This window comes from Emys orbicularis, chromosome 12, assembly GCF_028017835.1.
Source record: "Emys orbicularis isolate rEmyOrb1 chromosome 12, rEmyOrb1.hap1, whole genome shotgun sequence".
NCBI classification, from domain to species: Eukaryota; Metazoa; Chordata; order Testudines; family Emydidae; genus Emys; species Emys orbicularis.
This window is the reverse complement of record NC_088694.1, coordinates 15,373,828-15,518,006: the sequence shown is the minus strand read 5'-3', so window position 1 is coordinate 15,518,006 and position 144,179 is coordinate 15,373,828. Positions and strand designations below refer to the sequence as shown.

At 43.0% G+C, this 144,179-nt stretch overlaps 1 protein-coding gene and 1 long non-coding RNA gene across 2 annotated transcripts; one reads left to right on the top strand and one right to left on the bottom strand.

Annotated features, from left to right (window-relative positions):
* Positions 1-23,836: 23,836 nt before the first annotated feature.
* NFATC2 (nuclear factor of activated T cells 2) lies at positions 23,837-126,750 on the bottom strand. The gene is made up of 10 exons (XM_065414202.1): positions 126,238-126,750; positions 114,302-115,331; positions 111,789-111,957; positions 94,068-94,270; positions 92,036-92,208; positions 78,109-78,249; positions 59,476-59,531; positions 58,622-58,748; positions 55,807-56,502; positions 23,837-23,914 (listed from the first exon to the last, which is right to left on the bottom strand). The coding sequence occupies exons 1-10, from the start codon at positions 126,374-126,376 to the stop codon at positions 23,871-23,873; spliced, it is 2,778 nt and encodes a 925-aa protein (XP_065270274.1). The 5' UTR covers positions 126,377-126,750; the 3' UTR covers positions 23,837-23,870.
* A 12,702-nt stretch (positions 126,751-139,452) lies between these two features.
* On the top strand, positions 139,453-142,128 carry LOC135887223 (uncharacterized). Its single transcript, XR_010561806.1, has 2 exons — positions 139,453-139,674; positions 141,647-142,128. It is a non-coding gene; the product is annotated as an uncharacterized LOC135887223 (long non-coding RNA).
* Positions 142,129-144,179: the final 2,051 nt, after the last annotated feature.

Genomic DNA, 144,179 nt, shown 5'->3' with positions numbered 1-144,179 from the left:
CTCCTAATGTAACACAGCACCACAGCCATCTTTCAGAGAAAACATACTGTGTGAAATAATAGGATATTGTTTCCTGCTTGTTTTGTACAAGGGAACTAAGTTCTTACTCAAGGTTTGTTATTCTGCATGAAGCTGCAGTGGCCTAGTGAATAGTGCCCAGTCCTGGAAGAAGCAGACCTGAGTTCTGCTCCCACATCTTCACTAACTTGCTATGTGAACTTGGGCAGATTCCTGTATTTTGGTTTCCCCATCTGTACAATGGATGTATTGCTGCTTGCTTGGAGGATGGAGTGTACATTGCGCGTGGGAAAAGTTTGGAGAAGGACATAGGAAGTCAGTCTGTGTTCACATGGCTAGAATGCTACTCTGCAGTTGTAACAGCTCTTTAATTGTTGATTTAGTATAGAGACAGTTTAGTTTAATAAGAATGGAGTCCTCTTGTGTCATGACTCAGGATATGGTATGTGAAATATGGTGGAGGCAGTCAGCCTAGTGAAGACCCACAGCCAGGAAGAGAGTGTGATTAAAAGAGAAACAGTGCAGCACCTGCAAACAGGCAGCATGGAGAGACTCAGACCACTGGGAAGGCAGGATTTCCAGACAAAACACTTTGCACAAGCATTAAACACCTACCAGCCTTTGCAAAGTGTTGTGAGATCTATGGATGGAGAAGGCACCCTGAATTACTTCCTTTGGATGGGTGTCACTCTTAAGACACAAATCGTCATCTCCCTTGTATGCAAATGCCTCTAGGAGGGAAGTGATTTCTCCTGAGCTTTGACTTGCAGAGTTTCCGTTGCATTCTCCTGTTAGCAGACACGGGATTGTGCAGAGAAAGTTTGTGGTGCCCGGGGATCCACACAGGCAAATTCTGCAGAGTGAGGGGGCAGACCAGCACCTTATCTGGTGCAGCCATCTTCTTTCCTCTCCCATGGCAGCATGGCTCTCTCAGGAGTCCTCTCCTGCATGTATGGCATCTATTTAACAACTGCTTTGGCTAGGAATCCTCTGGATTGCTCCAGAGTAGAGAGGACGTTCCCCAGCTCCAGATCCCTTGGCAAACCGAGCTCAAAGTTCCCAACTACCTGGTGCTTGCACTGAGGGGCGTTCGTTCAGGCCCATCTGTGTTTATTAACACTCCTATCTAATAGACCAGGGGTTCTCAAACTGGAGTTCGAGATGCCTCGGGGGTTGTGAGGTTATTACATGGGGGGTCGCGAGCTGTCAGCCTCCACCCCAAACCCCGCTTTGCATCCAGCATTTATAATGGTGTTAAATATATTTAAAAGTGTTTTTAATTTATATGGGGGGGTGTCGCACTCAGAGGCTTGCTATGTGAAAGGGGTCACCAGCACAAAAGTTTGAGAACTTCTGCAATAGACCTCATGGGAACACAGCGTTAATTCAGATTTTGCGGGGGTGATGAGTTAACAGCTTGCTACTCTCTAGCTGGGTTTTCATCATGTCCTTGGGCTTCTTTGTTCTCCACAGCTCAGCACAAATGACCGCACGTGTTTTGAATACAGTGACAAGCTCTGCACGATCACTTGGTGGCATGTTAATATGAGTCATCTGATGTAACTGGAGTCATAAGAACACCAAGGCAGCTGTGATCACTGCTTTCCTCCAGATGGCAGTGATATTCTGCATAGAACTAAATTCTTAGCCTCAATTCTACAGTGGCTTTTGTTTTTAAAAGGAGAAAACGGTTCTTTTTACTCAAAAGAAAAAAAAATGTATTGAGCCTAAAGAACAATTTGTGTCTAAACTTTGTTTTGGCACCAATGGAGAAGCTAGAGGGAGCAGTGCCATTGAGAGGGAGAGTATTTCATATCCCAAACACACATAAAAGTGTTGAAAATGTAAGAAATGTGGGCCTGGTTCAATTATATTTATTCTTTCCATTTAATTTTGGTGTTGTATGGCTCTTTTCAGGAAAATGAGGCCAGAACAGTATCTTGTAAAATCTTTGTGCCTGGCCAGCAGGAATCCTGATTTATAGAACTGTTTGCATGAATGAATGAATGAATGAATGAATAAAACAAAAAAAAAAGAGAGACACTTCAATACTAACGATGGAGTGAGCGGTTCACCAGGCACCTGAACTCAAGGAGCAAGCACTTCTCCTTTCCCCCACAGCTCCCTCCAGCAAGGCTGACTTGGGAAAGTTTGTAAATTCATAATCTGTTAAACCTGGATTGAGAAGCAAACTGGAGTCCAATATTTAGTCTAGTCTGAGGTGCTTGCTAGTGCTAATACAGTCAAGGGTTTGTGAATAGTCCAGTGCCTTATTTTCAATAGGTTATATAACGTGGCCATAAAAATATGCTTCAGCCAACTCTCAATATTAAAAGCACTTGGTTCACTAATGAAATAGCTTTACCTCTAGTGGAAGCATTCACCTGTATTTTTGCGTATATTAAGAGTGTTGAGAGAGGACATGGGTCAAACCCAAGACCTTATTGTAAATCTAAGGAAAGTACCTTTCCTATCACTTAAGATGTGTTTTGACTCTAAATTTTTCCAGATGTGCATGTCCAAGCCTCTAGAAAAAAATTACCTTGAAAGTAGTGCTCATATAATTTTATCCATTTAATAAATATGCAAGTGTTCTGGACAATGTCCTTTTCGGATCCTCACAGGTTCACTCAGCCGTCTCTGTTACTGATGTGTCAATACCTATACTGTGTAGACTATTTCACTGCCTGCTGGAAAAATTAGGATTTCATGTGACATAATGAGTCCTCTTCATAAGTTAGCTGGGAAGGATTTGATTTTAATACTAAACACTGGTAATAATCAATTCTCCCTCCAAAAGAGGCACCAAAAAAAATGTATGGAGAGTGAAATTAAAACCCTATGATTAGAGATGGGCTCAGGCTGTTGCAATGTAGTCAGCAGTCTCTTCAATGATTGCTTATCCCAGGCTAGGTTTTTGCTGACACAAATAAACACAAACTGTGTTGAGTCAGTGTGGGTGCTGGAGAATCCGTGAGAACCGCAGCATTTGTCTGCATCCAGCTACCTCAATATTAATGTATATCCCATTTATATTTATTAGTACTGAGTCTTGTCCCTTCTCTACCGTGCTGGAGTTTTCAGCCACACCATTGGATGCAGATCCAAATGAGTTCCTAGTGTGAAGGGATTTCTATCTAGTGTTTTAAATTCAGGCTTATGTCTCCATATATTGCACTCTTTTCTATCCAGCAACCAATAGGATATCACGCAGTATGATTGTCCTGAAAAATAATTTTGTTTCTGAATGTGTTAGGAATTTTGACTTCTTCATCACATTTTGAACAAATAAGTCATGTGAGGTGCAGCTTATAAAATTTCCTATAAGTGCAAAAATGTAAGTAAATAATAATGGAAAAAATATACAACTGTAATAAATAGTTATCTGTCAAAAATTAATACAAAATCAAAGTTGACTCCTTTCAGAGTTACTCATAAGACATCATTAGGGGCTTGTCTTACTGGGTACACTCAGAAAAGTTAACCTGAATGAACTAAAGGTGTGAATTTAAAGTGGATAGTTAAACTGCATTAAACTCCTACATGGAAAATCTCATTCAGAATTAAAATCACCTTAATTCAGTTTCATTTAATTTTTGATTTAAGGTGATGTTATAATTCTGAATGAGAGTGTCCACACAAGGGTTCACTGAAGTTTAAGTAATCTGCTTTTACACTGTCTGAGGGCAGACACTGTGGGCAATCACGAAGAGTTTGTTGGAGAATTTCTGCAAGACTTCAGGTTCCTAATCCACTCTGTATATTCAGCAGTATATTCTACGGGGATAGAGCGTTTCTGTAGGTACCCCTCCGAGCCTGTTTCTGTTGGCATAGCTGAATCATACTTCCTCCACTGCTTCCTCCTTACTTGGTGAGGGAAGGGACCTGATAGTAACTTGCTGCTGGTCTATAGCAGAATCAAATTACAATGCCCCTCGCAAGGGCTCATCTGAGTAGACGGGGTTGTGGAGCCAAGACTCTGCCCACCTGTAGTAAACGAGTAAACAAGAACACAGCACTTGCTGTCTCCTATGCACCTGGGCCCAAGGTTTGGCTAATCTGTACATAGATTTGAGGATTTTTTATTTCCCCTTACTTCCTTGCATATGTTTGTTGTCCGAGATGCAGTAGAATGTACTGCTACCACAGCATATGATTAGTTTTTTGTTCTTGATGCAGTCATCTCAGTTGTGCTCCAGTTATATATTGAGGGCCTTTAAAAAAAAATTGGGCCGTGATTGAAGCTGTTAATCAGACACATGGACCAGGAAAGGCCATGAAAAGGCCAACAGGCAGTAAGTTAGCATGGCAGTGGTAGAGAATGAGCCTTAACATAAGAAAAAGTTAAAAACTTTAGTAGGAGAAGGGATAGGAGATTAGAGAACTGATTTCGCTCCTTTCTTTTGTACCCAAGAGACTTTTGTGGTGTTAAGATAGGAAAGTATCAGTGGTGAATAATCAGTGCCCTTAGGTGGACTTGGAGTTCCAGTCTGAGAAAGAGCCAGCCTAGACTATCTCTACATTCAGTTTGCCAGGCACAATGATAGCAGATAATCCAGTTTGTTCCTCAGCGGGTCAACAAGGACTAGTCTGTTTGGGGTTGCTAGTACCCTAATCAATAGCTGTCCTGAGCAAGCTGCCTTAAAGGCTGAGCCGTCTCAATCTGGCTCTCCGAAGCAGCAGCACTAAATTATGCTAACCTTTGCATGCATGGCTAGCATTGACATTGTTAGACAGTGCAAAGACAGAAATGAAAGTCACAACTGTCCAGTTCTAATTTTTGTGTGTGTGTGTGTGTGTGTTACAGCTTTCAGAATGACTTCCAATTTCTGACATAGTGTTTTTGTGTTTTAGGCATGCTCTCTGCTGTAGCGGATGGGGTAAACTAATTTGTTTTCATCATATGACCACAAAACTAGAATGGGGCTTAGTTAGCAGCAGCAGACAGAGCTGTAGGTGGGTGGTAGGGGAAGAGAACAGATGGAACTAAGACCCATCGCTGCAATCAGCCAAAATACAATCTCTTTGGCAGTATTATATTAATTCACTGCACAGCAGCTGGGGGTTGCTGGGTAACTTTGCCCCTAAGCTCAGATGAACCTAATAACAGCCTTGCCAGGAAGGATACTTGAATAAGCTGTCATTCCCTCTGTTCTAGTTGTCTCATAAACCTGCTTTTAATAAGCATTTCAGTACATTTGCCTGGTACTAAGGTATGGTTCATGGGGCTGTAATTCCCAGATTCACTACTAGTGTCTTTCCCAAAGATAGATAACACATTTGCTCCCATCCTCTGGAGTACTGGGGAGACTGCATATTTTTGATAGTAACTCAGGCCTTGTCTACACAAGAAAGTTTACAGCAGTTAAATTGATTTTAAAATCCATTTAGTTAAACCAGTGCCCCCCCGTGCCGACATTCTTATTTCGGTTTAAGAGCCGTTTATTTCAGCTAACCTTAAACTGATTCCTAATTGACTTAAACTAAACTGAAACAAGCCTGGTTTATATTGAAATAAGAGTGGTTTAACTAAATCAGTTTAAACTCACACCTTTAGTTAAACCAGTTCAACTTTCTCATGTAGACATGGCCTCAGTCAGTTAATTCTTACATTCCTTTATTATCCTTGCATGTATGCTATCCGGAACTGGTAATGTAGTGTGCTTTAATATGTCAGTCTGTTCATACACCTTGGACACTTTGAGCACCTCCTCTGGTCTTCTTGCTTCCTTTTTTATTTAAGGGCATGATGTCTTCTGTGACACTGTTATGGTATAGCCTCAACGCTGATTGTATGTATTTTAATTTCCTTACTTTAGACATTATGGTCTCTTTGACCAGCTTCCTTTTCCTTTTTATTTAATATCCCCTTCCTAATGCTTAGTGTGTGAATACTAGGTTTTTGGTATGGTATCTCTCCTGATTATGATGATTCTATTACAGACCATGATATCTGGTCTACCCCTGTGAAATCTGGTCTTTTGTGAGCTTTTACCCTATACTATACAGATTTCACGGGGGAGACCAGCGATTCTCAAATTGGGGGTCCTGACCCAAAAGGGAGTTGCAGGGGGGGTCACAAGGTTATTTTAGGGTGGTCATGGTATTGCCACTCTTACTTCTGCACTGCCTTCAGAGCTGGGTGGCCGGAGAACAGCGGCTGTTGACCAGGCACTCAGCTCTGAAGGCAGCGCCCCGCCAGCAGCAGCGCAGAAGTAAGGGTGGCAATACCATACCATGCCACACTTACTTTTGCGCTGCTGCCTTCAGAGCTGGGCGACCGGAGACTGGCGGCTGCTTACTGAGGGACCAGCTCTAGAGGCAGCAGTGCAGAAGTAAGGGTGGCAATATCATACCATGCCATCCTTACTTCTGCACTGCTGCTGGCGGCAGCTCTGCCTTCAGAGCTGGGCTCCCAGCCAGCAGCCGCCACTCTCCTGCTGCCCAGCTCTGAAGGCAGCGCCTCTGCCAGCAGCAGCACAGAAGTAAGGTTAGCAGTACCGCAACCCCCCTACAATAACCTTGCAACCCCCCCCCCCACACACACACACACACAACTTCTTTTCAGGTCAGAACCCCTACAATTACAATAGCGTGAAATTTCAGATTTAAATAGCTGAAATAATGAAATTTACAATTTTTAAGATCCTATGTCGGTGAAATTGACCAAAATGGACCCTTAATTTGGTAGGGCCCTACTCATGCATTATTTAGCACAAAATCCAGAGCAGCCTTTTTACTCTTGTATTCTCTAGAACCAGCTGTTTCCAGAAGTCATAAAAAAATTGCCTCTCTAAATCGTTCTTGACCAGAAACTGGAGGACAGCTGAAGTCACTAACTACGATTTTCTTATTAGATTTAATTGCCTCTTTGGTCCCTGTCAACACTGTGTCTCAGTATCCTTTCCCTTATCAGGAGGCAAGTAGTAGACTTGTATTTTTATTACTTGAGATTTGTATCCATACAGATTCTACCGCCTGGTCCTCTGCACTCACCATCTGTATCTCTTTAGGTTCTATGGAACCTTGTAGGTTCAGGACTACTTCCCCAACTAGTTGTTGTGCCTTCATATCTTGGTAAACATCAACATTTGTCGTTCCACCATGTTTCAGTAAAGCCTATTATTAAAGATCCTCTGCCACGGCCTGATATTCCAGTTCACCTATTTTACTGTTTTGACTTCTTGTGGGATAGACCCTCAGTTGGTATAAATCACTGTAGCTCCAGTGATGTTAATGGAGGTAGGCCAACTGAGGATCTGGCCCTAATAGTTTTTATTTTATGCCATGTGCCTTCACTCCTTTGCCTGACAATTTTATTTTTGTGATCTTCAGCTCCTTTTCAGCTGTAATTTCTGTCCTACACTTTGCTGGATAAGAAGTTGCTTTTTGTAGTGCTGTCACCCTAACAGATGTGTCTGTGCAATTTGAGTGTAGCTCAGCATCTGCTAGCTTTTCCCTGGGCTTCCAAGCCGTCCCCCTGCCCAATGTCCCCCCCCCCCCAAAAAAAACAAAAACAAAAAACCCTCAGCAATTTTCTGTGCCAGCAGTCTTAACAGTTATGGCGGAGGCCATAGGCTTTCCCTTTTTTAAAAAGTTCCTTGGTTGCTAATAAATGTAATGCCATTCTCTTTTCATCCATGCATTGGGACCTAGAAGCTAGCCTCTCTTGCTCCCATCTTCATGCTATCAAAGTGTCGTGGGGACCATGATAACTAATTGGATTTGGATTTACGATGTAGTTTGGGGCACATTTACCAGGGGCCTTAATGGCAAACAGTTTAAACTTTGTACAGTGAATGCAATGCTGCTGAAAGGGCATTTATTACAGAACAAGGCATTTATCATGATGTATTTATAAAAAGATCCTGGTGTGAGACTGAAAAAGGGCTTCTTAAATGCAGTAAATTAAATTTGTTGTCAGAATCTTGTAGATCACTTATTTACACAGTGAAGCATGAGAGCTTGCAAGTTATCATACTAGACCCAGATGTTCATTAGAAACATGAATCTTTCTTCCTTACTACCTTGCTACTTCCTTATTTTGCTACCAAAAGAAATGTAGTTAAAAATATAATGTTGCAGGGGCATAAATGATCTGATTTAAACCTACAAAAGCCAGGACATTCACAGTTAAGAAAATTTGGGGCACTGTTGTAGGGTTCTGTTTTGGGCCCAAGAAATGAATTAAAGCCAGAGCATCAGCTCAGGTGCTCAAGTTTTCAGCCTTAACTGTGGAATTTCGAGGTTAAGTTACTTGCATTGTCCTGTTGCTGAATACAGCTAAAATTCTGTGTGCCATGTATTTGCTAGTCATAAAATGTTCTCCCTAGCCAGTAACAGCTTCTTTGTTGGCTAAGCTTGTCTGGTTTATGGGCTTCCCAGCCTTTGTGCAGTGTAGTAGGAGTTAAGAACTTCTACATGGTTCTTGCTCCGAGGCTTTTGTGAATAAGCAAAGCATTTGCGTCTATGTCCAACAAATGCATCAAATATGCTTTGAATTTTCTGTTTTTAAATGCAAAGGATAATATTGATTTTGTTAAGGTAAATGTCTTTAATCGTATGCTACATAAACTTAAATGTTACCAAGAAATAATGGGCTTTCTGGGCACCTTTCCAGCACAGCAATCTGAAAATGTACCTTTTAGTGTGTCCAGAAAAGAACTGCAGATTTGGGATTTAGATGAACACAAATTAAACGGACCACATCTCCAATAACTGTAAACTGTGTATATGAATACTTTGCTCAAATGGAAATTAAATTTGTACCTTTCCATAACCCTCTACAGAGCGTCTGTTAATTTGGCCTGTTTGGTTCTCTTACTAGGAAAACAGAAAATGACTGTTGAGAGCTAAGGATGGACTTTATCATTTCTTTTCACTATGTAATTCAATCTGAATTTCTACAGAAACCAGAGAAGGCTTTGATTCACAGGGAGTTATCTAGTTTGCAAACAATGATGCCGATTCGGAAATTTTTACTCATACTAGCGTCACCGAAGAGTCCCACTAAAGCAGTCTCATTGGGATTATTCAGGAGAGTGAATGTTACAAGATCAATCCTAATTACTGTAAATAAGGTGATACAGGTATTTAAGAACACACAAACACACATGCTGCAGATGTTATCCTTTGATTTATTGCTAAACTATCATAGTACAAGCTATATAAAAATATTTTACAGATAGTAAAAATCATTGAATTGGAGGTTAACAATGTTTTGCATAGGAATGTGTGTTATATAAACCCCTCTTCACTTTTTAAACATAGACTTTTGCACAAGCAAGTTAGTAGTAAAATGTCTGTTTGAAAGTCATTTGCTCACTTCAGGGGAGTATCTGCATTTAATGCAGAGTGTTAGCTGAACATGGAGACTGTGACTTGAGCAGCGAGCCTGGGAATACAGGGATCACCAGAAATAGTTATTTTTTAATTGATTTACTTACTTATTGCCCAATTATGCCACCCTTACTGACACTGAATAGCACCTGACTTCACCCATAGTCTACAACCTGCCGACACCCATTGGACTACTCATGTAGTAAGGTACTGCTTAGCATGAGTATGAGCATTGCAGTCTAGTCCTTAGTACTATTTGAAAATAACCCATCTACTCTATAACAGATAGATGGATTGTTTGGAAACTCAGTATATCCATGTAGCATCTGCATAGGTCATTATTGCTGGAATCTTCCAGCTTTTTTGTAGCAGTTTCAGGGGAGTTAGCGAAGGAAACTCAAAATATAAACTTTTCCCCTGATTGCCTCTCATTGGCAGCCTATATGATCATATACAGCTACCAGCACCTGCATTTGAAACTTTATTGCAACATTAGTCAGGTACCAGTTTATTTCTTTGGATTACACACAAGGAACAATTAAAAAATAGATAAATCTTACATAGACTATAATAAGGTGATTGATGCTGGTTAAGCAAATTGTTAGCAACTGTCATTCACTGGGGTTACACAGTAGCACAGATGTAAGAGAAAGGTATACTAACTTCATGTGAAATGTTCAAAGGGGTGGATAGTTCATATTGTATTAAGAGCTAATTGGTACATTGGTGTCTATCCCTTTTCATATCAAGCTAAATGCTTTAGAATTACGTGTGAAATCATGGACAATACGAAAAACACATCACAAATTCCATAGGAAACAGTAAGTAACTGAGTTTTGGGAAATCTGTGGTTCCCTTTTTCTAAATCCAATTTAGGCACTTGTCCCAATTCCATAAGCACAAACAGTATAAATAACAAACATTCAATGTAGATACTAAATTGGGCCATCAGATAATTTAAAATGGGTCAAACACCACCAGGTTTGACCCAGTTTTATATCTTAAATTTAGACAGACATTTTCTTGAATCCATTTAAGAAACAATTGTTCTGTGATAAGTAGCAATTTGGAAACTGATTCATTGGAAAACAAGTCACATTGAAGTATTTTGAAAAATAGTGTGTTCAAAAACATGTTTGGAGTCTTTGGAACACTTATCAAATACCAACTTGAAATCATTTATCTTATGGGGAAAAAGTTCAATAACAAATGCATAGAGAAATTAATCCACTTGGAAAAAATGCAAAACAATCCTTTATAAATACCATTTCTAATGCAAAAGATGTTGCATATTTGGGGCAGATAAAAAGCATAGACACTTTTATTTTTTAAGATATCGATTACAAAATATATTAAAAAACATGCTAGCTAATTTTGAGAACTGTTTTAGATATATTATCAAGCAGCAGCATTTTTATACAATAGAGAATAACATAGTGCTGTCTTTGGAAATATACTACATTCAGAAAATGGTGTATTCCTACAAGAAGAATGAAGTAATACATATTTACATGGATACAAATAAAGCAAGTGCAAAAAACATGGCTCTTCTACATTCTTTCTACCAATAAAAACACATACAATAGACACTTTCAATCCACTGCTGCTGTTCAGATCTTACATTTTGCTCATTCTCATGGAGAAAAACAAAACTGGGCTGCATATTTCATTGCAAATCTCTTCACAAGCAATTACTCCCCTGGCAAACTTTACTTACAACATTTGTAACTGACATAAAATCTTCCTTATAGCTGTCAACTCCCATTACGCTCTCGGACTGTTTATGTATCAAGAATGATTATTTTATTTGATGTATTTATATAATTGATGCAACAGTTTATAGAAGCGCATCCTGTAATTTGCAGCCAAAGCTATGACGGAAAAGTGGGGGGGGGGGGGGGGGAAGACAGCTAGACGCACTTTGAGTTACAATGAGCCCCATGTACTTAGCATGGTATAACATTGATGGAAAACACATTAGAGTTGTTCACCCTGCAGACATTATATTTGGAGGGCCTTTGGTACAATAGCAGGAAGGCACTGTGGTGAAACATTCAGATAACTGAGGAAAGACAGAATTTCCTCATGTGCAAATATGGCTATTTTCCAGATAAAGTGAGAACAAATTACTCACAAATGCTATTAACTCTTCAAAGGTGAACCTAATGTTTCTACAGAGAGAGCAAGAGAGCAATTTTTATTTATGTAACAATATTAATACTGGAAAAACACTGCTTAGCAAAAAAAAAAAAAAGGAAATAATTTAGTACTATATATTTTGAAGCTATTCAGCATAGCTATAACATTTTAAAGAGACAAAACTGCATAACGCTGTGTCTTAGGATCCTCCTCCCTCTCTCCAGAAATAAATATGAAGTTAGTTAAGACTATATTATTTATCGAATGTTTTGCATGTAAAATGATGAAAAGCAGATACAGTAGTATAGGCAGACTTCATGTAGCTGTAAATAAAACCACTAAAATGTAGTCTATATTATATACATGTACGAAGAGCCTTGATCCTTTAGCTGACATCATGCGGGTGCAGTGTTCTGTCCCTTTGGTGCCAGTTGCAGGATTGCAACCCAAGTATATAACATATGTGTGTATATGCTCATACACAAATACATCTAATTAGCTATGTGTTAAACTTAGGAAGAAAAGCATCCAGCTTAATGCAAGCGGCACTAGAACCCTTGAAGCACATAAAAATTACTATCCCACCCTACGCAGCCTAGCTCTTGAAGGAAAATGTAAGATCAATGGATTTAAAAACAAAAACAAAACAAGTCTTCCACCAAAATAGGAGAGAGAGCATGTTTAACAGGCAAATCCTGCAATGTGACTTCAGTGGAACTCCACGTGGGTGTCACATTGTAAGGATCAAAACCTTAGTTCCTGTTTAGTTTATACATTTATGTATCATGGTAAGAAAAGCCTAATATGTAAAATGGGGAAATGATGCAGGATGCTCAACTGATAATTTAGGGGCAGTGCCAGAACAGGTAGGCACACTTAATGGGAACACATGTACTATGATTTCATATTTCATTTGGGTACTTGCATGTTGAGATGACCAAGGTTTCTAGTGGATTTGTGTGTGCAATTACCCCATATACTTGTCCAAGTCAGGCATGCATTTGTGTGTATAATGCTGTTGAAAACCTGTCCCTTGGGGTTTTATTTTTAAACTATCATTTAATGAGTTGCAGTGTTTTTAGAACATGCCATCTAGCCAATTTATTATGGAAACAAAATAATTAGTTCACATATTTCTTTGTGCTGCGTATTAAAATCCAACAAGAAGAGAGTCCATACGGGAAAACAAATCTGCCAAGTAATTTTTATGGTAGCTTTTAATTACTTTATGCCAAAATTGTGTAAAACTGGAAAACTCACTACACACTTGCTCAAGTAAAGTCAGCTGAAGTAAACAACTTGTGCAAGATGACTTTGCTCCTTGAGAACCAAGACAATTCAAAACAATTGGATGTTTTGCCTGGAACTTTATCTGCCTTAAAAAGAACCAGAGATCTTAAATATCTCATGGTACACTGCATTATTAAAGCAAGTCTCTGAGGAAATTAAACATATTAAAACATAGTACCTAGAGTTGTTGAATAATATACAATAATTCCACTACATCTAGGTCATTTTTAATTCATCATATTCAAAGCCCCAGGCTTGCTCCCATGGAAGCCAATGGCAAAAAGTCTATTGACTTCAATGGGTACAGGACCAGGACTTGAACCTTTTGTTGTATTATTTACAGATGGAGCATGTGTAGCTGGCTATGTGAATGGGAGACTGAAACATCCACTGCTGGCAGTATTGTGTGATAGTCACATTTAGTATTGCTGAAATGGCATATGGGAAAACGACCTTCTGAAAAAGCTTCTAATCGTACAAAGCAGAATACCTTCCAACTGGAAGAAATGCTCCTGCTTGGTCTGTGTGTTACACTAACACTGTCTGCATGTATGAGCAGTATATGTTTGACCCACCTGAAAAAAAGAAGCAGCAAACTTCATGAGCAGGCCACATATCTAATCAACTTTTTGATTAAGAATAGAAAGGGGCTCCAGTAAGCCACAACATTCTGTTCAGGATATAAACTCAGACTTTAAATGACCTAAGAAGGTTTGAATCCAGGCTTTTGGTTTTTCCCATTTGCAAAATTCTGATTTCAGATACTCCAAAGATCCTGGGTTGTTTAAGATCCAAGATTTTGGTTGAGGTCAATTTCTCAATCAGGCATTCTGAAGCTATGCAAAGGCTTATATCCTGGAGAGAGTTAGTGAAATACTATCCACTAAATCTCTCCAGGATATAAGCCTTTGCATATCTTAAGTGGTAGAATTTAGTGGCAGAAAATATATATTTTCACAAAACTCATGAAGAGTGGCTGTGCCAAACCCAGTACTTATTCCATGGGGTCTATGCACTTATCTTTCTTGCAGCATTGGGCAAACATTCTACAGAAGTTCTTCTGATCTAATATTTTCATACAACCTAATTCATGCTGTCACCATGTAGACACATGGGTACTGGCAATCTTTGCTTTGAAACCCTTGAGGCTTTAGCTAGTGTGCCTTCTAGAGCGATCTTTAGCACTGCAAATTTCCTACAAGCACTTTTAAGGATATTGATTTCATTAATTGAACAAAAGATTATTACATTTTTACATTATTACATTTGCTGCAATATTATGGTTAGCCCTTACTGTATTTCTTTATCCAAGTATGATATCTTTTTATCATGGCAGGGAAGCAATAACACACTAAAAATGGAAAGCGTGAAACTTGACAAGCTTACTAGCTGTGCATCTGCAAATGGCAAATATTATCCATATTCTGTTTCTTATTGTGATTAACTTTCATGAGCACAGTATATTCAAACTATGTGTTAGCACTAGAAGTCGTACATAGCTAACTTATTAGACTAACAAGGAAGTTCAGCCTTTCTGTAAATTGCTGCTGGCTTTTCAAAGCAAAAGAAAAAAAAGACAAATAAATGTGTGGCTTCTTTTAGATGTAATTACTTTCTCCTGCAGCTTGTATGGTTAAATGTTGTGGCTTCTAAATGAGAGCAGTTACGAATTGAAGGCAGGTTCTACATGAAAATAAACAGCAGCACGTTATTAGAATAAAAAAATTAAAAGCTGTCAATGTATTGGCTAACCACTAATTTGGGTCAATCACAAAGTCTTTTGACAGGCATAATTCTGCTTGAATTTTGTAACTCCAATAGATGCATCCGCTTCATTTTATCAGGGGTTATTTTAACTTGGGCTGTACATTAGAAACGTTTAATTGCTCTTTAAGCATCCCTCTCCTTCAAAGGCACATCAGCTCTGATTAAAAACAACAAAGAAAGTCCTGGATTCACATGGCAACTACAGTGTGGTGTGCTGAGCACAGGCGTAGGAGTCAGGAAACCTGGGTTCTGTTCCCAGATCAGACTGAGACCTGGTCTAGTCTTAAATATTAGTTCAACATGGCTACACCCCTGTGTACTGTAGCTTTGCTGACCTAACCCCCAGGATAGATGCAGCTAGGTTGATGGAAGAATTCGTCCATTGACCTAGTTGCTGCCCCTGGGAGAGGTGGATTAACCTACAGGGATGGAAAAACACCTTCCATCAATGTAGAACCCATAGTGTAGATGTGGCATGACTCGTGCAAGTCACTTAACTGATGGGTGCCTCAGTTACCCCCATTGATAACATTGGGAATAATAATGTGTGACCTGTGTTTGTAAAGGGCTTTGAGATCTGGATGGAAAGGTATTGCTATTTAAATGCAAAGTGTTGTTAATCTTATATAGAATGCAAGCACTCCCTCTGCCCTTATTTCCCGTTCCCAACTAATTAAGTGCTAATATATAACCACATTTGCTGTAGAACAGAGCTCTGGAGCGATGCCTTTCTTCTCCCTTATTATTATGATATATATATATATATATTTTTGCAGCAGGCAAGACACATACCGTGTTATATGAGAACAATACAATCTTTGGACTAAAGGAAGGGTGTCCTTTTGATGTTTACAGAGAGAGGTGGCGAGTTGCTTAGTCAAGGCTGTCAGCTTGATGCCAATACATTGTTCCTTGCATTGAATCGGTGCCTTGAGATGAACGATTAAGGAAGCAGGAGGTTGAAGGGGCAGTGGAAGGATCTAAACAGGTCAGTTATGGAAGGATTCAGTAAAAGTTGTCTCACAAATCTCTTCTTCTACGTCTGATTTCTGGCAGGGAGTCCAGAAAACTCCTTCCTGATAATTTCATTAACTGTGAAATGAAAAAGGGGAAAGAGATTTAGCATGTTCTGAAAGTGATGGGAATCCAAAGCAATCTGAGCAGGTTTTGCTATTAAGTCTCAAACATCCCCTTGACATTTTATAATAACATATCTATTATTAACAAAAAACCCAAACACTCAGATAACTCAGTTCCCAACTGGATCACCAAAATGTGCATATGCATAAAATAATTCTTTTCCTGCTTCGTAGACAAAAAGTCCCAAAGAGTCAGTGGATATTGACATTCTTACCAAGACGAAGTAAGAAAAATTAGAAAAGTGAAGCAACAAATTTTGGGAAGTGCATTTTTACACATGCCAAACTTGTGTGCTTGCATTGAAAATTCTGTGCATGTAAGTCATGTGCAAAAGTATTTTTCTGAAAATCTGGCCCTTAACATATTTGTCGCATAGTGTATTTTTCTTTACAGCACAGAAATAAAACTTCCATGTTCCATGCCTCTTTATGCAATTATTATTCTAACCTCCTGACATTGTGTGCTGGTGACTAATAATAAAGACCAACAGAATGCATTAGTGTACTCCCTTCCTTGCTTTTCTATGCAAAAACCCAAAACAACATCATTATGTGTTACAATATACAGTAGAACCTCAGAGTTATGAACATCTCGGGAATGGAGGTTGTTCATAACTCTGAAACGTTTGTAACTGTGAACAAAATGTTATGGTGGTTCTTTCAAAAGTTTACAACTGAACATTGACTTAATACAGCTTTGAAACTTTACTACGTAGAAGAAAAATCCCCCCCCACACCTTTTTTTAGTAGTTTACGTTTAACACAGAACTGTATTTGCCTTTTTTTTTTTTTTTTTTTGGTCGCTGCTGCTTTTTTTCCGGTTCCAAATGAGGTGCGTGGTTGACCAGTCAGTTCATAACTATGGTGTTCATAACCCTGAGGTTCTACTGTAGTATGCAGTGTTGTAGCTATGTCAGTCCCAGGATATTAGGTAATATCTTTTATCGGACCAACTTCTGCTGGTGAGAGAGAGACATGCTTTCAAGCTTACAAAGAGCTTTTCTTCAGGTCTGGGAAGCGTACTCCCACATAGTTGTTATTGGGGCATTTAGTGCACCGGATAAGGTACACCACATGTAGTGATAGGCATATGTAGGATCCACGGATTTGAAAGGTGTGTTGTGGGGAGGGGGAAGGATTTCCTGAATCCCCTCTTCTGGCCTTCAGACAGCCCCCCAAACCCTCCAAGCTCAGCAGAAGAAGAAAATTCCCCACACACCAGGACATACCAACTCAAAGCGGCATCAGACCCTGCCAGAACAACTGATGCAAAACCTAGCCATATCTCCACTGCTAAATGGAGATAATGGGTAGCTATCTCATTTGGAGGTGACATTACCTGATTTGTATCTGGCACAGCAATTATGTGTGCATATTTTTGCCAGAATTTGCTATTTGTGGGTTCAGTTTAACCTCTCAGAATCATGGCAATTGCATTTGCAAATAAGGTGCATAATTATGAATATATGGGCCTCTCAATCGCTCTTGGTAAATTCTTGTTAAAATCATAATAACCAAATATTCAAAATTTTAGAAGCCCAGATCTATGATCAAAATTACTTCAACTGCTTGTGTAAATTGATTATATGCTCACAATAGTAAGTACCTTACTAATTTTTGCTTGCAATTACTGGGGGTGCATTACAGATGGATTAGTCCAGAACACCAGATCCAAACTCTCTTCTTGCCCCAAATCTTTGGCAAAAATTCAGATTTGGATCCATTTCCAGATCCGAATGGGCCCATCTCTAATTGCTCTTGCAATCACGGGCATACCTTTTTGCATGGGAACTTAGAACTGCCACTTGAATTTTTGTTGGAACTAGTTCACTTAAAACAGTATGTATCCTCTGCCCAAGCCACTGTACAGAGTGAGAGAGAAATGCCAATTTAGGAAAGAACTTATGCACATGCTTCAGTACCCTATCTGAATAAGGAGATGCTTTTCTGAAGAAGGGTTAGAAAGAGATCAAAATACATTGAACCCTTTTTAATTAATCAGAGAATGAACCTAACAATAGAATAAAAATTCAGTGCCACATGTTAAGATGCCATAGAAAATGAATCTGTTAAGGGCAAGGACTGCTTAAAAGACACAGTGCCAGTGTAACAAACCAGCTGGTGTTTCATACTATAATAGTGTCCCTTTTGAAAAAATCTGTAGGGTGCAGTGATCTGTGCTTTATTCTGCAGACGGGATTTGGACTCCCCACACCGATGCAGCAGAGCAGTATTAAGTTCAATGCATTCAGGGCTTCTACACACCTATTTAGAGGGAAAGTAGGTTCTACCCCTCCGTGCACAGAAATCCCACTAGCAGTACACCTCAGAATTTAGCACATCTTCCTAATTCCAGTCAGGATATGCTTTCATGTTCCTGACCTTGATTTGATTGTTGGAGGTGCCTACTGAAAAGCAGAGGTATGCTAGAAAAAACTATTATACAGCGAAGGGGATTTTTACTATCTCCTCGTGCCTAAACTTCCACCTGCCATATCTTATATCAGCTTCTGCCCATAACCGCTTGTGCAAGTTCACTGAAACAACTGTATAGCTGAAGGTTATTAGCTCTGTTGTGGTTCTGAGGCTTTGCAGTGTAATCAAACTGCCAGTGGGAGGTGAGATTGCTCTAGTTTCATGCAAAACCGACTTAGGCTCAGCTTAAAGGACTTCCTGTTTTCTCTACCCAGGAAATGAGAGGAGCAGATCTTCAATGGAAATTTTCATAGCCTCTGCTGCTAAAAATAGCAGTGAGGTGAAAGAAGTGGGCACCGACTCTACGGGGTCATTTCCTTTATAAAAAGGAGTGGGCTGAAACGGCAGGCTGATTTATTTATCAACACGTTTGTTCATTCAGTCAGTGTATCAAAAACATATTGTATGTGCATTTCCTGTCAATTTAATACAGCCACCTCATATGGAAACATGACATTCTTCCTGATGACAAGAGGTCATTTCTGTCTAGCGAGGGCTAATATTTTATCTGGAAACAAGAAGGTGAAAAAGACTTACCCTATTTGGAAAATAGACCTAAACTAATCTTCGTAAACTTACTGCGGGAAATTCGTCTGGGATGCTGAATTTTTTTTCTTTTGTTTCTATTGCTAAAAATAAAACTTGAGTAAAGCAAAAACTGCAGGGCAGGGCTGCCAGGCTAACAGCACAGCGACAGGAGAACAGCTACTATCTGGTCTCCAGTGCCTCTGTAGCTGGTAGGTGCAAAACAGTGTGGACAATGTAGTGAAGCCGTTGAAATCTAGCGGTTATAGGGTTTATTTGACAGTCAGCTTCACTTTCTCCCCCGCAAGTTGCATTCATTTGCATTGCAGGGTTTTATTGGCTGAGGTGACAGGGTGGACAGCAGTGACTGTACAACAATAGAAACAGCAGAGCAACACAGTGAACCAGACAGCTTTGTAACCTGACTGGTTACTGTTTTTTGGACTGCGGTGGGGCTTCATGGGTGTACGCAAGGGCAGAGGTTTGTCTGTGCTATGGCGGGTGAGGCTTTTGGTTCCTGAGGGCTGCAGAGCAAACTCTCATTCTTGTATATATTTACTACTAATGAAAGTCAGAATGAGTCGATAAGGCCAGAGGCTGCTGTCTTCTTGCTATAAATGGGCCTGAGCCACAACACTGCAGCTTTAAGAGAAGGACCAGCAATCCTGTTTGTACAGCACCTAGCACACCTGGGTCCTAGCCCAAAACGGGGGCTCCTAAGCACTACTGCACTACAACTAAATAAAATAACAGCAACTGGAGCCAATCTTCCCAGCTCAGGGTTATCTCGACACTGGGCTGAATGAAACCATTCATGTGGAACCTGTCTTTCCCAGTATTTTGGGAGAATCTGAATCCCTATCCAGATCTGATTTTAGTGACCTGAGTTTCTATAGTGGGCTGACTGGGTGCTACAAATCCAGACACACCCAAACTTTGGAGGAAGTTTGCATTCTGATCAGACTTTCATCTCGAAATGTCTCCTTTTGTGGTAGCATAGGCCTGGTCTACACTACACAGTTAGGTCGACGTAAGGCAGCTTACATTGACCTAATTATGTCAGTGTACACTCTACAGCCTTGTCCCGCAGATGGAAGTGCCCTACTACACGCCGGCATCATAACTCCACCCCCATAAGAGGCGTAGCGCTTACGTCGGTGTAGTTAGGGTGACGCAGCGTCTGTGTAGACACTGCGTTACTTATGTCAGCTGTTGGCTGTCTTGTCAAGAAAGCTGGTCAGTTAGAGCCCGGCAGCCCCCAGCTCCCCACTCCCAGAAGCCAAGAAGTTCAGGCGGCTGCCCTCTGCTCCCGCTTGAGAGCCGGGAGGCAAGAGCTGAGGGCATAGCTGGACTCCCAGTGGAGAGCTGCACAGAGCTGAGAGCCCTGACTCTCAGTCCCCCCCCCCCGCCCCTCTTCAGTCAGTGGAAGTGCTGTGGGTGAGGATGCGCACCCCCGACAAAAGCAGAGTAGTTATTGCACTGGCTGTAAGTCGACCTATCTTTGGTCGACTTACAGCTGTAGTGTAGAAATGCCCATAATTAAAATATCCAGTATAGGGTGGACACTTCCGCATCCCCAGAATACCGGACATTCCAATATTTCCAGGAACGGCGTGACCCTATCCCTGCTGACATGACTTCACGTGCACTGTGCAAGTGAAATCACGCTGCATGGAGGAAGCCATTTTGAAGACCACCTACCCCCTACTCCCGCTGGCGTGATCTCATATGCACGGTGCATGCTGGGGAGGTGGAGGTAGCGTGCCATTCAAAATGGTTTTCCCCGTCTATGATACCAGACACAATCACATCCAAGTTTGTCTCAATACTGGACAGGGGCCAAACCTTAGCAAAAGAGGAATGTCCAAAACTAGAGCAGACAAATGGCCTGCCTAGTCCAGTATCGCTACTCATTAGTTGAGAGTAAACAGAAATGATCTGACTAATGAATAAAATGTTATCATCTTAAGGTGCCTGTTGTGTGCCTGCTTTGTAGTGTACCGTCACCTATGTTGAAGCCAGAAGAGCTGATAAAACAGGACAAGCCACATTATGAGGACATAAACAAACATTATGAAAAGTAAATAATAAAGAATGCACATTTAAATAATATCTGATGTCAGCTGAACAGAACAGGGAAATTCTCAGGCCAGAATTCCTACTGCAGCTTATCCTTGTGTGTGACTCCATTTAATATGGAATGCATCAGCCCTAATACTTGGAGATCCTTGCAGTAGCTACAAGCAACAGTATGGCTCAAACACCATGCATTACTGCAGTCTGCATTACTTTGGGTTAGTTAGTACTTTACTGTCCAGTTTTCCAATGGCCTTCAAAACTATGACTGCAACAATGCCCTCTCCCTCATATTTGCACATGCAAATAAGCACCTGAGCAACGTGAGACAGTCGCTTTTCTATTAGATACCCATTTGGCACATGCAAATATTGGCTGTGTCATGCACAAATATTGAGCCACATTTTCAATAGGATGGCTGCCATTTTGTGAGTGCAATTTGCACTGGTAATTTTGTACTTGACTTGGATTATGGGCATGAATTGAAGTGCTGGCGTCTTCAGTGACCTGCTTGAGCATATACCTTGGATTATTACAGGCACAAGAACTCTGATTTGCACGTGCATGATTCACTATAGATAGAAACTGCACATGCAAAAAAAAAAAAAAAGCCATTACAAGCCCTTTGAGAATTTGGCCTTTGATTTTTTTTAAATCATATTTTTAATTTTTAATAGCAACCAAGCCACTCCCCCCATCCCCTCTCAACACTCCCGCATTCACCAGCCCAGTGAAACAGGTAGTCCTGTTGTGTGGGGGGGTGAGCGGACTGGCACACACAGGGATGTCAAATCATCTGCCCCGCCCACATACGTCAGTATGGAGAGGTGTTGGGACTATAGTGGCAACAGCACCTATTCAGTGGTCACAAACACCTACGTTAAGGGACTGTGCTATGGCCACAGTGGTGGCTGGTGCCTTTCTTGAGGAATGGATTCTACCCCTTTCACGTGAGGAGGAGGGATAGCTCAGTGGTTTGAGCATTGGCCTACTAAACCCAGGGTTGTGAGTTCAATGCTTAAGGGGGCTATTTAGGGATCTGGGTCAAAAATCTGTCTGGGGCTTGGTCCTGCTTTGAGCAGGGGGTTGGACTAGATGACCTCCTGAAGTCCCTTCCAGCCCTGCTATTCTATGTTTCCCTGCACAAGCTTGTTTATTTGGTCTCTGTGCAAGGGGCTGGATTCTATCTTCTCTGATTTTGACATTATGGATCCATAGGAAGGGCTTGTAGTTGGGAGATCTAGACTGGGTCTCACAAGACCTGGGTGCTGTTGGCAGCTCACCACAGACTTCCTGCATGACCTTGGGCAAGTCACTTAAACTCTCTGTGCCTCAGCTCCCCATCTGCTCAATAAGGATAATAACGTTCACCTGCCTCACGGGAGTGTGTGAGGATAAATTCATTAATGCTTGTGACGAGCTATTTTACTGTGGCCTTAATGAGCCTAGACAGATAAAACCCTAAGAGTCGAAATCCATATGAAAGATCTGAATTCTTTCAACCCTCAGTTCAGGTGTCTATGTTGCTTTACAAAGGGCCACGTCCACATTACACAAGGGGGTAGATCCTCAGCTGGTGTAACCTGGAATAGGTCCACTGGAGTCATTGTGGAGGGGTTTAAATTACAGATAGCTACACCACTAGAAAAAGGGTCCAGAATTGAATGTCCCTTTGACTTTTCAGTTTAAATCTGTATTATTGCAAAAGAAAACAGGGTCAAAACTCTGATTTGCAAAACTCTTGTGTGCCAGGCTTCTGCTCAGAGCAACTTTTTACAGATGAATAATAAATCCCTAAAAAAAGAAGGGGGGGGGAGGATTAATTTTAGAAAACAACCTGCCTACCCCATTGCAACAGGGAAGTTAGTGGGAATTGTAGTACCCATGTATACATTCAAGTCTAGCCACTTAAAAAGAGTAGAAGCCTTAAAGGATTCTTGCTAGCACTTTTACTCTGAGGATGTTAACCAGCAACAGCACAAGGACTGCTTTTGTATTTTTGCTGGTTAACATCCTCACAGTAAAAGGACTGTTATTACTAACGTCATAGGCTGACGATGCAAGATCCCAAGTTTACATGCACATGATAAAGTCACAGTTTTAATAAATAAATGCATTTAAAAAAAATCAAACCCCGTCTTGACAAATAAATTTAAAAGCTTGAGCCAAATGAAATATCCAAGGAAAGATAAAAAAAAAAGAAAAGGGGGTCATGGAGTTCTCAATCAAGCAATGCTCCATTCTAATCAGTGGGCCAAAGTCAGACTTGATTTAAGTGGATGTGATGCCACTTAAAGTGAGCTTGATTCTCTTCTCACTTAGGACCCTACCCAATGATCATTGAAATCAAAGAAAATACTCTCACTGGCCGTGGTGGGCATTGAGTCAGGTCCTTGTGGCTGCATAAATCAGAAGTAATTCTTAGTCACGTCATTGCAGCCATGCCACCATAAAACCAGGGCAAGTGAGAAGACTCTCTTGCCCAGGTGGAGTCCTGTGACAGTGAAGTTTGCAGGATCTGGCCCAAAATTCTCACTAAAGGAGATTAAACTAATCTGCGTTGCAGGATAAATTCCCCTCTCTTCTCTGTGCTGCAGTTCAGAAATCCTGCTTATTCATGGACATTGCCAGGGGTTCTGCATGTGAAACAAGTGCAGAATATGCATTAAAGAACTGACTGCATATAAGAGACCCACAGTGAGGAGTGGAGAGGACGATCTTTCCTCACAGTTGTAGAATGACGTGTTTGCTAGGAACACAGTTTGATACACCCAGGCGAACTGCGGGTTCTAATGACATAAGGTAGGCACCACATGTAAATGTCAATATTCTTATACACAGAGCATGCACAATCCAATGCCTTTTCCCTGCCCACCAAGCCCCAGATATTTCAGGAAATCTACAAGGTATATAAAATGGAAGCAAGAGGAATTAAAAAAAAAAGATTTAAAAGCTTTTAAGCCAAATTAAAAGTGGCAGGATTTTTAATTTTGTTTTAAAATAAGTATAAGGTTAAGAAAACACACAGCTGGAGAAAAGGCAGAAAAATATCAATTACCTTTTACTTTGATTGCTTGGATCAAAGATCACAGTCATTCTGTTTCATATAATGTTTTGTATCCAGCTAAGGTGTGTATCTATCAGCTCTGAAAAAGATTTGCAAAACCATTTTTGAGAAAAAAATTGTAACCTTCAGCCTATTTCATAAGGCCAAATGTTACAGTTATCGGCTACTCTTTCATTGTGTGTCTTAGTTTATTAAACGGACATTTCGGCATACACAATACACAAGGCAGAACTTAACCGCTGACCTTTTATTGGCTCAGATCCAGTACTCTATTTTACTGGGGTTTTTTGCATTTCCTAACTGATATTATTATCTAAAAATGAATATCAAAAATTATCCTGATAAATTACCTTGATTCAAACTGTACGAGATGTGCCAATAATTTGATCTGAGATTTCTGAGGCACAGGAGGTTCATGTGTCTTATAAGCCAGGTCAAAGGCTAGTCACTGCCTTTTACAGTAATTCCATATAATTATCGTCTTAGTGGCCCAAATGAAACATGATACAAATATGCCAAATCTAATCTCAGCCTCTTTTAGATTACCCGATGGCCATGTAAATGCATTAGATTTTTGCATTTTCTATGAAGAACAGGAAAGTTATGTGCAAAGAAATTCTGAAAGTTACAGTTTTGCTTCAACCACAAAGGAGATGAAACTTTTTTCTCATAAAATGGCCATACTTTATAGTCAGTTTCTTTTTATCTGTCAGATATCTTTAGATTTCCTTTAAATTCATTGTGAAAGCCTTTGGCTCCTATTTAAACACAGTGCAGAGATTTAAAAAAATCATCACAGTATTACAGGAATAAAAATGCTCTTTCAAGAATAATCTAATTTTGAGATTCAGAAATGTCTTTGCAGTTAGATTTCAGTTGGCTATATACAGAAGAGAAATGTTTTACTTGGCTCCCTAAGATGGTGCAGCCACATATTATGTGCTTGATCCTACCATTCAGTACATGAAATACGTTATACCCTCTATCTTGGAAAACTAGCCTTTGAACATGTGAGCACATCAACTTCCTACAGTACAGACTCAGATATATCAGGAGGAAGAAGCCAAGCTGCAGCAAGCTACACTGGTAAAAAATACAGGGGGACTTCTTAGTTTTGTAAACAACAGAATGAAAGATACATTCTGGGATCTAGAAAGAGGTACTCAGCTCATACTCATTGAATGACTCCTAATATATTCATCTGTTACAAAATTCCACTCCCTGATTTAAATAACAGACTTGAACCCCTCCGGGACCCATTCCTCCTTCTCCTCTCCATTAGCTGTGTGTTTCCTCACTCTCCCACCATCCCTCACATAACCGGCTAGGTTGTTAATGTCATTTAATTGAGCAAACTCTTGAAACAAGTTAGATATGTAAAAGTAAATGGTAATTCTGTCCCCATACCCAATCTTGATCCCTGTTTAAATGGACTCAAAACCCATCCAACCAACAAGATCTTTCCAGGAATCTCACATATGATCTAGAAAGCAGATGCAAAACAGAATCTAAATACATTGCGCTGCAATGAAGTAATATTTGCACTTGTGGCTAGAGCCTGGCTCCACCTAGATTTATATCAAAACTCCCATCGAGTTCAGGGGACCTGGATTTGGTCCAGGATGTTCTGAATACCCTCTAGTTGTCATACTTCAATAGGGCTACTTGCAAAGTAAGGAACAAAGAAGAGAAAATGGCTATTGTGCTACTGTACCCAGAATTCTTAACAGGAAGCTAGGCAGGTCTGTGAGCGAAGAGTGACAAAATACAATATGTGTCTGTTCCTTTCAAACCCAAAATCTCCTGTGTGCAGAATGCATCACAAGTATTGAGGGAAAATTCTAGACAGCTCAGTAATTTGCTCACATCACTGATTATTATGATCCTAGAAATCCAGAGTGGATTTTGCATATTTCTATTATTGTCAATGTCCCTCCTGACAAGGAAGTTGGGCCCAGGGCCAACGAGAGGGGGGGGAAAGCCGGTACAAATTACCGGGGCCCGGCTTCCCCGGCTCCCCCCTCCCCATCAGCCCTGTTTAGCTGGTCCGCCTTTGCTGGTGGGGCCCGAAAATTTTTTTTCACTAGGGCCCGAACCCACTCTCGGCGGCCCTGGTTGGGCCTCAACTCTTTTATAAAAATTCACCTTTAAATGTGTCACTAAAAAGTGTTATCTCGTGGTTAGAACACAAGACTAGCTGCTAGCACGCCTACGCTTGGTTCTCAGCTTTGCCACTAACTTGTCATGTAGCTTTGGCCCAGTCACAGAGGCCAACATTCTCCAAAGTGTCCACTAAGAGTCTCATTTTCAAAGGTACTGAGGTGCCTAAAGATGCAGACCAGTACCTAATTGGGTTTTCAGAATTGCCTAAGCAGGTTAGATGCCTAACTCCTGGAGCCACCTCTCTGCATCTTTAAGCACCTAAATATACATTTGAGAATTTGGCCCTAAGTGTCTAAGTCTTTAGATGTCCACCTTGAAGTACTCAGGGCAGTTTGCATAAACTTCAATCAAGTTACACCTCTACCCCGATATAACGTGACCTGATATAACATGAATTTGGATATAACGTGGTAAAGCAGCGCTCCGGGGGGGCGGGGCTGCGCACTCCGGTGGATCAAAGCAAGTTCGATATAACGCGGTTTCACCTATAACGCAGTAAGATTTTTTGGCTCCCGAGGACAGCGTTATATCGGGGTAGAGGTGTATTAGTGCTCAGTACCTCTGAGAATCAGGCCTTAGATGTTTCAGTTTGGACATCCAAAAATTGAGGCAACTCAGATTAGATAACATGTCTGAAAACTTGGACCTTAACAGCTCTGTCTCTGCATTTACTCATCTTTGAGATCCTCAGACAAAAGTTACTACCCAGAAATGCAGAATACTACCATAAACAGCAAACAGTCTGAGCCAGGAAAGTGGTCCTTAAAGACATTTTCTTCTCAATGAAGTAAGGAAAAAATGAATGTATACAGAGAGAAAAAATGGAGCTGTTTGCCAGAGCGTAACTAATTTGAAATTTGCATTGGCCCCAGACTCCATTCCTATAACTGTGTGCATAGTTGTTGGGTTCCTTTACTGTTTTGCCATACTTCACGTCAAGCAAATAATTACAGCCTTGTAAATCAGTAATAAGTCACACCTGAGTTTGTAAGTGACCGGTTAAGTCATTATACTTTTGTGGCCAGAGGGCTTTCACACAGTTAAACTGGTTATTTAATTCTGTGGAAACCAGTTTATTAAGATCCCACAATAAGAGGACTGAAATCTCAAGTACAAACAGCAAATAGGGGAGAGGTGTTATTTATAAAGCCCGAAGTCTCCACTGGGAAAAGATAGCAAATATGATAGCACATTATGGTTAGCACACAAAGATAGCACATTATGGAGAGTGAGATGTTAAGAGTTTTAAATGATAATAAAGGGTTATCTGTGGTGGTTTCAGTTATTGAAATGTTTTCCCTTTTTAAGACCACTGGATGTCAGTGAATTAAGGATTCTAGATTGCTTCTCCATGAACTGGGAACGCACACATTAACTTGTCACTTAACTTTTCTCAGCAAGGGAAGGTTTGTTGATTTGCAATTGCAAAGCAATTTTTGCTTCAGAAGTGTGATTTCCTGTTTGCTTGATGGATTACAGTATTTTATCATTGGTTTCTCATCAGAAGATTCTAAGATAGGCACAAACTCTGCCTACACATTGAGCTGGAGGAAGAATTTGCGTCAGCTGGAAATCAAGAAAGTGCACTTTCATGCAAAACTTTCATGTACTTTCCCTCCTTTCCTACAAGCCATTAGGTATTAACATATTGTTGCTGGAGGTATCTTGAGCTGATCTGGAGGCTCTACCCCTCTAATGTCCAGAAAACTATCATATGGGGGCTGAATTTATGACTCCCAATTATCAAGGGATGGGGTGGATCAGCATGCCATGCCAGTCACAGGGAATATGCAACTCGACAGGTCTTTCCTAACACCCTTCTTCTGAGTGGTCTACAGCACTGCATGTACTCAAGCCTGTACACAGAAGTTCAGTATGGTACCAAATACCATCATTGGTGTTCCAATCCACGAGTCAGTGGAGTGAGGTACTAATCAGTGTGAGTAAGGCTCTATACCACAATCAGGCCCTATATAATTAAGGAGCAAGACTCCTTAATCACATCAAACCTCTAGACATCATGCAAAGAATGAGAAGCATAAATATTCCATTTATAATGCTTGATTGTTTGTCTGTTCAATCTTTATATAAGTTAGGAAGACCTACATGATGGACTGGAAAGGGATTTGAAATCATCATGTGGGAGTTCTGGAAGTGTAAATTGTCACTTCAAAAAATATATATTGCCAGTGGAAACCTGAATTGGATTTGGTGTGATGTGGAAGTCCAGCACCTCTTTGTGGATTTGATTTGTATTAGCTAATAGCAAAGTTTAAAAAAAACTTTATTTCTGTTTGCATATATTTAGATATGACTTTCATTGTGCAATTGTTTGATGCCAGAGTGTTTTAGCTGAAATTGCGAGAGAAGGAAATGTGTTTGAGTCATGCAAATGGAGTTTAGTTTTAGTTAACATGTGATGAGATCAAGTGAAAAATTCCAAGTAGTACACTTGCTCATTGAATAAATATGTACAAACTTATACAGAAGTGGGAGAGGGAGTTGATTTCCTTAACCAGAATGGATGGTTAAAGCAATACAGAAGTGTTTCAGCAAACGGACTGAAGCCAAAGAAGGGACATAAAACACAGGACAGGAGTCTCCACTTGGTCACTCCTATTTTAGGCTGATGTAACCCCATTGCACTGGTGTAAACTGGAGTAATGCAGTGGTGAATCATGCTTACACTTGTGGATACTCTGAGCCCTATCAGCTTGTTAAATAAATGCTGAGATAAGCTGTGCTGTTCGCTATTAACAAATCTTACTTTTAAATTCAAAACAGCAAAAACAAAATGGATTTAGTGATAAATTTTTGCTACTGTAATGTACACCTCTTGTCTTAAGTGCTAAGGCAAGTCCAGTAGTTACCACAATGCCTCTAAAATAGCAAGAACTGGCAGGAAAAGCACACATACTAAACTACCTGTACTATATTTACTTGTCATTCTGCAGATTCATACAGTCCTAGACTTAATCTATCTGGAGGAGGTAATAGTAGCCATTTAATGAAGCATTTTAAAAACGAGAAGGAAGAATGGACTGGGAAAAGGGCACTTTTGATTGAAAATAATTATGGCATAGGAATAAAAAAAGGTAGCTACTGCATGTTCATGACTAACGGTAAGAAATAACAGGTTTCAGGTATCTCGGGGCCTCTCCTTTTGTCCCTCCAGGCCCACGAACATGCTACAGTTCTGCAGTGACCTAGAATCCTACTTTCGCCATCTCCGACTCAAAGAATACTTCCAACACACCTCTGAACAACATACTAACCCACAGAATCCTTCCTACCAATACTACAAAAAGAAGGATTTTGCGTGGACTCCTCCTGAAGGTCGAAACAACAGACTGGACTTCTACATAGATTGCTTCCGTCGACGTGCACGGGCTGAAATTGTGGAAAAGCAGCATCACTTGCCCCATAACCTCAGCCGTGCTGAACACAACGCCATCAACAGCCTCAGGAACAACTCTGACATCATAATCAAAATGGCTGTTAAAGGAGGTGCTGTCGTCATCATGAATAAGTTGGAATATGAACAAGAGGCTGCTAGTCAACTCTCTAACTCCACATTCTACAGGCCATTATCCTCTGATCCCACTGATGATTACCAAAAGAAACTACACCATCTGCTCAAGAAACTCCCTGAAAAAGCACAGGAACAGATCTGTACAGACACATGCCTAGAACCCTGACCAGGGGTATTCTATTTGCTATCCAAGATCCATAAACCTGGAAATCCTGGACGCCCCATCATCTCAAGCACTGGCACCCTAACAGCAGGATTGTCTGGCTATGTGGACTCTCTCCTCAGGCCCTACGCTACCAGCACTCCCAGCTATCTTCGAGACACCACTGACTTCCTGAGGAAACTACAATCCATCGGTGATCTTCCAGAAAACACCATCCTGGCCACTGTGGATGTAGAAGCCCTCTATACCAACATTCCACACAAAGATGGACTACAAGCCATCAGGAATAGTATCCCCGATAATATCACGGCAAACCTGGTGGCTGAACTTTGTGACTTTGTCCTCACCCACAACTATTTCACATTTGGGGACAATATATACCTTCAAGTCAGTGGCACTGCTATGGGTACCCGCATGGCCCCACAGTATGCCAACATTTTTATGGCTGACTTAGAACAACGTTTCCTTAGCTCTCGTCCCCTAACGCCCCTACTCTATTTGCGCTACATTGATGACATCTTCATCATCTGGACCCATGGAAAAGAAGCCCTTGAGGAATTCTACCATGATTTCAACAATTTCCATCCCACCATCAACCTCAGCCTAGACCAATCCACACAAGCGGTCCATTTCCGAGACACTACTGTGCTAATAAGCGATGGTCACATAAACACCACCCTATACCGGAAACCTACTGACCGCTATACTTAACTACATGCCTCCAGCTTCCATCCAGGACATACCACACGATCCATTGTCTACAGCCAAGCTCTAAGATACAACCGCATTTGCTCCAATCCCTCAGACAGAGACAAACACCCACAAGATTTCTATCAAGCATTCTTAAAACTACAATACCCACCTGCTGAAGTGAAAAAACAGATTGACAGAGCCAGAAGAGTACCCAGAAGTCACCTACTACAGGACAGGCCCAACAAAGAAAATAACAGAACACCACTAGCTGTCACCTTCAGCCCCCAACTAAAACCTCTCCAGCGCATCATCAAGGATCTACAACCTATCCTGAAGGACGATCTCTAACTCTCACAGACCTTGGGAGACAGGGCAGTCCTCGCTAACAGAGGGGGGCTGCAATCTGAAGCAAATACTCACCAGCAACTACACACCACACAACAAAAACACCAACCCAGGAACTAAACCCTGCAACAAAACCCGGTGCCAACTCTGTCCACATATCTATTCAAGTGACACCATCATAGGACCTAATCACATCAGCCACGCCATCTACCTGCACATCTACCAACGTGATATATGCCATCATGTGCCAGCAATGCCCCTCTGCCATATACATTGGCCAAACCGGACAGTCTCTACGCAAAAGAATAAATGGACACAAATCTGACATCAGGAATCATAACATTCAAAAACCAGTGGGAGAACACTTCAACCTCTCTAACCACTCAGTGACAGACTTGAAGGTGGCAATTTTGCAACAAAAAAACTTCAAAAACAGACTCCAAAGAGAGACTGCTGAACTTGAATTAATATGCAAATTAGATACAATTAACTTAGGTTTGAACAGAGACTGGGAATGGTTGGGTCATTGCACTAATTGAATCTATTTCCCCATGTTAAGTATCTTCACACCTTCTATGGGTCATCTCGATTATCACTTCAAAGGTTTTCTTTTTTTTTTTCCTGCTGATGATAGCTCATCTCAATTGATTGGCCTCTTACAGTTGGTGTGGCTACTTCCACCTTTTCATTTTTTCTGTATGTAGAAATATCTTCTTTCTGTATGTTCCATTCTATGCATCCGATGAAGTGGGCTGTAGTCAATGAAAGCCTATGCTCAAATAAATTTGTTAGTCTCTAAGGTGCCACAAGTACTCCTGTTCTTTTTGGTAAGAAATAAGAATCCACTACTTATTTCTTCTAAGTGCTGTTACTTATTAACTTTTCTGCTACAAACAAATATTAGAACATATATTTCATTGGCTGGGAAACAAAACAATTATTTTTAGACAGTTTTTTTAAAATAGATGTACAGGCAATAACCTAATCTGTCCTGGCCCCCGCGGCCCCAAAGCACCAAAGCATTTCTGGTGATTTCCACTTAGTCATATAACTACTTACTGGGCCACATTCTGCCACCCTTACTCGTGCTGAGTTATCCTTTATTCTGTAAGAAGCCATACTGAAATCAGTGGGGCTTCTCACAGAACCTGACCCTGTGATGGCAAACCAACGTTCTTCAAGAGCATATCTGCAGTAAAGCTTGATGCTGATTCTTTGGTGTCACAGTTCGATGAACTGCCCCCTTGCACATAAGGAGCATGTAAACATTATGGGCCAAATCTTCATACAAAATAGGCAGACAATTAGCTTTCTGCATGTCATTTTTCAGTTTTCACAAGCAAACTTAGTGATAGATTTTTTTTTTAAATGAGGTATGCATTTTGCTCGTACAATTGCACACCACGGGCTGGGGTTTTCAAAGGGTTTAAGGGAATTAGGCATTCGGCTCTCCCTGAAAATCAGTGGAAGTTAGGCACTTAACTTCCTTAGCCATCCCTTGAAAATCTCAGCCTTAAACTGTATGAAATCTGTTCTTGTGTATATATCCCACTCCCATTACAACCCCACCCCCTCCAAAAGATGAACATTTTGAGCTTTAGGCTACTAATATTAGGAAGAGAGTTATGATCCATAATAGAACCTTGTTGTAAGATACCATGTACAGTGCATGTGCAGGTATTATAATATACGACATGCCCAGAGGATGTATTTATTGTAGAAGCTTGCTAAAACCCATCCAACTACACTGTAATTACAAGAAAAAAACTAAAGACTACAGGAAACCAGCACTACATCTGTATTTGCATCTCATCTAAATAAGGTCTGAAACCTTTTACCAGCAAAAAGTCTGAGATGATAAGAAAAATTTACATCCATCATTCAAAGAGTCAAAACTTTCAGTATGAGTAAATTGTGCTAGTGAGAAAACTTTTGTTTTAAGTAAGAAAAAAAGGTGCCAATTACCAGAAACTACATTGAACTCTTCATTGTACAGTAGCAGACAGATCATTTTATTTTTGGTAAGGGGAAGGCAGGCTCAAGATTTATAAGGTTGGGTAATTCCCAACCTCATAATAGTAGCAATAATTTAAACCAATGGGCCCTGAGACTATTTTAAAAATCTGGACTCAATGCTTTGGGGACACCCCCTCCAGATTCTTGGTCAAGACTTTGGAACAACTATAGAAGAGACTGCCCCAGAGAATCTGTCTCAGGTTTTAATGAGCCATTCCAAATTGTACAACTATACAAGACTTTGTGCTATGTGTATACGCATGTGTACAGGCAAGACCAATAAAGCTGTATTCATCATAGAATCTCAGGGGCATGATTTAAGAAGCGTCCAGTAATTGTCAACTGTATGACAATCTACAGCTCTATGCACTTGCATACATGGCCAGCCTATGACCCTGCATTTGTAACTTGTATTGAATATATTCAAATTTATGTTTGTTTTTACAAGCATATTGCCCATCCATGGCTATGATTCTGGGTGAGTTCCAACCCAACCAGGACAGGTTTTGGAACTCTATAGTAATACAAGACCCTCCTCTCTCACATCAAAGCAGTTGGTAATGTCTGGCGTGACCTCACTGGAAAATGGAGTACATCCAAAGACAATTGTCTATTATATGTATAGTCATAGAATCAGAAAGGTGTAGGGCTGGAAGGGACCCAAAAGGTCATCTAGCCCATCCTCCCATGCTGATGCAGGACCAAGTATGCCTTGACCGATGTTTGTCCAACGTGTTCTTAAAAACCTCCAATGATGGGGAATTCCCGGTCTGTTATCAGGTTCCCCCCTCATGCTTCTTTTCTCAAGACTAAACATATCCAGTTTTTTAACCTTTCCTCATAGGTTGGATTTTCTAAACCGCTTATCATTTTTGTTCCCTCTCCTCTGGACTCTCAACAATTTGTCCACATCTTTCTTAAAGTAAAGGTGCCCAAAATGAGATACCGTACTCCAGCTCAGGCTTCAACTGTGCTGAGTAGAATGGAACAATTACCTGCCATGCCATAAATACAAGACTACTGTTAATACACTCTAGAAAGATATTATCCTTTTTTTTCAACTGCACACATTGTTGGCTCATATTCAATTTGTGATCCACTATAATCCCAGATCCTTTTATGCAGTACTCCTACCTAGCACTTATTCCCCTTTTTGTATTGGTGCAGTTAATTTTTCCTTCCTAAGTGAAGCACTGTGCACATATCTTTATTGAATTTCATCTTGTTGATTTCAGACCAATTCTCTAATTTGTCAAGGTCATTTTGAATTCTAATCTTGTCCTTCAAAGTACTTGCAACCTCTCCCATCTTGCTGTCATCCTCAGATTTTATAAGCAGGATCATCATTTACTATGGGCAAAGGGGGGGGGAGGGCAGTTCCTCCCAACCTTGGTTTGTCCCCTCCCCACTTTTCATAGGTCTATAGGCTCCACTTTTTGTCCTCTTCCCCCACCTCCAGAATTTGCAAGATAAAATATAATCACATGTAATGTTCTAAATGCTCACAACTTGGCCTTCCCCCACAATTTTTCTAAAATGATGTCCCTGTTTATAAGCATTCTCTCCACTCCATTATTCAAGGCACTGAGGAAAGTACTGAATTGTACCAAACCCAGGACAAACTCCTATGGTACTCAACTAGATGTGACCTCCCACTTTGACGGGGAACCATTAATAACTATTCTTTGAGTATGGTTTTTCAACCAGTTGTGCACCTACTTTACAGTAATTCCATGTAGACCACATTTCCCTAGTTTGCTTATGAGAATGTCATGTGGGCCAATGACAAAAGCTTTACTAAAATCAAGATAAGTCACGTCTACTGCTTCCCCTCTATCCACTAGGCCAGTAACCCTGTCAAAGAAGGCAATTAGGTTGGTTTGGCAAGATTTGTTCTTGACAAATCCATGCTGGGTATTACTTATCACCCTATTATCCTGTAGGTGCTTACAAATTGATTGTTTAATAATTTGTTCCAGTCGACTGTGCTTCTGCAGGGAAGGCAGGTTAGATGGGAATAATGTTTGTTTTGTGGAGTGGGGAACTAACTGAAGACAGAACTATAAAAAATGTTCATAGTGAATCCTGAGACCGTACCAAAGTCACCATTGCCCTTTCAAAGTGCCCTTATGGGGACAGCAAGATTCCTTTCCAAACCAACAAGTCTAAAGTTCTTCCTGGTGTAAATACTCAAGAAACAAATACACCCACTTCAACAACACATTAGTAACATTTTGGATCTTCAGCTTTTTCGCAATGACTAAATAAATAAATGAACCCATTTAATAAATGTTTTGTGTTTGTAAAGGAATCTTGTTTCTGTTCATATAAATTGATACTCCGAGGCTCAGAAGCATGTAGCTTCCCCCCCCCACCCCACCATAACCAATATTAGTCACCAATTAGGATTTCCCAACTTCCGAGTTCTTTTGTAAACAAATATCCATTGTGCACATTGGGACAGATTTTGCAAAAATTCTAGCTATGCAATTTCATGCTTAATATGTGCACCCAGTCCACAGCTGTATGAGAAAATCAGGCGACTGCATATACAAATATAGTTATTTCCAATCACCTAGTTTGCACATGCTATTGTAGTAATTGTGAACACAAATAAGAAGCACAAATTAGCATCTATGGGGTATGATACTGCAAGTTGCTGAGTGCCGTCTGCCAGGTACTAAGGACCAGATCCTCAAAAGTATTTTGGCACCTAACTCCCATTGAAATCAATGACATGCCCAGAAATCAAAGGGAGTTAGGTGCCTAAGTCATTTCAACTCCTAATGGGTGATGGGCACTTATCTGGATCAGGCCCTCAAAGTTTTTCAAAGTCTGGCTCATACTCTCTCTCTTGCTCTGTATAATCAGACAAACACATCACTCAATACACAACAACACTAGTTGTGTATTACTACTCTAAGAGTCATTACAAACAGTGGATAAACAGAGGTGTGAAGGGTTGGCAATAAGTGCAGGTACACAGACCTGGCTAATTAGTCGTGAGGTGATGTTGCCTCCTTATGGTTTCAATGCAACATCATCTTGCTGAAGGCTATTGATGTAATGTTGCTGCATTGTGTCGTGATAATGCAGTCCTCATAACGGAGCAGTGCTGCTTTGTGATGGGACAAGGCATGGCCTGAACATGTCAGTTTGTCCTTGAGGACTTGGGCCATGAAAACTGGTCTGATAGGTGACTACTACCGGTGTGCATAGCCCAGTGCTAAGTGCAGAGGGGAAGGACACGAAGCCAGCTGTCTGGGGAAGAACTCCAAAATGAATCAAAAGAACAGCTGTAAATTCTAACTACCATGCTCCTATAATTTCTGTGATTGCAGGTGACTTGGCTGTGTAATGCACCACACACTTAGGCATTTGTCAGCAGCTGGATGCAGGCTCGAATGGTATTCTACAGTATAGCATGCTTTCCTGGCATCTATTTGCAGCCAGAAGTAACAAGCCTCTGGGATGGAATTACCTGCCTGGTCATGTGATCGCTTATTAGGGCCAGCAGCAAGAAAACAGGAAGGTGTCCAGTCATGGAGAGAAAAGATTCAGGAGGGACAAAAATGCTAATTTACAAGGAATAAAAATGAAGGGGATTCTTTGCTGGGGAAAGGTCAGGGCCGGTGCAACCATTTAGGCAAACTAGGCGGCCGCCTAGGGCGCCTAGTGGTTGGGGGCACCTAAAAGCCCGCTCAGGCAGGGAGGTGGAGTGGAGGTGAGCTGGGGCAGGCGCGGGGAGGGCCGCCCGCAGTAACGGGCGGGGGGGAGGGCGCACAGGGGAACCGCTCCCTGCCCCAGATCTCCTCCACTGAGCACACAGCCCCCGCTCCAAGTCTCCTCCAATCGGCGCCGCAAGCCTGCGAGGGGAGGAGAATTAGAGCGGCGCTGGCATGCTCAGCGGAGGAGGCGGAGCCAAGGTGAGCTGGGGCGGGCTCCCCAGGCGGGGTTAGCTTCCGCGGGGGGTGGGGGGGAGTCTCCCCAGGCGGGGTTAGCTGCCGCGGGGGATGGGGAGTCTCCCTGGGTGGGGTTAGCTGCTGCAGGGGAGGGGCTCCCCGGGCGGGGGGGGTGGGCTCCCCAGGTGGGGGGCTGGTTTAGCTGCTGTGGGGGGGCGGGGTTAGCTGGATGAGGGGGGGGCGCAAGGTGGAAGTTTCGCCTAGGGCGTGAAACTTCCTTGCACCGGCCCTGGGAAAGGTGCCAGACTGATGCCGCTAGAGACTGTCTCTACTAAGGCCCTGATTCAGCACTTCATCCCTATTCAGTAAAGCCCTTAAGTGTGTGCTTAAGTCCTGCTGTCTTCAAGATAAGCAAACGCTTAAGTGTTTTGATGAAGAAGAACAGCTTTCAGTATGTGCATAAATGCTGTGCTGAACTGGAGCTTTAGTGTGCAAAGAGTGGGCAACAGCAATGAAGGCTTTCCCCCCAGGGCCACCCGGGAGGGGCAAGTGGGGCAATTTGCCCCAGGCCCCGCGAGCCCTGGCCTTCGGCGGCAGGGGCGGCGGTCCGGGTCTTCGGCGGCATTTCAGCGGCGGGCGGCCTTTCAGTGCTGCTGAAGACGTGGAGCAACTGAAGGGCCCCCCGCTGCCGAAGACCCGGACCGCCGCCAGGTGAGTACAAGCGCCGCAGCTCCCCCACTTTGCCCCAGGCCCCCTGAATCCTCTGGGCGGCCCTGTTTCCCCCTATTGCACTGCGAGTCTCCTGGCTTCAGGAGTGAGAGAATAGGTCAGTCTCCATGGCCAATTCAATGATCAGCCTCTCAGCAAGGGAGCTGATGGCTGCCAGTTAGCTTTAGTTAGATTCTTTGGGACAAGGGCTGTCTCCTATTCTGTGTTTGTACAGCACAATGGGGTTGTCACTGTCTGGGGGCAGCATCAGAAGCGGGTCAAGGAGTAACATGAGAGAGTTCTTTTTTCTTTTTAATTTTGAAATGTCATTTGCATCCAGCTGTTGATATTTTGGAAATCTGCTGGGCTTTGTTTTCCTCTTCCAGCTGCAAAATCCTAGGCAGCCAATGGCCCTACTTAAAGCAACAGCCTGTGAAATCTTGTGTCCTGCCTTGCTACATTATTCTGTTAAGACTCTCTTAGTCTGCATTGCTTCTTTCCCTTCAAAAACTGACTTCAAAACAAGACTGGACAAAATACTAGACAATGTATTGAAGGAAAAAATCATACATGAGAGTCTAGAGGATGGACTGGATGATGTGTAGAAGGTCTTTTCTGTCTCCAGATTCTATGAGAAAGGGGACCCTGACCAGCACAGGGGATGCCACCTTGTTTGTAACTATCATTTTCAGGGTAAAATAAAAACATTGATAGGTGAAGCAGTTCTAGGTAGGATGTGCTCACTGCCCAGTTTGTAAAATCTTGTGGAGGACACACTTCCAACCACAACCACTGTCAACCCCAGCCCAAACTTTTTTTTAAGGGCAGGGACAGTTATAAAGGGCAGCATAATGTGGGTACTGTCATAATACAACTATGAAGTATTAATGAAATGGCAAAGTACCATGGCATAGCTTTATGCTTCCAGAGGTAAAGGAGTAATGACGTCACAGGCCATAGAAAATATGGTGGGATTTTCCACATTGTCCAGTAGGTAGGTATAGGAACCTAAAACTAGACAAGGACGTCATTCCTTCTGTGATTCCCCCATCTAGTAGCTGAACTCATATACCCTGATTTTTACACATACAATTGTAAGTGCATTTGCACACCTGCTTTGCACACTTAAGTACCATGATTATACACACAATTGATCCTTTATATTGAATTGCAGTGTTAATACAGAGAATGACTATAAGGGATTTGATCACCTCATTGGCACTTAGACGTTTCTACATACAACCAATGCTGAGCAGCAGCGGAACAGCCCTTGGAGATATACATATATTGAGAAAGTTATATTAATTGATCAGAGTGCCAGCTGTGGCAGCGTGCAGCAGGGCAGGGGATGATTTTAGGTGGGGTGTAAGGGAAGTATTCACAGAAGGGCTTTGGCAATTGGAAGTGGGGAACTCATTCTGTGGTGGGCTCACTAGCTTTGCGGGGAAGACAGGATGAGAACATATGACAAGTCTGGTTGGAGATCTTTAAGGTGCATAGCTGTTTAGCCAGTCTGCTGTCACTTGCACTGGGTCAGATCGCTGGTTTACAAAAACCAGCACCTATTTTGTAAAACCAATACCAAGTACCTGGAAACAGGGATATTTCATTTTCAGGGACTCGTGTTTACCCTATGCTCTTGGGTTGCTGCAATGTATAACCACATGTTGGTAGTGAGTAAAAGAGACAATAGAGATCTAGCTACCCCTCACATAGAAAAATACAAGGTAAAGTGGTTACACAAAACTCCTCTTGAGGTGATCTCTAGCTATTGCTATATGTTATACAAAGCAGAGAAGCAGAACATCCTGGCTGAACATAAATCCTGTTAGCCCTGCGTTTAGCTTATGATGCTTTACAGGACATCTGTGAGGGGGGAAAGGTAATTATAGAAGTATATGGTGCAGGATGCTTATAAGGTCCCTAAACTAGTGATAAAAGGAGGTATTTTATTTCCCTTTTACCCGGAATAAAAAATAACTAAAAAGCCCCATCCTCTATTTACCCAACCCTCTGAGAACAGGGATGGTTAAAAATGCCTCATTGATTTCATGTTGTTTTCCATCCCCCAGAAGTAGAACCTTGCAGTGTGCCTTTTACCACAGCTGAACTCTGGGCAGGCATATAGGGGGAGGAGGAGAAAGGGGATGTGAAGTTTGCTGTGCAGTCCAGAAGATGAAAACACTACTGTTGTTTATAGAGGGAAACCCAGTTTGTCAGCCCAAATGAATTCCTTTGCTAATCCATGCAGGCTTCATGTTTTCCACCAGCCCCGGCCACTGTAAAGACTATCTTTAGGAGGCACAGTGTGTTTGGAAAGGAGCAGCTGGAAAGAGGAGGATGTTAATGCCAGCTTGGCAGGCTTTTTGGTATGGAAAAAGAGGAATGCTCTCTTGGGTCCCCCGACAAAATTAAAGCATATTCGTCCAGAGCAAAGTGATGCCAAGCACAACAAACAAAAACGGCTTTCCCCAAGCCTCCTGGGCAGCGTCCCTCCAAGGTTTCACAATGGTTTCCATAGAACTTGTTTTGCTATCATAACAAATTCAATCTATCCAGGCACTATCGAGCGCACTGTGTTCTGAAGACAAGAAAATTAATTTCCTGGCTTATTGGCCTGCCAAGGCATTTTTGTCTAGGTGCCACAGACAGGGACTCCCCAGATAACTGGTGCATCTGCCTTTCAGCAAACTAGAATTCAGCTTTTTAAAAACCTCTTGCAATCTTTTAGCCTAAATACAGAGGAAAGACGAGTTAACTCTGCTGCAAGGGCTGAGGGGAGATGCTTTCCTTGGTTGAGAACTCCAACTCCTTGGCCTCAGATCATCCCAATTAAACCAAGCCAGCCTGTGTGCAATGTGTCTGTGTGCGGCAACAAACGTTTCCTGTAATAAACAGCCTTCTACTGCATGTATCTCTCATTGTGTATATAAAGGAAATGAACGTCTCGCTCTACTCACCACAATATTGTTGAAATGCTAGTAAATATTATGGCCTAGTTGCGATTAAAGACTTGATTATTTGCACTGCTGAGCTGGGGTACTTTCTCTGAATGCACATGAGGATAAGAAGTTTAGTGGAATGTAACACACAGGGGAAACACTCCTTGAGCATTTAAGCTGAGAGAGTCATGTTCCTCAAAGGTTTTAAATAGCCAAGATGTTTTCCTAAGTGTCAGACAAAATGGGGAAGCCGAAAGAACTGATTCAAACCAAACCATTTGATTGGAACCACCAGGCCCAGACCCTCAAAGGTATTTAGGCTCCTAACTTCTGCTGAAATCCATGTAAGTTAGGAGGCTAAATAACTTTGAGGGTTTGGGCCCCAGAGTTTTGGGAAACTCTAGGTCTTGATCTCAACTATATGGCTAGCATCTAATTCTAATTCAGAAATTCAGTTCAGAGAAGTCTGAATATATATTTGAACTATCCAGACCTTATTGAAAAGTGCTGTAGAATTTAATAGGGATAAAAGAGTATAAATATTAAATCTGATAGGATGATTTAAAAAAACAACAACAGACAAACAAACAAAACAACATCCCAAACACTATAGGAAGTTTCCTTTAACAAAATAAGTAATTAAGCTTTTGAGTTTTTCCATGGGGGGAGACCTCTAGCATATCCAGCACTGAGCTGGGCATTTCATAAGACCAAGCAGTCTTGTGTGACAGCTGGTCAGATATGCCTGCTGGTCAGGATGGTAATATCACGAGACAGGTTCTCTGGTGGTAACATGGCACATCCACCCCCAGAAAGTGTAGATGCACTGGGAGGTGGGGGGAGGGGGGAACTGAACAAAACTTAAAAAACAAAAAAAACCCTCCTTTTACATGTTATTTTCTGATTTGGCCTGTATCTGAATGAGGAATCAGGTCACTTCTTATTTTAGCCAAGCCAATTTTCTTACCCCCTACTTTGCAGTCTCACCTCTACCTGGAATGGATAGGGCTAATGCAAAACATTATTTCTATAACTATTTCATTTCAAAAGACCTGCCTGGAGATATTCTCCAATGTCACAAGGGAACATGTTCTAGTCTAATAATTATTTACTTACACAAATACTGGACCAAATTTTCAACTATGGGTGCCTTTTAGTAACACTTGCTTTTTTGTGTGGCAACCCTTGTTATTATAAATGACAGCTGTGTGCCTCTGAAGGCTACCTGGAAATGAAGGTGTTCATACAACATCTATGGGCAGATTGGGTGCAAAGGCAAATGTTGAGGATGTTACTTAGGTCATCCAGATTTGAAAATTTGGCTCATTTTGGAGCTTTTTAATGTATCCAAATAAACAGACTTGTCAGTCTCGTGCCTTCCTATAGGACTTCCCTTTCAATTAGCGCCAAACAGAGGGATCCAAATGGCTACAAATGCTCAGAACTAGCCCTAGGCATTATTTGGTGCTATTTAAAATGAGACATTTGGGGCACCAGACAGTTTCCTTTCCAGTGGGCCTGTACCACTGTGGCTAGTGAGTCTGGTAAAGGCTGCCCAGGCAAGTGGAGTTCTTGTGAAATAACCAGGGCTATTATTGCTCATGATGACCAGATATTTAACCCAGGGAGGTTTTGAATGCCATAACTCTTCTACCACTGGCTCCTGGCTCATCCTTCTGGAGTGTCTCCCCTTCAGTTAGTCATGCTCACTCTTTCAAAAGAAGCTTAGAAACCATCTAAATAAACCAGCACAGATCGAGACATTGCAAATGTCATAAGAGTTATTCATATGTCTCACTATTTGTCCTACATTCGATTCAATTCATTCATGGATGATGAAGTCATTTTTATCATTAATAAAAAACAGAAAAACCCAAACCTAACCACACTTTGGGAATCTTTGACTAGATTACTCTGGTAGCGATGATCAAAGGGAGTGATTACAAGTTTATACTCTCCCCTCCCCCCATTTCATTGCTTTTCTTTCTCTGGTCCAAATTGATTTGTGCATATTAAATGCAAAGTTTGTGGGTCTTCATGCTTATTCAGGACTAGTCCAAAGATAAGCATTATAAATAGGTTTAGGTTATCACAGATGTACAATTAACTTTCGATTAATTTGGATTTTTCAGTAGGGCCTCAACCCAGTCTTCCCTGGTGCATGCACAATTTTTCATTCATGGAAACTGTGTGCACTTTGATCCACTAATAGCTGCTAATGTGCTCTAGTAGAATTGGCATGTGAAAATCACGTGTGTATACTGTTGTCTGTGCTTCAAAGTGCATATACAAGTGTGCACAAAGGCAAATGTGCAAAAGGGTTGGTGGAGACTGCAAACTACAAATTTTTGCATTTTACTTTGAGGCAGTCTGCTAGTATATTACATATAAGGGCAAATTCTGCCCTCAGCAGCAAACATAGAGTACCCTTTAACATGCATGGGTGAAATCCTGGATCTGTTGAAGTCAATGACAAAACGTTCATCAACTTCAATTCGGCCAGGATTTTGCCCCATAGGAATTGTGTGTATGTAGCTGAAGACAGAATTTGGCCCATGCTTTCAGACTGGAATAGAGTTTCAAAATTAAAAGTCCGTACTGGGCCATAGTTTACGGGCCTGGTTGGCTTAGAGGATTCCTCCTGTGAGATTGGGACTATTCGGTCAGATACTTGGTGCACATTAGCATAGCACTGCATTGCTAGTGAAATTCCTAGGACAGACTTCAGTGGAGCTAGGCTGATTTATACCAGCTGAGGATATGTCCCTTGTACGACTAAAGTAGACCACTGGTTAAAACCCAGCCCAAGGCTAGGGATAACAAAGTTATTTCTATCTGACCGCTGGAAGACACAGCACAGAGACCACAGACTTAATATGACTAAGACTATAACAGGGATCAGAAATGAACCATTAGCCAGAATGGACAGGGATGGTGTCCCTGTTTGCCAGAAGGTGGGACAGGGTGACAGGGAATGGATCACTTGATGCTTGCCTGTTCTGTTCATTCCTTCTGGGGCACCTGGCATTGGCCACTGTCCGAAGACAGGATACTGGGCTAGATGGACCAGTATGGTCGTTCTTATGTACCAGAGAGACTATAGTATGTGTATTAGAGGCGGGCACACACACCAGAATTTGGTTTTGATTTTGAATGCCCCCAAAGATGTATTGGGGGAGAGGGTTGGTTGCGACCCCTTCTAGAGATAGGATCCATCTGTGAAATTTGCATCTGGATTTATCCAGATTTCAACACTTGCAAAATTGGGGTTCGGACTGTTGATTCTGACACATCACCATGATTTATATATTTTAGGTTACCTGTTACCTTCCCCTTATTTCTTCTTTGTTAACCTTAAAAATAATATATTATAAAATGAGAAAAAAGGAGTATGAAAGTCAGCAGCCTGCTACAAATTATTGCGATGTAAATCAGCAGGGTAAGGATGTTCAGTCATTTTCAGTCATTTTCTCCCCCATCTCTGACTGCTGCTGGGTTGGCCCAAGATGTGCTGCTTGCTTTTTCAAATCACTGAAGCCAGGGATGTAAAAGACCTTTCAGGTCATCAATGCAAAATTTTCCCTACAGTGTTTCTTCTAGTATACTTGTCCAGTCTGGTTTTAAAGTTTCTCTAGTAAACATACAGCATCGAAATTAGAGCATAAAAGTGTCTTGGAACTGGTGAGTAAGCGGTCCTATAAAACGATCTGTGAGAGTAAGCTCATAGCAGCTTCTGCTATGGGCAGAAAAAGGGCTCTCACCCTTGAGAGCTTTCTTAAGAAAACTGACTTACAAATGGATGGAAAATTCAGATGATTCATCACCAGTTTTTTTTTTTTTTAAAGCACAGTGGTCAGTAAAAAAAAAGTTTTTATGTGAAACAAATTATGATGATCAGGTGGAAAAAAACTATATTTTAAATGTCTCATCCATAAGGCTTCATTTGCATTAGAGAAAAGGCCCATCTTTCCAACACTTTCAGAATTAACAATCATGCCCCAAATAATTATGAGATTGGCTACAAATCATGCAATTTAAAAAGTAATACAGTCGGGGTTGTTTTTATTTGCCTCTTGGTTTCTGAACCTTTGCGGTTTATGTTTCCAAATTTTTTTCCACAACTACAAAGGCTTGAAACTTACTTAAAACAAACAAACAAACAAAAAACCAAATAAAAGCTGATAGTCTGACTCCAGGCTCTGGGGCCTGGAAAAACATGAAATATTGCAAAACTCACGATAAAATTGCAAGAGCTGGCAATACAGTTGAGCTATGAATAAGGCCTTGGATACTAACTGATTATTTGGTTACATTAACACTAAAATGCAAGGCACTGATTTCAAGGGAGTGAGAGCTGGATGTACTAGCAGAACAATTACATATATGAAAGCCTCATGTGCTGGGGTCATAAGGAAGAGGACAAATCCTCCACACAATTACAGCCAGTGGATTGCATTAGCCATGTCAGAAGTACATGGCCATTAGGATCAATTTTTTAAAAAGCCAGAGATTTTGGTCCATAGGTAAGAAACATGCACAAAGCTCGTGATTATTGCCAACGTGACAATCAGAGGAGATGTGAGCACAAATAGCTAGTGAGGCATCTAGGGAGAAATTATCCCTGTGCATCACTTAGGCCTCGTTTATACTTAAAGGTGTTGGCAATTTAGCTCTGTTGGTATAGTTAAACCAGCAGAGACCTCCTAGTGTAGATGCAATGATATCGGTATAAAAGTGCTTATACCAACATAGTTTATCTGGGTTCCCTGAACGGACATAAGCTATGCAGCTACAAGCACTTTTATACCAATATAACTGCATCTAGTGCTTAATAGCAATGTCAGCAACAACCCCCCCCCCCCAATCAACATAACTATGTGGTAAAACGTTTAAAAGTGTAGGCCAAGCCTCACAGCCCCTTGTTAAGGGCTTACATGGTGAAGGGGGCACTATGTGGGCCTGGTGCAGAGGGCACTTTCTGGGTGCAGTGCAAAGTGATGTATGTCACCCAAGCAGCAATTTGTTCATACATTTATCTGCTTTGCATGTGCACTTATAGTAACTGCAGGCATGGTCATGCATGCAGTTTTTTATCATGCATTTAATACATTTGGTCTTTGGGGAAATATTTCAGTTAAAAATAGTAACAATTTTGATTTAATTAAAAGAATCTCTGCACAAGCAACCTAGTAGCCCCTCTGCATATAATGAGCTATTAGGGAGGAGGAAAACTTTTGATTTATTTTAACATTATGTTTACATGCTTTACATGCTGACATGTGGTACAGTCTAGTGGATAGCACAGAGAACGGGGAATTAGCACTCCTTTTGTATTTTCACTTTTGCCAGTGACTTTCTGTATGAGCTCAGGCAAGTCACTTAACTGCTGTGTGTCTCAGTTTACCAATCTGTATCATGCAGACAATAAAACTCACCTGCCTCCCTAGCTAGTAGTGTTAGGTGTAATTCATTAGTGCAGTGTTTCTCAAACTGGGGCCGCCGTTTCTGTAGGGAAAGCCCCTGGCAGGCCTGGCCGGTTTGTTTACCTGCCCCGTCCGCAGGTCCAGCCGATCGCGGCTCCCACTGGCCGCGGTTCGCTGCTCCAGGCCAATGGGAGCTGCTGGAAGCGTCGCGGGCCGAGGGATGTACTGGCCGCCACTTCCAGCAGCTCCCATTGGCCTGCAGCTGCGAACCACGGCCAGTGGGAGCCGCGATCGGCCGGACCTGCGGACGGCAGGGCCAGCTCCAGGCACCAGCCCACCAAGCTTGTGCTTGGGGCGGCACCTGGAGGGGGGCGGGGCGGCGCGGCGCTCCGGCCGCCGGGGAGAGCCGAGCCCCAGCCGGGGCTCGCCGCCCTGCCCCCTGCGCTCTGGCCGCCGGGGGGAGAGCCGAGCCCCAGCCGGGGCTCGCCGCCCTGCCCCCGGCGCTCTGGCCGCCGGGGGGAGAGCGGAGCCCCAGCCGAGGCTCGCCGCCCTCTCGCCGCCCTGCCCCCGGCGCTCTGGCCGCCAGGGGGAGAGCGGAGCCCCCGCCAGGGCTCGCCGCCCTCGCCCCGGGGCTCCGGCCGCCCTCCCCCCCGGCGCCCTCCCCCCGGCCGCCTGGGGGAGAGCGGGGCAGGTAAACAAACCGGCCCGGCCTGCCAGGGGCTTTCCCTACACAAGCGGCGGCCCCAGTTTGAGAAACACTACATTAGTGTGTCTCTCCCTAGAGTGAAAGGTGTCCCAGAAGTGAAAAGTACTGTGGTTATTGTTGTTATCCCTTTAATTTGAAAGTGGAGGTTCTATGCAAATTGAGCAAGTAAAAGTAAAGATATGGCCCTTTTTTGGCAAGGGTCTTCCAGCAGATGAACATCTAATGATGTTCCTATGGTCTTCTTTATAGGAGCTGGCTGCTGCCTGTGATTCAGACTGTCTATGGAATGCAATGAGTGTGAAGTAAGTGGACAACAAGTCTGGGAATGGACTTTATTGTGGTTTAGAAGCTTTCAGTTCCCAACTGCATGAACACATTCCTTTTTCAAGTTATTGTTTCCCAGGATTTCAAAATTACAATCGAAAGTTGTTTGATGCCATCTGGAAACTGACTCCTTAGTGCTGATAATCATCATCTGGTTTAGTCTCCAAACAAGCTTGCCTTCCATCAGCAAGTAGATGGGAATTTTTCTTGTCTTGGTGCACCAGTTGCCTGAGAGGCCCTACCCACAAACACAGGGAGCATATATATACCCCTACGTGACTATCAGTTCTCCGCAGTCCGCTTGCTCTCTTAATGGACTTTGCATGTTCTTCTGAACAGGAAATGCTTTGTCAGAAACTTGCCTGTGGGCATTGTGCTGCACCAATTAAAGATTCCTGAACTCAAGAACAAAGAGATGCCAGTGGAACTATGCTTTTAATCACTCAGCTCATTTTTTTCCTTCCTCCACAGCTGATTTTGGATGTATGGCATGTTTTTTGTTGGTTGTTTTGGTTTGTTTTGGTTTGTTTTTTTGGATAGATACTCCGGAATGCTGCTAGGGAAACATCTTCATTTTTACATATGCAGCGAGGATGTTAAGCTGCTTATGCAAAGATTCTTTGAATTCAATCAAAATATTTACTATTTTTAATTGAAATACTGCCTTAAGAACCAAAAAATTTTAGAACTGGAGTTTCTGGGGTTCGTACACAAGTGAAAAAATGCTTGGGCTTTTTTGGTCATTTTGTTTCAAGAGGCCTGTGAAAAATCAGTTGTGAGCCAACCATGACAATTCTAATACGTGGCACTTAGCCAAGGATTCTTGTGCATTTGATTAACATGCATCAACTTAGCCTCACAACACCTCCTGTGAGGTAGGATAACTATTAGGATATATTTTTACATAAGGGTACACCAAAGCCCAGAGTGGTTAGGTGACTTGTTCATGTCCCTGGCAGAGCTGAGAATAGAATGCAGGAGTCCTGCCTCCCATTGTTATGTTCTTTCCACTTCTTCATAATAGATATTAAGCTCTTGGAGGCAGGGACCATCTTTCTGCTCTGCAGTTGTACAGTGACTAGCACAATGAGGCCCAGGTCTGTGGCTGAGGCTCTTAGGCACTACCACAATACAAATCAGTAATAATAATAATTAATAAAATATATGGAGGCTCTGGAACCAAAACATAGAATAGTGACCTCAACTGAGCCCAAGTGGATAATGCTGAGTCATAAGAGCTATAGGGCCAGCATCTGATTGGCTAATGCATAGCTTTGCTTTAATCCGGGTGAAACTGCTTGGAGAATGTACAGGCTCTACTCTACTGAATCGAGGACCACACCTTCTATGAAAAGTAGTTCTAATGATAAACAGAAAGTGGCTTTTTTGATGCAAATGTTTTCTCTAATCATACCACAGCCCTGCAACATACAAATTAACTACCTTCTATAATGCGAGAAAATAGAAAGAGAAAAAGCCATTTTTCTCCCTCGTCTATAGGCTCCTTCATGATTTTGAACAACACTCATAGGTGGGAAAAGAGAGAGCTAAAACCAAACTGTAACTTAAGCATAGGAGACCATGTTCTGTGCAGCCTGAAGTTGAAAGAAACAGCATGAACTCAGAGAGAGAGCTACACTGAATCCAGTCAAAGGGCTAGATCCTTGGCCCTGGGTAAGTTTTCTGTGCTACTCCAGTAGCGTGAAGGGGACTTTAAGCTGCCTTAATCATGCAGCTAAGGTTCCCCTTGTGTGGGGGAATCCCCAGCTGTCATAAAGCTGACATCGTTGGCTTTAGGCCACCTGCTCCTTTACCTGCAGCAGAGGGGGCTGGAGAGGGCAGAGCTGGAGCTCAATGTGCTGTGATAATCCTGGCCCACAAGAAAGGTCCAATGAAGACTGCTTCAGCTGGAATAAATTAGAGCAGCCCTATGCCCTGCAAATAACTGCAGGTCCTTCCTCTTCTTTCCTCCCATATATATCTAATCCTCTCCTTCCCTAAATACACAGATGGCCTGCCTCTTCCCCTGAAACACACCCAGGGCCTTGCACAGGAGCACAGCAGGCCCAAGCCTGCATTGGAGAAGTACAAGATGCCTCCCCATTTGCCCCTCCATACAGGAGCCAGCCACCAGTGAGTCCCTATGCTTTGAATGTACAAAATGTCTGGGGTCAGATGCAGCCACAGTATGGGCTGGCACCACGGTTGCACTCCCATCCAATGGGTAGCACAGCACCTGCAGTCCCACCTAATGGATGATACAGCAGCTGCACTATTCAGGTGCTCCAGGAAGCACTGTGTTTTCTTGAGATACACTCCCTCCCATAGCATCTCCCTAGGCAGGGTTGCTTTGCATTGGGCGCCCAGTGGAGGTCTGTGGCTAATGGTACAACCTGGTTCATTATTAGTAAGACAGAAAACAAGAGATGCACACTTCAACTCCTGGACTAGTCCTGTAAGGCCTGGTAACTTTCTCAGAGTGGCCGGAAGCATGCAACAGAATCATTTGCTAAGCATCTGGTGACACTTTTGTGTCATGCTGTACAAAGATAAGTAGAATCATCCTGAAGTGTCAATAATCAGAATAAAAATCTCATTTGGGCAACAATTACTGTGGTGTGTGGCAGAACCCACAGAGAGTAATATCCTGGTCTTAGTGAAGATGAGTGAAAGTCCTGGGTCATTTATATGCATCTCAAGGTGCAGTTCTACTGAAACATCCGCTTCAAGTGCAGATTTTCTGTGAAATAACTTTGCTATAAAAGGGCTCCACTGAACTGCGGCAGTTGTGCCTACCGCCTTCCTTCCCTCCGCTCTTCTGATTACGGACACACTGAAAATAGTTCCGATATATGGCAGCAGAGCGGCTATTTTGGGGTTTTGAGATGTGGTTAGATAGTTGCCATCTGAATGACAAACCTATTTTCTTTGTGAAGTAAAAAAACATGTAACTTACGTATTCTCAGGCTGGAAAATCAGTACCACTTTGGAGAGCAGCTATGTATTTATTTACTTATTTAGGGCCAGATTCTACCACCTTTATTTACTCCCACTGAGTCTGTCTAAGGTAGTTTTGTGGCCGCTATTTCTGTATTTCTGAGTGTCTCACAGTCATCAATGTATTGATGTTAGTACCCCCCCCACCAGGGTATTGTAATTATTCCATTTTACAGATGGGAAATTGAAGCACACAGAGGCTAAATGACTTGCCCAAGGTCACACAGGAGCTCTGTGACACTGCAGGGACTTGAATCTTTGTAGGCTAGTTCCCTAGCAACTGTGCCTTCCTTTTTGTACCCTAGACGTAGAGACTTCTGTGCCTAGTGGCACATGGGGCAATCCACTTTGCCCACTGCTGTCTATCCAGAGCAAGATGTTTGATTCCACTGTAAGTTGTCTCCATGATGGCAGCATCCTTTTCAATTGTCCTGTGCTAGGTCATTCTTTGTCCTCCCCACCTTCTCTTTCCTCCCGGTGGAATCCAATCTAACATGTATCTTGTGCTTCTAACACAGAGTAGCATGGGGGAAATGGTTGAAACAGGTCCAAATCAGAACCCTGGATAAAATCTCCCTGAAGAGCTGGACAGACCTAATTCAGACAACATCCAACTCAAGTTAATCTGCATCTGTTTTACATTTCCAAACACAACCTAAACTGCTGGATAGCTTTGTTCTATGCTCCCTTTAAATAATATTATGGAAGGACAAGAAGTTTGGTGGTTCTGCCAGCCCTTGCCTGTGAGACTAAGGAAGCTGGAAGTGAGCAGCGGTGGTTTGGGAAGGTAGTTAGTGCAAGTGTAATACCGACATACCCCGGTCGCCAGCAGGCGGGATCGAACCTAGGGTGACCAGATGCCAAAGATGAAATATCGGGACGCCGGGGGGTGGAGCTGCTCCTCTGCCCTAAAAGCCAGCCTCCCTCCCGGCACGGGCTTGTCCCTCCTCCGCACACAAAGGCTGGTGCAGGAGGCAAAGTCCCGGGGGGTGGGGCCGGGAAGGCTGCAGGAGCAGGGAGCAGCGAGAACCCACCCGGGGACAGGAAAGCCCCGCAAAGGAGGCACAGACCCTCCCTTCCCCACCCTGTAGCTGCCATAAGCTCCAGTGAACAAACTGGAGCGCTCCCCCCTTGGTGTGTGTGGGACTGCCGAGCTGAGCCGCTTCCTTCTTCCCCCGCCGCCTCCGCTACACTCACGGGTGGGAGGTTTCGGGTTACAGCGCCCGCACCCCGGACCCCCACAGCCACCGTGCCAAGAGAGAGGCGCGGACTCGGAGCAACTGCCCAATCCTCCTCCCTCCATCCCCCCACCACACATCCCTCCTCCGGGGCCTCCAGGCGCAGCTGCTGCACCGCACCACCTTCTTAATCTTCATGGCAGCCGCGCCACACACGCTGGTGTCTGGCCTCCCTCCAGCGCTTGCGCCGCCGCCATACAGCTGATCGGTGCACAAGCGGCGTGCGTGGGGAAGAGGCGGGGCCAGGGCGGGGATTTGGGGAGCTATCCAATGGGGGAAGGAAGGGGCGGAGTCGGGGCAGGGGGGGGGCGCGAGCTGGAGCGGAGGACAAAAATTGCTTCTTTGTCCAGTGTCCCGACCAAACATCGGTCGGGACGCGAGACAAACAAGTAAATATCGGGACAGTCCCGATAAAATCGGGACGTCTGGTCACCCTAATCGAACCTGGGACCTCTGCAGCTTAGTGCATGAGCTTCTACCGCATGAGCTAAAAACCAACTGGCTGTTAGCTAAGGCTTAGAGCAGACTCATTTAACTCTCTCTTTAAGTGTCTTGGTGCCACTAGATGGGACAAAACACCTCACCCAGAAGGTATGTGGGTTACACAAGCCAGCTGACCTCTTGTTGTAAGGTGGCACACACGTGGAACTATCATAGGAAGGCATCACTGATGAGTATGTGTAGCCTTTGGACACAGCAAGTGGCAATATTGTTTGGAGGTGGAACAAGAATCATATTTTAAAAGTAGGAGGAAAAGGAGGGGCTACGTGGATTACTCTAATAGTGTGTGCCAGCGTCAGGGGTCCTTGGAGCCGAGAGTGCACTGGGCAAAGAAAGAGTCATGATCTCAAAAAGAAGAAAAGCTTCTTTTTAGCTGCAGAGATGGGAGGAGAATTACTACAGGGAGACAACATAGCAGACCTAGCAGCAGAAACACAAGAGGGCCAGAAGAAATAAAGGGAAATAATATAATAATAGTTGTACCCTGTATTTCTCTGGTTGCTTCCAAGATTGTTCAAACATTAACGAACACTATAGCCCTGTGTGGCAGTAGTGGTTATCTCCCATTGAACAGATGAGGAACTGATAGAGCAGGATTTGCCCAGGGTCACACAGGAACTTCATGTCAGAGCTGAGAATAGAGTCTTAGTTCCCCGAATTGCAAGACTTTGCAATAACCACAAGAGCAAGGGACTTGGAGACAGAGAGGAGAGGGAAGGATGCAACTATAATACAAAAAAACCCCAAACCAAACCAAAACCCCCACCAATCCTGGCCTGTCAGCTGAAATCTAGAGAGAGAAGAACAGGATGAAGGACTAGAAGGAGAACGATAGGGGAAGGAGAAGAATAGAGAAGCGAAGCAAGAGACACCAAAACAACCACTGTCTTAGTAGTAGCTATGCAGAAGCAGTCAGCTATAGCACAATAAAACCATCCAGCCGGTTAAACCTAACCATGGGAATGGGAGAGACAAGGTGGGTGAGGTAATGTCTTTCATTGGACAACTTCTCTTGGTGAAAGAGACAAGCTTTGGAGCTACACAAAGCTCTTCTTCAGGTCTGAGAAAGGCACCTAGAGTGCCACAGCTAAATACAAGGTGGAACTAGCCATGGGAATGGTCATCTAAGCATCTACCCAATAAGTGCTACAGCAAGATTAATCACCATTTATAATCTCAGGAGATCGATTCAGCCAAAGGGACTTGTAAAACTGCCATAATCATATTGATTTGGGTTTCTTTTAATACTATAAAGTGCAAAAATAAATTTTCTAGTTAGCAAAATGTGGTTTTTGTTATATTCTGAATCACTTTTCCCCATGGAAAAGCAAAGTGGTTTTCAAGACCTGAACATTTTGGAATCATGTGTTTTGCAAAGTAAAGCATAACTACCCCAAGGGCTCCTTCTTAATAAAGTAAACATGTAGGGAAGGGAAATACTAGTGTGAATAGTTCCCCATAGTCCAGCTTGGGCATAATACCCTATAATTAATGTGAGGATTCTGAAAATTCAGACGATTGAGAGCTGACCTCTGGTTTTGACCTACAATGTGCAATATCATGATAATTTGTGCATACTTAATATTTCCATTCCATGAATGGGTATGGCCTCTAGCCTAAAAATAGCTGAAAGAAGCCTCTGAATAAGAATACAATTTATGCTAAGGACTTTAAGGGCTCCAGTGAGCTATTATGATTTAAACCGGTAAATAAAATGTGTCCAAATGTCAGACCAAAGCAGCTCTTTTACCTTGTTGTGTTACTTGCAAAACTTCTCCACAGAAAAGGGTTCAGTTCTGTAGTCCTGCCTCACACACAGCTCCCACAAACAACTAACTTTATATGCTCGGGTGGCAAGCAATTTTGTCATGCTTTTCCGAGTGGAAGGCACCTATTGTGAATGTAGGTGCTAATATCCCATAGAGTTCAGTGGAACGTTAGTATACAGACCAGCAGCCAACCTGATGACAAAGATGTTCAAACAGAAGCCTGGAATTTCATTCCTAACTCACTGCCAGTCTTTCTCTAGCCCCCCTATTTTGTAACCAGGGCCGGCTCTAGCTTTTTTGCCGCCTCAGGCAAAAAAAAAAAAAAGGCGTCTGGACTGCTGAAGCAAAAAAAAAAAAAAAAAAACCAGCGGCCGGACTGCCAAAGTAGGTAGGGTGACCAGATGTCCCTATTTTATAGGGACAGTCCCGATATTTGGGGCTTTTTCTTATATAGGCACCTATTACGCCCCACCCCTTGTCCTGATTTTTCACACTTGCTGTCCGGTCACCCTAGAAGCAGGGAGCGCGTGGAGGGCGGTCAAGGCGGCTTGCAGGGGGGTGAAGGATGGCACCCGCCCGCTCCCTCCACCCGTGGGCAGCCCTCCAGCCTTGGGGTGCCTCTCCCGGCCGGGCAGGCAGAGCCCCCATGGGCTGCAGGAGGTGCTGGCTCAGCCGCTCCTTTAAAGGCGGCTCGGCTGGGCCGGGCTCAGAGCGGCGCGGGAGGCAGAGGCCAGTGCAGGCGGTGGGGAGTGGCGGGAGCCCGGTGGCACAGTGAGCGGCGGGGATTGCTAGTTCGTGCCCCTGCAGGGCTGGGCTGCCCGCCCCAAAATTGGCCAGAATGCCGCCCCTTACAATGTGCTGCCCCAGGCACGTGCTTTCTCGTCTGGTGCCTGGAGCCAGCCCTGTTTGTAACACATGCTTTGAGGTACAGTATGCACCATTCTGACGCACTCATGATATAGTTGGGCATTACAGACGTGATCCAAAGCCCACTGAAGTCTTTCTTTTAACCTCAGTGGGCCTGGAACAGGCCCAAAGTTCATCAGCCTTAACTTTGAATTTCCTTATTTTTTCATTTGTATTGCAACCGTGAGATATTTTTTTGTGTGTCCAATATTTATAGAAAGGAGGAAGAATCTCTGATGCCCTAATATTAAAAGAATGTTAAGACACAGTGGCCACTTTTATTACAGAGAAAAATTACCTCGTGCTGCTCTAATGCTCCTTTCCCTGAGCACTCCCTGGCTTTTGTTTATTTTATTTTATTTCGTGTCCAAAAAATACTAGCAAAATTCTCTCTGCAGACAAGGATCATTTTATATTTGTAAGAACTGCCCCAGAATGATTGCTGTGATGGTGCCAAGATTACATCAACTGCCAGGGCTGAATGAAGAAGCTCAAACATTTAAAATACGGACTACATTAAGAAGGAAAAAAAGTGTGTCTGTGAGGGGTGGGGAGTAGGAACCTGTTCTGCCTGTAGCCATGATGATCATATCAGATAAAGGTGTCTTCAAATACTCCGTACCTCCGGGTTCACAAAGGAAAACTGACAGGACTAGAATTTCAAAATCGATAACTGTATAACTGTGCAGGCAAAATCCCTAAGTATTGTTTGCCTAATTTATATGTCGATTGTCAGAATTGCACATGCACACGCATGGGACCAAAATTAGCATTTTGCACCAGCAATACGTGGATTGTGAGTGCAGTCGCAGTAACAGTACATGAAAACTATGGGCGCATTTTACATACACAATTGCACAATCTAGCCCACTCCATTTATATGCAACATTCTAATCAAGGGCTTCTGCTCCCACGGAAGTAAACATGGGTTTTGCTACTAACTTTAATGGGAACAGGATCTAGCCCCCAAGCCTTAGCTTTGTATTTTTTGCCTGTTATGAAATAGTACTAATGTTTAACAAAACAACCAATCAACCAGTTTGCCAGTAACTCTTATCTACCTAAGGATAAGCAGGATATATTCAAATAAAGCTTTACTCTTACTTTTATTCAGTCCTAACAGCTAAATCTACTGGGCTCACAACAAAGAAATGACATTGTTTTACTAATCAATGTACTACTGTTCATCTAGAACATCTGCAATAGTTTTGCCTGCAGCACTACCCTATTCATTATGTGTCTTCATGGACTGTTCAATTAGGCTTTTTAAAAATGGGGTTTTACATTGTGGAATTTGCATTGATATAAATACTTTTGAAAAAAAAACACTTCATGTCGGTTTCTCCATTTTCAACTAACAGTTGGCAAGTGGGAAAAAAAATTAGAAACAGTTTAAAACCTAACAGCTCACCGCGTGACATAAAGACAGAGGTTTTCTATAGACTGTGGAAATGCTTCATTTTTTTGAGTTGCCAAAGTGTGTTGCTATCTACCAAAAATGCAGCTGATGAAAGGCTCTTACATTAAGAAAATATAAAACTTTACAAGGGATGGGTTCTCACCCTGTCAAGAAGGAGGCCACATTATTTTTGTACAGAGGCCCAGATGGAATTAGATATAATAAAAAAAAGAGTGCTGCTTACCATCATCCAGATAGGCTTGGTCCAGGTTCTGTTCCTGTTTAATAGTGACTCCGGCTGGTAACACTTCTTTCTGATCACTAACGGGCGGTCCATTTTTTGCTGCTCTCTGGCTGGTGGCTGTCTGCTGCTGAATCACAGTAGGATATGAACTTGGACTTATCCTTTGTGCTTGACTGACCTGAGGCTGGCTGGGTCTTGCTACATTAGAGGTAAAATTTTCGCAGCACATGATATGCTGGAATTCTTGATGACTTCCACACCTCAGCTGCTGATTGGTTGGAGAATAGTGAATCACGGGAGAAGGTTGTGGACTGGCTGGAGAGTGGTGGAGCACAGCTGAGGTTTGGCCTGGGGAACCAGCATGCACCAGCACTGACCTGTGTGCATCTGAAATGGAAACCTGTGTGGCCATCAAACTGGACTGCTGGTAGCCTAGTTGGCTAGGACTGAGACTTTTGCTTCTTTGGTATATTACAGCTGCTGGGTTCTGCTGATGATATCGAGAATCAGTAGAAGACAGGCTTGAACGCAACTGCTGGCAGGAAGCCATAGTGGCCACAAGACAGGAAGGGGATTCGGTGACCATTGTGTGCTGTGAATAGTAAGGCTGTGTTACTGTTCCCAGACCACTGTGTACTGTATTGCAGATTAAAGCTGGATCATAGTCATCAATGGGCTCTGTTTTGATTGATGGTACTAGAATAAAGCATGCAAAGGACATTATTTTTAACAAGCAACTGAGAAACAAAGATTGTTTTTCCCTGGCACTAAGAAGAGACCTAAATCATTGTGAGAGTGTGTGTGGGTGAGTGCACTCTCCACAAGGGCACTAAAGGTAGTAAATTGCTTGAGTGCAATCATGGGAGAATCTCTCGTGAAAGCACTTAGCATTAGGATGGACAAAAACTTTACCCAAAACTTAAACCTCACATTTCTCAAGGTTCAAAAATCCAGATTAGCTCATTATTTTTATTGCTGTCATTTTAATTCATTTTTGGCTCGGTTCTGCAATTTCTAGTTCTAGGTGGAACCCAAAGCAAAACAACGAAGAAACCAGGAGAGAGGCATTCCTCATAGCACTTCTGGCCCCAGTGGAAAAAGGAATTAACAGACTGTTTATGAGACGTGCTGATATTGCAAGATTTGCAGCCCTGTTTTTCAGTCCAAGAGATTAATTAGAGATCCAAAGTAACAGTCTAGGCTTGACCATTATTAGAGCTGTCTTCGAGACCCAATCTTTTTGCATGAGTCTTCCCCAGTAACAATGGCCGACATCATCAATAAAAGGAGAATAAACTCCCATTTGTAAAAGTCAACTTAATCTTGATGTGGTGGGAAAAGAAGGGTCTTTTGCAGGCAGATAATGCAATTTTTACTTCTTGTAACCATCCCTACATCTTAATGCCCTGAATCTTAGTGCGGGGATACATACCAGGCAGAGTGGACAATATTTATGTATCCAGATAAAAACAACGAGGAGTCCTTGTGGCACCTTAGAGACTAACAAATTTATTTGGGCATAAGTTTTCATGGGCTATAACCCACTTCATCAGATGCATGGAGTGGAAAATACAGTAAGCAGGTATTAAAAATACAGCACATGAAAAGATGGGAGTTGCCTTACCAAGTGGGGGGGTCAGTGCTAATGAGGCCAATTCAATTAGAGTAAATGTGGCCCATTCCCAACAGTTGACAAGAAGGTGTGAGTATCAACAGAGGGGAAATTATTTTATATGCTATTATATATTGTATATTTGCACCTGCTAACTGTATTTTTCACTCCATACATCTGATGAAGTGGGTTATTGCCCATGAAAGCGTATGCCCAAATAAATTTGTTAGTCTCTAAGGTGCCACAAGGACTCCGCATTGTTTTTACTGATACAGACTAACACGGCTACCACTCTGAAACCTGTAGACAGATAAATTTCTAATGGAATCTTATAGCTTTTTTAAAAGTTTACATTTTGAGGCTCTTTTTGAAATAACAGCTTATTTACAAATGTAATTTCACAGTGCAACAATTTAGTGGCCATCAAAAGCCTTAATGGTATCCTCTCTCTAACTATGAATCATATAGAGCAGTGAAGCATTTTCCACTAGGGATGGGTGAAATGCTTTGTACCAAGTAAGAACTGATCTGGATGTTTCCCCATCCTTAGAAATTAGCAGCACTGAGATATCATTTCAAAGCTTGAAAAATCCAGTCAGGTTAGTTTGTGCTTTCTGGTTTCCACTGAGAAAAATCAGCCAAAACTAGGAAGTGCTGGGAAGCCAAAACTAGGAAGTGCTGTTTCACTTCTTGCTCACCAATTCCCAAGGGAAAGAGTTTGAGAAGCATCCAAACTTTTCTTTCATATCTAAACTGGCCCTCCATTAAAGAATATATCCCACTCTTCTCCTTCCATACTCTAATACTCCTTTCCCCAGGTCTGATGTTAATTTACTGTGGTACATGTCAACTAGGTAAGGCAATATTCATTGTTTTCACAGGGTCAGAGCACATAAGCATCTGATCCTGTTCTCACTGAAATCATTTGCAAACTACTATTGTCTTAAATGGGGCAAGATCAGCCCATTGCCTGGACATCTGATGTAAAGCCCCCTTACATACATACATGTATATATAAAAAAATTCCTCCTCCAAAATTACATGCAACCTTTAAACCAATAGCAACTGGTGATCTGGCAGTGACTCCGCATTAAATTAGAAAAATTCAGATGCTTAGTTAATGACAAGAGAATCAGGTATCAGACTACAAAGCCTGCCTAGAGAGAAATTGTAGCCCAATCTGCCCTCTGCATAAAGAATTACCTGGGTGATAGGTAAAATGCTGTGGCTGACTTCTTTTTCTTTTCCCATTGATGACATAGAAATTCACCTTCACAGGTGTACGGATGTACTTGTTCCGATACTCTGGTATCTCTACAAAAAGCATGCTCTGAAACAATGAAAGGCGGCAATATCGTATTAGAAACTGAAATTCAATGATCAACAGGCTCTCAGGCAACTACCTCATGGAGTACATAACCCTGGAGGAAGGAAAAGGAATTTTCTTGTTCCCCTCTGAAAAGGAGGATGTGGGGAAAGAAGGGACAGGTGGGTTAGGACTGGAAGATTTCTGATATCAGGAAACTGGTTTTTAAATGTCACATCCTCTATGGCTTCTGTTGCTAGTGTCCTGATGTTGAAAAGAGAAGCCTCAGCTAAAGATAGAACACACACAATACTGATTAATGCTTCAGTGCTTTAACTACTCCTATGCACTTGATAAACATGAAATGTAATTATTCTATATATGTATTTATTACTTTTTTACAGTCTGATCCCACTGATCCAACTTCCATAGCAACAGTACCATTCACTTCCTTAGGAACAGATAAGGCCCATTGCACTATAAGGGCTGGAACCTAGAAGACGCTGATGGTATACTGTAAGTTTTCCACTGACCTCAATAGGAGTCAAGGCTGCTCAGAACCTTGCAGAATCAGGCCCTAAATGTAAATAAAGCAACGCAAACAAAGGGTCCCAGCCTGCAAAGCTCTGAGCAGCCTGGACTCCCACTGAAGTCAACGGAAGTTGGAGGGGCTCAGCACCTTGCAGAAGATGTTCTCAGCATATAGCTGAAAAGCAGGGAGTAAAGGACATACATTATGTTGCATACTTACAGGTTGGCTCTTATCTTTATCCACTGTTGCCTCCATCTCCCAGATCTGCTGACCATCTAAAAGTAATATTACACTATTAACTTGTTGGAAAATATTATCAGAAACCTAACTTAAATAAAGTCGAATCAGTCATTAAGGCTCTAATTTAGCAGAGCACTTAAGCACGTGCTTAGTTCCAACTGAAGTCAATGGGATTTAAATGTAAGCATGTACTTGAGAACTTTCCTGAACAGAAAAAGATTTATGCACATGCTTAAAGTTAAGCACATGGTTAAGTGCTTTGCTGAATTGAGGCCCAGCTGATGCTTTCTATGTAAATACACCTCTACCCTGATATAACGCGACCCGATATAACACGAATGCGGATATAATGCAGTAAAGCAGTGCTCCGGGGGGGCGGGGCTGCGCACTCCAGTGGATCAAAGCACGTTCGATATAACGTGGTTTCACCTATAACACGGTAAGATTTTTTGGATCCCGAGGACAGCGTTATATCGAGGTAGAGGTGTATTAGGAATGTTCAATACAGATGAAACGTCTGCTTTTCAGCAAGGCTCTGACTTCAGCCAGCAGGATTGACTGAGGATACAAGGAGTCAAACTGATTTGACCAGAGTCATACTGTGAGTCAGCAGCTCAGCAGAACCCGGTTGAATCTTCATTGTTTGTTTTAACCATAAGACCATGCAAATCTTCATCTTCCTTAGTAACATGCATGTTACTGACTGGAGGATTAGTTTCTAGTAAAAAGCTATTATTTATTGAAATATAAGTCCTAATTTTTCTCCTAAATTTGTGTGTCACTGGTTTTAAGTGCCCAAATTGAGACACCCGGGGCTTTGATTTTCAGAGACACTGAGCACCCAGCGCTCTCACTGAAATCACCTGGTGGCGTGAGTGCTCAGCACCTCTGAAAAGCAAAGCTCCAGCTTTCTCTAGGAGTAGTTTATAGGGACAAATTGTTACTGCATTTTTTTTAAACAGGAAAAAAGATATTACCCAAGGTGAAGGGAAAGAGGGAACATTGTTATTATTATTAGAAGACGACTCATCCATTTGTTTTATTTTATTCTACCCAAGCTTTTTAAGAACCATAGTTGGGAAGACAGTTACAAGGTGTCTGATTTCTTTGTGCTATTTGTGTCCTCTTCCTGTTTCATAGGGGTTTCTGATATGTACAACATGAAGCCTAAATTGACATGATAGCTATCTATCAACCCATCTACTTTAGCTAGTAATAAAAATGACCTATAGCTAGATATGCACCTTCAGTATGTCTTTACTCCAAACTTCTAACAACGCCCATAGACATTCACTGTCTGGGTTATCCAGCTACAATGGATTGAGGATTCACTGTATATGCTCTAATTAGCAATACATCCACCACATCCATAATGATGGCCACTGAAACACAGAACTTCTTTCTGCTGCCTATTACACTCGTGCACTTCCAGTGAGTTACATGGAATTACCCGGATATAACTGAGAGCAGAATTTGGCCCACAGTAATTCAATCTGCTTTCTCTCTTTCTGTTGCTTTCTAGCATTATCAGTAGCATAGTCCAAAGTCTCTTAGCAACCCAAGGCTAACAATATTAGGTAAGTCATATACCCTGAATAATTTTTCATTTAAGGGCTGTTCAAAGAAATATAGTACAAAATATGTCCTGTGAAGTGCCTGGCAGTTACTTTTGAGACTGCTGAGGGCTTTGGGGTCATTGCATATTTAGTCTCTATGAGGTCCAATGTGACTTTGATTGTGTTACACATATTTTTTACATATCTGTCTAAAACAGATTATATATACACTGCTCTGCCACTGCATTCTATGTACTGTACCTGCATCAGCCTGGGACATTTCTCACAACAGTACGTGGGTGTCCATTAACACCAATTTGTCTGCTACTGTAAAACTCCGCGTACTACTGCACATTGATAAAATGGCATCCCAAGTTTTGTGTCTGAAATGTAAACTGTTGGACTGAAATTAAATTTTGCAGAAACAGAAATAAATGTCTCCTTGGAACCTTCATGATTGGACCATACGTTGTGTACGATGCCTACATAAATCTACCCACCTTAATATCTTTATTAGTTGTACTGCTTGCATGCTTCTGAGCCACCTCTTAATGAGCCACACCGGAAAATAAAACCTACCTACTAAGAGCAATTTATCTTAGAGATCCATTTACTGTAATATATACCCTACACATGCTGTAGGGCATTTACTTGAATGCACTAAAGCATATTTAGAGCATGTGACAATAAAAAAAGTTTTTATATTAGTAGAATTAAATTAGTAGGGTTAAAAAACTATAGGTATCCAATTGTGCGCCCAATTACCATGTGTACACATGCCAGGCAAGCTATTGCGTGTCCAAATGGTCAATGCAGGGGTTTTGCACATGCATTTTTAGTACTAGTGCATAAATTAGGGGCTCAATCTAGCCAGGAATATTTTTTCATTGACCCCCCAAAAAATTTGGAAGCTGCTTTTTTTTTTTTAAAGACTTTGAGCCCTGCCACTAACATTTTCAGTACATTGCATTGGGTTTTTAGTCAGGTGATTTGCTTTAAAAATTTTGATGGAGTGTAAAAACTCCTAATAGCTCTCTGAGAATTTGATTAATATGAATTATGGGAATTGTGCATCCAAATCACTGAGCCAGCACCCAAAACTCTTTCAACAGTTCAGCCACTAGCTGAGTGTTTGTGCTGTGGTGGGAGGGAGAATCTCCAAAGGTGAGGTTCTGTTGGAAGGTTTCCCAGAAGCTTATACATACACTTTGGGTCTACAGAACTGGGGTGGAAATCTAATGAAAACTGCTTCTCATAAGACTTCTTATTTTTCCTGATGCCTGAAAATTCTGCAAGAGCAGCCTCTCTCTTCTGCTTCTGGTCCAAATGGAAGCAAAGAATGCAGGAAAATGGAAGAGGATTGTGAGGATTTTTGTGTTTTATTTAATGCACTTTGCACCATTTATGCTCTTTGTTTTCTCTTTGTATTCCACGCCACGTGGCTAATGAGAACTGGCGTGACAGTTGCACTTGGATGTCTAATCCGTTTCCTCCCTGCAACCCATAAGCAGAGGCTAATTCCAACTCCAGGAGACATACCTGTGCTTGAGCATAGCCAGGGTGGTGAGGGGCTAACTGCCCTGAGTATGTGCCCATCCAAGATGCTAGGTGTGTACTCAGGACAGCTAGCCCCTCCCACTATTTACGTTGCTGCTGGTACCCTTCTATTTTTGGTGCACGAGATGGATAAGATCTAAAGTAGGTATGTCTCCTCCTGCTGGACTTTACACCTTCCAGCTTGAAGTAATACCCTAAGTAATAATAACAACAACATGCCATATTCATCCCAGTGTAACTCCACCAGCTGCCATCAGGATGAATTTGGCCCAGTATCTGGCTCTTCTATAGTGCCTTTCATCCAATGATCTCAAAGCACTTATACAACAATAAGTAATTAAGTCAGCACCCCTATGAGGTAGATAAGGGGCACCCACTGCCGAAATGCAGCCACCTCTGGGGTGGAATATGGCTGCTGTTTAACAGTGCGTAGCAGCATCACTACACACTGGAGAGCAGAAAGTGAAGAATACTCAATCCAGTTGAAAGTGCAGGGGGATTTGTAGCCCAGATGGAATTACTGGAGTTGGTGTAATCTAACTGCTACTACTACTACTACTACTGAATTACTACCCAGGCGAGGCCCTGACTCAAACAGCCTCTCAAAGAAGGAGAAAGAATCCCCCTTACATCCATTCTAAGGACTTGCTGGATCTGGGTGCACAGGCATAAGTGGGGCCACTCACCCACTTACTCCCTCCCTGCAGCGGAGAGAGTGTTCAAATGGCTGGAGACTGGGCTCCATCCACCCCACTCACTGGACAGAGTAGCTGAGCCAATGCAAGGACTATGTAGCAGTTTACTACTGTTACAAGTGAGCAGTAAATCACTCTCCCTCCTCTCTCCCCCAACAAGGCGGCATCAGGGGAGGAATTATGACTCAACATGTCTCTGAGTCACAGTCCCTCCTTTGGGACTACTCCTGAAGTTGTATAGTTTATGCACAGCCCGGAGCTGTGCCTAAAGGCACAATCTACCCCTTTGTCTAAAATCTGGAGGCACAGATTTTTCAGAACTGCCCACTCTGTCACCAGGATACTCTGGACAATCACAGCACTGGCATGCAAAAATGCCCAGTTAGATACTCAGTTACTTGCATGTGCAATCAAACACAAATGCCTACACAACCATTGCAGTGCAAACTGGGACTGCAGATATGCATAGGTTATGAAAATCTGGGGCTAGATGCCAACATTTTCTTATTTATTGTCCTCTTTAACACCCTCTCGGATACTTTTGTTGTTGTTACTCTACAGGAAGAAAATGCTGAATAATTTCCTTTTAGTACTGAACAGCTCAGTTTCTCCAAAGTGAGCCCCTTGTCTCTTCTATCTATACTTACATGCAGTAATGGATTTCCAGAGTGCAGACAGCATAAGCAGGCTGTAATTAGAGTCTGCAAGCCTCTCACCCGATTTGCTGCTTAGCCCTAACATCCCAGAGGACCACTGTGTAAATTAATGGAGAGGATTCCAGAATTTTAATAATGAGCATTTATTTTGGCCACTGCTGTGGACTGTCACAGGTTACAGCTACGCTCCTGTTAACACATTTACTGCTGAAACCTATAGAGTCAGTTGAAATGAAAACACCTTTTTTTTGGTGTGTGTGGCAGCTCTGGGTTTACTCCAGCAAAAACAAGGGCACCTCATGGCTGAAAAGCAGCACTTACTGAAGGATTCCCTTTGTAGCTGGTCGTTATGGTGAAAGGCCATCATACTAGCTATTAAGGATTCCTTGTAAATCAAAAATACCAAAGAGATTATTATTGCGATTCCTCTGAATGTAAGAGGAGGAGGAGATCAACAGCAAAAAGTATCTTACAGTAAAATAGTTTATAAATCAATCAATTAGGAGTTGACTGGGGATTTTTTTCTGCTCAAGGAATTGAAGGATAGGGTTAAAGCAGTTGAAAAGCACAGCTGGAGGCAGACCCCTTACAATGGTGTTTACACTGATCTGGTGATGTACTTCATTTTTCACTTGCTGTAGCGCATTGTCCCACACACCACTCTACCAAAGCACCTCCTGCTGTCCTAGTCCTGGGTCTCCACCCAGCTCTGCCAAAGCACCTCAACTCTCGACATGCAAAACCTCCTTTTATTACAGTTCTGGTTCTCCATATTACTGCCAGTGCCTCAAAGGCAGATACTTGCTATTTCCGCCCTTGGCATCTTCAAACTACCATGTGTGATGTGGAAATTCACTACAGATTCTGTTCAATTAATTTTCATTTTTGACCTTTTCTTGCCTTCACATTTGAAGCCAGGACTTCATGGGTGACAAGCTGGGCACTCATTGTTCCAGCCAGTACTTAAAATGACACCTTTGGACAAGGTGAAGGTTAGACGCTTGTTTGACACATGGTGGAGTTTATGAACTGTTATGAGATTTTCCTGGTGTAGGTTAAGTACTATAAATTCTTGAACTTGGAGAGGAGTTAAGAATTAGGATACAGTTGAATGTCAAATTAGCCAAGAAAATCCTATTTGTAAAACCAAAAGCTGACTGGTATATTTCTAGCGACAAGTCTGGGGGCTAGTCTTACTCTCAGAACTGCATGGGTTAAACAGTTCCTTAACTAACCCTCACAGCCAGCGGGCACATGCATATAACGTTGAGTCATCTAAACAATGCAGTATGACCGATCCCTAATAAGAACTAAGGCAACTAAATGGGACTTTTGACACTATTCTTCCTCATTACAGAATATGATCATCTTAGATTGTGTGCTGTACCCCAGTGTTCATATAACAGAGTTACCTTGGGCATAGAAGTACTACAGGCAGAGAGTTTTCCGCCATCAGTAATGCATAAAACAAAGGCAAGACAGGCCTCAGAGTCATATTCAATACTCAAGAGGCCTGTGAAGCATACGCAAACCACAGCAACATTCGATTTGATTTAGTGACTGAGCCACTGAAACTGCATTGAAACCTAATGAATCCAGGCATAAAAGTCAGATGATGTTTAGACTGAGTTCAAAGTCCATGGGGATTAAGAGTGGGAACGAGGCTAACGCCAAGTAAACAAGGAATGTATTTATTTGGGGGTTATCATTCTAATGATGACGGATGCTTCTACATGGATCTATTTATGCCCACAGCCATTAAACATTTTCCTACCAAATCTGTCACCAGTGACAATTCCTGTTCTTTAAGCATTGAATCGCTGTTGAATATAAACATTTTGCAGCTCATGCACTGACCTTTATGCTTAAATATCATGTGGCATGCTCCATCTGTCTTGCTGCTTTTCTTTTATAGTCATGCACATACAAACCCTAATTTTAGATGGTCAATATTTGCTTTTCCCTTAACCCCCATGGCTATGATCAGTGGAGCGAGCTTCTGGCAGAGGCCATGAGGCCATACATTAATGGCTGCATTCATTAAAAAGAGCCCCACTTTAACCTATTTTTTTCATAACAATAATAATAAAAAGAAACCTCTGAATTGTGCACACCCAGAAAGGTAACTGAAAATCTGAATAAAATGTGAAACAGAGACGGCTTCTCTTGGGTTCACTGATGGGGCAATCTGGGGAAGCCCTGAACACAGAATACTTTCCACACAACTGCCAACACAACACATTTCACCAGCATGAAATATGCATAAATGTGTGGGGAGGGAAGGAGAGAGAGAGATCAAAGCAAAATTTTAAAATGAGCTATTAAAAAGATGTATGCAGTGTAGCTGTAGCCATGTGTGTGTGAGTGTCTCTCTCTCACCAACAGAAGCTGGGCCAATAAAAGATATTACCTCACCCACCTTGTCCCTCTATTGAAAAAGTGGAATTTTTACCAGGAAGGTGGATGCACTGAGAGATGCACGGGTTACTAATACCTATATTATAATAAAATCTATAGGTCGCAGCTGAGATTGAGACGTTATAGCCTTTCTATAGGCTTGGAAAGATTCGCTTTTTATCGGTAAATATCAATAAATGTTGATTTCACCATGCGCGCACACACACCAACCGACAAATAAAATATTTCCCCTGAGAATGCTCAAAATTTACAGATAGGCAAAGTCAGAAAAAAGCTGCTTGAGAACGTATTAGACATGGATCTAAGGCTGTGTATTTTGACAGGACACGTTGACAATTTGTGTTTTAATGGTTGTAAATGTAACATTGACCCCCTGGGTTGTCGTCAGCAGGGATCAACCTGGGACCTTTTGAGATAAATGCATAAGCCTCTATTGCCTGAGCTAAAAGACTTGTGTCGCTTAGCCAACCTGTAGTAGGCTCATCAATCGCTAGCTGGCCTAGCCACCACTAGAGGGAGACAGAGTAATTATTTTCAGACCCCTCTCTTGTCTAATCCACCCCACATAATTCCCTGCAACTGTGAAAATTTAAATTAATAATTGAAAAAAGGCTTAAAAATAACATCAATATTATCTATTGAAATTAGAAAAAAATAAAAATCTAATTCTCTCAAGCCTGCTTTTATAGCTGGATGTAAATAGGTTTCTTCCCCACTGAGCAACATGCTCAATGTCAGTACTGGAGGAACTGCATAGTATTTAGATATCATAATCATGCTCTATCCATGCGTTAGATAGAAACGCATTTTCAGTCGCCTCTCTGCTTGCTAACAGAGAAAACTGGGCATCAGCCTGGCTGATACTTTACCCCCAAGCATGTGTGTATAACACTGCCTTCTGCTGGATAGAATCAAAACTTCTCCACCTGTGTACTGAAGTAAGGAGGCCACAAAAGCAAAGCAACAAGCCTTCAGAATGGGTTCCTGCACTTCATGGAACAGCCTAACTGCCCTAGAAGAGGACAGGTATATTTTCCAAAGTTGCCTCTTCTTATTGTGCACATAGGTAACTGGAATGGATTACAGAACCTGACCTAAAATTTGGACCCAGAAAGGAAACTTAAAGTGGAGGGTGGTGGTGGAAAATACATTTCAAAACCATTGGAATCTATTCAGTTCTATATTCTGTTGAAGGCTTGGTAGTTTATTTCTGACCCTGAACACCTATTTCTAAAAAAGGGGACATAATGCACTGTAGCTAAACCTACTTTCATGATTTTTTCACCCCTTTATCATCATGTTTACTAAGTCTTCATAAGCACATGAGAGTGGCAATGAAGCCCGTGTGCGCCCTGTTACCTAAAATCAGTGGCTGCTCTATCCCTGAAAGGACACGCACTTGAAAACGCTTTGCCATTACTACCCAAAGACATAATAGATGAGCCCAGCTCCAAACCAGCTCCTTGCCAGGGTCCACATGAGCAAAGAGTCTCTTGAATTCTGTGTGAGGATTTTATATACAGAATTCAGACTGCCTAGCTGAAGGGCCAGCAGATCAACTAAAGAAGGTAAATGGATTTAGACCTCTAAGCCACAGTGGCCTTGATAGCCGACTTCTCAGTTTTTACCGGCGTGGTTCCCTGTATTTGTTCATTTAATGGTTTGTCTTAGTTGGCAAGTCGCTAACATACAGTGCAGTGAAATGTTCAGGAAATAGCTGATTTTTGTACTGCTTCAGGGCAGTGAGCTTTAGCACTAAGCCCTGATGAGAGATCTGATTGTGTCAGCACTCTCTGTAGAAATGAATGAGTTGTTGGAAGAATGTAATTCTACCTTTCTAGCCCAAACCAGGATCAGACCAAAAGTCTTGCTTCAAACTTTGGGGGAAAATGAAAGTGTCAATCTGTATTAGGAAAACTTTGCATGATCCTCTGCAGGTCCCTTGTAGTTGTTTTTCTTAATTAGTCAAATAAGTTTTCTCGAACCAGTTACAGCCTTTGCACATTATTCACGATCCCTTATTCATTACGTTAGATTGTTAACTAGCAGGAAAATGAGCTTTCTGCCTTAGCTGAGCTGGCATGACTGATGGACTGAGATGTTCAGGAAATTCTCTTCACAGTTCTCACAAACTGAAGACTAACCGCATTATTCTGTGGATTCTATAGTAGCTGGTAGGTGATTTTCAATTGAAAATGTACATTGCCTTTTAAAGATCACACCAAATATTTAATGGGACACTGTTAACTTTTCATCACACAGTAAGCCCACGTCAACTTCTAAAGGAATTGAGCATGGCTGGTAGGACAGTTGCTTCATCACTAAACGCCTATATAGAATTGCCTCTGGGCTTGGCTATTCACAGTGCTTCTTGGAAGCGCTTCCAAAATGCATGAAGATTAATATGTCTCTGACTTTTTATGAGCGGGCAATAGGCTGCCTCCCCACCCCACCCCCGAGAAGACCCTAGAAATTTTTTCAAGATGCCCCGAGAACAAAAGCTATCACAACTTTGCCAACTCCACTGATGGAACAGAATCCACTTATGGAATGTTCAGAAACGTCCTGGGAGACACTGTTAGGGGATGACATCTGATCTCAGCCAATGGCATTACTCTGAGTCACACCACTGATAGTGAGGTCAGAATGTGGCCCTAGGCAGTGCTCCCCGGGAGCTTCCACTGTCTTAGAGATAACTCTCAAAGTTAGAGTTACTGCAACTGGAACACATTTAGAGCTCACCCGAAATGGGCCACTTAGTTCTTCATAAGGGTTGAATGCTGTGGACTTTTTTGTTTTGTTTTTGTTTTTGGATCAAAACTCCCATTGCGGTTAATAAAGATGTGTTTGTGGTGAGCTGAAGCCAGTGCTTTCATTTCACTGAGGACTTGAATTTGAGTCATCAAGGCCAAAGATACATGTCAGGGTCTGGGAGGTAAAAGGCCAGTGAATTAGTCATCCACCATTCAACCCCACCCCAAGTCTGACATTTGGTACAGTGAGAACAAGTCTTAGAGGAGCTGTCCCTGAGTCTATTGTTTAAGGAATTTGACTTGAGTTGCAATGAAACAAATACAGTAGTTGAGTAGTGAAACAGCAGGGGCAAATTGTAGTTCCAGAGCTGTTCCAAATAATTCCTTAGGCCAATTCATGGAAATATACTTCATTTTTTTTAATAAGAAATATATATCATACACATATTTCTATATTTTATTAAACAAAAGCTCCACTCAAAATAAAACCACTGGGAACCTCCATATAAGAAAATGAGTCACACCAGGATGCGATGACTAAGAGGGAGAATGAGGAATTCCACTACCCACGCCAGCATTTTATACGATCAATTTGCTTTCAACAGGTGATGGGAGCTTCTCTCGCTGCCTTTTGTTTATTCCAAGAAATGTCTTTTTATTTAAAAAAATATGCTCTTTAAACAATTAAGTTTCAAAGCTGAATAATCAGGAACAGGCCTGCTTCCACCCAGAGACCCCATAGTAAACAGTGAGCCAGGGAATCCAAGCCAGTAGTGGCTGCCTGTGTTAATAAGGATTTACCAGCTGTAAAATTCCAAAACCTTGTGTCATACGGGGAAACCTTCCAAAACACTGGATTCCACTGTGTCTCAGTGAGTCTCTCACAGCTATGGCAACTCAGCTTCTGCAGCCGCATTTTTAAAATATAAATATATACTTGGTGAATGTATCCTTAAATTCCTCCCCCCGCTCCGCCATTTTGCAGTGAGGTTTTGGGATCCCCGGTTTAACATCTGACAACTTCCCCCTGGAGTGTGAGAATGCTTGAGACGCTACACATCACACCCAAGCTAAAGCATGCAGCTAGAACGGTTGGCAGTGCTTTTTCAGCAACTGTTAGATTGAGAAAAGCAGAGCGTTCCATTTACCAATGAAACTTCCCGTCTGCTCAACAGAAAAAAGGCAAACTTTAAGCTGCCATGAAGGCCGACATAATAAGCATGTGGCATGTTGATGGCTGATGCTCCTCTTCAGCCAAATGCTCAAGCACTGGCATTTATCAAGGCATCTTTGTCTTTCTTCACCCAAAGCACTGCCCTCTACAGTTCATGCTGAAACCTGACCTCTTTTGGCAGCAAACCCTCCCAGCTGGGCTCTGGGCTCCACTCTCAATTCTGCAGATACCTTTCTTTGGTGGCATGCAAGCCATAAGGAGAGGAGATTAACTTGTAAGGCAGACAGTCACCTTTAACTAATATAAAAAGCAGGGGGGACTCCCCGCACAGAGAAGTATAATTTATTCCCCTGAACTATCCCGCTGCTCTGCAGAGGTATATTGGGGGAGGATGTGCATCCAGAAGCATCCAGCCTTAAAAGATGGATTGCAGCCACAAAATGAGAGGACCAGAGAAAATCCTAGCAATCCGGTGCACTAAGAAAGGAGCAATACTAGTATTGTAGCACATTTATTTCATATAGTCCCTGGGAAAAATCTTGTCGATCCATAATCAATTGAGTAATCCCATGTTCAAAGGTGACAAGCTCAGCTCTACTGAGCCTGTTGCTTTTCACGGAGTCTACAACTCCTTTTCTGGCCTCTTCTACTGAAAAACGGAATCAAATTCCTGTTCCTGATGCTGAGTTCTGGGTCCAGTGAGTTATGAAAACAGACAGTGGTGTGTGTGCATGTGCATGGTGAGATTCTTATAAAATCAGAGAGTGGTATGTTAAACTATAATCTCTTTAAGTCATGTTCTCTTGCTCTGGCCACTCAAAATTTAGATTTTCCCATTTCAATTCCTTTGAGTTTGAAATTTGCTCTCAGAATTTACTGGGGCTTCCTTGGAATCCTGCAGGTTGTTCTCTAGGGTCAGAAAGCAAACCTTTCTGCGGGGAGAAATGGGAGCACTTTATTGTGGATCCTGAATTTTCCAGGGTGTTGAAAATGGCCTGAAATTTTTGTATTTCCCTTGGATGTTTTTGAGGTGAACGGAGTGATCATTAATAAACTGGGAGGATTATTAGAAGGTAGCTGTTCCCCTATTTCTCACCTACTTTAGACTTAGCACTACGAAAAAGAGAAGAGGGACATTGCTCTAGGGCAGAGAGTGTCTTCTTTATACTTGGGCACAATAGGGCCCTCCCTTGACTGGGACTCCAAGGCATTACTGCAATATAAATAAATAACTGCACATTTGAATTAATGACACAATTGCATGCATTTCCAGGCCATACGTAAAACTTTAGCATTGGAAGGGCATGTGTTTCTAGTGGTTTGTGCCTGAATCTATGAGATTGCGTGTGTTTAAATTAAAGGATGTTGGCAGGTAGGGACTGCAGAATGCCTATGTGCACATTCTGGCAGGGCTCTGCACACCAGCAAAACTGTATGTCACTACACAGCATGCCAGTCACAGCAAAGCACAGAAGGGCACTTCCAGAAGTGGCCTTAATTAGGGCCAGATTTTAAGAGCAACATCTGAAGCATTCATTTGAATTCAATGGGAGCTGAGGTGCTCAACAGGATTTAGCCCTTGATGTGCCCATGTCCAGCTAAAGCCCCACCAAAAAAATTGTCCTCGAGGTGCCACTGTGTTTCGTTTCTGTCCTCGCATGGTTTCTGTACTCCCCCCTCCCCCCCGCCCCCTTTGCAACCTGGCATCATAGAGCTAAAAGACCTGATGCTCTGAGATGCTGAGGATCCTGAACTCCCATTACAAACTGAGGCTTTCCCCACTCCTCTGTACGCATTCAGTGCCTTTTAGGCCTGTTTTTCAGAAGTATCAAGCACTTGCTGCTCCCACTGACTTCAACTGGAACTGAGGGTCCTCAGGACCACTAGATGTCAGGCTCTAAGTAAAGAGAGAGTTAAGATTGAGCTTTTCTTATTTGATCAGCACGTGTTCATTTTAACTACATTTATAGTGGCAATCCACATTTCCTCAGCTAGAGGCAGAGATTATAAAAGCCACAGTTTCCTTTAAACTATGGTAGACAGCTGCATATAATGCATTTTAGTAGGATTGACAACATGCATCATTACGTCCAGTTTATCTTCCTCTTTAGAGGAGAAATGCCAAACAATAGAAAGTGCCCCTACGCTCACCTGCTTTGAATGATAAGCTCCTGGAATATTTAAAGAGTGCAATCCTTGACAGAAAAATTGCTGTAAAATCTGTTATTTTTACAATTGCTGTGATATGTTTCTGAGAACTGGACGTACTTGCCCAGTGTCAGCGTACTGATGTGTGTGGTGAAGGCTGTGCTGGTGTTGTTAGAAATCAGCAACAGAAATAGCGCAAATGAACTCAGTTGTTTATTATTAGAGGGCAGTGAGGGATGGGTATTCAAAAAACATGCGTATTTGCATGTCTACCTATGTGTGCAGGCATAATTACTTTGTGCAAAGCAGGCAAATGGAGCACAGATGGTTTACTAGGCACATGTGAACATGCAATCACCCATTTTGTGTATGCAATCAGGGACTTCCTCACACAAATTAGAAGAACATGTATATGTGCACAAGAGCAGTTACAGTAGTTTCTGAGCCCTAAAAAAACTTGACAACCATTAGGCTGCTGGTGTGCAGAGAGCACAGCCTGTCATGCTGACCAATATTGTCCCACTGTTTCCCTGTGCTCCCCGTCTGCCTGTCTCCATCTTTTGTCCCTTGTCTTATACTTAGCTTGTAAGCCCCTTGGGGCAGGGACCGTCTTTTTGTTCTGTTTGCACAGTGCCTACTACAGTTGGGTCATGGTCCATGACTAGGGACTATGGTGCTATAATAAAGAAGAACAGAGCAATGAAGAGATATGCTTCTTAACAGAGCAGGGACTTTCCTTTTGGATTCCTTGTGGTGGGGTCACTGAGACTGGGGTCTCAGTGGAGATGGTGGTGGGGTCACTGAGACTGGATGTAAATCAGGATGAGAAAACTATCCACTTTTGTAGCTACCACGGAAGTGCAAACTGTTTTTGCCTAATTTGAAGCCTGCTCAGATATCATGGGTTGCAAAGTTCATCTAAAAACTTTAACATTATTAGGTTCCCATTCTGCGTAGGGCAGACTGTGGGAAGCAGAGAGCAGCAGAGAAAATTTCTAGTGGGCCAAATTCTGCTATTCCTTACACTGGTGCAAGCAACCCTGTTGAAGACCATTTTTTTACTCCCACTGGTAGGGCAGGATTATCGCCTGCCGTATATTTTGTAGTTAAGCGTCTCTTGCATGACATAGTGAATGCTACTGAGACACCTTCAAAAATGAAGCAGCAGACTCTGTATAACTTCCTGCAGGTGGAATGAGAAGAGGGTTGGCAGTCAGGGAGTCCTGAGCTTTCATCTTGGCTCTGCCACTTCTTTTCTGTGTTGACTCTGGCAAGTGCCTCAAGTTCCCCCATGTGTACAAAGAGATAATATCGACCTTGCAGTCATACACGATTCATGCCTCCCCATACGGGGTGGGGGGGTTACAATCTAAAGGGGAGGACATGTGACCACCCCACGTGTCTACCCTGCCCAGTGACCCCTCCTCCCCCCGGCCCTGCGCCACCATGCTCTCCCCGCCCCATATTACCTGCAGGGTGAGGCTCTGACCTTCTCTCCCTGCACCTCCCCTCTCCCCCCCACACACATTCAGCTACTCTCCCTGGCAGCCATGGCGGGGACAGAGGCCAAGCGAGCCAGAAACATGCTGGGGGGAGAGGGTGCTCCTACTCGCTTGGCCCCTGTCCCCGGCAGCTAGGGCAGCAGTGGGCTGCTCCCCGCCGGGACCCAGCTGCCAGGGACAGGGGCTGAGCGAGCCGTAGCCCCTCCCCCGCAGCATGCTGGACCCCTGTCCCCGGCGGCCAAGACTGGGCAGCCACATGCAGCTCCTTTGAAGTCAGTTGGTCTCCATATAGAGTCAGGGGTCCATGTATATACATTGCTACCGGATTGGAGCCTTAGATACCACAGAGATGGGAACCTCAGAAATGTGAAATAGACAGACTCCAGGGGGAGAAAAAAATCAGGACTCTGCTGTCTGAATCTGGAGGGTTGGGGAGATTTTTCTTAAATGGACTTTAAGCATCAGTGCATCAGAGACCTCAACAGCTGCACCAAGTTCAAAGGGCACAGAGGCAGCCACCTCCTCTCCCTATACTGTATAGCTGAGTTAATGAAAGATTTATGGTGGATCTACTCCAAAGACATACACTTTCCATTTGGGTTGTTCTTCCACCTCCTGCATTGTCCTACAGATGATTCATGATGTTCATGTGGCCACCATAAGAGTTTGGCAAAGGAAAACACCATGCATATGTACGATTCTCCCACAGGAATATGAAGCTTTCCTACCACTTGCAGAAAGCAGCAATAACCAGCACACAAAATGGGAGTAAATACAATGCAACTGAAGGCATGTAATTTGCAAATTACTACATGGTAATTAAAACAAATCTAAAAGGGAAATTCCAGAACTTTTTTTTACATAGATTTTACTAGTAAGATCGAGGCTCAACCAAAACATGGACAGCCTTGAATTTCTGGATGTTTGAAACCCTCCTCCGATGTTGGAGCCTGCCTCTACCAACGTCAACATAAAAAGAATAATTTGGCCTCAGAAAATGAATTCTTATCTGCAGAATCACTTGCTCCCTTATCAAGTTTTATAGACTCAAGTATTATATTTACTTGAGTTAGAACCAAGTAAGTGCAAATCTTAACCCACTTTCAGCCAGATTCTTAACTGATGTAAATCAGTGTAGCTCCATTAACTTCACTCAGCTATAATGACTTACGCCAACTGAGGATCTGGCCCTTAGTTCTGAGATGCCTTCTTAATAAAAGCATGCAATGCAGTACGTGGTTGGAGCTCAAGATTACAGTGCTTAACTGTAGCGCCCAGCCACTGAAGTTCACTTCCTGCTACCATTTCCTGTACCAGTCTTAAAACAACAGTCTTTTATACAGTACTGGTTAGTGAGTTCATCAATTTGTGTTGTGGTCAGTACAACAGAGCAAGCACTGGTTATTTTAACATTGCCAGCCAAAAATATTTCAGCCTATCACCTAATGAGTTGCCCAGGGAAAAATCTATAATGCCCTCTTTGATGTAGTGAAATAGTTTGTACACAAAATCCAGTAACATTTACCATTGTTCCTTATGGCATATTGTATGTTAGTATCAAATATGGGTAGAGTTTCATTTCTCTAATGATGAATGTTGAGTTTTCTATAAAATCCAAAGAAGAAACTGAAAGGTCATCTCAGGAATGGCAAATTTAGGGTTTCAGTTTAGAGAGTCAAGTTTAATTTATCATTAAACACTTTAATAGCCCTTTAGCTCTGTTTCTTATTGCACACCAGGTCATACATCCTCAGTTCCCAGTTCAGTGGAGAGACTGGCCTTTTGACCCCACATCCAAATACACCCAGAGTCTGGAGTGTTTGCAATTCAGATCAAAATTGTCAGATTGAGCAAATCGCAGATTCACAGCAGAAAGGGTTCATTAACATTTCTCGCTGCATGGAGATGTGTGTGCTAGTCTCTTTGCCAAAAAAAATTTCTGATCCTCACCCCCGCTGGTTCTGTCAGCTGGATTGCTAGGGCGGCCTGAAACTTCACCTTTTAAGGATCACGTCATCTAAGCATGTTCAGAGCAGTTGTACACACTGTACAGTGTTTAAACGCCCATACTTGCTAGTGCCCTGTTTACACTAGCGCTCCCACTCTTGTTAGCACCGATGGAACTGAAACGGGGACAGCCAACGTGGGAAATTTTTGAGACGATTTCCCCATGCGGACAAGGCCCATGAGTTCACAAAGTGAAACTCAGAGATAATCATACTTTCCCTGTGTGCTGGTGCAGCTTAATTCTTTCACAAAGATGTAATCCTTGCATAGGCTCACTAGGGCAGCTTAGCTATCTGAAAGCGGAAGCAACAATGCCGGGGGCACCAGAAAGATGCACAACCCACCGACCGTGGGTTTATTTTGGCGTTGTTTGCTTCTGAACAGCTTATCAGTGTTTCTTATAAGATAGCATGAAGAGCAGAGCTGCAGCACGCAAGCTACCCCTTCAAAAAAATATTCTTAGTGTTTCTCCAGCAGCTTGCACCCAAGGATCTCAAATACTGTTATAAACATTAATAAATTAGGTCTCACACCCTCACTCTGAGGCAGGGGGTTGCATTATCCCTCTCATTGTTTGCTGGTGCTCTCCTGCCTGCTTGTCTCCACCTGTTGGCTCTTGTTTTAGACTTAGACTGTAAATTCTTTGGGGGCAGGGACCATCCTTTTGGTCTATGTTTGTACCGCACCTAGCACTATAGGATCCTGGTCCATGATTAGGGCTCCTAATTAGGGCTCCTAGCTGCTCCAGTAATGCAGGTAATGATTAGGGCTCCTAGCCCTCCTAGCTCCCACTGGTTTCAAATAGCTGGGAACAGAACCATCTTTCACCTTCCCATTCCATGCCTTAATCACAAGAATCCCATCCTTCCTCTCTTCTTGGACGGATATTCCCTACATCCTGCTATTTGGAAGGTACTTCTGGCAAGAATTAAGGCATGTGTTGAAACAGATCCAAATTAATCTCAACATCATTTGCTTGGGGTTAGCTATGAAGATATGAGCTATATTTTTGCTCTGTTATCAAAAAGACTTCCTTTGTGCAGTCAGTTTGTAAAAATGGTACACTGTATTGGAAAGATTTTCAATCCCATCACATTCTGTTGTTTGGAAGGCACCTATTGTTCCACTACCCACACACCATCTCCATTAACTGTCTCATATTTTCTCTCTAGTAGTACATCCATGCAATGCCAGTCAGATAGCAGTACATGGTGTTCCACATTCTGATGGATGGGGATCATCCCAGGTGGAAAACATCAATCTCAGACTGATTTTAGGTCTTTATTCTTCTTAGAGTAGATGCCCTTAGATTTCATGTGGTCAGAACTCTTGTTTGTTTTACTTTCTAACATCCATTTTGGTCACAAATTTCTCTAGAAGTCCTATGAAAATAGGGAGAGGGGATTTCAGACGCTGCTTCAAAATGGCATTGAGAGGAGCCATTAACCCTCTTTAGTCACTGCAAAACAGCTAGCAGTGCTATGCTACCAAAATACTCTCATGCACCCCAACAATTCACGGACATTGACGGAACAATGGCAGCACAGCAGGGAAAGAATCAACACACAGGCCTAATCAAAAAAAAAGTGAACCAAGAAATTGCTCTGACTGACATTAAAATTTCCAAGGAAGGATTGGTGGCCCATAGACCGCTGGTCTCTCCACTAAATAGCAACACACTTTCTGATGATGTGTGAGCGACTGAGGCTGACCTCACTTTTATTTTTAATTAAGTCCATATTTTATTGGGCAATTACTGGCCCTAGCCTTTATTTCCCCCACCAAAAGACAATGATCATTAATCATACCTGTTGTATTAAAATTATACGCTGCTCAAGAGTCCCAAGCCCAATTACTCCTATGAGACCTTGGGCACATCACTTAATCATTCCATGCCTCAATTTACCCAACTATAAAATGGGAACAACACTATTTGCCTTATCTTCCGAGGACCTATCACAGATATTTACTCCCACGAGTAACTTTACTTATATGATTAGCTCCAGTGACTGGAATGGCTTTACTCATGTGAACTTTAGTGGGATTACTCATATGAGTACAGTTATTCATAATGTGTGACATATTTTTAGGATCAGTTCCTAAGACTATACATTTCATCAGAGAAACAATGCAAAATCTGCCTTACCTGACGTCTTCTCAGTGAATACAACTTTAGACTCTGCTGTGAAATTCTGACCAGACAGGATCATCTGCTGTCCGCCGTAAACTAGGCAGCTCTCAATATCTTGTCTTTCAACCATTGGAAGCTCATGAGCAGATCTTTGGGCTGTGGACAAAATGCAAACATGAATGAAATCAAACATGTTTTACCAGGACTTTCCAGATCTTCACAGAACTATCCACGGATTGATCTTGTCATCGTTACCATCCTCTTGCTGCCAAAGGAGCTTCTCTAAGATGCTAAATTTAGGTTTAAAAAGGAAAAATAAACTTACTCAAGACCTTTTATTTGGAAACATTCAGGAGCTGGCTCCAAAGTTGTAGCTGTGCTGGCCTTACTCCTTGTCCTTGACAAAGGACAGCTTGGATGAATGAGCTGGAGCGTGCCCATGTCTGTTTCCAAATAAATGGCCAAATTTTAAATGCTCACACACTACAATCCTGGAGCCTTAACATTCCACCTGCCAGAAGGATTCCACTGAACAACACTGAATTCCTTTTTTAGAAAACCAATACAAATCTCCACTCCTTTCCAGCAGGACAGACAACATGAAAAGGCTTCAGAACAATCCGTTCACCAACATCAATGCACAACTGCTGAGTACACGAAGCCCTGTGTTTGTACCCTCAAACAGCTGCTTGGAACAACAAGATGGGCCACTGCATGCACACAGCACCATTGGCACACAGAAGGCCCTGCAGTCCTGAAGCTGCAGCAGTGGCTGCAGCATGGCTCTGCTGCATTCTATGACCTTGTGGGGTTACTTGCCGCTGCAGGGATAACTGAGTAACAGGTCTATGCACTACAGAAAGAGAAAGTTTTAACATAACAGGATAAACAACAAGGGAAAGACCAGCCAAAGGAGGATCAGTGTGGAGATATGTTATTGATTGATGCCCATCTATAACAGAGAGGGTGGTATCTACAGGATGGGGCAAGTTGGGACCAGGATGGGGCCTAGACCAGGAATATTTCTCCACCTCTCTGGATTTAGTTATCCCAGTCAGGCAAGTGGGGAGAATAATACTTTCCTGCCTTGCAGGAGCGGGAGAGAGAGATTTATGAAGCACTTGAGGCTCCTCTACAGAAATGTAATATAGCATCTTCCAGATCATAATCATCGATTAATATGAGTTAGAACAATTCATATGGGCAGGAAAAAAGCTTCTAGGAATCACGTCTCCATCCACATTAACCTGTTTCCTCAAGCAAGCCTGCTTGTTCACAAACAGCAGTATCTGAAAAAAGCCATGATCCAGGAGTCCTTCCCCAGAACAGACATCTGGAAAGGATCAAACACCGTCCTGGGACCAGGCCTGGTGTTTAGCCCACATGTATTTGTGTGTGCAATTTTTTTTGCAAGTGATGCTATGGAGGCTGGGTACAGGCTCAGCTGACAAACTCCACCTCCAATCCCAGAATACACTTTATGCTTATTTAAAAAATATAGTTTGGTATTTATCACAGTAACTGTGTCATTGTAGATTTTTTTTATTTTGTTTTGCTTTGAATATAGGACAATCTTATGCCTTATTGTGCCCATCAAATGTATTATGACAGCTGGACTAAGAAGATGCCAATGAAGAGTATCTATGCAGATAACTTTCACAGAAGCTGTTAATTTCTTCCACATGGCTGTATGATTAATCCCTCTTTTTAAATACTCAACGTTTTGATGAGTTCATAATTGGATTTATCACAAAGACAGATTTATAACCCTGAAAGCTTAAGAGTAAATAATATTCATAAAAAACCCATCTACGGCATTTAAAGGAGGACACACTTAAACTTCACCTGGAGCAGTAGTATGTCCTCTCATTCAGTCCAATGTCGTGTCAGAATGAAGGAGTGATGTTTCTTTACAGGGTCACTATGGGCCTAATTTTCAATGGAGCCAGCACCCACCGCAGCTTCCATTGATTTCAGTGTCTGAGGCAGGAAGCCTTAAATCCAGTTTCCTTAAGGGCACATGCTTACTCCTGCTTCTGGGCCCTGCAGCTACAACTTTTTCTTTTAAAGGGGCCCACAGAGGGTAACAGATGCACTGAGATGTGTGCATGCATTCCAAGCCCTAGTTTTCCTTTATGGGCACCTTTAATTCTAAAGTACTTTTCACACTGGCCCATGCAACTATGTATTCAAAATTCACACTTGATTTGCCCATGCAGGTTCAGCAACTGTGTGTGCAACTGCATACACAAATCGGCAATAACAGTCATTTGCACGCACAATTAATTACCAATGTGCATATGCAGCGATCATAACTACATGTATAAATTAGGCCCCCAGTTGCAAGTGAATTTTGTGCGTGCAACTGCACCTCTGGTTCCTCTGAAAATTGTGCTTATATATTGGGATCATTTTGCCCATCATTGAAAGGCTGCCATTTCTGAGGGTGGAATGGTGACTACGCCCCCCCAAACCCCAAAATACTAGATGACAGTTTAGGACAGTGAAACATTCCATATCTAATTAAAATGTCAGGATCAGAGGATTAAAAATATCAGTACTAAGAGTTTCAATCACAGGGTCTGGTTTTTCTCCTTGAGGCAGGCATAAGGTTAATGGGAGCACTAGGGGAAGAGGTGAGGTCATAGTGCATAACATGGTTTATTAACATTTACCTGTATGTATCCAGCTGCCATTAAGTTGTTTGCAAATTGAATATTCTATTATTAATTATTATTATTTACTATTATTTTTGATGTATTATTTTCTCCCTGAGCCACAACTGTAATGGAACTGTCAAAGAAATTAGGATCTTAGCATATGCCATGTTTTCACTCGTAAGAGGACAGAAGTTTCACTGGTGTATTGCTTCCATAGGATTATTGTTTTCCTTTGCAAAGAATATCAATCACCAGTAAATCCCCTTCCTCTAAGGCTCACGATGGATGGCCTGTATGCAATAATTTCACATTATTTCTTCTTCTCCCTCAGGGGTCGGCACTTCATAAAGTTACCTCCAGCTACTGTAGTTTATGAGCTTGAATAAATAAAACACTGTTGATTTAACCAGTTGGGGTGTTTACTTTTAATAGCAACTGTTACTGACATAAGGCAGCAAAGCAAATGTTAAAGAAATACTTGCACTTGGCCTGAAGCAGCATGTCAACCTATTAAAGTGTGCATTATTTTTCTATTTTATTTGACTGTCTGCAAATCAAGATGTCATGGATCCTCAGTGCCAAGAAATACAATACGCCCAGCGACACGAGAGAAAAAGAGAACGGCTCTCGGGGGGGGGGGGGGGGCTGTGCTGTGCCTCTGCGAGCCCCAGCCTCACAAAACGGGAGGAGGGAGGGAAAGGGGGAAGCAAATCGCTCCACGTGCCACACTTCAGACGTGCAGAGCACACGACAGGCAGAATGTGTTCTGGCAGGAAGGGAGGTGGCTCCTACATCTGTCTGGTGGTGCAGCATGCTTTTCTCATTCATATTCATAGATCCCAAGGCCAAAAGGGGCCATTGGGGTCATCTAGTCTGACCTCCTGCATAACACAGGCCAGATAACTGCCCCCAAACAATTCCTAGAGCAGATCTTTTTAAAAAGCATCCAACCTTGATGCCAGCTAATGAGGAAGAAGGTGCCTCCCCTAGCACTTTGGGATGGCTAGCAATGCCATAAGGATTTATGCTGCACTTAGGGTGCTTGTGGATTGGGATTGTGGCTGACCCCTGTGCAGGTGTGCATGGGTGTGGGGAAGCTCCTTGCACCTGCTCGCTTTCCCCTTCCTCCTCTGTCCAGCTGCAGAGAGCCAGCGACCATCTGCTCCTCACAAGTTCCCTGCAGAAAAGCTGGTGGTTCTTTGTATGAAGAAGTTGGAAGACAGCAAGTGGCTCAGAGACCTCATTGGAGACAATCAACCCTTGAGATAAGCACCACTCTGGGCCCGATCCTGCCCCAAGCGAGTGTTGTTAATGGCTGTGTAGCAGGCAGCATTGGGTTCCAAGTGACAAACTCTAGTAAAGCCTTACAAGCATTATTTTAAATAATCACCGATCCTTCCAGCTTTACCCGAGACCCACCTCCCCCATCACCCCAAGAGGTGCCGCTCTTCTCTTCCACTTTCACCCTGCAATGCCTCACTTTGGATAAGCAGATCTAGTCCTGCTTCAGGGTCATGCTTCCTCCATTGGCTGGGAGGGCTGCCAAGCATTGCCATTTTCCCTGAATGCTGACGGGAGGATGACAATGGCACAGCGATTTTTGAGGTTCCAAAGTTTGTTTTAGTCCAGTGCACAACAGAAACACTCAGATGTTTTCACAAAAACGTAATTGTGTCAATTTGGGGAAAGCGAGGTGTGCGGGGGAGGGTGGTTTGGGGGCTAGGGCCCTGGCCTGGGAGACCCAGAGAGTGTGAGAGTCTCTCTCTCTCTCTCTCTCTCTAACCTTCCCAAGGAAAACTTCATTGAAACCCATACGTCTCGGGGAGACATTTCCACTTTGGTGAAACAACATATTTCGGTGAAATTTCATTTAGCCAAAGATGTTCTGACCAGCTCTTGTACTGACTCATTCTATGACTAAACTTCATTGAGTCTAATGCTTGCCTGAGTTCCCAGAGAGGAACTTCCTAGGCATTCTTTGTGTGTGTGTCCATGGTGCGTGTGAAAGGAGCAGTGGGATGGAATGGGAGATGTGAAGAAAATCACTAAATTGATCTGCCTCTTGGGAGAAGTAGACTCGTGGGCTCGCCGTGGGCAGCACCAATCCTGCCATCACATAAGGAACAGACACTCTGCTATGTACACAGACATGGCTGGATCCTGTCCCCTTTTCTCTTGGGGCAAGAGCATTTTCAAAAATTAAATATCCAGGATTAACATATATATGCTACCTTCACTGCGCTAGCCAAATGCCTTTACATCATCAGGAATTATTCACATTGATAAGAATGTTAAAAGGTAGGATTTGATCCAAAGTCCATTGAAATCAAGAAAGGGCTCCCATTGACTTTGTTTGTCTCTGGATCAGGGGCTTATTTCTATTCTATATTGATTCTTATGTTGTCCTCATCACTGTATTATCTCGGCACCTTAATCTCTGGGGCCTGTTCCAGTCTAGCTGCAATAATTCCTCCAAGAGCTTATCCTGACCTCCAAGAACACCTATGGAGAAAGAGTCCAAAGAACAGCTACCAGGGCTCAGTTACATACCCGAATTTCAAACTCCTGCAAAGTTCAGGTTATTTGGTCCCAAAGTTTTGGTTTGACCTATTATCATGAGGTCAGCTGCAAAATTCTGATCTGGTGCTGGGTTTGCATTTTGATCCCTCTCAAACTCAAAGGTCAGCAGTTTTTCAAATCAAGGTTGTTGGCTTGTGGCCATCCCTACCTGAAAGTTGAAAGGATTAGAGGCAGGATGTCTAATGAGGAAAGTCTGAAATGATGATCTATGCATGGCTCAAATGAAAGACAGTAGACATGTGCTAGGATAGTACTGGAAAGGAATGACTGAACCTTACAAGATTTAGAATAGAGGCTTAGTATGTAGAAGATTCCAAAACCACCTGGAAGCTAAACGTGCAAAAGTTTTAGATGAACAGTTCAGAAGCTCAAAAGAAGTTTGGCTTGGAGCTGAGTTTTGGATGAAGGTTCAAGTGTTCACTCTTATTTTACCTGACCTGGTTTGCACAATCCGTAGGGCTTTGCAGGGAACCAAAAGTAAGAAGAGAGATTATTCAAACTGGTCAAAAGGGACAAGGAGGCAGCGATGAATGGAAGTAACGAGGAAATTGAAAACTGAAAGCGAGATGGTTTGGGGAAACATTGCTGCCACAACTTCAGTCAAGCGCTGGTGCTGGCTCCCGAAGGTGCTCCACCAAAGCTCCATCACAAGTAGAGCTCACAAGAAAAATTGGACACTTGAGGAATTACAGCCTGGATCCACATTGCAATTGTCCCCCCATGCAAACTTCAGGCATCCCCTGGACATACCCACCCTCCCCAGTGTCTCAGCCAGCCAGAGTTCACCTCAGCCAGCCCAAGATCACCTTAGCGGCAGGCTTTCAATTAACTGATCCAAACAGGTTCTCCTGATTCCCAAGGCTCTTGACTCAGTCCAATGCCATATGGGGGAAAGGGAAGACAGGAATAGATGACTGAGGTGATGCCTTTTGGTGCTAAAAATATCTGATCCTATAAAATTCAAACTAAAACCTGAGAGCAATAGGAAAGGCTCAACAGAGGCATAATTTGCTGTGAAGCAGCAGAACAATTCTTCTTTCTCTTCTTAGAGTGAAACTTAATGAGCCAAAGTAAATATCTCTTTCCTCCTGTCACACTGTGTTTATTAACCACAAGCTGCTCGCCTGAGGCAGTGTAGACATTAGCAGAGCTCCTGAGCCCCATGCCTAGTTGAAGCACGAATGTTCCTGAGGAGACTTCAATCCAACAATCACAGTCACAGAAGCACTCCAAGCCTTCTGGGATACATGCATGGGAAGGCTGCAGGAGAAAGGGGACAAAGGCTGGAGGCAGTGCTTAATTTGTGCCAGGGCTTTCCAGGACTGAGCCCTGGCACCTCTAGGCTTGGCATTTCATAGCCCCGGCACCTGTGCCGTGTCAGTTCTGAAAATAAAAAATTTGCTTGGGCCCCAGCACCTAATTGCTGGAACCCTGGCACCTCTTTCATTACAAATTAAGCCCTGCCTGGAGGGAGATCTGGATTCTGGGATTTCCATGAGGAGACTAGGGATGGGAGATAATTTCAATAGAAAGGGTGGGATATTCTGTTCCCAGATAGGAGTGAAGGGTGGTGAATGGCCTATGTGAAAATTGCATCTTTCGTTAAATCAAATCAATCAATCAATAAAATAGCTATGTTTCCGGACCGCAGGGTTGCAGTGAAAAGTTTGAAAATATGACCTAAGTACACCAAACAGGCTAAAAAGAAGAAGTCAAAGAAAGAGAACCTAACATTGATCTAAAAACAAATCAAACTTTGGGGCCTGGCTGTGTTCAGTGCTTCGGATTTGCAATGCTGCCCTGTGTCCCACACTATTAGCCTGCGCAAGGCTAAATGGTGCCATGCTACAACTACCTTGGAAAATGGTAGGGAAGTGCCGTTCTGGGAGAGCAATGTGGGATGAGAACAGTTTAGAAAGCATTTGTTGCCAGCACAATTGAAACAGCAGTTTGCACAGGGCCTTTCGAACAGAAACAATGCACAATAAATAGAGGGCTTGTTCATGCCCTCCCTTTGCACATTACTGTTTAAATGAGACCCTTGGGGAAAAGGAGTAAACAGCATCGGTGGCAACAAAGTGAGTTAAGAATGGTACTTTCTATACTGCAACCAGCTCACCAACCCAGCACGTGATTAATGACAGGAAAACCATGACCTCGCTTCACTTCACTGCAGAGTAACTCTCTGGGTATGCACAGCATTTCCTTTTAATCCCTCATGGAGGAGAGCTGCTGAGATTAACCTTTGCTCAAAAGTTTATGGTCTGCATAATGCATTGGGTTGTTTGCTTAGACTTGCAGCAGCATCGTGATGGCAGGCAGCAAACGGGAGTTTACTCTCACACCAGGACTTTCAGCCTGAAACTGCGGATATGCATTATCCCACTGTCTGCAGCTCCCAGCTACCAGGCCGAATTCTGCCAGCACCCACTGGGGTAAATATGGAATTGCCATTGCCTAGATTTACACAAAATGATGTTGAAAGAGGCAAACATTATCTCTGTCGCAATGAAATTTCCAATTCTAAATTTTGAAAAGGGAATTTTTTAAAAACAAATCCTATTATTTTTTAGCAAAAACCCCACAAAATTTCAAGGTATGTTTTTCTGATGCTAAATTGGACAATTTTCATGAAAAAAAAAAGTTACGTTTTTCAAATTTAATTGAGAAAATTTGCAATCATCTTAGCACTCATGCTCCATTAAAGGGGCAAATTAAACAATCTACCAATTGTCACCAGATCATTTGTTACTGCTTTTAATCTCTATAAACTAAAACCCTTCTAGCCTGTCACTGTAGTCTGATCAGCTGGGATTCATAGCTGGGGAAAAGCAATAAATGATTTGCCAAGAGGAAGACAACATTTTTTAAACTGACTAGCTCTTTCTATCATAGTTATTAACATGCCATATATTATAAACTGAGAACATCTAAATTTATGGGAAAATCTACTAGTAGAAAAGGAACCTTTCAGGGAAACTGATTAAAAGGAAACAAAATCTTTGATCCTATTTAGTGGAACAAAATTAGAAAATCGGAACCATCTACATTCCTCAGAAGAACACAGTATTAAAGGAAGAGGGTTTTTTTAAACAAAGCAACCAACCAACCACCTTATAAGAACAGGTTTTCAGAACTCTCTGTTATGTCAACTGCAACCATTGTAAAGAATTTATGAGGCCGGCATAACATCAGCTAACATGGACTGCATAATAAAAGAGCTGCAAGAGACTTCAAAAAAGACTAACAAGCATCTACTAGAACAGAAGCTGTGACATAGCTTGAATGGTATTCATGATTCTTGCATTCATTTCCCATGAGGGATTTTTTTTGTTTGCAAGAACCTTTGAGAAAGCAAAATGCCAATGTGTCTCAATGCCAGAAGTGCTCATGGGGCTACCTGGAAATCCCTCCTTCTCTTTATAGAAGTTTGAGTCAAGGAGCAGAAACAAAACCATCTGACTCAGGTGGCCAATCACACACCAAGAGTAAACCTCAGCCAATAGTAAAAGATGCAGTGCAAGCAAATGGGCTGAAGTAATTTCACAGAAAGGGTTTGAACAATTCTGTAACATTGGACAAGCGTCTAAAGATTCAAAACTGTTCATGGATGAGTCACAAAGAAGAAAAAAAGGAGGGAGGATAGATATATTCGCTGAATAAGCTTTTCATGATGGAGAGTTTGCCCAGCTCTAATAGCAGCTATGTATCCAGAAATGTCATGCTGAACCTAACATAGAATCATATTTTGGCACTAAAGAAATTAGGGCTCCGATTCTCAGAACCAGAGACCAGATTGTTTCTTATGGATGAGCGGGCCTAGGTGGGTGAAAGCACCCTTCCACCTTTGTACCCCTGCACAGCAACAGGACACAGTCACAGTCCAGGGCAACACAAGGACTGCATTTTCTGAGAGCCCCTGGGCTTAGGGTTGCCAGGCATCCGGTTTTCGACTGGAACACTGGGTCGAAAAGGGACCCGGGTGGCTCTAGTCAGCACCGCCGACCAGGCTGTTAAAAGTCCGGTCAGCGGCACAGCGGGGGTCCGGGGCTAAGGCAATCTCCCTGACTGCTCTGGCTCCGCGCAGGTCCTGGAAGCAGTCACCTGGTCCCTGTGGCCCCTACGTGCATGGGCAGCCAGGGAGGCTACGTGCACTGCCCCTGCCTGAGTGCCATCTCTGCAGTTCCCATTGGCCGGGAACCATGACCAATGGGAGCTCCTGGGTGGTGCCTGTGGGCATGAGGGCAGCGCGCGGAGCGTCCCTAGCCAGTGGCCACCCATGTGAGTAGGGCCCACAGGGACCTGGCTGCCACTTCCTGGGAGCTGTGGTAAGTGCTGCTGGAACCCTGCACCTCTGCCTGCACCCCAACCCTCTGCCCCAGCACGGAGTCCCATCCCACACCCAAACTCCCTACCAGAGCCCACATACCACACCCCCCACACACCAATCCCCCTGCCCCAGCCTTGAACCCCTTCCTGCACCCCAAACTCCTCATCCCTGGACCCACCACAGAACCCACACCCCCAGTCGGAGCCCTCACCTCCACACACACACCCGAAGCCCTGCCCCCGCCCGGTGACAGTGAGTGAGGGTGGGGAAGAGCGAGCGATGGAGGGAGGGGGGATGGAGCGAGTGGGGGAAGGGGACTCAGAGAAGGGGCAGGGTAGGTGTGGAAAAGGGCTGTTCGGTTTTGTGCAGTTAGAAAGTTGGCAACCCTACGTGGGGTGCAAGACACCCCTGTGCACCAGGCAAAGTATGCTGCACCTCCTGAAATGTTGTGGTAGCTGGCACACTCCCACTGTGCGTCCCACAGCCCACTGGGGTTGTTGGCTCTGCACTGCATGTATTACTCAGCTAGGCCCTAATTCAGCAAGGTACTTAAGCGTGTGCCTAACTTTAAGAACATTGATTTATGTGCTTAAGTAACTTGTTAAATAATGGCCCTAATTTGTGCATTACATAACCACATATGCAATGCACAGGTGACTGACCAGTGTGTGCAGGCACTGGGATCGTGCACACACAATCACAATAACTGCACGGGCATATTACTTGTGCAAATGCGCTCACGTGCAGAGAGGTTTGAGGGCTGGGGGAACAGGCCAGGTGAACACACTGCTATGTGGATCCACTGGCTATAGATCTCTGCGGACATCTGGTACAGATGTGGGGGCTAGTGCAGCATCAGGGCTCCACAGCCTGTAGGGGAGGCTTCCTACCAGCCCGTGTAGAACCCCCACCAGTGCCAAGCCCGCGAGGGAGTGGATTTAGCCACAAGCAAACGTTAACGGTTGCTACGATTAACGGTGCAGTTTAAAATTCCTTTGCCTCATTGATTGCTTCAGAGTAAAAGCCGCAGCCACAAAAGTCACTAGCTGCTGAATAATCTAGATGTCTAGATACAAGGTCCCTTCTGAGACATAATGGATCATTTAAACACTGCACAAGACGATATCACTTCTTCATATCCTTCCACACATCCGCCTTGGGAGAAACTTACTCCTAATGATATTTTTGAAATCGCTCCTGAATCTGACATAGGTGAGGTGGAATAAGACCTCCCCATGAAAGGAAGGTTTCAGAGTAGCAGCCATGTTAGTCTGTATCCGCAAAAAGAACAGGAGTACTTGTGGCACCTTAGAGACTAACAAATTTATTTGAGCATAAGCTTTCGTGGGCTACAGCCCACTTCTTCGGATGCATCTATTCTATGCATCTATTCTATGCATCCGAAGAAGTGGGCTGTAGCCCACGAAAGCTTATGCTCAAATAAATTTGTTAGTCTCTAAGGTGCCACAAGTACGCCTGTTCTTTTTTCATGAAAGGAAGATACTTCTACAATTCAGTGATTCACAATTCTTGCTTCATTGCAGTCGATGATCTGCTGACACCAATGGGAGTTCTTAAGCAGGCTCAGCCTCTGTTGAGGTGGACAGTCCAGCGTTCTGTCACAACTGGCAGAGCAAATGACCAGTTCACTTGAAGCTGCTACATAATGATGTTCCCCTTGGGGACATTTTAAACTGCTGCTGGATATGGTGGGTCTTATGGGAGGGTTTATCATGGACAAGGACTCCCAAGTGGCAAAAGGGAAAAAATAACAGAACAGTGAAACCACATAAATACTAGATGTGGGGGTGGGGTGGGGATGAGGATCTGACCCAATAAGTATCCTGGATTGCGGCATCCATGGTGACTCTACACTTTGTGATGCTGACCATGTGATTTGAGCTAATCTGAGTCAAGGCTAGAAGGTGTAAGTCGGCTGGAACACAGCTTTCTCCTTTATTGTGTGCTTTTACCTGCTTTGCTAATGCTGCTGGTTTTCCCAAACTAGGCTGCGGTTAGTAACTGGTGCTGCCATTTGTAAACATTGATAATTAAATACCGGACATTAGAAATGGAAAAGACTTATTACTCCTAATTATCTAGTCCATCCCATCAGGCCAATGCAAGCTGGCTCCCTAAAATACATTACAGTGCTTTGTCCCAACCAGGGTTAAGTTTCCCAAGTGATGGGGCTTTCTCTTTTTTCCTTGGGGAAACAAATCAATTTTTCCCAACAGGAACTTTAGTTATTTATAATAGGAACCTAAATTTTCATTGGCTCCATTTAATTCCAATAATCCTAGTAATAAGCCAGCTGGGCCAATCTCTGTCTTCTTGGAGTTTACGTCCTTCAAATATTTGTAAAAAGTTCTCATGTCACCAGAGTAAATGTGTAGCCAAGTCGAGCAGGCCAACATTTTCAAAATAGCACAGGTGCTATGGCAGCAATTCCACGGGCACATTGAACAGGCATGTGCAAAATGGTGTATGCAAAAACCAGCTACCTGATTGACTCCTACAATCCTGTTGACTGTGTGCACAAATTCAATGCACAATTGTGGATGGTTTTAAAAAATGTCAAGCTGCATTCTTTTCTAAAGAAAGCATTGTTCTTTGGGCGGGAGCCCGGACACCTGAGTTCTGTTCTATGCTTAGACACTGACTCACTGTATGACCTTGGGGCAAGTCACTTAACTACTCCGTGCTCATTTTACTTCTCAGTAAAGTGAGTATAAGACTTACCCTACCTAGCTCACAATGGTCCATTGAAGCTTAAATCATTCTGAAAATTGCTTTGATACCTTTGATCGCTTTGATATCTCTTCAGATGAAAGTAACTAGGGAGATGTAAAGTTCCACTCACCTTCCCTCATCAACCAATCTTCCTTCCCCTTGCCCACTCTAGTCACTTTTGCTGCTCTTCTCCAAACCGGCTAACACCACGATTAAATTCATATTTGTAACACTTGATTTCTTATCACAAAACTGCTTCTCCTCCCCCACAACACTTACACTAATTGCTCTAAACAGAGCCTGCCTCTGAATTATAAAACACATGGTGGCCTCTTCAGTAACCTCCTTCACATGGCTTATTACAAAACGGTCTTTGTTCATGGACATGAGTCATATAGCGCAAGAGTGAAAACTGTTCATGGTGTATTTGTGAAATCCCCAAACAATCGAGAAAGCTCCCATTACCAACAAAAAGTATCACAGGATGCGCATAGGCCAGATAAGTAGGTGGAGCCATTCCAGAAATGACTCTCAGGATTAGGTGCACTTTATTAGAGACCTTTTCATGGCCTACTGCCTATGGTTTCTTAAAGTCCAAGCCTGTCAGGTGCTGAGTGTCCTTAACTCCCATTAAAACCAGTGGGAGGTGTGGGCTTTTCAGCATCTTACAGGATCTGGTCCTTAAAGAATCAAACTCATACACTTTCCTCCATCTCTGTTATGTTCCCCATCATGGGAATACCAGAAAACCAGGGGCTTTTCCTGGTTTGTTCTTGTGCGCCTCTGCTGGGCCCCCAAGCTTTTAGATAAACTAAATAGCTATCAAAGATGAACCCAAGCTTCAAAATCCAGATCTCCATTGTACATACTCCCCTTCAACACCCCCCCACCAAAAAAACCCCAAAACCAACAGCTCAAGGATTTTCAGCTCTGCAGATTGGGGTACTCCATAACAGAAATAGAGATTAACCACAAAGTTAGGATCTGAGCTAGATTCTGATTCCAAACATCCCAATGTCTGTGAACATTTGGATGCAGAGTTTTCCTTCTGGCATCTTTCTACTAAATACAAAAAATGTCTCTAGGATAGATTAGGTAGGTATGTTAAACACACACACACACACATATAGCCACTACATGAGCACAGATGCAGAAAAGAGGATGACCTATCAGTCAGAAGGATCCAGCAACAAGGAGCTAACGTTAGGTTGGATTTTCAAAAATGCCTGAAGGGAATTAGGCACCTAAGCACTTTTGAAAATCCTACTATAAAGCCTTTTCTACTCTCAAAGTTAAATGCTTCTGCCTGGGACACAAACCCTATAGCCAAATTCTGCCATATGCTGACATTGGAGCCCGTGTACATCTCTAGATCCTGAACCTGTAACTGTGCATGCCTGAACAATCCTTGCTCACTGAGAAATCCTCGAATTTCAATGAAACTACATACATCAGTAAGGATAGCTTACATGAATGAGAGCTGCGAGACCAGGCCCCTGATTGGGAGTCAACCAGTGAGAAAGGCAGAGCATCTGCACTTTGCCAAACGATGTGTACTCTACGTGGGATGTGCTAATTTCCCTTTACTGCATTCTGGTTTATAAGGACAATGAAATGTAATGGGTAGTGGGCAACTTACAGCATTCGATGGGATTAGATGCCGCTTGCAAAGAGACTATTCTGCCACTGGATTCAGGGATGTGCACACGGAAGACAAGCCGCACCCTGGTGTTCTTCCTACCAATGTCCGTCTCCCCCTTCCGCAGTTCGATGTCCGCGTTCCTCAGCTTCAAAATCCCTGCACAGTCAATGCTGACAAACAAACAGAAAACATGTTGTGTATGTGTGTCAGTGTTTCTGCTCTCAAACATTTCAAAGACATTTGAAAGACAAAAGAGGGCTAAACCATTTTGCCTCAATGATTTTGAAGAAGCAAAGATAAGAGAAGCCCTGAACTCTCTTTCCTTTTGTAATGTAGGTATTACAGTTAAAATGTCTGAGGGTTTTCAGCAACATGACTAGGCAGTTGTGCATCTAATTTGGGACTGCTACGTGTGTGCGGATAGCTAGTTGCACATCTAAACTGTGCAGCAAGTGCAATGCTCAGATACTATGATGATTAACGGGGTATCAGTACATAGATAGATAGAGTAGATAGGATGTGTATGTAATCATGGTAACTGCACAATCAAATGAGACACACAATGCATGCACATTCTCCTGAAAATTTGTATGTACAAACTTAAAACTAAAATAAAATACATGATGTACTATAGGGGTTACAACATAGGAGTGGGTGTCAGAATTCTAATTCCAGCTGTGATACTGGGCAACTTTGGCAAGTAATGTTCCTTCTGGGCACCATATGTAAGATAGTGATCACTCTTCCCTGCACTACAGAATTGTTACCAGGCATTTGAGATCCTCAGACTGTACTACTAAGTGTTGCAGGAAACATGGCTATTAAAAAGGTATTTTAACCTCAGCTTTAAATGCAGGTTTTATTCGTATAAAGTTAACATCAACAGTTTGGAGACTTGGACCCAAAATCTGTTTCCTACAAAAAATATTTGGTCATGATAGTGGTTTATGGTTTTTTGCCATGCATATTAGTTTATTATTGTAGGGTTGCTCATGAAGGAGTGGCAGTTTACCCTCATTTTGGTTGTAGGTTTGTTTAAAGCTTGGGATGCTGACTTTTATTTATTTATGTTGAGGTGGGAGGAGAGAAAGGGATGATGGAGCATTTGTTTCGGAAAAAAACAGAAGAATCATGTGGATTTTGCGACAAGGTACAGTTTTTAAATAAAGGGTAAGGTTTGAGCCTCTACCAACTTTGCCCATATCCATTTAAAATGGTGGACTATTCCCTTTCTCTAAACCATCCTATAGCTGTTTGGAACATATTCAAGCTGAAATTTAAGACTGGCTTTTCTGTTGCTCTATTTATATATTACAAATATAAGGGGAGGGAGCATGGCCTAGTAGATAGAGCACTAGACTGAGGACTCAGGAGATCTTAGTTCTTCTTCAGACTCTGCTGCGGGGTGACCTTGAGCAAGAGGCTTCACCCCTCAGTTTTTCTACCTGAAAAATGGAAATAATGAGACTGATCGCCTTTGTAAAGCACTTTGAGATTGACTGATGAAAAGTTCTATGTAACAGCTGGGTATTATTATTAGCATTGTACCTTTGAGATACATTGGCAAGGCTCTCTAGATTCCAAATCTACTCTCTTCAAAAAGGGAGACTGTGGATTGTAACATGGCTTGCCAAATTCTGCGTTCTCACCAGATGATGTACAGCTGATAAGGCCTACCTGTAACCCCTAATCCACCCCACATATCATATGTCCCTCACCACGCTGCACAATATTTACACATTTCCTCTAGTTCATACCACTATTCATTGCTGCAGGGTTTCTCCCATCCCTGAAACACCATCATAAATTCTCCAAGCCCAAGTCATTCACACTGAGAACATTTATACCACTCTGGCATCGTAAAAGGGGCTTTACGTGGTATAAGTTATATTCACACCAAAAAATCTAGAACCTATCCCTAGCACAGGAAGTTGATTCATTTAAGTGATTCCTCTCCAAACAACACATATAAATTAATTCTGCCTTATCTCACATAGTAATAAGAGATTTGCTGCAATAGCATCCTTACGTTGCTCTCATGTTGTTTTTGGGCTCCAGGGGGATCTCTAGAACTTTGGTGTTGCCTATGATTTTCTCATAGCTGGTGGTGGTAACAGTTTTGCCCGTAATGCGATGGACTTGATAGAAAGCATGAGGTTTAAGTATCCGTTCATCTGCTGTCCCAATGAAGATCTGAAGGCCCAGGGGTTTGTTCTCCATGTAACCATGAAGCTGTCAAGAAATCAAATCTATTAGCACATGTTGTACTCCCAGTGCCCTCAGTCATGTAGACATTAAGACATATGCACAACACTAAAAGCAGTTCATCTCAACTCGTGTAAATGGGATTTTTTCCCCCCAGCAGCATCTTCTGGAGACCTTGTTATACATGGAATACATCTAAGAAAAGATGAATGATTAATTATCCTTTGATTTTCAGTGGAGATAAGAAACCATATTGCCTCAGTATTGTTTTTGATTGCAATCTTTAAAAAAATCTGGGAAGGAACAGCGGAAGCTCTTGGCTGCTTGATTCAATCAGCCATTTTTGAAGCAGACAGACAGGAGGAGGGATACTGCTATTTTGCTCAGACTGGGTTTTGGAGCAAAGACCATCTTTTTGTTCTGTATTTGTACAGCACCTAGCACATGACTTGGGCTCCTAGGTGCAACAGCAAGACAGATAATAAAATAATAACAATAATAATAAACGAACACAAGTTTTTGAAGTACATTTGTTAAGAAATGAGCAAAACAGGGCTAGAATTTCTCTCTAGGCCAGAGACCAGGGAATATATATATCTTTGTTTATTAACTTTAAAAATTATTAATCAAACCATTTGAAATTTCTCACATCACTGAAAATTAAAAACAGACATATCTACCACATAGCCAGGGATTTAGCTGAAAGGGAACTTTATGGCCTGAGGCATGCTAAATTTGTTTTCAATTACTTTGTCCGCATACAAAACCTTGATGAAGCCATACAAAGCAAACAGCACTGGAAGATCAGAGAACAAAACCATTAAGCTAATAGAATTCATGGCCAAAATCTTTTTTCTTCTTTTCACCAGTCAGCAGGAGGTATCTTTGCATAGAGTGATTAATTCACCCCCCTGGAAAGAGACCACATGCGGCATCAATGCATTGCTGGCAACCTCCCCTGGTATGGTAAATGTAAAGTAACACTCACAGTCCTCTGATACATTATGATTCACATAGCACATATTTGCCATGCATATGAAGACAGGATCCTTGTCCCAGAGATCTTACAACCTAAGGTCCCAATCTTGCAACCTTTACTCACATGAATGGTCCCACTGAAGTCAATGAAACTTATGTCCCAGAGAGTAAGGATCACTTGTGTGAGTAAAAGAGTTACTGGATCAAGCCCAGACACAGTTTGGTGCCATACATTGACAACAGTTCAGATGTAAGAAGGCCTGTCAAGAAGGTGTGAGTAACAGTAGGGGGAAAATTAGCATGGGGAAATAGTTTTTACTTTGAGTAATGACCCATCCGCTCCCAGTCTTTATTCAAGCCTAATGTAATGGTGTCGAGTTTGCAATTTTTCCCCCTACTGTAGCTCACACCTTCTTGTCAACTGTTGGAAATGTGCCATCCTGATTATCACTACAAAAGTTTGTTTTCTCCTGCTGATAAATGATTACTCTTGTTATAGTTGGTATGGCAACACCCATTTTTTCATGTTCTCTGTGTATATATATCTTCCTACTGTATTTTCCACTGCATGCATCTGATGAAGTGGGTTTTAGTCCAAGAAAGCTTATGCTCAAATACATTTGTTAGTCTCTAAGGTGCCACAAGTACTCCTCGTTCTTTTTGCTGATACAGACTACCACGACTACCACTCTGAATATAGGATCATCTCCCAAGGCCAAGGCGTTGCCCCAGCTTAATTTTTACTCTTCTTTCAACAAAGCAGAAAATACAAATCTGGATTTCAGGATAGAGACTGAAAGCTGAGAATGATTTATGATTAGAAAACCCTGACAGGATATTTTGGGGGGTATTATAAGGTGAGCTATTCACAATAAAACTCCCCCAAACTATATACAGATTGGACTGGAGAAAAACCAACTCTTTTGAGTCACATTTGCCACAAGGGGAAAGAGAAGCCAGACATGATGTGTACCTTTCCATACGCTATTTTGGGATTTTAAGATCCTATTTCTTTTAGTTTAAGAGGGTTTTTTTTTTAAAAAAACAACTTTGCTTTTGCATAACTCTTATAATATTAACATAGTCAGACATGGGCTGGTTTGTGACCTGCGGAAATGCAAGGCACTTTGGCAGATAAACAAATAACATCATTCAGAAAACAAGGAGACTTTTCTTGTTTAGTTTGCGGCAGCAATGGGGTTTTATAAACAAAATGGAAATTTGTGGCATGATTTGACTCACCGTTTCATAAACAAGGTTCATTCATGTATTCTACATTGCATCTCTATATCAATATCAATTAAAAATGATGTCTATGTTTAAGTGCATTATGATTTTTAGAATTGCACACCCATAATTTTAAATGCAAAAACTCTGTGCATTTGCATGTACATTACCACTGTTGTGTGTATGTGTAGTAGAAGTCCAACAAGCCATTTGGAAACACAATTACTACACAAAATTGCAGTAACTGTGACCACAAATTAGGCAAGCAAATGAACATGAAATTTTGCTTATGCCATTCTAAACAAATGGACCAGTACATCCTACAAATGGATGTAAACACAGATCCAAAATTCCCCAGACCTTTAAGAGGGAATTTGATAATCAAGATGGCCCATCTATTTCCCCATGTTAAGTATCCTCACACCTCTTGTCAACTGTCTGAAATGGACCATCTTGATTATCACTACAAAAGTTTTTTTTCTCCTGCTGATAATTGCTCATCTTAATTAATTAGCCTCTTAGAGTTGATATGACTACTTCCACCTTTTCATGTTCTGTATGTATATATATATATCTCCTTACTATATGTTCCATTCTATGCATCTGAAGAAGTGAGCTGTAGCCCACGAAAGCTTATGCTCAAATAAATCTGTTAGTCTCTAAGGTGCCACAAGTACGCCTGTTCTTTTTGCGGATACAGACTAACATGGCTGCTACTCTGAAACCTGCCAGTTTTGTTTGCTTGAAACTAATCAGCTCTCTTGCTCATTTCAGTTCACCACAACCTGAGGGCTGGTCTGTTAACTGTTGCATATTACTTGCCATCTCCCTGTGGAAGTCATTTCAGCTTCCCTCTGAATGAGATGCGTGCATATGTGTGTGTGTGTGTGTGCGCGCGCGCGCTTGCGGTCAGCTTTTAAAATAATGCACTGGTGATTCAGAGAGATATTCATCAGCCTCTGGTGAAAAATTTGGAAAACAGACCTGTGCTGGTTACATTCAATTAGAAGTAAATACAAAGCAGCGTGAGAAATCGCTTCCGCCTACTGCTTCCCTTTTCCTGCTGTACACGAAAAGATAAGAAAACACTTAGAAGCTCTCTCCTAAGTTTACAAGGAGTAGCATAGGATTTCAGCTTGCAGCTCCCGCTAGCTCAAATTGGATCTGCATGCCTGCTAAATTCCATACTCCCCTTTTAGACATGGAGAGGGGTTTCCACGTGAAACCAATGGCTCTCAACATTTTTAACAATGAACTATTTCCCCATCCAAATTCTTCATCTTCCCTGTGTCTATTAAAATGCTCAGCTACATGAAAAGTAACATTAGGTCACTACAGAGGAGACAGGGTGAAGATATACTTGTTTAGGTACCTCCTGCTTGCTTCACATTTTCTGTCTTGGCTGTTGAATTTATCTCCTGGGAGGAAGAATTTTACATTTGGTGTCTAATTACCTATTAATCATTAATTCTCTTAGACTGCAATGTTTCCAAGGATGCCTGCAGACCTTTATTCACAAATGTTCCAATCTGAACTGAAAGCCTCATTCTCTTGTCCCATGGAGACTCAGGTATCAATAGCTGTCACTAAGCACAAAGGCCTCATCCAGCCACTGTATCATATAGCAGTCGGCATGCTTGTTTTAGTTAAAGCAATAAAGGGGAAACTTGTCACATGTTTTTGTTCAATGTAATGTAGTCAGGACATTCCAAGAGAACACAAGCCAGAGGAACTCTCTTCCCTAGTTCTTTTTACTACTTAAAGAAGCAGCCTAAAAAGGCCTCAAACGATTATCATTTGAACATCTGATTCTGCTAAATGGTGACTTTTTATTATGCTCATTTTTGATGTTTTTTATTTTGATGATATTTTATTAACATTCCAGGGACCTGAATCTCATTTACGCTAATGTCTCTCTAATGAGATTCAGGCCCCAAGTGTTTGGGATTTCTGTTCCCAAAAGAGACAGTACTGGGTTAAGCTAGAGCTTTGGTGAAGAGGAGGCAATAGAGAGCCGTGGTTAGAGCAAGTGATAGAGCGTGAGACCTATAGGTTCTATTCTTGACTCTTTTGGCGCTGACTTACTCTGAGACCTTGGGCAAGGCCATATGTCTTTCTGTGCCTCCCTTTCCTCTCCATTGTGTAGATAAACTATCTTGAGACAATGGTTCCAAGGTACTTTGAACACTTCTAAAGAAAGGTGCTATAGAAGCACAGTATACATTATTATCAACTACATACCGAAATGTGGAGCCAATGCACTTCTGTGTAGTTATATTTCACACCTACATGGGGTCATTGGTACTGTTTAGGAGGGGAAAAAATGCTTTTTGCTGTTGCTAGCAGGGCCGGCTCTAGGCACCAGCGTTCCAAGCATGTGCTTGGGGCGGCACTTTTCAAGGGGCAGCACTCCGGCTTTTTTTTTTTTTTTTTTTGCTTGGGGCGGCAAAAAGCCTGGACCCGGCCTTGCTTGCTAGCATGTGATTCTCTCCTTTTTCAAGCACTGGTGAAGTTAAAACATAATCTTGTCAAGCAGATTATCTAGTGTTTGGTTATCATTTCTGGAGTTTGACCAAAACAAACAAACAGATAACTGTAGGAGGTCGACCAACACAAATGGGTTTTTAAAGGGAAAGTTACTGAGGAATAGACTCAAATGGAACAGGGTAGTTGATTCCTATATAAAGAGCCATATGTAGCAGCTGGTTATGGGTTTGCAGGTGTATTAATAGGTGAGATATATGGGTATTGTTTTACAGTGATGGATAAGATTTATTATACTTGTGTGGAAATGTGAATTTACTTAATGTTAAGAAGGATAAACTGTATAATTTAAGGGATTCTATTTTCTGTTCATGTATGTTAATGACAAAAATAAAAAGTTTAAACAACAACATACACATCCTCTATGTCTCAAGTAAAACATAAAGGGTCTAATTCCCCACGGGTGCAACTCTGACTGGTTAAGCACAGGGTAAGCAATCCTGGGGAAAATTAACCCATGCTCACCTAGTCTACGATTGCATGGCCACATTCCTGTGCCTGCTTCCACACACGTGCTGTATCTGGATATTTCAATCAGTAGAGCATCCCAAGATTCATAGCCTGCAATTCAGTGTGCTGCCCTATGCTTTCATTCACAGGGTGGGGTGGGACAACTTATCTGCCCAGTCTAGGGATTGTGGGAAGAAATGGTCTACAGCCACAGAATTCATTTCTTGGCATGCCCTCTCCAAGGGTCTGTCTCAACCCTGGGCTGTGGAAACTTTCTCCCCTCTTTGTGATAACCTCATCTTCCTTCTTCAGGGACGGGATTACTCTCTCTGGCCTGTCTCCATGTAAGCTGCACGTCAGACTCCCTTGCCTTAACTATCCCCCAATATCCTATGAAAAGAGTCCGCTGTTATAGGGAATGGCTTCAGAACTGCCACACACATACCTTGGGTGTTTCCCACCCTTGGGTGGGAATCACGTTATGCAGGACTCTGTAGCTGCCTCAGTTTCCCCACTTTCAGCTGGGCTCAGCCACAGCAATACTGAGCTGTGCCTCAGTTTCCCCACGTTCAGCTGAGCTCTTGGCTGCAGCAACACTGAGCTGTGTGTGACGCTGGAGAAACTGCAAACAGGAAGCTGAGCAGAGGGGAGGAGGAAGCTGAGCAGAGGCAGAATGATAGTCCACTTCTGGTTGAGGAGGGGCCTATGGGAAGGGAGGGTAGGACTATCACATCTCAATTGTTGTGTCCACCTGCGGTTGCATGTCTTCACTGCAATCACCTCCAGATAGTAATAAGCATAATAAGCATTATTAACAGCTACCACAGGGTCAGCCTTATAGCTCCAGGCCTGGCGGTTGCCTCACTGTGTAACACTGATAAAGGAGTGTGAATGCAAAGCCGGTTCAGGGGAAAACCCAGAGCTGAGCTTAAGTTAAGCCTTCAGTAAAGATAAGAAGGCACAGCGTGGGAACAGCCTCTTTGAGTGGGGAGAGGTGAAGGAGAGTGAAGTGTCACTTGGTTAAATGTTTCTTTACCACCTCACTACCACAGTCCACTGCAACACGCCTCTCAGACTTCTGGGGAGTGGTAGCCGTGTTAGTCTGTATCAGTAAAAACAACGAGGCGTCCTTGTGGCACCTTAGAAACTAACAAATTTATTTGGGCATAAGCTTTTGTGGGCTATAACCCACTTCATCAGATGCATGGAGTGAAAAATACACTAGGCAGGTATAAATATACAGCACATGAAAAGATGGGAGTTGCCTTACCGAGTGAGGGGTCAGTGCTAACGAGGTCAATTCAATTAGGGTGGATGTGCCCATTCCCAACAGTTGACAAGAAGGGGTGAATATCAACAGATCCCTCTTTGTGAGTCTCTAAGGTGCCACAAGGACTCCTCGTTTTTTTTAATGATGCTTCAGATTCCAAATCCAATATACATTCTCCAGAATAGTTACTTGGTTTATAGCCCCCAGAGACTCTGCTGTGTAATTTAGACATAGCACAGTGCGCGAGAGTAACAAACAGAATAGAAATGGGGTGAGGAAGGATGTAAGCTGCAGTGATAAAATCTCAGTTACTCAGCTTTGCTACATGCACATCACCGTAATTCAGTTACATTTTATCAAAAAAAAAAAAAATTAACACATGCACTGCAGGTGATGGAAGCAGCAGGGGGCTTCATGAAATGGGGACCGAGATTTCTTTGAAAAGTGTGATGAAACGCTTATGCCACTAAGTTGACTAATAACACGAGAAACTCAGCAAAAACTCCACTGTGAAGCCCTCCATTCCGCACTTCCCTGTGGTTTCTCTCAGTACCTGCTAGAAAAATATAGTAGCATTGCTGAGCCCTCAAGCCATCCATTCATTAGTCATTTGTGTGAGCACTGTCTGATTTTCAAACGTGCCTAGACACCTAACACCTATTCATTTCAATAGAATTTAGGCACCAAACACACTTAATCGCTCTGTTTCCCATCTGCTAAATGGAATACTAGTATTTCCCAGTGATGATAACTATATTAAAGATAGTAAGGTGCTCAGATACTACAGTAATAAATACGCACAATTACCTAACACAGATAGATTTTAAGACTGGAAGAAGGGGCCATTATGATCATCTAGTTTGACCTTCTGCATAACCTGGAGCAAAGAACCTAACCCAGTAATTTCTGTATCAAACCCATCATTTTTGTTTGAGCTAGAGCTTATCAATTAGAATGTTATCCAGTCTCAATTTAAAGCCTTCAAGTGATGGAGCATCCACACGTCTCTAGGGGAATTGTTCCAGTGCTTAATTACCCTCACAGTTATTAAAGGAAGCATAGATAAGCCTGCACTTCTCCTCTTCCTTCAATTTTGCTGTACTATCAGGGGTTATACCTGACATTCCCTATTAACTAGTCTGGTTTCAGATGTCCATATAAACCAGCTGCAGGTTCCTCTAGGTTTACAGGAACTACATTTGATATATCTAGTCATTTCATTTTCTCTTTAGCTCCAGTGAACCTTTAGACTGTTACTTCCTCAAGGTAGGGAAATGTTAAGTGTTTGGCAAACTTCTAATGATACAGCACCATGTAACTGTAAAGACAATTGACTGATCTGCCCTAATATTTGGCAAGATTCTTTTAAAGATAATTTTTTTAATTAGCCCAAAATATAGGCCCGAATTTTCAGAACTGCATAGCTATCACTGCAATTTGCACACATAATTGAGGTAGATCTACCCGCAAAACTATCAGTTTAGTGTCTAATTGGCCATTTACATGCACAATTATCATAGTTGCACAAACTACCCTAGTAATTTTGCACTTAAATTAGGCATGAAATGTATGTTCAGTTTGACATGTGCTGTTCTGAATATCTGGTCCATAATCTTTACAAGGAAGTCAGAGAAGAGGATTGGAGTGTGAACAAGGTTATTGCTTGCTAAGAAGGGGAAGTAGGTGGGTTGTCTGCTTCACTGAGTTCAACACAGTCTGTGCAGACAAAATGCTAAGCAAGGAACAAACACACAGAACTTGATTCTGGAACCCGTGCTCACACTGAGGGTATGTTGACATTTCCAACACTACAACACTGCAGCTACCTGCTGGAACGCTTCAATGTAGACACTACCTACACTGAGAGGAGGGCTTCTCCCAAGAAGAGGCAGTAGGTAGGTCAGTGGAAGAATTCTTCCGTTGACCTAGCATTGTCTACACTGGGGGTTAAGGTCGGTATAACTGCATTGCTCAGGGATGTGGATTTTTCACATCCCTGAGAAATGTAACCATACAGATGTAAGCTCTTAGTGGCACTTACCAACTAGTCTCATTTTTTAAATCAATATAAAAGAAGCGAGAGAGCTCTCCTGACAACAAAATAAAACCACCCCTAATGAGGGGCGGTAGCTTCATTGCCCGGAGAGCATCCCCCACCGACGAAGCACTGTCATTAAAACAAAAAAGCTTTTTGTCCTTAAAACTTTTGTCGTTCAAGGGGGTGTTTTTTTCACACCCTGAGCAGCAAAAGTTTTAACCACGAAAGTGCAGGGTAGACATAGCCTTAGTCCCACTCAGTGTGTGTTTGGGTTGCAGTATCAAGCCCATAATCTTGTGTTATGTTTGCATCTGATGGTCTGGTTTTACTAGTAACCCTAAAAGTACTAGCTGAACATTAAACGTTACATAGATGTAAAAGTCAGAGCCCTACAGGGAAGTCTGAGCTAGAAAACAATGTCCTCTTTGACTTGAAACCACAAGAGAACACCCACAGCAGAATGCTTGATTCAAAGGGGAAAGTAAAAAGTAAGTCTGTTATTATAAAACAAACTCCTCTGTGTTTCATTAACAGCTGGACAGTTGTAGCTTCTTTGATTTAATTTAAAAAGCAAGAGTCACAATGATCACTAAAGAGTTAAAAACGGGGTAGGAGAGAGGAAAATTTGGTGAGCTCGGTTGATTGAATGAGTCCCTTTTAAACGTCACTTCTCTCTCTTTGAACACAGCCAAAGAGCTCCACAGCAGCATGCAGCACACTACAGACTAGCCTCGGTAATATCAAATATTGCATTTCTCTAATGCCTTTCATCTCAGGATCTGATCTTTTGCAGACATTAAGGCCTGGTCTACACTTGAAAGTTGTACCAGTATGACTTATGAGGAGAGGCTGAGGGAACTGGGCTTATTTAGTCTGCAGAAGAGAAGAGTGAGGGGGGGGGGGGGTTGATAGCTGCCTTCAACTATCTGAAGGGGGGTTCCAAAGAGGATGGAACTCGGCTGTTCTCAGTGGTGGCAGATGACAGAACAAGAAGCAATGGTCTCAAGTTGCAGTGGGGGAGGTCTAGGTTGGATATTAGGAAACACTATTTCACTAGGAGGGTGGTGAAGCACTGGAATGGGTTACCTAGGGAGGTGGTGGAATCTCCATCCTTAGAGGTTTTTAAGGCCCGGCTTGACAAAGCCCTGGCTGGGATGATTTAGTTGGTGTTGGTCCAAAAGGGGATTGGACTAGATGACCTCCTGAGGTCTCTTCCAACCAGGGCCGGCTCTGGCTTTTTTGCCGCCCCAGGCAAAAAAGCCTCCGGCCGCCCCACCCCCCCAGCCCGGGGGGGGGGAGGGGGAGGGCGGCCGGAGCCCCGGGGGGAGGGCGGCGAGCCCCGGCCGGGGCTCCGCTCTCCCCCCGGCGGCCGGGGGGAGGGAGCCGAGGGGGAGGGCTGCCGGAGCCCTGGGAGGAGGGCGGCGAGCCCCATCCAGGGCTCCACTCTCCCCCCGGCGGCCAGAGCGCAGGGGGCAGGGCGGCGAGAGGGCTCGGGGGAGGGCGCCGGGGCGGAGGGCGGCCAGAGCGCCGGGGGGGGCGGCGAGCCCGGCCGTGGCTCCGCTCTCCCCGGCGGCCGGAGCACCGCGCCGCCCCCCTCCAGGTGCCGCCCCAAGCATAAGCTTGGTGGGCTGGTGCCTGGAGCCGGCCCTGCTTCCAACCCTAATATTCTATGATTCTATGTTGGTTAAGGGGTATGATTTTTACCACTATCATTATACTGGTACAAGCCTAGTGTGGAAGCAGTTATATTAGTATAAAGATGCCTTATAGCTTATACCTTTCCTGTATGGCAATAGTTACACCTTAAAGAAGCACATTTACACTGATATAGCTGCATCCATACTGGGGTGGGTGAGGATGGGTTACTGATTTAGATATACTGGTGTAATTAGAGTAGTACACATTTCTATTACAGAAAAGGCCTCATCCTCATGGCACTCAAGCAAAGTAGGTCGTATTATTATATCCATTGTATGGATGGGCATAAACTGAGGCACAAAGTGGTGATGTCATTTGCCTGAGGACGCACAGTGATTCAGGGGCAGATCCAGGAAGAGAACTCAGGACTCCTGCCTGTCTCCCAGTAATTTGCTGGGATTTTCAAAGGTGCCTAAATTACTTGTGCTCTTAAATCACTTAGGTGTTTTGGGCTACATCTACACTACAGGGGGGGGGTCGATTTAAGATACGCAAATTCAGCTACGCGAATAGCGTAGCTGAATTCGACGTATCGCAGCCGACTTACCCCGCTGTGAGGACGGCGGCAAAATCGACCTCCGCGCTTCCCGTCGACGGCTCTTACTCCCACCTTCGCTGGTGGAGTAAGAGCGTCGATTCGGGGATCGATTGTCGCGTCCTGACGGGACGCGATAAATCGATCCCCGAGAGGTCGATTTCTACCCGCCGATTCAGGCGGGTAGTGTAGACCAGGCCTTGGAAAATCCCTCTCGAACACCACACTCAGTTGACCAGATCAACTTAGACTAGAGGGGGGGGGGGAATTAGTCTTTGATGAACCGTCAAGGCAGAATAACTGAGAATAATCACTTTCTGTTTAACAGTGAGAGAGAGATGCAAAATAACATAGCGCTTTTCATCCAAAGACATCCCAATCCTTTACAAAGGTACATAAGCAATAGGGTGGGAGAGGAGTTTGTTGAAATAGGACCAAAGAGCAACAAGATGCCAGGGTTGTAAAAGGTCCTTTTAAATAGTTAATTGCTTACAAATCCTTTGAGTTGAGCGGCTCTATATAAATGTGAGATTTACAGCTGGAATCCACCATATCTAGATAATAACAATAGTTTATTGCATGAATTCAGCTTACAGTTCTTCTGCAAGGAAATACTGCCAATGGGTGAGGAACATTATTTTGTTAAAAATACAATTCTGAGAAGTAACTCAAGTTTTTGTGTTAAAAACCAAATGTAGATTCCTTACTATGACTTTTCTTTAAAATTTTCCCCAAGTTTGAGCTTCAATTGTACATGCCTTGTCCTGTTCCTGCTGTGCTAGTCACATGCATAATCCCCAATGAAAGAGTTATGGTTTATGTATTACTCTCCACGCTTCAAAGCTTCTATTTCCAACATGCTTTAGAGCATGGGCCAGATTGTCATACAAGTCAGATGCAAAATGTGCTTGTCTAATTTGCACACATGTAAACAGAATAACTGTACACCACTAATTAACTACATGCAAGCACAATTATCCAAATTATATGTGCAATCTTTGCACAAATTAACTGCAACATAACATGCCTAACTTGGTTAAAAATCTGTCCTTTTGCCATTACTAAAAGGCAGTCACCTCTGGGGAAGAGCACAGTGTCTGTTTAACAGCTCACAGAAACGTTACACAACTGTTTAGGATATCATATTGAATCAAAAAGTAAAACTGTTTTAACTTTTCAAATAAATTTAGCCTTCTGCAAAGCCAATTTGGCACAAAGCCAAGGCGCTACTTAAACTCTATCTAAGTCCTGAAAATAGGACTTAATGGGACTGAGGTTGTCCATAGGTTCTTGGGATGGTCCAAGGTGAATTTCACCTTAAATTTAGCTTCTAATTTTTGAACTGAAGAGATCTTTCCTGTGCAAAATGTTCTTAATGAAACAGTTACAAACTCTTTACTGCATACAAAGAAAATCTCTTGGTCTGGGTTCACCTCCTTTTCTTTTCCTGACTCAGTTTTCATACATACATTTCAACAGTTTCCTGTGGGCACTAGAAAAAAAGAGAAGCCCAGCTAGCAATACTCACATTCCAGTGCTACTGCACACCCAGTTCCCTCAGGCAACTCTGAATTAAGCAATGTCAGTACTTCAGCATCATTAGCCACTGCGGGGGGGGGGGGGGGTTCAGAGGAGCTTGAGCAGATCAAGGTTCAGTTCTTGATCCCCGTGTGATGCTGGGCAAGTCAGTTATGTCTGTCTTAACCTCATTTCCCAATCTGTAAAATGGGGATAATAATATTTCCTCTCTCTGCCACCTTTTGTCTATCTTGTCTATTTATACTATAAGCTCTTCATGGCAGGGACTGTCTCTTACTTAGTGTCCGGACGGCATCTAGCATAACCAGAGGCTTGATCTTGGGTGGGGTCTCTAGACTGGGGCTATGTAATGTAAAATAATATCCTCCCCCACCCCATTTCTTGGCCTTCCAATGCCAATAAGCCTGATGGGAGCTTACAAGGAGGAAACTGAAGGTATCTGCAACTTCCTCCTTGCATTATCAGTGACCATGCCAAACCGGTAAGAATATAGCATCATGCTAGCACCATTCTTTGTTCCTGACACACAAGCTTCTGTTGCTGTTCTCAGAGATCTAACACAATGTAAAATACAAAAGCAAATGTCCCAGATCAGTGGTTTTCAACCTGTGGTCCGCAGCCCCCTGGGGGTCTGCAGACTATGTCTAAGATTTCCAAAGGGGTCCACACCTCCATTCGAAATTTTGTAGGGGCTGCAAATGAAAAAAGGTTGAGAACCACTGCCCTAGTTCAATATGGCTTGTCCAGTCAGTGGCTCTAGCTTTAACAAGCAGATCATTGTTCTGCCACTCTTGGGAGCACGGCAGTGGTGCAGGCTCCCCGTGCAGAGCTCCAAATGTTCTGCGCTGAACACATGAAGAAGAGGAAGCAGCCTCCGAATGATCAACCACAAGATAAAACTGAAAGGATATGAGATCTGCCGGCTCATAGCTTCCGAGCACCCAAAAACAGCAGCTTGCATGCAAAACACAGATTTAAGAGGGGAAAAAATGCAGGCCAACACCATGCCGTAAAAATTAATCAATATAATAGAGGGAAAATTTTCTCCTTACAAAGAATTTGTGGGATAATGCAGGCACACACACGATCTCTCTCAACCTATGTTAGAAGGATTTTTAAAAGCGGGATTATTTCAGAGAGAGGGTAGTCGAAATGGTGGAATCAGACATTAACGGTGGAATCAAATAGGATGAATGGGACAAATTCATCCCTCGTGTAACTCTGCTGAAGACAATGGAGTTCCTACAAGTGGGGTGAGTTTGGCACATCGGATAGAAGCACCATGTGGACAGCAATAAAGAGAACTATACAGGATCAGACTTAGGCTACATCTACACTACAGGGGGGGGTCGATTTAAGATACGCAAATTCAGCTACGCGAATAGCGTAGCTGAATTCGACGTATCGCAGCCGACTTACTCCGCTGTGAGGACGGCGGCAAAATCGACCTCCGCGGCTTCCCGTCGACGGCTCTTACTCCCACCTTCGCTGGTGGAGTAAGAGCGTCAATTCGGGGATCGATTGTCGCGTCCTGACGGGACGCGATAAATCGATCCCCGAGAGGTCGATTTCTACCCGCCGATTCAGGCGGGTAGTGTAGACCAGGCCTTAGAAAAGGCAGTACAGGGAGGTGCTAGCGAAAACCTTCCAAGGAAACCCAATGACATGTTTTATGATCTGTCAAAGATAGGTGGTTGTGGGTCTGTAGTTTCAAGTTATCTGACTGCTGGACAACTGCAGCCCCATCGACACTGTGCAGGCAGCATCAGCTTCCTATTTTGAGTCTTAAAAGGAAGAGAACTTGCTGAACATTAATTTTCATTAGTTAATAGACCATTCCCAGCCAGTTGCTAAAAGGCTCCTGTACATTTTCAGCAACACAGTCTCTACTAGTTATAATCATAACAACCACCACCACCACTCGCCTGCTTTATTTCTTTCACTTCTGTACAATTTAAACTAAAAAGGAGTGAATGCAAAAGTTGAAATGTACTGAGGGGAAGAAATAAAAATCAGCGCCAAGCAAATTTTATTACCTAAAAGCTTTGGATTTTACTAGCCTGCTCTGGTTTCAGATGTCATAAACCATACAGGTGTAACGCTGTCAGATTGCTCTGCACCCATATGAACCTTATTATGTTAGACTGAACTGAAATCCAGTGAATATTTCCAAGTTTATAATAAATCCTCATAAAGAAACTGTCCATATTTTCCCCATATACCTGCACATCTGTTCGGAAGCACATCTGTTTGAGAGAGTATAACATTAATCTTTTGAATTTGCAGTTCAGTATCCTTAAGTCTGACTGTAAAATTATGATAAAACTAGAAATATCTGTTCCTGTCTCCACCAGGAAATGTAAATCCCTCTTTGACTGCTATCGATTAAAGGAAAGAAGTGAAGCACTGTTATTTCCCCCCACCTCTGTCCCTTCATGTCATAAGAATCCCCTTCACTGTGATAAACATCCCACTGGTGGGCATTATCTTGGGAAGGTAAATGATACCAACTTGTAAGCAACATAAGGAATGAGTAAGTGCTGATTGGTCATTTATGTCATAGAGCCATATGATTTAATACATACTGTCCTGGGTCATGAATTTGTCAGCTCCATAAACTAATAAGCGATTGCAAATGTTTAAATCAACAGACTGAGGTACACCAAATACAGGATTGCTGTTTATTGCCCTAAACCCCTTGCTCACACTCCTTACACATAAGCACAGTCCAGATGAAATAAATAAGGACCACTCACGTAAGGGCCAAGGTCTCGATCCTGCAAGATGCTGAGCACTCTGGCCTGATCCAGGAAAACACTTACGCATGTGCTTAAATTCAAGCATATGCTTAGACCCACTAAAGTCAGTGGGATTGTTCATGTGCTTAAAGTGTTTTGCTGGATCAGGCTAGAAGATTTAGTACCTTACCGTTCAAGCCCTGAATGCAAGAGGAAAGTTTGAAGGATCTGGCCCTGACTTTGGCTAATCAAAGTTAATTTTTGTATCTGTGACTGATATACTTGTATCATTTCCACATACTACTGTAACTTCTAGGAACACCAATCAAAAATTGTCCTTACTTCCTGAACAATATTAGCTGAAACCAGGGGGGACTGAAAGGTGATAACTTAAAAGATTGCCATGTCCCACAGGAATACTGCTCAGTTACTCAGCCATCCTTTTATCCAAGACTTTTAATGGTGAAAGTGACAATGGTCCACCTTACAATGATATTAAATTCCATAAAATGATGTCTTAGCTCATCTGTCTTTGTGCTAGACAAGGGGCCAAACTCTGCTCTCATTTAGACCAGTATAAATGTGAAGTTCTTCCTTTGATTTCAATGCATTTACACCAGTGTAACTCAGAGTAGAATTTGAGTCTGATCATTGATGTTTTGGTCAGACTCCAATGCACATGAACCATAGGTTGTATACAAAACTCCCACTGTTTCTGTGATTACATCATCCCAATTCACAAGTGAGGTCCTGCCCTAAACTCACTTACCCTTTCCCTACAGACTAATGCACCCAATAAACATGTCTTCTCTCTATTTACAACTTCATAGCAGGCTATCAAACTTCTCCTTGAAATCAGTCCCAGCACTGTGTACTTAAATTGTCCTCCTGTCCCCGTATCACACCCCAACTGTTGCTGGTGTATGTATTTCCTATTGGGGTTGTATATCCAGAAAAAGGAAAAAAGGAATTGTTACAATAGATGACAACTGGAACTGCAAGCAAAGTATTAAATAAAGGCATGATTCAGCATCTGCTCAGTGAATTAAATATATCCCAGGCAAAACATTAAAATGCATATGCTGAGGGATTAAACTAGGGAGAAGTGAATTTGTCTGGGCTAATTTCAAACCCACTTAAAACCCTACTATTAATCTGCTCAATTGATAGGTGGGTTTGCTATCCACTTAGGAGAGACTTTGTAGAAAGGAGGCGGAGACAGAAGGAAATTCAATGGAAAAAAAATAGGGTGAAGTAGTTGAGAAGAGAGAGGAGCAAAGGGAAAAGCAAACAGAGAGATTATGAAAAAAATGAGCAAGCAATGGTGAGAGAGAAACTCTAAAAAGTAATGGAAAAGGGAAGCCTAGTTTGTATAGTGCCATATACAGGACACCCGCCTCTGTTAGTCAAGCTTTTTGGGGTGGGGGATCTTGCAACCCCTCTATATAGCACAGGCTTCTCTTTAGTGGGAAAAATATGGGGCCAGCTTCTCCTCTCATTTGCATGGATGAGACTCAAGGAGTTATACTGATGTAAGCGAGAGGACAATAAGGTTTTACAAGTCTTTTAATCACAGATCAGGGCAGGGAAGAATTTACATTAGAGGGCAAAAAAGATTTGGGAACGCCAACTAGTTTGGAAAATTAATTTTAAAAATAGTTTTAAGAGGTTTGCAAAACCTCAACCCTCACCCCCAGAGGATCATCCAGTTCTGGCTTAAATTAACTCACATGAGTTATGGGGAGCGTATTATTAACTCTTTGGAAACTGTAGCTGAATGTACACACTGCCCCAATCCAACTCTCATTAAAGTCAAAGGGAGTGGTCGCTTTCTGTTCTTTCACTGTACTGGAAGCTGGATGAGCCCTTAGCATTTATTATCTGGAATAAAAAGACTCTACGGGTTAGATGCATTCAGAAGTATGCTTGGCACCCTCTAGTTGGCAGGAATGTAATCTGCATAGCCCATGTAATCCAGTGAGAGAGAATGGCAAAGTGGTTCAGAGACAGTGAGATCTGCTGTGAGCATTCACTGGAAACTCCAGCGTGAACCCAACATTGAACTGATTTCTGAGGTTGAAAAATGGGGTAGGTAGTTATTTCACAAAATAATAATAATCACAAAAGGCCTGAAATGAAACAAAAAGAGGCTGTTTTGAGAGTTAAACTGGCTCAGTTGGAAGTAGGAATTGTTGGACATCTCATGACAGAGAAAGCGGAGAGTCTGTTAGTCTATAAGGTGCCACAGGCCTCTTTGAGAGTTTGAATGTGATTTCTAATCCAGAAAAGTTGGCGTAAACTTTGGCCTCTGAGGTTTTCACAAACAAATCTCCAAACTTTTTGAAGTTCACCATCGCTCAACTTCAGAGACCTCACACATGTTGGTGAGTGCGAACATGTTGCTGCTTTGTATTTATGTTTACACATGTCCCCCCATAGGGTATCTCCATTACAAAATGAACTAACACACTTCCTTATCCCCTACTCCCCAACCATCTGCACATTTCATTAATTCTAAAATCTCTTACCTGGACCACAGGATGGCTCCCCGTTGGTGCTTTGACTGCCCCTCGACTCCCCTCTGTTTCATAGTGTGCCCGATGGTGAGGTTTTGGCTGCACTTCAATGCGCAATTCATAAGAGCCAGACTGATTGGAGAGTGGCCACTCAAGAGGTGGGAGGGATGCAACAGGTATGCTGGACAGGAAAAGATCAGGCAGTTTGAAAAACTCTATGAGATGTAGGTGTGATGCTGGCAAACCAGCTAACCAACAAACCCATAACAACTTAACAAGAGGCATTGCAATTGTAATCATGACAATTCACTTGTGTGTGAATATCAAAGAGATGTAAGTAGACCAGCAATCACTAACCCATTCATCTTTAGTAACAGGAATCAAGGGAGATGCTAAATGTATTTGACTGTATACCTATATCCTGTAGAAGTTTCCAATGTAACCAAATTAGCTTGTAGATGCTAAGTCCCTTTCATGTCTTAATTGCCTTTACATCGTGTATGAAGTGTGTTCAGTCAACATTAAGATCAAAGATGTGAGACACTGCATGAAACTAATAATATTACGTATATTGTTTTCAGCTTATCTATCCCTGTAATAATGGATGACATGCAGTTGCCTTATGTAAATCAGGCTACCTGGGTTACCTGTGGATGCATAGGAAATAGAATGTTAATTTCCAAGTGATGGGTCAGTGTGCACTCAACAAAGAAGAATCCGCAGTCACATGCTGCGCTCATCACACTTGACAGCCTGTTTCAGTTATAAAAGAAAGCTCAGACCCGATCCTGCTATCTCTGGTCTGCTGAACTTTTAACAGGGAAAGTTTAAGCCGTGGCACTGAGATCTCCAAGTAGTTACTTGAAATACCCTGGAAAATGCATGGAAAGACTCTCACAGACTCTACATCTAAGCTGCCCTTTGGGTTCTAACCTTCTGGGATGATTCCTGAGAGACTTGTGTGCACGCCAGCAGATTCACTATCGCAGCTACAGCTCTGATCTAAGGACTGTGCAATCACTTGTAATGTATATGATCCTTTTCACCATTTAATAACTCTCTTCTTTTTTATTATTAATAAATCTTTAGTTACTTTACTGAGGATTGGCTGACAGCATGATATTTGGGTTAGATCTGAAATATCTGTTGACCTGGGGTTAAGTGTCTGATCCTTTGGGAATGGTAGAACCTCATGTATGGTGAATTGGGTTTTCAGTATCCTCTCATCATAAAGACAGTTGTCTGGATGGTGAACTGGGGGCTCAAATGCCTAATGGGGACAGTGTTTTGGCTTCTTGTTAACGGAAGCTCATTTTGTTATTGGTCTGGTAAATCTAATCATAGAATAAACCACCAGTTTTTGGGGTGTGTCTCCCCTGTTTCTTGCAGTCTGCCCTGAGTGTTGCACTTTCAGTTGTGATCCACTTTAGGCACTGGTCACAGTAGGTACTCATAAAAGTACTTGTAAACACTTCCTCTCCCTAGGTCTAAGGTGCTGTGGGTGAACTCCTGGCCCAACTGAAGTCACTGGGAATTTTGCCATTAACTTCAATGGTGTCAGGACATTACCTTGTACCCTTAATTACAAATGCCACCAAAATCTAGGATTAGCAAATCTTTCTGCAAATCACACTCCAAGCAGAGACACGGTAGATTCCTAATAAAATTGTTTAATGGAGAGTGTGCACTTATATCTGATCTTTGCCATGCACCTTAGATTTTAATAATTTACAGTGAAATAATAAATCTCCATTTACTTAGTTCTGTAAACCGTGTTTTTTGTTTTTGCTTATATAAAAAGAACAAAGTGATGTATAATATACATGAAAACAAAGATAATAATGCACAAAAACACTAATAAAATGCTAATGTTTCTTACAAGATACTACATTTCCCTGTTATTAAAGTACAGGAAAATCTAATACTATAAAATTACAGTAAGAGAAAATATGTTCAGTGCTGGCAATGGATCTTAACCAACTATTACCTCATTGAGATAAACTTCAGCAAAGACTCCTCTGATCAGACAACCCATAGAATTTAATGTCCTATATATTTTTGCATTAGATTTGTGGTTACTAGAGGACAATGTGTTAAATCACACAGGGTCCAAGTCTGTGGGCTGCTGAGTAGCTTCAGTTCCCACTGGAATCACATCAGTGAGACTTGAGAGACTTCAGTACCACAAAGGATTGAATCCATAATTTCCAAATACATCACCGCATATTGAGGCACCAATCCTAAAGCATGATCTGAGGCAAAGTAACTTCACACAAGGACCAACACTGGTGAATCATACTGCAGGATTGGGGGCCTTATACTTTAAGCTTCTTGGGAGGGAAACAGTATTCGTCTTTGAAGCGTGCCAGTGGCGCTGAATAAATTACATACAGTGCTTCCACTGGTAAAGTCGATCTGTTTATACGACTCTTTACAGCAATGCAGCGTATCTGTAAAGAATTTGATGAGAGTCAAGGAATAAACCTAGCAAGTGAAAATACAAAAACGTGAAAAGTAAAACATACCTGCAGATGGGTATTGCAGGCACCAGCTGCTTTGGCCAAGACGGAGGTACTAACAAAATGGATTCAGGTGCTGAGTTTCTCCTGTCTTCCTGATCACAAGGCCCAAGGTAATCAACGGTCTGAAAGAATGCTGGAATGCTGTTTTTGTGGGAAGGCACTGATGGGGGATCAGGGCTGGTTTTCCAAATTTTCATGGGAACACCACAGGGAGGATCCGTGCTAAGGTTGTTCATAGCATCCATGAGACTAGAAGAGCTGGGCAACTGGGTGTAAGTGAGCAAAGAGCTGTCTTCTCTCAAAGGGATGTGAGGAGAGGCTTGTGGAGAAGGGGTCCTTGACTGTCGTGGAGAAGTGGAAGGCGGCTGAGTGTTGTAGAGCTCAGTGCAAGAGTACCTCCGTTTTGCACCTGGCGATGAAGACCTTGAGTTGGGACGGGGTGATGGTGAATGTGGTCCCAAGCAGGTATCCTCCGTGATGCTTGTTCGTGGTGACATTATTGGCGAGGTTCTAGGGGAATAATGAGTATGGATGTTTTGAAACTGTGGACAAAGGTCATCACTAGGGCCATTATTTGGTGAAACACATGGTGATGTGTAAGGAGAGAAATTTGTCTCTGAAATGAAACTTGCAGATGAGCCGCTACTAGCTGGGCTCAAACACAGCGGTTCTCTGTAGCCCTCATGGCCAGGGACAGGCAGTGTAAACCTTGGGCTAGCGGTGGCTGAGTTGGACTGATGTTCTACCAAAAGATCTGTGTCTCTGCTGTGCAAGGGAACCCTTGGATTAGTCAGTTCATGGGATGGAGTGATTTCAATCCTAGGGCTCAAAGCAGAGGCCCCAGACTTTACAGGGTCCAAGTTGCATTTTGACCCTATGCTATCTGGCTGTCCATATCTGCCCATGTGATCTGCAGAAAGACTAGGAAAAGCCAGGGGGCTGTATGGCTTGAGGCCATAGTCCAAGACATCATCATGAGGGTATGTAACTCCAGTGGGTGGGCTGTTGGTTTTATGTGAAGGAGTCGATTCTTCTGGAAAAAGAAGGGTCTCTTTAAGACTATAGATATTACTACAGAAGCTGAGCAATCATGGATTAAAAAATGCATATTGATAAAATGGATGTGATCTGGTATTAGGTGAATAGTAGGTTGTTGTTTTTTACTATTTTTTACTGCAGTTAGTGCATGTGAAAGGTACTGGATTAACAGCTCAGGAAGCTTAAATCCTCAGAACAGGCACAGGATGGACAGTGACACTGCAAACTTCTCCACACTGTCCTGCCAATCTACTGCTACCTGAACCCTGACGTGGGGTCACCTGTGGGGGTGAGACGGTAGTTCAGTTTCCATGCCTGTTTAATCTTTGGCCTCTCTGCTGACACTGCCAACAGGGTACAAATTAATGCCAATTGTGGTGATGTGATTTTTGTATATTTTTATCTGTCAGGAGCTGGACTGAGACTTAACATGTCACAAAACCAGATCCCAAAGGGACTGAATAAAACTAAAAGACAAAAAAGTGTTTTTCCATTTTCTCATATAGCAAAGTCTAGGTCAAATATGCTTCATGAAAACAAAGTTCAACACAAATATATAAATTACCAATTAATTCTGTTTTCACAGTGTGGTTGTAGCCTTCTAGGTCCCAGGACATGAGAGAGACAAGGTGGGTGAGCTAATATCTTATTGGTGGAAGAGACAAGCTTTCGAGCTCCACAGAGCTCTTCTTCAGGCCCGGAAAATGTAACCAGAATGTTTCAGTGTCAACACCTGTACCTTTGAGAACGAGGACTGAGCTATCAATCCATATCTAACCTGACACTAAAAATCATGGTCTCAACAGAGACACTGGCTTTATGGCTCATTACAACAATTTGTAACCTACTAAGCCTCTTTTGTCCTGTGACTGCAGAAGTGTTAATTGCCCACTTCATTTTCAGTGGTTTATTGTAACCATATGCTTAACAATCTGTCCAACCTTGTATTTAGCTGTGACACTCTGGCAGCGGTGGCTCCAGGCACCAGCGCTCCAAGCGTGTGCCTGGGGCGACAAGCCGCGGGGGACACCCTGCCGGTCCCTGTGAGGGTGGCAGTCAGGCAGCCTTCGGCGGCATGCCTGCGGGAGGTCCGCCGGTCCCGCGGCTTCGGCGGAAATTCGGTGGTGGGTACGCCAAATCCGCAGGACCAGGGACCTCCCGCAGGCATGCCACCGAAGGCTGCCTGACCACCGTGCTTGGGGCGGCAAAAAAGCTAGAGCCGCCCCTGCACTCTGGTTACCTTTTCCAGGCCAAAAGAAGAGCTCTGTGGAGCTCAAGAGCTTGTCCCTTCTACCAGTGGAAGGTCCAATAAAAGATATTGCCTCACATAGCTTGTGTCGCTCAATAATTCTGTGTGACAGCTTATTTGGCTTCATATTTCCTCAACAAAGCATGCAATAAGTCTCAAACAAGTGAGCACGAGTAATCAGAAAACATACTGTACAGTTGGTATTTAAAAATTAAATATGTACAAGGAAGCCAACCTATTTCTTATCCGGGCAAATTATTTTTTGATTTCAAGTCAAAGAGCATTTGGTCTTTATAAGGAGTACATGGTTCGGCAGAAGACGTCAAGGCTCAATCCTAGAATCTTTGCTTATGCAAGTAGGGTTGCAGGCCAAAGCCTATAATTATCTAAGAATCTAGATTGAGTGGGATGCTCAGGGGCTGCAAGCCACAGTCCCCGCTCTACTGCCTTTGAAGTCAATAGCAAAACTCCCATTGATGTCAATGGGCCTGATTCTGATTTCACACAGGGGTTCACCAGTCCACTGCCATCAGCTTCCGTGGAATTACTCCTGAATAGCATCTGTTAGTGAGAGAAGAGTCATGCCCAATGAGAGCAGCACCCGACCCCCAGACTTAATGAACACACATATGTTAGCTGCAGTGCTGATATAGTTTCACCAAAGTGACACCTGAAAGATATTTATTCACTGAACAAAATGATAGAAAATATAATAATAATTTCCACATTTGTCTTTAAGTGATAAGAGGCATGGATAAGAGGAATATTTTTTAAGGTTCTGATTAATTTGGCATTCAGTAGTCAGAATTACACTGTAATTATGGATTAATTGGCTCTCTGAATTCACCCTGGGGCATACAGCTGTACGTATTGCAGGCGAACAGCCCATCATTAAAATATCTAACTAACTGTTCCACCTTATTCTCCTAGTCATTCCCAAACAGCACTCCACGCAAGAGACCAGTATTACATATGTAATGCGGGAGGTGCCAATTGTGCATCTTACAAAAGTAGTGTATGTTTTTCCATGAAATGTTTGCTCACACTCTTACACACACAGTTACATTTTATTTCAAGGGAATTTTTCACATCCTTTAGTATTTCTTTTTTCCCGATACAATGCCAGTTTTGCATTGAAAGCATGCAGGAATTCAAAAATTGGCTTCCCTGTTTCAAATCTTTACTTATAAAGGCAAATTCATTATTCCTCCGCTTTCCCAGATCACTTTCCAAGTGAAAAAAAAATTATAAAATGCTCTGAGTTCCTGGTAAAATGACTCTTTCTAGTTTGCTACAAAACATGACCCCCACTCAAAAAAACCCCAAAATACCAAAAACCGCTAATTTTGACTAGTTCTGCTTTTTTGTTCTGCACATTTTGCACAGCCTCTGGGATGCTGCATTTAAACCGAAATTCTGTGTGGTTTTTTCCCCCTTATCTTTTATGCCTCAAAAATGCCTGCCAAATGTTTATTTGACAGAGCCACAGAAGGCTCTCAGTGTCCCACTTGCAGATTTCTTCAGGCTCCTGTTAGCAGTTGCCTTATTTCATCACAGTAAATGGATGCTTATAGGGATAACAAATTAGAAGTAACTAAATCTTGAGCCAGATACATTTTGGCGTTGTTGATCTCAAATTTCAAATCTTTGGTATCCATGAAAACTGACTGTCATCCAGATCACCCAAGTTCTGTGGCACCTAACCCCAGAGACTGATCCTACGCATCATTTCATACAAGAGGAACTCATCCCACACCACTACTGTACAAGGCAACATGCCCCTTCTCATTCATACAAAATGTCCCTTTCTTTGATTTCAGTGGAATTACTCCTGATTTACATTGGTGTAAGTGAGAGCAAAATCAGCCCCACAACTAGGGTGACCAGAAGTCCCGATTTTATAGGGACAGTCCTGATTTTGGGGTCTTTTTCTTATGTAGGCTCCTATTACCCCCCACCGCCTGTCCTGATTTTTCACACTTGCTGTCTGGTCACCCTACCCGCAACTAGAGCAGGACCTGATCTCAACACTATAGGAACTTAAACTTCTACATTGTCTCAGTAATCATGGAACGGTTCTCTAGGCTGACCAATTTCACACCAAGGAACAGTAAAATGATTGCATGTTTCAGTTCCCAGATCAACTATGGCCCCTACCATACATAGCAATACGATATGGGCACATAGACAGATGATGAGATAGCACAATATGGAAGTGTTACAATTCCTGGCCCCAGAGCCTTAGCTACATTTGTTAAGTGGTCGAGTTTTTCAGGAGAGAGAGAGAGAGAGAGAGAGAGAGAGTGTGTGTGTGTGTGTGTGTGTGTGTGTGATGAGGGCAGTAAAGAAATTGTCCTATATATGGAATTTTCAAAGATGCTTCTGATAACAGACCTCACCCCTTCGCATGTTTTTAAACTGAGCTGCAGAGATCTAATAAAGACTAATTTTAATTCACACATGAATAAATGTTGAAGAAATATTAATACAATAAAATTATTGTGGTGAGCATCATTCTAAGATCACTTTGCTTATTATTAAAATACTTCAACAGCCACTTTCACCCTTACCAGCCACTTTTACTACAGGGTCAAGCAGGGGAATTCACATTCCTGCTATTATTCACAGCAACAAGCAACAACATGAACCTAGATTCATATAGCACTTTTCATCCGCAGACATTCCAAAGATCTTTACAGACTGTATATACTGAGATCGCGCACCCACCGTGAAAACATGGCAGGCATTCTGTGCCAGCAACACTACACACAATGAAAATTAAAACCATCTGTAATTGAACCTGCATAAGTTATCGATATAGCAGGCAGCATCACTGGAATCTGATCAAGGCACTAAGCAGAACATCTCTGAACGTCACCTTGAAAAAAAAATGCCCGAGGATCTTCACAGACCAAAAAAAAATGGTTAAGGCCTCAGTATTACCTCTCATGCAAAAGAGATCACCTCCAGCAGCACAGTGAACTCCCTAGAACCACCCTGGTTTATTGGCTCAATTCTGCCTCAAAGGGAAGACTGCCACTCACTGAATCAACATAACTTCCTGCAGTACCTAGGTTTTTCTTGGAGTTCTCCCATCCAAATCCCAACTCTGCTGAGCTTAGGAGATGCAATGAAATCACTGTCTGAGGTGGTATGGCTATAACCCATGTGTTTGTGACATCACAGTCTGTCGCCATAGAAATGATTGTGATGTTACAAATACAGCATTGTGACTTTGCTGCAGGAAGAAAGAGGAGGAGGTTGGTGTGAAGCAGCAATTCCTGCTTTAAATTTAAACCACTCTTTCATTTAGGGCCCAATTTGGTTCCCATTGAAATCAGGGGGAGTGTTGCCTTTAACTTCAGTGGAAGCAGGATGGGGCCCTTAATTAGCAGACACATCGTTGTCAATAGTCCCTGTCTGGCTAGCGCTGTTGCTGGGTTTTGGACTCTGTTCCAGGAAGGAATAAGCCCAGCCAACATCCCAGCTCCCCCGCTTGAGCACCACAGGAGTTTGTTTTTGTAAACAATGTCAGCCTCCTGCCTTTGAGAGGGGAAGTAAGGTTGTTTCTCCACATGCAGGGCAGGCCACTTGAGTGCTGCTTTCCCTTTGCATTCACAGGCACCAGCAAAAGTGCAGAGCAGCCCAAACACTGAGAGTGCCTGGGGGAGGATTCAGCCAGATGGCCCCAAACAGTGGCTGCACTACCCTGCCCCCCTCCCCTCCAGGTGATGACAGAACCATGGCAAATGCATAGCTGGGTCAGCAAGTCTAGGGGGCGGAGGGCAGAAATTCTCCCTGGGGCTGACCATCCACTTGTTTACAGCTTCACTATAGGGGCTTGTGCAGTGGAGAAAGGGGTGTAATTAGTTGTGCTGTGGGGACAAAGATGCATCAATGGTGCTGGGTGGACAAGAAAAATAAACTGAAATGGAGCAGGGGGGACAAATGGCAGGACCTCAGGTCGGAGAAAAACAGGAGCACCTTGAGATGAGAGAAAGAGGCAGGGAGAAGCCTCATAGTCCTGCTCCCCCACTGAAGATATTAGGGGGAATGGCCCTACTGCTTTCCTCCTGAAAGCAGCAAAGGGGGTCAGAGTCTCCTTCCTTGCAAGCAGATAATGACACGTCCAATGAGCCTGTTGGGAAAGGTTTGGGGGGATGTTTTGGGTGGTAGGGTTTTGAGTCTCCTTGTGGGGCCCTCCCTAGGTTCAGATAGGCATCCACACTTCTGTCTGTCTAGCCAAACCCCACAGCTTTAAGGCTTTGTCTGTTTCACCCACGTATGGCATCCTAAAACCTCCACTGTAAGCTGTCTGCGTAAGGGCTGTCTTCTCTGGTGCTTGGCTCTACAGTGCCTGTCACAATGGAGTCCTGATTGGAGTTCCTAGGTGCTACCATAATAAAAATAATAAGATATAGATATATTCAACGTACTTCCAAATGCATCAGAAAGCTCATACAACCCCCTGGTGGTTGGAGACTCCTTGCCCCCTACACACACACCCTAGCTTACATGAAGAAGAATTGTCAGTCGAGTTTATTTTTAAGAACACAAAAAGTTAAGCCACACAGAAGTAAGGTAAGTGGATTTAAGTTTAAGGACCAAACTCTGTATTCCAAAACTCTCCTGACTTTGACGGGCAGTTGAAGTGCATAAGGAAGGAAAGCTGCCTCAGGCTCCTATATATTCAAGATTTCCCCAGCATGAAAGTTTCTCATATTTTGTATTACTTGCAACTTCAAAGCTGCTTAGACTGCCAAATGTGATCTGGCCAATTAGTCTGAATTTAGAGAGTAATAGATCATCCGCACAACAGCATAACCATGCTGGATTTGTGTAAAATCATCTAGGAAAAGCTAAAGATAACACCATCCAGGATGCAAGAATCAAGAGAATTCAAAGTAATGGGCCTGATTTGGAGCTCACACCAGTTTTCCAACAGTGCAACTCCCTTGATTTTAATGGAGTTATTTCTTATTTGCACCAGGGTGAAAGGAGAATCCAGCCCGTAGAATGTTAAATTACATAAACTACGTAATTGAAAGGGCACAGTAAAGATATTTTTCATGTATTTGAAAAAGCCCTTTCTTCTGTTATTTACACTAACTACTTGGAAGTGTAGAGTGAAAGTTGGTTTCATAAGTGAAATATGCTTCTCTCTAATGTGCACGTTGGATTCTTTATTGCAGGGCTGCTGATAAACACTGGGCTGTGCATATTGGTTTGTTTATTGTAGGGCTATTTACCAGGACTGGGGTGCTGATATTTTTTCTTTTAATAAAAGCAGTATAAAAGACTTTGTTTTGTGGCAGGGGGAGTGCGGGGGGAGGGGGAGGGAGATGAGGAAATTACATGGAGATTGAAAACAAAAGAAGCCAGGTCCCAAATTTGACTTATCAACATTGGCAGTGTCCTTTTAAATCTGTGTAAAAGATTACAACTACATTGGGTTAAAGATGTTAGCAAAAGGTTGTGCCCAGAGACAACTGCTGCCTTCAGATACGCACACCACCTTTCATTGTTGTTAGTGGCACTTGCTTGTATTTTAGGGCAAAATTAGTCCTCAATTATTTTATAGAGACATTTTTATGGGTCTCAAATGACTCTACAAAGAATGGTGCCCCATTCTGAATCCTCAGTATTAATGGATCTTAACTAGTCACCAACAGATTGTGTGATAGCAATCAGAGAACACATCTCATTCCAGAACACAGAAACATAGGAATTGCCATCCTGGATCAGATCAGTGGTCTATCTAGTCCAGCATTTTATATCCCACAGTGGCCAGTACTCTGAAACATCTATTAAGATGTACGAAACTGTACAGAATGGTTGGTGTAACCTGCTCATACACAAAGTTCTTTTCTGACTCCCAACCATCAGAGGCTTATGAGAATTTGTAGCCTCTCAGCCAAAAATGGAGAGTGGTGATCTTCAACTGGAAGAAATTCAGCAGATGGGTTTCCAAGAAGACATTCTCTGAGCAACAGGAAAGGATGTCTCTCTCAAGTTTAAAATTAGATACAATCAAGACAGCAGCACTAAGAAGTTTTCAAAGCACTGGTCAGGTGCATCTTCAAGAGAATAAAAAAATATTGCACACACCTTTGGTTACCATGGAGAAACTCAATGTTCATCCCTACAGTACAACACACCCTCTTTTCAGAATTCCAGAAGTCTGTTTATCTAAGCAAACCTCTCAGTTCAGCCTGTTACTAGCTGGCATTTCTAGTTTTAATACCCTCAGAAGAAGATAACTAATGAAAACCTTGAGATCAAAGTTAAAAGTGAAAGGCAAAGTGGAAAGTGGCACCTTTTTACTACACTCCTGCCTATGTAAATGCTTGGTTTAGAGATGAAAATCCAATATTAATAATATTGACTGTTGGATTTTTATTTACCCTTTTTTTCTCGCTGTTGTTTTTATAGCAGCCCATGTTCCTGTTGTCTCAGGCACACATAAGCACTGGAGACGGCCAGCTGCTTTCAGTAAGGATATTGCTGTCTTTTCCATGGCAACAGACTGTAATATAGATACTAGTTTTAAGACATAAGCTTAAAAGGACACTGTCAAGTTACAGTATTTTTTTTTCATTTGTCTAAAACAAATTTCCCCCAGGCTCCAATCCTGAAGCCTGAAATTGATATTTGTTTCCTTGCCAAAAAATGGATCCTCTTTGCTATGTTTACAGTGACTTCTTATTATAGGGTTGGCCAGGAGAGGTGGGCTGAGCATCCTAGTCCATAAGGCAAAACCAGAATCTCATAGCCAAATGTCTCTGAATGTATGAACTGGATTCAAAACCTAGAACCCAAAGACACTCCTATGGCTTTGGTTGTGTTTTGAATCTAAAACTGAAAAGGACCAGTTTACCTTGTTCCTGCTGAGATGTGGCCAAAATCTCTCAAAACCAATCATCAACTACAACCAGCTTGACATATGGAGTAAAGCTTTTTCTTTAAATTTTAAATTTTCTGTTTTCTGTTGTAAACATTAGTACATTGAAGGTTACTGATGTACACAAATTGCTTACAGATTCTGAATAGTGTCTTTTCAAAGTCAGGGAATGTTGTCCAGATTACAATGCTAGTATTTTGTTGTGCTCTTTCTTATGCTAATTATTTCCATCTTGGGAACAAACAAAATTAATAGTAATTATGGTTTCTAGCCATTCAAATATGGAGAAAGCAGGCTTTAGAAGGAAGTTACATCTCTCAACAAGTGTACACTGCTCACCATTCGTGTGGTTGAGAAGCTGAACCTTTCTGCACCCTCCTACACACTACGATATCCTGTGGAGTTTCCTACTATAGACTACTCAGCACTAGCCTCTACACTAAAGCGATGAATGAAAAACGAATCTGAAGACTTCACTGAAATATGTTTTTCATTAAAATAATTGCCCTTAACAGTCACTGGTTTACTTTAGCAACTTTGAAATTGTATTAAACCTAAGAGATAATGTGGATTTACGATAAACTTTAGATTATATTAACCATCCTGCTTCTATTACATTGCTTGTGCCTAGGAATGTAGCAATAAAAAGAATCTACTGTGCTAATGGTGCCATACATGATACCTACTTTATCTCCTTCTGCCACACTGCCCCCTATGTACTGAACAATCTTCCAACTCCAGTGTGGCAAGCCATTACATTCTCTTCATTCAAATCCTTCCTAGAAAATTGACTTCTTTTGCAGTGTCCACAAAAAGTGATTCTGTCTCAAAAACTAAATCCTAGTTATTCCCTTCTCTGTGTCCTATCAACTGTTGCTATATAGTTTAGACTGGAAATTTTAGGGGACAGGAACGCTGTGTATTTTATATCACTTAGCTAACAAATAGTAAGAAATCAAGCATGCTTAATTTTGTTAGGCCTGGACAGCTTAACACAGTGGCTCTCAACCTTTCCAAAGTACTGTACCCCTTTCAGGAGTCTGATTTGTCCTGCGTACTCCCAAGTTTCACCTCACTTAAAAACTACTTGCTTACAAAATCAGACATAAAAATATAAAAGTGTCACAGCACACTATGACTGAAAATTTGCTTACTTTCTCATTGCTACCATATCATTATAAAATAAATCAATGGAAATATAAATATTATACTATACACTGAAATGTAAGTACATAGAGCAGTATAAACAAGTCATTGTCTGTATGAAATTTTAGTTTGTACTGACTTCGCTAGTGCTTTTTATGTAGCCTGTTGTAAAACTAGGCAAATATCTAGATGAATTGATGTACCCCCTGGAAGACCTTTGTGTACCCCCAGGGGTATGTGTTGAGAACCACTGGCTTAACATGTAACTTTGGGTGGCGGGGAATGGGAAGGCATATATTCACATATCAACCTTTACAGTAATTCAGTCTTATGTGGGCTTAGCAGGATAAAAAATCCCCCCCCCCCCTTTTCCTGGAAGGACTCAAATTGTAAAGTTTGGAACTAGAAAATTCCTCAAAATTCAGGAATGATCTTGGGTTTTGGTTCAGGCCCATCCAATTTTTTTCTCCTCAAAATTTTAAATCCATATAGTCCTTTAACCCAATCATTTATTATGTCAGGTAGCACACAGGACTCCCGTTTTAAATTCAACTTTCAAAATATCCTCTGCCAAGATGATGCTAGTCACAGGGAGTAAAGTAAGGCATCCTCAACTACAGTCAATTCCATTGCACAAATGTGCACTATTGACACTGATGTGCAAAGTATTTTAGAAAGGGCAGGAGAGTGCCTCCAGTCATTCAAGTCACTAGATGTAGCCAATCTACCTTGCCTTAGCGATTGATTGCTACCGTTTTATAAAGAATCTGAACACTAGAATAATTTTAAAGCAACCGCACATTTCACCTAAAACTAAGTTGTAAAATAATCATTTTGCTCACTATTAGTCACTCCAGTAAAGTATTAAATTAGGCCTCACTCCCGCAAAGATTTATGCACACATTTAACATTACAACTGTGAACAACTCATGCAAGTAAAGTTCAGCAGATGGGTAAGTCTTTGCAGGATGGGAGCCACAGTGAGGAAGTGTGACGGTTTAAAAACAACAAATTCAAACGAGCTGACATAGTTTAAATCATGTTTCTCTCTCTTCTGCATTACCCCGTTTTTTTAAACCAAAATGTAAACGTTATGCAACTTTGAGCAAGAGGCAAACACAAGGCAGTATATTATATGTGTTCACTGGTTGTGTTTTACCATTGTGATTAAATTCATCTGCCTGCTCTCTAGTCATTCATCCCATTACAACCAAAGCAAATGGTTCTAAGGGATATACTCTTGCTATTGCACGATGAATAGCAGGTGAAATGTCTTTATCTTCCTTTCCTTTTGCTAATACAAAGAAGCTCAAAATAGATTGTCCGCAAGGGATATTGTAACCTCACCAGAAACTGTAGCATTTCCCTACCGCCCTCTTAGGGTTAACTGGAGAAAACAACTTGATCTCTCCCGAGAGCGCAGCCAACCCCTCCCCAGAAATACTGTTACTTCTGCCCAAGTTCTAGAAGGACCAGGCAGCAGCTCATCCTGGCACAAAGCCCTACATATTCCAGACACTCTCGGTACTTTGAAGCCATTATTTCACAGATCCAGGGGCACGGGGTTTTAAGCTGTTTTTTTTTTAATGGATAGTCGCCACAAACCTTCTGTACACTTCAAGTAATCATAATCATAATCGAATAATATCGAGAAGTCGAATTCCTCTTGAGGGCTGACGTTTTGATTGGGGTCATGGTCCCCCTGCTGTGAGTCAAACTCCGGATCCTTATGGGTGGAACTCATCTGTGTCGCCTGGCCAAGTCCTGCTTTATTAAGAGGGAGAGGAGATGGGAGCAAAAATGGACACCTCCCTGGCTGAAAAGCTGTAAATTTCACGCCCACCAAAAAACAAGATCCTTCGAAGTATAAGAGGAACCGGGAGTTTAAAAAGAAAAAGAAAAAAAATCTCCCGAGCTCCTGTTATCACCTCTCAGCTCATCCAGCTGCACTTTTAAAGCAAGGTCCGCTCTGGGCTGTATAAATAATCCGGAATGGGATGGTGAGGTGAGGCGTCCCCAGCTGTCTGTGTGATGGGTGAGTGATCCCAGGCTGAGATTCCCCGCTCCTAGCCCCGTCACACAGCGGCTCAGTGACAAGAGTGTGAAATTAACTAGATGAACAGTGGCAACTTCCTGTTCACAGCAGCCACCTGCAGCTAGGAGGCGGGTCCGGCCTGAGGGAGGAGCCCCTCCTGCAACGAGCAGAAGGGGGACGGGGGGAACTGCCCTGTAATTCGCAGGACGATCAACCCGGGGGATGGGGAGGATGAGGGGGCACAAAGAGGGAACTCGGTCGGGAGCAAGAGATGAGAGAACCCTGGGCACTGGGGAGCTGGAGAGAGGGGAGGCCGCATCTGAAAGCGGGGTGGGGGCTACATATTTTGGGGAGTGCAGAGAGGAGCCTATATGTATGTGCATGCGAGCGGGGCTGGGGGGAGGATGAATGTGTTGCGGAGAGAGCCTTTAGCTGCGATGGTGGGGTTTTAGTTCAGGGTGGGAGCCTTTGATAAGGAATTTTGCATGTGCCTGGGTGGGGAGCGTGTAGGAGGGAGAGATGATTTGGCGGGGGGGAGGTGAAGCAAGCGGGCGTGTGCATGGGCAAAAGTGGTTTGGGGAAGGGCTGTAGGAGAGTATGTGAGAGAGGCTGGAAGGAGATGAATCCGTCCAGAGAGACTGGGGATGGGGAATCCCAGACGGGATGGGGAATCCACAGACGGAAGAAAGGAGGAACAGAGGAGGGAAAGAGAGAAGGCCGGGGGGGAGACACACCGGAAAAGAAGAGAAGGAAGGAAAGGGACCGAGTATTTGCACAGTACAGCAAACTAGACATTACAAATATGGTGGAAGAGATAAGGAGAGATGTAGCAGAAGGGGGAAAATAGAGAGGAGGAAATGAAAAGTGAAAGTGAAAAGAACAAACACAAGGGATACAAAATAATGTTTTTAAAGGGCCTTATACTTAATACAGAGCTTAAATGGCAAACAGGAGGTGGTTATTTGTAAAGGGGTGGATAGTACAGACCATAGGGGTATGGCCAGAAATTTGCTGAAAGCAGCAAACTGCCTAGGGCAGCCTTGTTCAGCCAGCCGCGTTCCCCTGGCTATCATTTTTTTCTATGCTGAATAAAATTCTTCCTCTTGGATCCTCCCTCCCCACTCCTGGGATTGTTCATGTGGTTGCACTTGTTTTATGTGCTCTGGAGGGTCTGTTGCATCCCAGCCATCCTCTGCTCTGCCCCCAGCCACTGCTTCATGCAGTTCTTACTCCTTCAATCATTTGTGGATTTTCACTAAGTCCAGTGTACGACAGAGGACAGGTTTTGGATTGGACGTATCCAGCAAACAAGGACTGGCCTCTCTGGACTAGGATACCTTTAGGAAAGAGAAATTTTGTGTCCATCATCAGAAGGCCTCTATTCTGCTCATCCCTTGCTCAGAGGGGGAAAAAATCTTACAAAGCCAACCATCCAACTCCCTTTATGCACTTCCCACTGACCACACTACCAATGCAACCAGCCTCCAGACCCTCTTAATCAGCTTCTCTACCAATCAGCTCCATATTTGCCTCAATTCACAGGACATCCTTCCCGAGCTAGTCCACAAAGCTGCTACCCCCTCCTGTCTCAAAACTCACCTCTGTCGTGATGCCTGGGACATGGCTGTCATTGGGGGTTCTGTATACCTGTACTATATGTTTTATTTCTTAAGCATATGTTGTATTATCTAGGTATCTACAGGACTCTCATTACTATAGCATTTGAGCAACTCACAATCCTTTAATGTGTCCAGTGAGGTAGGGGAAAGTGCTGTTATTCCCACTATACAGATGAAGAAGGAGGCACAAAGAGGCCTTTGTACCCTTCAGCATGTCACTTAGGCACAGGTTTTTAAAGATATTTAGGTGTTGCTGCGCTCAGAGTTGCAGTCTCACTGATTTAGGCACCTAACCCTCATTTTTCAAAAGGGATTTAGGCACTTGGGAGCCTGTATCCCACTATCTTTAAAGATCTGGGCCTAACTGACTTACAGACAGTTACACAAGAAATCAGTGGTGAATTGGTCTCCCAAGTCCTAGATTAGTGCCTTAACCACTGGACCATCCTTCTGCTCACTATTATCATAATGTAGCCAACACTTGCTGGCACTTTACTTGTTTGTTGCTCTCCCTTCCTCTCATTTTCATGTCTCTTAGTTCTGAAAGACAAGATGGGTGACAATATCTTTGGGCCAACTTCTCTTGTTTTATCATTTTTGCTCTTTGGGGCAGATAATGTGCCTTCGTCTGTGTTTGGAAAGCATCTCATATATTGCTGCCTCCACCAGATACAAATAATAAAGGTTTGAAAGCTGATATTGAATATATTACATTTATATATAGCATCTTCATCCACCATTGGAGTGAAGCTACTAATGGGATGGAACGTTGGAGGGGTGTAGCGCTCAATACTTCCTGACATGAAATGAAGACGATAATAAATGCAATAACATTCCTCTTGTGGTTTCAGGTAGGCAAAGAGAATTACCCTCACTGGAATATGACTTGAATAACATGAATCACAGAAAGTGTCATGAAATATTTAAAGCTAGATTTTCAAAAAGGCAGGTGCTATTGTGTACCTAGTTTGCATGTGCTATTACTGTAGTTCAGGGGTGGCCAACCTGTGCCTGAGAAGGAGCCAGAATTTTCAAATGTACATTGCCAAAGAGCCACAGTAATACGTCAGGAGCCCCCCATCAGCTCCCCCTGCTCCTAGCGCCTCCCGCCCACTGGCAGCCCCGCTGATCATCGCCTCCCTCTCCCTCCCGCACCTCCCGATCAGCTGTCTCGTGGCGTGCAGGAGGCTCTGGGGGGAAGGTGGGAGGAGCGAGGGCATGGCAGGCTCAGGGTAGGGGGCAGGAAGGGGTGGAGTGGGGACAGGGCCTGTGGCAGAGCCAGGGGTTGAGCAGTGAGCACCCCCCAGCACATTAGAAAGTTGGTGGCTGTAGCTTCAGCCCCGGAGTCGGTGCCTATACAAGGAGCCGCATATTAACTTCTGAAGAGCCGCATGTGCCTCCGGAGCCACAGGTTGGCCATCCCTGCTGTAGTTGTACACACAACTGTGATATTTACAAAGGCAGATGGTTAGGAATGCCATGAAGTCTAGTGGTATTTTCTCCACAAGTACACACTGCATGATACAATTTAAACAAACGGAGAAGAATCATAGTCTAGTCCTTAATTGACTGAACATTATGCTGACATTGATACTATATTTTAACCCAACAGAGATTAAGAGGGCAATACCACACTTAATTAATGCAAAACGTACATAGTAACACAATAGCTTCCTTGGAGTGAGCAACTTGAGCTTTCTTCTGCACATATTGCCAAAACAGCCAGGAAAGACAATTGACTGGGTTTCCACTTTGTCAGCACGTATGTGCATGTGTGTAAGGAAAACAGACTGAGGCTCACATTTGCCTCCTTTCATGCAGGGGGTCCTGCTTTGAGCAGGGGGTTGGACTAGATGACCTCCTGAGATCCCTTCCAACCCTGATATTCTATGATTCTATGAATATGATGCTTCCTCCTTGCCTGTCTCTTATGTTGCTGCTGGGGCCCCTGAGTCACCTTGAAAAAGATCCAGCGCTGCTTCTGTAGTCAAGCTTGAGACAATTCTTCAAAATCTCTACGGACCGTCTCTCTCTCTCTCTGGGTCTCTGGGTGTGGTTTCATAGAATCTATGTTACTACTGAAGTCAGGGGCCCTGCTGCTGCTGCTGCTGAGAATAGGTACTACAGTTTTAGGGTCTATCCTGTTTCTGAGGTTAGTGGTCTTGGCTAGTGGGATTAGAAAAAGAGGCCACCTCAGAAAGCATTGCTGCCAATGGGTTTGGGCTCTGAAGGCATCCTGAAGCACTTATATCTGCTATTGCTGCCATCTCAAAAGATAGCTGCTGCTGCTGCCTTGGAAAGCCTGAGCTATTCTGAAAAGTTTCCATTTGAAGAAATTTTAAAAAAATGTATGCAATGGCTGTCAAGTGTGTGTTTGAGGAAGCACCAGCCTTCCATCATTGGGACCATTATTTAAATGTAGTTAGAACCTCAAACTGCAATACTTGTGGTCTTAGGTTAGTACTCCGGCGTACCCAAGAAACAGATGTCAATGGTGGTGGTTGACACCACCATTATTAGCCCTTCTGCCCCCCAAAAAGGAAAAAGCATGGATTGAACCACCACAAACAGTGAATTTTACTAATTCTAAATCCCCGCCCCTTTCTAGCTGGCCTATGAATACATTAAAAATTTAAGTGTCAAACTTAGCCTTAATGTTTCTGAGAACAAATCATTTGTCGAGAAATAGAAAATGAAGTTTTTTTTCTTCCAAGAAAACCATGTTGTTTTAAACCTTGGCCACGGACGTTCCATTTAAACATAAACGAAGACACCTGGGTGGGGTCTAGAGGGAGTAATGAGACAAAATCTAACCTGCTGGCCACCTTGGGCAGTAGACAGTGCTCCACACACCATCCAGGTCCCCCATCCATTGAGATGAAGAACTGGTATACTGTACTGGCAACAGGAGGTAAGAAGCAGACCCCAATGGCTGTGGAGGAGGAGTCACCTTTCCCCAAAGCTGGAAGGCTTATAGCTGCCACATCCAAGAGGCAGCGGAGGTACCTGACAGGATGTCCCAGGAGATGTATTGCCTGTCTGGCACCTGCATCTGATGGCATGCTGTTCCAGGAAGGGGGGCTAGTGGGAAGAGATGGGGTCTACTTGGCCAAGAAGGGGAAGAGCATCTTCATGCACCAATTTGCCAACCGAGTGAAGAGGGCTTTAAACTAGGTTCAAAGTGGGCAGGTGATGAAAGCCCACAGGTAAGCATTAAAAAATGTGACCATAACAGAGGGCTAGATGTTGGGGGGTGGAGGAGGGGTGGGACATGGAAAATTACAGTAGGGTCTTAGAAGCAACAAGAGGAAAATCAGTGGGGGAATCTGCTCAATATTCTAGATGTCTGTACACAAATGCATGAGTATGGGGAAGAACTGGAGGTATTAATACATAAGCTAAATCATGGCTTAACTGGCATCACAGACTCTTGGTGGGATAAATCTCATAACTGGAGTATTGGAGTAGAGGGGTACATCTTATTCATGAAGGGCAGGCAGGGAAAAAAGGGAGGAAGTGTTGCATTATACATCAAGAATATATACATTTGTTCTGAGGCAGGGCCTGGTGAAATTCATTCTAGGATACTTAAAGACCTAGCTGCAGCAATCTTAGAATGGTTAGCAATTATCTTAGAGAACTCATGGAGGAATGGTGAGTTCTCAGAGGACAGGAGAAGGGCAACCATAGTACCTATCTTTAAAAAAGGGGAACAAAGAGGACCCAGCCTAACCTCAATACCTGGAAAGATACCCAACAAATTATTAAACATATGCAGGATAAAACTACCATACTTGGTAGCCTGTGGAATCTTCAGCTGAATATACATACTCCAAGACAGCATCTAGCAGCCCTTGAATAACTTTAAACCAGCCTCTTCTTCTAATACAATGTGACAAATACTTCCCAATATTCATTTTCTACCTAAAGCTGCAATGATTTATGAAGGCAAAGACCAAACTATAGAACACAATGTCCAAACACCATAAATGGATTAGTTTGCTGTGGTGGATCTCAACCTTTTCCATATCAGGACCACCTCGTCGATATGAGGATCTTCCACTACCTTAGTTGGGACTCAATCTCATTTACCAGCATTGGAAGAGCAGGGTGATCATGATCCCTGGCACCTGATCATGATCCCACTGGGGTTCATAACTCTCAGACTGAGAACCCGTGACTTAGAGTTGCCTCATATTTTTGTGAAAGCTATTTTCATGAGCCAGAGAGGTGCATCAAGATCTTAAAGCAGGATCTGTCCTTTCAGCGTTAATAGAAATTTCAGCTATTTATGCCTATAGAAACCTCTACATGGAGGAAATACTGGAAATACATTGTGATGCATACTGCCATTTTGGGGAACTGGTGAATTTTCCACATAGCTCAATCAATGCTTGACTTTGGAAGGGCTTTACTCTAATAAACTTGAAACAGTATTTGGTACTCAACTACCTGTGTACAACAGGACCAGGAGTCCAGAAATAAAGGGAAGAAACAGCAGTAAAAACAGATTTTCTAATGTCATACAAACTGATATTAAAATGATAATGAAAATATTTTTCAATTTGAAATCCTTATGCAGATCTAAGTTTATTATTCACTGTGGCATCGTGTTCAATTTTCACCTCATATCTAGGCTTGGAAGGATTAGGGTTTTTTTAAATCAGTAAATGTCAGCAAACATCAATTTCACCATACACACAAACTGATGAAAAATATTGATAATTGATAATAATCAAAATGTTCCGGTACGCAAAATAAGAAAAATGCTACCTGAGAACTTATAAGAGTTTGATTTAAGAATGTTTACTTTGTATATTTTGACATGTGATGTTGACAAATTGTATTTTAACAGTTATAAAGCTTTAACTTTCTGAATCTCAGCATCTACTATCTGTGATGCTAGACCAGGTGCCAGCTTGTGCCAACATCCCCATGTCTCAAGAGAACACTGACAAATACACACCTGGCATCAGTTTGGCTCATCTCTGTGTTAGTATTGTTAAAATAGGTATTAGAATTATAAGAATGTGTTTAGGGTTTAGACATTAGACTTTATTGACTGCTTGTGAGTTGCTGCCTACATTAATCTCACTCATAACATCTGTATCCCATACTATAAGGTAATATTTGAGCAGTTGTATTGGGAGTCTCTCTGACTGTGTAAATCACCAGACACGAGAGAGATATTAACTAGTGTGAAGTGCTGATCTCCAATAGGAGGTGTTACTCCCTTCCCAAAAAGAAAGGTCCATTGATACCAGATGGACAATTGTGGAATGTTGCAACTGGAATTTTCCTATGTGCCATTGATAAATGGACACAATAATTTTGGTGTTATTCTGCTTCCTCCCCGTGAAGATGACTCATGCAAGGGACTTGTCCCATCAGCTGAGCTTTGCAACTGAAAGCTTGTGGGATGAAGAGAATAAAAACCCCTAACAAGAAGGAATTGATTATCTCTATACTGCTTGGACTCTGGGGAGCAAGGTGTGCCTAAGCATAAGCAAGAGATCCCCAGCTGCTCAGCCTGGATTAGCCCTCAAGGACATATAGTGATTGCTGATTATAGAAGCTGCTATTATCTTTTGAAATGTAAGATTGTAACACATTTGTGCACCTATGTAAATAACTCTCATTTCCTTTTCTTAGTTAAATTATTTGAGAGCTTAATATAGGATTGGCTACAAATGTTGTCTTTGGAGTGAGATTTGGGGAGGGATAGCTCAGTGGTTTGAGCATTGGCCTGCTAAACCCAGGGTTGTGAGTTCAATCCTTGAGGGGGCCACTTAGGGATCTGGGGCAAAATACGTACTTGGTCCTGCTAGTGAAGGCAGGGGGCTGGACTCGATGACCTTTCAAGGTCCCTTCCAGTTCTAGGAGGTAGGATATCTCCATTAATTAATTTATTTATTATCTAAAGTGCAATTGACACGTGGTAAGTGACTGGTCCTTTGGGACTGGGAGTAACCTGAATATTGCTGTGATTCTTGGTGTAAGGGACCAGCTATCACAAAGGCATGCTTACCTGGATGGTGACATAACTCAGAGTACCCAAGGGGACTGTCTATGACCCTGTGTTCAGATTGTTATAGTGCTTGAGGAGTTTACACTTGACAATTGGTTGGTGAAATCTAAGTATAGACCTCACAACCAATTTTGGGTTTGTGCCCTTATTCCTAACAGTCTGTCCTGAGGTTGGTTCTCATGCTCTTGAGTCACTGCAGGCAGCGTTATGTGGTCATTAAATAATTATTGTCTGTGTGACACTATACCTCAGGGGAGCACCCCATAACCTCCATATTAATCATTTGTATATAATTGTGATATTTCATATAAAGCATGCCATGTGGGGTATCGTTGGAAAGGTTATGATCCACTGAAACCCACTATTGCATCTAAATATGTATTTCATTAATGCATATGAAGTTATGAGAATTTTGTTGTATGATTGTCAATATACAATAAAATATGCTGTGGGTTTGGGAAGTGCCCAGATACTAACTCCCCAAAGACAATAACCAGGGGGATAACCAATGCCTGGGCGGGTGTTAAACAACCATCAACAGCCATTGTCCAGCAAGGAAGTTACAATTCAATGACTCACTTCCAGAAGGCTACACCAGGGGAATCACTCAACCTTGCCTGGTGACTCAGCAATGCCCACCAGACTTGCCTGGACTTGTATTCTCCAGCACATGGACTAAGGGTATAAAACAGAACACAGTGGTCACATGCTTGGCCTTTTCTCCTCCGCTCACCTAGGCTGCAAGCAACAAGGACGCTGAGAAGACTGATGATTTCTACAGAGGAGACTGGCTTGGGTTTAAGAGACAAACCTGTATATTAAGGACTGTAAGATCCAATGGGGTGAGAACACTGCTTAATCTAAATCTGTCTAGTGTGATAAGAGTTACGGTTGAGACTGTGTGCTTATATTTTCTTTTCTTTTGGTAACCATTTTGACTTTTTGCTTATCACTTACAATCTATCTTTTGTAATCAATAAACTCGTTTTACTATTTATCTTTACCAGTGAGTTTGCTTGAAGTGCTTGGTAAATCTGCTCGGGTTCACAAAGACTGGTATCAGACATGCCAAACCCGTGGAAAAAATGCAGAAATTGGACTTGGTTTTGGCTTAATTGGCTTGTGAGTTGCTTGTTGGCTAGTTTTTGGCTTGTAGCTTGTTGCTTGGTTGGCTTGTAGCTTGTTGCTTTTTTTTTTTTTTTTATCAGCTCCCGGCAAGCAGGAGCAAATGGGGGAGAGAATCAGGGGTGCACAGCAGGCCCGCCACAGTCCCAGACTGCACACCGGAGGGATCTAGTCACATAGAGTGTTGGCCTTCTTAGGGACCGGCTTGTTTTGGCCTTATTTTGAAATAGGATTAGCTTGATTTTTGGCTTATTGTGAAAGTCGGGGTGCTTATTTACCACGTGAAAGTTGGCAATTGTGGCTAGTGTATGTCCACTTTCCATTGATGAAACTTGCATTGCTCAAGAAGGGGTCTTAAACAGTGCAAGATGGTATATTCCTGAGGTACAAGGCTGGGAGCTGGGGGGATATGGCTGGTGCCTTTCTCTGTGTGATTCATGGTTGGCTCTGGGAGCATTCATGCAATCTAGCTGGGCATGGGGTTCCACATGCTGTTGCACTGAGTGATAACAGTGCCTAGAGGGGTTTGCTGCTTGTCACTAGCAGCAAAGCATTGTGAGAGACAGCCCAGGCTGGAGAGTTAAGGGGGCACACTGGTCCCAGAGTCCCAGGCTGCACCCCAAGGATCCCGTCCCACTCTGACCCCCCTAGTGTTTGACCTGCACCATAATTTCCCCAAACCATGACAATTTAAATTGATAAAAATAAAAAGCTTAAAAATAAACTCTGATATTAACCATCAAAATTATTTAAAAAATAAAAATTGAATTCTGCCAGGCCTACTCAGTGTTAGGCCAGAACTTTACACACTATCATGGGTTGTATGAAAGCATGTGTCTTCACAGAAAAATGCAACTGATCAAAACATATACCAAGCTCGAGCAAATTTTAGACAATTTTCTGAAAGAGGTTTTGACTATATTATTTTTTATGTAGGACAGGTTAGCTTTAGTTTATATTTATTGGAGGAGGAAAAAAAATACTGGACCAGCAATATACATATGAACCTTTTTCTTTAAAAAAAACAAACAAACAAAATTAAAGGTAGAGAAGGACCATATAAAAGATACGGCACTTACATATCAAAGTTAAAAATGGAGGAAATACTATTAATCTTAAAACAAAAACAAAAACAAAACAAAACTGGTAGTTCCAGTGGTGTCTGTGGCATGCATAAGGAGCCTAAAAGTTACAAGTGGATTTTATCCAAGCTCTTAAAAGTGAGCTCATTGGGTCCTGACTCCAAATGACTAGTTTGGGGTTTGTTTGTTTTTCAGTAAAGTAAAGAAAAGGGGGAAAGAATGTTATTCCTAGTATGTTCTTTTAAAACAAGCACAAGCATTCATTTTTGGGGTCAGCTTGAGTCAGATATTACCCCCCAATTTCAGACTCAAAGTGGTTTGGCAAGAAAAGTCAATGGAAAAATTGCTCATAACGTCCGTGTTCCCATTAAATTCTACAGTCTGCTCTGCAAACCAATGGAATGTACATATAGTAAAAAAAAAAAACCCAATAGTGAAAAAGAAGCTCTAAGACATTATTATCCCTGGCCTATCCCAAGAGTGAAGCTTATAAAAAGAACCTTCTGGTTATGGCAGCTTCACGTCCACATCTGTGAATGGGATTTCTTTGCTATAGGAAAGACTTTGAAAATGAATGACTATTTGAGGACATTCAGCTCCAGGTCAGTCTCCTGGCAGCCCTTCTCCTCAGGGCATAACCACAGAAAGAAGGGTGAATCCCATTTCAAACTACCAACCAGTGCTTTGTAAGGATGTTTTTTGGGGAAGTTTGGAATGATCACTGGCTTGAATTCAGCCCAGTGACTGAAAGTCCTTAACATTTTATGGTTGTTTGGCCCTGTCTGTGAAATAGGCTTGGTGATCTCTGACCAACCCCTACTGGACTGATGGCTACTCATGAAAAACCACTACCATGATTGGCATCCTTGTTGCCATTCACAACACCAGCCAAGCATGGATCAAAAGAGCAAGGATGCTGAAGTAGCTTCTCACCCATAGAGCTGGTTCAAGAATGAGGTAAAACTTTCATTGCCCATGCTGTACCTGCTCTGTGAACAAACAGGGGGCTGCACCCAGACCTAGCTTTTACAAACCCTTATTTTGTGGCATTATGGTAACATGATAGAAAGACGTATACACCACAAATTCCTTATACTTTGCACCATGTTATTACCAACAAATTTATTTGGGCATAAGTTTTCGTGGGCTAAAACCCACTTCATCAGATGCATCTAAGGTGCCACAAGGACTCCTCGTTGTTTTTGCTGATACAGGCTAACACGGCTACCCCTCTGAAACATGTTATTACTGTGGCTTAGTGCTGCTCTTCTCCCTTTGGGCTACTACTCTATGGAGTTGATGGAGAGCAGAATTATGACATCAGGGATGAATCAACCAAACAGCAGCCTCCCGTCTTCTCTCCTCCCACCTACTCCTGCCCCAGTACTGGGAGTGGCTTCAGTGAGAGTTTTGTCTGCATGAGGAGTGCAGGGGTTGGCCTCAAGATTTATCCCTCCTTGAGCAGCTGAGGGTAAAAAGTGTAAATACACTATATTGCTGCTTTGTTTACTGAGTTTCCCATGTTTAATCTGAAAACCCCAAGTTTTTATTTCCCCTCAGTGGGTTGCTGGCTTTCCATGGACAACATCCAGCTCAAAGCTGAGGGGAAGAGAGAAGAGAATTTCCTCTGGGATTTTTGACAGCCTTGAGAAATTACAAGAGATGCATACAAATACAAGGCAAGTTGCTAGCAGCCATCCAAGTGCTTCATATGGCTGTTAGATACGTGGGCACAGGAGCTGATTTCACAAAGCAGGTGGCAATGTGACCGGCCAACAGACAAAGGAGCAAGAAGAAACCTTCCATTTGCCCCTGTTATTTTATATTTACAGCATATTAGCATGTTGGGGGTGAAAAGGCTAGGAAAGCAAATGGAGAAAAGGAGAGGGGGAAGATACATTTGGGGGTGAAGTAAGGGCAATAGGACTGCATAGGAGAAGGGGAAGGGCCCTGTAGGTACTTATGGCTGGAGAAAGTGTGGGTTATGGGTACAGTCGGAAAGGGGGCGGTAAGGGCCTGCTCCAAAGCCCAGTGAAGTCAATAGGAGTCTTTGCACTGACTCCAATGAATTTTGGCTCAGGGCCCTAGGGTGTATGTGTTAACGAGTGTGTTTTAGCAGGTGTCTGCTGGGCCATCACATCTGCTGAAGGAAAACAAAACAAAAAACAGGCACCACCAATAAGCCTCCAAAGAAAGCCCTTTGATGCCGTGCCCCCAGCTGGCACCGCTTCTGCTGGCGTTCCCATACCAGTCCTTCGAGTTGGCCGTACGTCCTGCTCTCAGGCTGGGAACAGATGAAAGCATAATAGTGATCATGTAAAAAAATACATCGGCATCAGAGCATCTAAGCGGCCCCATGTTTGCCTTTGAGAAGGGGGACCAGAGCTGTTTGCTGGCCTCCATCTGGCATCCGAAGAAGTGGGTTGTAGCCCACGAAAGCTTATGCTCAAATAAATGTGTTAGTCTCTAAGGTGCCACAAGTACGCCTGTTCTTTTTGTGGATACAGACTAACAGGGCTGCTACTCTGAAACCTGTCATCTAGCAGGTCTACTTCTCGCGCTTCAACCCCTCCCCGCCTTTGAAAGGCAGCGGGGGAGGGGCTCCCCCTCTGCTGTGACTTCAGAGCCGCGCTCCGAGCTCAGGCTCCCCGGCCCTGCACCTCGCCGCCGCACGCGCTGAGCAAGCGTCGCTCCCCGGCCGCTGGGGCAGGCACACCCCTCGCCCCGCCGCCAGCGCCTCTCCGGGAGGAGGAGCGAGGCGGCTCCGAAGGACTGATCCGCACCGTCCCAGAAGGGCGGGACTTGCGAGTGGATCTAGTCAATGGCAAAGAGCCCCCCTCCCCCTCCCCCAAGGAGCTCGTTTCGTCACCAGCACCCGGGGCCATCTAAACCGAGCCACTAACTCCGCGCTCGAGCCCGATTCCTGCCCCCTGGGCGCAGGTTTCAGCGGTGGGCGCCCACGCTCGGCTTTCCTCCGGAGACTCGCCCTCGGCCCGTGTGTGCTGGCGGCTGCTTTGCAAAGCCGAGCGCAGAAAGGAGTCACCCAAATACAACCGTGTCCGCTGTTCGGCCTCTGCCCAGCGCTAGAGATTTTGCAGCAAGCGGGCCACGGCTTGAGAGGGGGGTTGAGGCACTTCCACAGCAGGAAACTGGGTAAATGGCGCGACGTTCAGACTAGATAAACCACCTGGCGCTAGTTTCTATTGAGCAGCTAGTTCCTTGGCCCGCACGAATGCGGTTATCGCGACAAGTCACGATCGGGCCCAGAGTCTCTGGGAAACGAACATGCTTCATTTCCAGATCTGGGTCCTTCCTTGTGCGAGGCAGCAGATAACTTTCCGAGACCGAGCCCTTCACAGAGGGTCTGCTCCTCTCCGCTGGTTGTCTGCCAACACTTTGCAGCTTCAGCGGCTACCGCTCCGCATGCAAGGGTTGCTAGTCTAATCCGGATTACATTACTCACACCGATACCACACCCACCTTCGCTCTCCCATACACACGTACACAGGAGAATCACCATGGAGACTAGCCCTTGTAACAGCCTCTGCCCGAGCTTTGTATTGAATCAGGTGGCTAGTACTTGCAAAAAGAAGGGATGATCTTTTCTAGAGAGCTCTGTGTCTTCTAAACAGCTGCTAAAGCCACGCCAGCGTCTGTGCCTATCGACCCGTCCCCGCCCCCTCGCCTATATCCCGCACGGATAATGACAGCCTAGCCCTGCGGTTCCCCTTGGGACGCGGATTCAACCCTTCTGCCGTCTACACAGCCACGGCCAGGCGGTCACACGCCTCCGAGCCCCAGCGGAGCTTGGCACGTTCAAAACCTCCGGGCTATTTTGTGAAGCGAGGGAATAATCTCAGCTGGGCTCAGTGAAATTGCAATTTCTTCTCCCACAGCCCGGCCACGCCGAGCGCAAACCCCATCTTCAGCCCAGATTTATGACACCAAGCAGACTCCTCCCCCACGCGGCTCACTTAACCCTTCCTGCGCTCCCCCGGGGAACCCTCCCCCGCGCCGCTTTCCCGTGCTCCGAGGTGGGCTTGTGGTTTTTAAAGCTACCCTGCGGGAGCACGCGCCGCTCATTAGCAAAAAGGTCCCAGGGACCTGGCAGTTCAGAGGCGATCACAACTCCCAATCGCCTAGAGTCTGCTCCTGCACCAACGGGACATAAGCGGAGCCAAGTGCGTTCAATCAGCTTTAAGGTACATTCTAGGTTGGGCATACACGATACTTAAACCTAATGATAACACGGTGCGCATCACCCTGGAAACCGAGAGGAGGAATATAGAAAAATGAAGGGGAAAGGAAATCCAAATGAACGATAACCTGTCCGCTTGGTCATTGGCTATTAAAGCAACATCAAACATGAGCCAGCCCAAGTACTATTTTGTTTCTTTCAAAAATTGCACGTAACCCATGGAACCCCCAGCCTGTCAGAGGTAAAGTAAGGGTTAATCACGCAAGGGGTTAGTAAGCAAGACTCCTGATGATGAAAGTCCCTCTGGCTGAGTTTGAAAGGAGATTTGTTCAGATAAATGTTGATCGCCCGTCCGGAGCGCTTCAAACCAAGCCTGAAAGTTTCTGTACCTTCCCCAGGCGAGGTTCTAGCAGTGGAAAACTTCCTACCTAGAGATCCTTCTTGAAGCAGAAACACACAAACACTGAACATTGCAGCTAGCCCTTAGGAAAGATCTACAAAGAAATATTTGAAGGAATATAGAGAGAGCGCGCGAGAGAGCATAGAATTGGGAGGACTCTACCTTGATCCATAGACCTCATGATGTGGTGGTAATGTACCAGCCTGCAGGCAGCTTCTCTCTGCATTAGGATTTTTTTTTAATTACTCAGTGGCAGTGGGGAAAAAAAAATCTTCTTTAACCATATTCAACCCAGGCTGCCCGAAGAGAGGCACCCCCCGTTGCTCGCCTCCCCTTGGTGGCTTTGGGGGTGCAAAGAGGGATCCGAACCGGGCTGAGTGTGTTCCTGAAGTGAAGTCAGTTCTCTGCTCTGAGATGTGGGTTACTAGAGAGGGAAAGGCCACTTCCTTCCCTGCTCCGAGTGTTTATAGTCTTTGAATGCTGTAAAATAACGGGATTCCCTCACTGTTTCCTCCTGTTTATCCCAGTGCCATGGAAACCCCTGGATCGCCTCCATCTCCCAAACTGAGGGCTTTCCTGCAAACTTCACACTCAGGAATCCATGACGTCTCCCAGCTCCGGGCCAAGGCAGCTCTGTGGCTTTTCTCAGTCTGCAGCACAAGCACTTAATTGTTGAGCCGAAAGTTACCGAGCGCGAGAGAAATATGGATGATGTTACAAATCCCAGTGTGTGTGTTTTTAAACAAAACTTGCAGGCACTGCAAAAGCTTTCAAAGCAACGGGGCTTCTGTGCAGCTTTCTCTCGTCCCAGCAGAGAAGCTGAAGCTGCTGCTTTTTTACCTTTGCATAAAAACATTCAGAAAACTCAAATCCCCGTCTCTGATTTAAAGTCCTTGAAATGTGCCAGCGCCCTAATAATATCCATCTTGTTATTGGCACAGGCTTTAGCTCCTCATTGGCACTGACTCGATCCTTCAGTCAATAAATATGGCTAGTGTCATTTCACAAATCTCTCTCTGTCTCTATTTTTAGATCTGTGTGTGTGTGTGTTTGTGTGGGTGGGTGGGCGGGGGAGGGGGAGGGGGGAGCAGTCCCATGGATTTCCATTGATACACGTGGATCTTAGCAAGAATGAAATAGCCAAGGAAGCTTCTGAAACCAAGACAACCCCTGTGTGTTTACACGGACTATGTATAAACAGGAAAATAAAGTCAAAGAAAACAGGAAAATAAAGCCCAAGATGTCATGACCTTGGTGGTGGCTTACAATGTATAGTTTTCACTGTTGGGTTAACAGGCTTCCCTTGGTTCTTTAATGGGAATTAGAGCCTACTCTCAGATGGGAATTTTTTTCCATAAGAGATCAAGAGTTCAGAAATCAAAAGTGCTTAATTTGCACGTTGCTCTCCCGGTGTTTGTCTCTAATCCAATCAAGCAGTGAAATTTACATTAAATACAAGTTGCTGCCGAGGTCAGATAGAATCGTGGGTAGCAATAGAGAGTGAGTCACTTTCTTTGCAGATAGACTTGGACTTCACTAGCCTGGAGGGCTGGCTGGCACTGGCGGGACATTTCCATTTTTCACTCTCTCAGTCCCACATGGACTCGAAGGAGGTGTCACAATCAAACTTTCTGCTGCTCTGGTTTGTTGTCTTGCAGGCTAGCAACTGCCGGCAGGCCAGGGAAACAAGCGCACCTCACTTTCCTAGCCTTTGTCATTTTTGGACCCGCTCAGGCGGAAATACATTGTACCTTCCTCAGCCCCATTAGTGTCTGTTATGTAACCGTACGACTTCCACTGAACTCTCAAAGCACTTAGCAGTGAGCATGAGAGTCTGGTCCACCATCGGGGAATCCATCTTAACTTCATTCAATTAAGGTGCACCAACTTTTTAGATTCAGAAGGTTAGTACTGGATGTTCTGCAGCTGCTTGAGGATTAAGGCTGTGTCCCCACACCGAACACCTGGGGACTTCCCATTGATTCCTTTAATTCTCCACACATTCATTTAGCTTTTTCAGCTTGTCATTTGCTCAGTTTCAAGTCACTTACTCAGTGCCCTGAATGCAACTATGAACCGAGCCACTGACACGGTCACTGTTTTAATAAAGGACTGAAAGAGAAGGGGGGAAACACTGTTCTCAGGGAAGCCAGGAAGAAATAAAACGCCATCCCGGCAACAAACGGCATTTGTTGTGGGTCCCTTGTCCCACACCAACTCAATAATTCTAGACAGAATGAAGTAAAACTATTTTTTGAGCACAAATCCTTTTCAAAAATGTTAGTATCTACTTCATCATTTGGGCAGGGCCTATGCGACCATCGAAGTAACCCTAGTAACAAATACTTGACTCAGAATCACATATACTTCCCTATTGACCCCATTTGCCCTAAGATAATTTTCTGCTCCTTTTGATGGATATTTTTTAATTGTGTTTTTCTTAGAATGCTTAACACGAAGCTTCAAGACAATCTCTTGTTTTCCAAGTGAGGTCAGTGCTTGATCCACTTACCACATTCATTGCCCCTTGAATTAAATGCTGGTGTGTTGGCCCTTTTTGTTTGTGTGCGTTGATTTTTATTTCTTTGTATGCGAGCTGATAATAACTGTGCTCTGTCTTCCAAGAAGGGCAATGTGATTGCCTTAAACCCAGACCCCAACTCTCTTCATAGCACTTCGGGCTGGATCCCACCATTACTAGCAATGAGACATCTCAACAGAGAGGAGGTGAGTGTCTATCATTAGTATTGAGGTGAGGGTAAGAGGTTGATGAAAGTGACCAGCTGGAGGAGGGGGTGAAAAGGGGATCAGAGGGGAGCAGTGGAGTACATGTGACCAGAGAGAGAGGAACAGCTGGGGTGCATGAGGGCAGGCCTGCCAGAGGGTATCCCAGAGTGAATGGAGAATGGGCTGCTGCCCCGGTGGAAAGCTTCGCCTCATCCTTGACCACACACTGCATAATAATCTGGGGAGCAGTCACAGCTCAGTGGTTATGGCACATAGGTTGGCTTCCCCAGGCTGGACAGTCTAAAAATACAAATGTCTTTCTTTTAATAGCTC

Coding starts and splice junctions, on each gene's coding strand:
- NFATC2 (XM_065414202.1), bottom strand. CDS start 126,376: ATGAGTTCCACCCATAAGGATCCGGAGTTTGACTCACAGCAGGGGGAC. Junction 115,332..126,237: donor TTACTTGAAGTGTACAGAAG/GTTTGTGGCGAC, acceptor TTCTTTTTCCAG/AAGAATCGACTCCTTCACAT. Junction 56,503..58,621: donor GCATTTTACCTATCACCCAG/GTAATTCTTTAT, acceptor GCTTTATTCTAG/TACCATCAATCAAAACAGAG.